Below are 144179 nucleotides of genomic sequence, written 5' to 3' on the forward strand. Positions count from 1 at the left end.
CGTAGGACTCGATTGACTCGCGTAAACTACCAACTTGGAGGTCTTACGTACTTAAGCTACTCGAGTGTGTGTTGACACTAAGTAGCAAGAAATACATAGGCTCTTAAAGTGCGACGAAATTACGAATCCACAGAAGAGAAATAAGGAAACGACGCACCTACTTAAAGCAAGTAGGTGACTCACCTACTTGACACATGGCAGCACGTGATAGGTACACATGGAATCACATGAAAGTGACACATGGCAGTAGGTGACACACCATGGGGTGGACCCCCACCTACCATGTGGCAGCCATGGATTGGTTGCATAATTGAGGTGGCTGCCTAAGGGTGTGAAACGTGTCACCCTTAGGGGATGACATGTTCCACTCTCCAAAAAGATATATATATATATGTATGGATGACTATTAAGTCATTTTTATCCAAAAACTTGAACAAAAATAGAGAGAAAAATGTGAGAGAAAGAGAGCTCACAACAGCAGCCACAAATTGGAGGAAATTAAGGTAAGTTCTTCACTTTTCTTCCCTGAATTAATTATCTACGATGTTCCTCAATTACGTGGAGGTGTATATATGTATATTACGATGCCTACGGAACCATATTTTCAGTTCTTCACTTGGAAAAGTAAGAGAAACTTAAAGAGAAAATGCTAGGGAATAGACCCATTTTTGGAGGGGACAGTCGTTAGTAATATTGGTATAAATTCTTGTGTATAGCTTAGTTTAGGGTGATTCAATATGTTTTGGAAAGTTATTTTATAGGTATATAACTGTTATTTAGACTTTCAAATCCAGTTTTGCTTTTAGCATCGCGAAAAAGGGTGATGAAGTGTAGAGGAGGTACTGCCCAGATTTTGTTTTGGAAATCTTACACGGACAGCTGTGGGTATTTTCAGCATATCTTTTCGGACAAAATTGTTGTAGGGGTAATTCAAAAAAATTTTCAACCTTGATACACATTTCTATAACTTTTATTGAGGCCACAAATCCTGTTTCTCTCAATTACCCCTCCGAAACTAAGCGACAATATAAGACAGTGGGCTGTCCAGAATTCACGTTTTCATAGGTTTGGCGAGTTTTGGCCAATTTTGGGAAAGGTAAGATTTTTCCTTTCAATTTGAAGTTTATGGTGTTTTTATATGGTGTATTACACCCCTTGTATTCTTCTGGAAGTTTAAGAATGTCATAGAAATGCTCAACGTTCGAAATAAACTAAATTGAAATTGCTATAGTTAAATTATCGTCGAAGGATAGTGTTGTTCGTGTGAGGTACTACTGCAGGGGTGTGATGTGTTGTTTCAGGGCCTAAATATGTTCTAATGTGGGTTAGGGTGCTGCTGGTTGAATCCACATGACCCCTCGTTGCGTATAATGAAAGGCGTTACAAAATAAAGGCTAGACGCCCTATTGTGCTACCGTATTTTTGAATAAGTCGTTTGGAGTTTATGTTGTATATTGTTGGTGTGAATTGCTATAGGTTGTTGTGGTTGGTTGGCTGTAGGTCTTAGGGACCTAATTGGAAATTTGGATAGGGCATATTATAGGGGAGGTGTTGCCCAATTTACGTCGATGCCTTAGCAAATAACAGAACTAGTCGGAGAAACGACTAAGGAAATAGATTCCATTAATACTAAGGTGCAACCTAAGATGCTGGAAAGTTAAGAGTGGTTGATATTCGTATTACTTTCATGTTGAATAGGTTCAAAGTACGACGAGGCGAATGGGATAAAGAGTAACTCATAAGAGGTATGTAAAGCTAACGTTTCCTTCTTTTGGCATGTTTTGGCATACGTATGTAAGGCGTATACTTTATATTAGTATTTATTTGGCATAAGTATATAAATCTTATTCCTTCTCTTAGCATGATTTGACATAAGTATATAAAGCTAATCTCCCTTTTTGGCATGGTTTTTACGAAACAAGTATATGATTTCCATATGATTCCCAAGAAGTCCTATTCTTAAAGCCACTAGGATGGCTAATTTTTCGACTTCCAAAAGATATTTTGTTATGCCTTGATACATATATATGATTCGCAGAAGTTCTATTTTGATATAGTCCATAGTGACTTTCAAAAGGTACTTGATATGACTTTTGTCTCGATTTTGAAGGAAAGTTTATTTTGATTATTCCGCCGAGTCTCAAATATGATTTAAATTGCATATAGTTTCTCACTACTCCACTCGTGGATGCCTCAATATTTCCTTCACCGAGCCCGGGCCAGGTTTTGTTATCATACGTACTTCTCTGCATTGTTCGCCGTACCTCGACGTGAGAGGGCAGGTATGACCTGTACATGGGTTTTGTGGAGTTATGATGTGCCATGTACACATATGGTATGATATGATCTGATATGACCATCTGATATGATATGATCTGTTACGGAGATATTCCCTACTCTGGTGTTATGATGTGCTGTGGCGTCAGTGAAGGGGAGGCGACTACGTTTTGTATTTGTTCACCAAGTCCCTTAATGGGGCTGGATGTGGCATATGTTTTTCTGCATACATTATCGGTGATTATGAAAATCATTTTGATATTCTGGATATTTTGCTCATTTTTGCACATTCTGCTCTGGTAACGACTTTACTTATTACAGTCCATACTTTATATACTCGGTACATTTTTCGTACTGACCCCCCTTTCTTCGGGGGGCTGCATTTCATGCTCGCAGTTACAGATGTTCATTTCGGAGATCCGCCAGCTTAGGATTTCAACTCAGCTATATTGGAAGTGCTTCACTGTTTCAGAGCCTAGCTTTTTAGTACTAGTCCTGTGATGTATATATTTGTTTATGCAGGGGTACAATGGGGGCCCTGTCCCGCCATATATTGTCGTTCCTATTCTTAGAGGTCTGTAGACATATGTGTATGTGGGTTGTTGTGAGTTTGTTCAGTTGTAAATGTTCTTATGACATGGCAGCCTTATCGGCTTGCATGCCCTTTCATGACATGATGCAAATGAAAGAGGCCACACGTTTATGAATATTTTATCACCCACTGGGTTCATGTGTTTGGTTCCTATATCTAGGAGGCTATATGAACATGAAAATGTTTTAACCCATTGAGGTTTTTGTGAGCAGTATCACGTTATACATAGTTCAATTTGACTGTAGTCGACAGTTATGTAAACGGGGGTCTAGGTCGGACCCCAGTCGCGGCCCATGGGGTTGGGTCGTGACATATTGCTGGTCCGGAGCCTGGATCCTCACTTGGGTCTATAATGTACTGGGTGTGCCCACGGTACTTCCAGTCTGTGACATAGTCTCGAGCATGCCCAAAACCCTTAATAAAGTGTCCTATATGAACGATGTTGTTGCATACTTAGGAGCAACCTGCTCTCCTCTGTCCTCTGTCACCGGCTCGAGGGAAATTCCCCTCTGATGATCCTTGGCTGGTGCCGCACCTCATTTTCTACCTCGACCCCTACCTCAACCTCTGGGTCTGCCTCTATATCTACTCCGAGCTGGGGTCGAAGTAGCAGTCTTGGGGGATAGCTTCCCTCGTCCAGTAGAAGCTGATGCTCGGGTCCAGCCATCTATCGAAAGAACATGTGATAACTCAACACTTATACAAGAACCCATGCACGATAGACTTTAAAGAAGTAAAAAGAGGAGTTCATAATAGTCTTCATAGCTTCTCGAAGACAAGTACAGATGTCTCCGTACTGATACTCGAGACTCTACTTAGACTTGGCTTGTACATATGAGACCTCTTAACTTGGGGCTTTAATACCAATTTGTCACGACCCAAAATTGGGTGTGATGACACTCGCCTAACCCACCAAAACGAGTCAGCCTAAGAGTCTGAATAGATCAAAATAAGCAAAAATAAAAGCAGAAATATAAAGCCCACTATGATATAGATAAGGATAAGTAGATAATAGATTCTAAACCACCCAAGACTTGGTGCCACATGTACAAGAAACTATTTCAATAGAAATGATAAAGATATAAGTCTATATGTCTCAGTCCTCAAGTAGAACAAAGCATAAAGTAAATGGATGACGAGAGTTTGCCGAAGGAGACAAGCTGCCATCTCTCACGTGTCCAGATGCTCGTCCCCAAATCATTAAAAGTACAAAGAGCAGGAGTTGTCGGGATCAGATCCTACATAGATGTAAAAACAAGGGGTGAGCACTAATAACACGGTACTCAACAAAATAGATACTAAACCCTAAGTAAAGCAATGCGGAACACAGGTACTACTGATATCCCAATCACAATCCTCCAAAACTACACCAGCATTCAAACTGTCCAATCTATACAATTTATATAAAAATTACCAAAATACTAGATATCACAATATCCAGTATCTCACTCCTATCATTTCTCAGCCATCACATAATATATGCACAAGAAATGAGTGAAACATGATAGATATTCAAATAAGTTGTCATATAGTCCATAATCGCACATTAGATTAATGTCTCATAAATCACAACACTTAGAAAATTACCCCTATCCAAATTCTACTATCACACTTCAACTAATAATAATTCAATTAAATCTAATGACCCAACACACCCTAGTCTCCTCACATAGGAAAATACAAGGTTGAACATACTTAAGAAATGTTAGAATTCCACTTGACTTAGCTTAAAGTCATGAACAATCCAAACTCAAAGCTTTTCCCCCTTGGCGATACTCCAAATCACCATAATCTAATCAATTATAGACTCAAAATCACATGTCAAAACTATTGACAACAAAATCAAGCAATTTGGGTGAAAAGAGTAAAATGGTCAAAAATCTCATATCAGAAATTGAACTTGGAATCGGATGGTGAAAAATAATTCAAAAATAGGGTTAGAATGAGTTCACAAATCCAACTTTTGTTTTAATTTCGGATTAGACAAAATCCCCAAAAATCTCCAATTTGTAATCCAATTTTTGAAGTTGAAATTACAAATTAACAAATGGAAATCAAAACTGTAGGTTGAAAATGACTTACCCAATAGATTTTCAAAAAAATCCCCCTGAAATTTCCCTATACCGATCTTAGAATGTCAACAATGGAGGAAATTGGACCGAATCCCATCTTTTGGGAAAAGACACTATTTAGGCCCACTTAACCCTTCGCGATCGCGATTCACTTATGTCGAGAATATAAAGGTCAGGTCCTTGCTTCATCATGATCACGTCCAATACTTCACGATCGCAGAGGTCAAAAGACAGGTTCCTCGCGATCGTGACAGGACTCCTCCACGAACGCAAAGAACAATTGGAGGCACTAGTTGACACCAACCATTCCACAAGGCTAAGTCTCCTAATGGACCCTCAGGATTCGATTGGAACCCCATAAATACAAACCAACTATGCAACCCTACTAAATTCGACGTTCCAGACTTAATGGAACCATCAGTATTTGAATTTGAGGTATCTTTGACCCAAAAGCTGGTAAGTCACAACTAAACTAGTTTTGACACTTGAGATGTCCAAAATACCCTCGGAACCTCTAAAAATTATAACGAAGTCGTTTATAGCATTTGAATCACCTCATGAAACAATTGGAACCATTATAAATCTAATCTAAGCACCTGAACCCCAAATGTTGACCAAAGTCAAACTTGGATCAAACTTTAGCTCAATTTCAAACTTCAGACCTAAATTCCATGTTTTAACTCCAAATCTGATTCTAATAACTCTCCTAGAACAATTTCCACATTCCAAAATTGATGAAATCAACAGAATTCTATTCAGAGACTCAAAACTCCAAATGACCCCGAAACTCAAAAATTGACAACCTAAGCCTTTAAAACCCATTTCTCAAGCAAAACTTTAACTTTTCACAAGATTTCCAAAAACTAACTTTCAGACCTAATCAAAAGTGACTCAGATAAAATAAAGGAAGGAGTAAAATAGTAATTTTATCAAAAGCATAAAAAATGACATGTAGGGTCATTACAGATCTAACGCTTAATTGAAAGAATAATGGATTTTGAAATGGGAATAGAAGTAAAAAGAGCATGAAAGAATGTGTTTTTGAGAACATAAATAGACCTGAGGCTAACACAAATCACATACATCTTAAAAAATTTAGCCAAAAAAGGAACTATTGGAATCAAACCCTGAGATCAACAAATATAAAGAGAAAATAAAAAATAATTACTCAATTGAAATTACATCTATCGAAACAGAGCCGATGTACATAGAAAAAGGGGTTATTAATTACCTAAAGTATTTTTTTATTTTTCATTCGATTTTCGTGACTTGTATAAGAGTGGCAATTAAATTCAGATTACGCACTGCAGGATCCATTCTAGGAGTGGCACTACTAATAAAGTTTTCCCATACCCAATGATCGAACTAAAAATATCTGGTTAAGGATGGAGCAGTCCCACCACTGTACCACAATCCATGTTGCTACTTAAATTTACTAAAACTGCTAAAAAATAGGAAGTATTTGTAACACCTCAAAAGTGTAAAAGTTAAGTTGAAAATGAAAATTCGCAGAAAGTTACTTATGTATTGATTTACAAGACCAATGTATAGTCCGTAATTAAATCCATGGCTCGTCGAAGCTTTTTGTGGATGATGCATAAAATTTCAGAATGTGGTTCAGCAATTACGAGTTAGTTTTTATGGTCTATGGTGTAGAGTACGGATCGTGGAATGGCTCATGGAGTGAAGTTTAGAAAACATCAAAATGAAAATTCTCAGGTCCCATTGCACGAACCAATAGTATGGCTCGTAAAAGGAACTGTGAGTCGTAGTTGCTCTAGTGGACTCAATTTTTAGAAAGTTGGATTTTTATTTCTTTGAATCTATGGTGGATTCTATGGGTTGTACCTTTAATTACGAGTCATAGTTCACATTCATGGTTTGTTCTTCAGAGATTTGGTGATTTAGTAATTTGGAATTTTACGAGTAGACAGTACGGTTCATAGAAGAGTTTATGGGTCATAAAATGTTGATCAAGGTTCAACAATCATAAATTTAGGATTTTAAGTCAGCTTCTAGGGATGACCTTGTATGGTCCATCAAATGGTTTATGGTCCGTAGATGGGTCCATAAAGTTTGTTCGACAGTTATTTCTCAGGGGTATTTTTGTATTTGCCCACACTTTTAACTCCTTTACTATATTGTTTTGGGATGTTTTAAGTGGGATTTTGGGTTTCAATCAACCTAATCCCTCATTCTCTCAACTTCCACCCCAAAATAGATGTCTTTTCTCTCAATCTTCTCTCCCAAGGAAAGAACAAGATCTCAAGTTTCAAGTCTCCTTCTCTAATTCTTTGATTAAGGCTTGGATCAATATATGTGGAAAACTTATCACTGGCTTCCTCTTCATCCATTGAGCCCTAAAGAAACCTCAAATTGTCTCTTATGATTCTCGCCCAATTCTAGGGTTTTCATGATTCTTTTCTGGGTTCATTTGATTTTAACTTTACATGTATTGATCTTATTAAGTATGATTTGATCATAATTCAATGTTTTCAATGATTTTTACATGAACCCATGCCACATGAGTATTTCAATTATGATATCAAGCTCTGAGGTTTTGCATGCATTATGATTAGAGAGATTATAATTTAAGGATGCTTTCGAATAAAGTGTCAATATGTTTTTTTATATGAAATTAGGTTTTTTTTCGATTGAAGTATTCTCACCATGAAAGATTATAATAATTTAGCCACTTTCGATTGAAGTGTGGTTTTACTATTAATAGACTATCATTGTTTAGATGTTTTTGATTACGTGTCTCTTATGAATTGATTATGTTATTGAATCATGTTATTTGTTCCTATTCTTATGATTATGAGTCTTCATATATAATTTGGTATTATTAGATTCTTACCATTTCAAAGAATAAGAATATGAATATGATATGATTATGCATTTTTTCGTTGGGAGTTTACTTAGTACCTAGTTGGACTAGTGGCGATTACCTAGGTCCCAGAAGTATGTGCCCTGATAATATTGTCTCGAATAAAGATTATCTAGTGGATACACATGAGCTTAAGATTATGGTCCTTAACTTGGCAAGTAGGGTACTCTCTTTTTCATATGGGATCAAAATACTAAACTTCATGTTATAGCTCTCATGATTTATGCTGGTTAATGATATTGCTTACTATAGTTTATGATTTTCAGAATATTGGATTGACCTTGTATTATGTTTATGAACTCTGCTTATCAGATTATGTCATATTTTACTTTGTCATTGCACTAGCATCTTTCCAGACCCATCATGTCATTATGTTATCTTTATGCATGTTATCTATACCCAACATATTCTATAGTATTGGCCGTATATTTTGTTCCTATATAGTCTCAAAATATAGGTTTTGATGCACATCCTTTGGTTCGCGGTTAGTATTGGATCTTGTTAGCTTTGACTACTGTTGGTGAGTCCTCATGTTCTGAGGATGATATTATCATTCCATTTCAATGCTTCTCTTTCAGTTTTGGATTTCAAATTTAGCTCGGGACATGTCCTAGAAACTCTCTTATGTTAGTAGAGGCTTCCACACAAAAGTGTTAGATTCCACATATGTTCTCTAGATATTGTGATTTTTCTATTTAAGACCCTGATTATACTATTTATGATTTTCTTTCGCTGTTCAATTTATTCCAGTTATGTGTTTTATCTCTATGCCATGTGGTTAGCTTAGAGTCTCTCAAGATTCTAGGTACATATCTCGGCTAAAGGGTAGTCTTCGGTAGTGAAAAACTCTGTATTCAGAGCATCAAGTTAAAGTGTCATAGGGTAGAGTCTTTTTCATGTATGTGAAGCACTCCACATTTATGAATAAGATGCTATAAGACATTTAAGAAATACTTTACTTCTTTCATACTCTTTATCGTGCAATAGAGTTGAACTCTATAAGGTGTCCTTCTTATTCATGTTCTATACATTACAGATTCATGCCTCCAAGAAGAGCTCCCTTGAGAAGTAATCAAGATGAGGAGCAACGTTGATCATTTGCCTGAGCAAGCCACTCATATCGAGTTTAGGAATGCTTCCCAAGTATTTTCCAAGCCATGACTTCTCAAGCCAACTGTGAGGTTGTAGCTCCGGTGAATCTATATGTGGGTGTAACAATGACTAGAGTTCGACTTTACTTGGAAGAACCCTCCGGAATTCATGGTTCAAAAGTATATAAAGATCCACATGAGTTTGTTGAGGGGATTCAATAGATTGTGGACATTACAGGTGTGTCTCCAATTGAAAAGGAAGACTTAGCCTCTTGCCATTTAAAAGAGGTTTCTCAAGTGTAGTTTATTCAATGGAAGAAAGAAAGGGTTATCAATGATGGTCCTTTAGATTGTGATAAGTTTAAAGGAGATTTTCTAGATCAATTCTTTCCCCTTGAGATGAGGGAGGCCAATGTTTAAGAGTTCATAAATTAAAAGCATGGTAATACGACAAGAAAGGGATACTCCTTAAAGTTCACACAACTTTCTAAGTATGCTACGACAATGGTGGCCAATTCTATAGCCCATACGAGCAAGTTCATTTTTAATGTCTCAGAATTGGTGTTGAAAGAATGTAGAACCTTTATGTTGATCAAGGAGATGGATATATCGAGGTTGATGACTCATGCTCAATAGATTGAAGAGGAAATTCTTTAGGAGAAAGCTACGGATACCAAGAGGGCATAGAAAGATAGTGAAGACTACTCTCATTTGAGTTTGATGGAGGTGGTCGTTCTCAGTTTAGAAAAAAATTTCTGTGGCCCGATTTTATCTAGTGCTCCAGTTTAGAAGTTCAACAAGAATAGGGTGCTTAACCCTAAGCCTTCTCGTAGTAATCATACTTTAGATATATTTCAGAAGTATGAGAAGAATCATTCGAGAGATTCCTTAACCAATTAGGATGCATGCTTTGATTGTGGTAAGATTGGACATAGACCGAGGGATTATCTTTCACAAACTAGCAAGGGTAGACATGTTGGTCGTCAGACTCAGCCTAGTGCTTCTTCAGGTCACCTGACTAGGTAGGGTGCTCCATCTAGTTTGTTTAGTCAACATCAAAGTAGGTTTTATATTTTTCAGACTTTATAGGATGAGGAGGATTCCCCTGTGTGATTACCGGTATTTTACGAGTCTTTCAGTTTGATGTTTATGCCTTGTTAGATCCAAGAGAAAATCTTTTCTTTGTGACTCCTTATGTTGCTATTAAATTCGATATCGGTATTGAAATCTTATTAAAGCCTTTTCTAGTCTTTACTTATGTTGGTGACTCGGTTTTAGCTAATTGGGTATATAGAAATTTATCGGTCTTAATTTTTCAAAAAATCTCCTTAGTTGATCTTGTAGAGCTAGACATGCTTGATTTTGATGTCATTCTTGGTATGAATTAGCTATATTCTTGTTATGCTTCTATTGATTGTAGAACGAGAGTAGTAAGATTTTAGTTTCCTAATGATCAAATAATTGAATGGAAGGGTAGTACCTCAATGCCTATAGGTTGGTTTATTTCTTACCGTAATGACAGAAAGATGATTTCCAAAGGTTGCATTTATCATCTAGTTTGGGTTAATGATACTAGTTTCAAAATACCAAGTCTTCAGTACCTTTCTGTTGTAAATATATTCCTAGAAGTGTTTCCCGAAGATTATTCTGGAGTCCCACCACAAAGAGAAATTAACTCAATATAGACTTTCTTCTAGATACCAAGCCTATCTCTATCCCTCCTTACCAAATGGGTCCAGTTGAGCTTAAAGAGTTGAAAAATCAATTAAAGGTCCTTCTAGATAAAGTTTTCACCGGGCCTAGTTTTTCTCCATTTGGGGCTCTAACTGTCTTTGTTTGTAATAAAGATGCTTCTCTCAAAATGTGCATTGATTACTTATAGTTGAACAACGTCACAATCAAGAATAAGTATCCCATATCAAGAATTGATGATTTGTTTGATCATCTTCAAGGTGCCAATTTCTTCTGAAAGATAGACCTCATATTAGGCTTTCACCAGCTCAGAGTTAGAGAGTGTGATATTCCAAAGACAACCCTTCAAACTCAGTGTGGTCACAATGAATTTTTTGTTATATCTTTTGGACTAAAAATTCTTCCTGCAGCTTTTATGGATTTATAAACAGGGTGTTCAAACAGTATTTGGATATATTTGTTATTGTCTTCATAGATGACATTTTGATCTATTTTCAAAGTGAGGATGAGCATGCAGACCATTTGAGAATTGTCTTGCAAATTTTGAAGGACTGTCAATTATTTTCTATGATTAGAAAGTGTGAGTCTTGGTTGAGGCTAGTAGCATTCCTTGGCAAAATTATTTTGAGAGAGGGAATATAGGTTGATTCTGAAAAGACTAAAGCAGTCAAGATATGGCCTAGACCACTTTCTCCTTATAATATCAGGAGATTCTTGGGTTTAGTCGAATACTATTGATGATTTGGAGAAGGGTTCCTCTATTACTTCCTCTTTGACTAAGTTGACTTAGAAGAAAGTCAAGTTTCAGTAGTCTTATGCTTGTAAGAAGAGTTTTCAAGAGTAGAAGATTCAACTTACTACAACTCTAGTTTTGACTCTACCAAATGGTTTAGATTATTTTTTTGTTTATTATGATACTTTCGTAATTGGTCTTGCTTGTGTATTGATGAAACATGGCAAGATCCTTGCCTATTCTTCTAGAAAACTTAAGGTTCATGAGAAGAATTACCCGAGTCATGCGTTGAGTTAGCGACAGTGGATTTTGCCTTGAAGCTTTTGAGGCATTATCGTTATGGTGTTTATGTGGATGTGTTAAACGATCATAAGAGTTTACAATATATCTTTAATCAGAAGGATTTGAATCTTTGCCAAAAGAGGTAGCTCTAATTGTTGAAGGATTTGATACTAGTATTTTGTAATATCCGAGTAATGTTTATGTGGTAGATACGCTTAGTAGATTGTCGATGGATAGTGTTGCTCATACTGCGGATAATAAAAATGAGTCAGTTCGCAAAGTTCATACACTTACCCATTTGGGAGTTTGTTTGGTTGATTCAAAAGATGGTAGAGTTATTGTTTAGAATGGTTCAGAATCGTCGTTTATGAGTGATGCTAAGGCGAGACAAAATGAGGATAATTTTGGTTGAACTAAAGGAAGTGGTTCTCAAAAAGGCCATTGAGTTTTCTCCTTATTGGGGAGAGGATGTTCTTCGGTACCAGGATTAGTTTTGTATTCCAGATGTTGATGGGTTGAGACAGTGGATTATAGTAGAAGCAAATAATTCTTGATATTCTATTCACTGAGAGCCATTATTATGTAGGGTGATGTACAAGATGTCTATTTGTGGAATGACATAAAGAATGATATTATGGCGTTTGTGGCTAAGTGTTCAAATTACCAACAACTAAAGGTTGAGAATCAAAGACCAGGTGGTATGGCTCAGAATATTGATATTCCTACTTTGAAATGGGAAAATTTAAATATGGACTTCATCACAGATTTGCCTCATACGCATCAATAGTTTAATTCTATATGGGTGAGTATAGATCGGATGACTAAGTCAGTACATTTCCTTCCAGTTAAGACTTTTTATTTAGCCAAGGACCAAGACTTTATATTTGAGAGATGATGAAATTACATGATGTTCCGTTATCCATGATTTTTATAGAGGTACTCATTTCACATATCATATTTGGAGTTCATTGTAGTAGGGCCTTGGTACTAAGGTTAAGCTTAGTACAAATTTTCATCCACATATCGAGGGACAGGTTGAGAGGACTATTCAGACTTTGGAAGATATGTTGAGAGCATGTGTGATCGACTTTAAGGGTAATTTGGATGATCATTTCCATTTCATTGAGTTTGCTTATAATAATAGTTACCATTCTAGCATTCATATGGCTCCATTTGGGGCTCTCTATGGTAGGAGGTGTAAGTCTTCTATTGGTTGATTTTAGGTGTGTGAAGTGGGTTCGATAAGGTTTGAGTCAATTCATAAGGCTGTGGAGAAAGCCCAATTCATTAGAGAGATGTTCAGAACTGCCCAGAGTAGGAAGTAATTATATGCTGATGTGAAAAGAAGAGAGCTTCAATTTGAAGTTGATGATTGGGTTTATTTGAAAATCTCAACTATGAAATGTGTGATGAGGTTTGAGAAGAAATGGAAGCTTAGTCCAAGATATGTTGGCCCTTATCATATTTTGAGTCGTTAAGGTAAGGTGGCTTATGAGTTTGATTTGCCCTCAGAGTTGCAATTAGTGCATCCAGTATTTCTTGAGGATATTTTAGTCCTTGCCTACTCTTTTAACTCTTTTACCATGTCATTTTGGATTGTTTTAAGTTGGATTTAGGGGTTTCTATCAACCTAGTCCCTCATTCTCTCAACTCCCACCCCAAAATAGATTTCATCTCTTTAAACTTCTCTCCCAAAGAAAAAACAAGATCTCAAGCTTCAAGTCTCCTTCTCTAATTTGATTTAGGGATTTGATCAAGGTATGTGGAAAGTTCATCAATGGGTTCCTCTTCACCCATTGAGTCTCAAAGAAACATCAAATTTTCTCTTATGATTCTCCCTCAATTTTAAAGCTTTCATGATTCTTTCATGGGTTTGATTGATTTCAACTTTACATGTCATTCTTGATCTTATTAGGCATGATTTGATCATAATTCAATATTTTCATTAATTTTACACGAATCCATGCCCTATGAGTATTTTGATTATGAAATAAAGCTTTGAGTTTTTTCATGCATTATGAATTGAGGTTATGATTTAAGGATTCTTTCAAATAAAGTGTCACTGTGAGTTTTACGAAATTATGTTGCTTTCAATTTAAGTATTCTCATCATAAAATATTATTATGATTTAGCCATTTCCAATTGAAGTGCGATTTTACTATGACCAGATTATCATAATTTAGATGCTTTTTATTAAATTTCTCCTATGAATTAATTAAATTATAGAATATTGGTAAATGAGCTATTCCTAAGTATTCATAATAATTTGGTATTACTAGATTCTTAACATTTCAAAAACTAAGAATATGAATATGATATGATTATGCATGTGTTCTGTTGGGAATTTACTTAGCACCGAATTAGACTAGTGATGATTACCCAGGTCTCAGAACTACGTGCTCCCATAGGATTGTCCTAAATGGTCATTACCTAGTGGATCCATCTAAGCCTAAGATTATGGTCCTAACCTTGGCAAGTAAGATACTCTCTTTTTGGTGTGGCCCAAATGTTGTTTGTCCAATTTCATATAAGGAAATCAATTTATCATCCCTACGGGACTTGTTAACTGTCTGAAAGCAGCTCTGTGAAGTTGTAAGGATATGAATAAGATTTATGCATCTATTATTACTAGTTCCCGTAACCTTTCTTATTTGCTAACCGACTCCTCCAATTTTTACGTCTCTTAACCATTGCCTCATCATTTGCATTCATTTTTTTGTTCCAAATGTCCTATGGAAATAAGTTTTCTCCAAGTTACTGGGGAGATTTGGAAAAATAGCCACTCTCTACACATAAAGTAACATGAAGACACAAATCTTTAAAAAATTAGGTATATAGACATCGTTTATGGCATCAACATTTTGACTTTCAAAAGTTGCAACACCAACACTCAAGTATAGAAAAATTAACTTTGGTCTCCCATCCCTCATTCATCCAAAAAAAATGAGAATATTAATTCATTAATAGAAATATTTCCAAAAATAAAAAAACTTTTCTAGAAGAAAACCCAAAAAAGGTCTCTCGTTTTGCAGCTGATTTCATCGACTCCGGCGACTTTTCCAGCCATATCTCCATTATCATAGGTGAAATCATCATCATCCTACTCATTTCTTCCATTTTTAGCCATTTTCTTTCAAGAATCTTGAAGAAATATTTTCTCGCTATTTTTAGAAGCTTGAGAAGACATCCAAATCACTCTCCAAAATCACTTTATTATTGGTTAGGAGATAAATTTCAGTAGTTTAGAAGCATTATAAGTCCTTTGTGCCATTGCGGAAGCTTGATTTAACTTGATCTTGTTTATTCGTAATTTAGTATGGATTGGTACCAGTCATCAAACATTTAAGACTATTATCGAACTCTAATATCAATCAGTGTAGTCTATAATTGTAGTAACTGAATTTGTTGTCGGTAATGGTGATTATATGGGAGTATGGGAGGAGACTCCCAAAAACTGGATTTGGAAATCTTTTAGTAAGATAACAGTGCCCATTGCTTTGCGTCACATTAGTTTATATGATAATATGATTGCAAGCGTAATTGAGGTTGATGAGTTAGCCTGCGAACCAAGCGACTTGGTGATTAGCTATCAAATGAATAGGAGTGGAAAAGTACATCCCACATTCATAAATAATAATAAGAATATGGGCTTGTACATGTTGGATGTTGTTTTCGATGGGTATAGGCCTATATTAAGGATAAATGTCATGTGAGGCCTCCGATTGAACCACCGAATTCATTTAACAACAACGATGATAATTTGGTACAATACAAGAGCTTGTGTAAGGTCCTGAGTGTTTTGAAGGTTGGAATATGTTATAATAAGGTAAAATAGAGGGGAAATGGTTTTAGAGGATTTTTTGGATGCGTATTTCAAAAGATAAATTTTTTGATGAAATTCACTTTCCAGTGAGGTATGCGACATGTCCACATCATGGACTTATTCCCCCAAATGCACAAATTTTTTCTTGGTCAAATTCTAGACAAAAATCTCATTCGCTCAAAAATGAACTACCAGGAAGCCATTCCGCTTCGCGGACTTGTTCCTAGATAGTTCAATTTTTTGCGAAAATTTCCAGTTTTAATGTACGACATCTTGGACAATTCCTGAAATGTATATAATCAGAATTAGATGTATTTTGGGGTTATTTTCCACTTTTTACCTACTCAAACCCCCAAATTTTATCCCCCTCTTTCTCAAATCATCTCCTTCAAAATTCCTTTCAAACTAAAGTGTTTCAACGCTCCCCATTGAAGATGAAGCATCAAGATTACTTTAATCTTTTCAAGACTTCTTCAATTCATCTACAACATTTAATCTAAGGTATGTGGGTCTTTATCTATTGGTTCTTCGACCCATGGAGTCTAAAACCCTTTTCTATTAAATCTCTTGATTTCAAGTAAGTTTTGCTTATGGGTCATTCTAATTTCTACTTACTAGCATGAATCATGATGAAGCTAATGATTATTGGTCTAATTTGATACAAAATAATTTCAAATGCATGTATTGATGATTTGCAAGTATTTTCTCTACTTCGCTCCTTAAAGGTTCTTGAAATTCATGGTGAGTTGTTTAAAGAATGATTTTAATTTATGCATTTGATAGTGTTTGTGCATAATTTCATTTACATACATGTTTGAAGGTTGAATTGACTTGAACCCACCTAGTTTTAATCTATTTTCACTAAAGCATGACTTGAAGGTTATGGACTCCAACTAAAAGTTTTAAAAAGTTAATGACTGATTATGGTAGTCTTATGAATAAAAAAAGAAATGTTGGTTAGAGGTTTTCTCACGCAAGCTATGGATTCTCTATGTGATAAGGACAATTCTAACATACTTGAATCACCAAAGGTTTTACGGAGCTATTGTACCGAATAATGATTTGATGTTTCAAAATATATGTATGTTTATGTTATTATGATATACTATTCTGTGAGATTTGAATTAATACCGAATGGAGATTGAGGTGGGGTTCGGTAAGGGAATCCTAGTAGCAATCTCTTTTTTCATTAACTATATGCCACCATAGGAGAACTTGTAAGCTAGGCTACTAGATCCACAATTGTCTATCAAATGTTAAAGAAATGAACATTGATGAAGTTCTACCTTGACTATTAGTCTCCCTTTTTCTAATGTGGGGGTTATGTTGGATTTTATGTTCTAGCTCACATGGTCTTATTGTCAGTTACAGTCATCTCCCCACATACATATGATTTAAATGCTATCTACTTGATTACTCATGCATGTATTCATTTATGTACTCTACTTTATAAATATCCTAAACATTTTATATTGTATTTGATGCCTACATACTTAGTATATTCGAAGTACTAATACATACTCTTTTTCCTACATGATATCACCATGTAGGGACCAGTGCTCCTTCTCGTTCTCCTCCACATTGCTATCTGGGATTGCTTAAAGACTACATTTGGTGAGTTCCCATATTTTGGGAACAATACACCTTTTTTCCTATCTAGCTTATGTTAATGTTTAGACCTTTAAACATCTATTATGGTACTTTATTGTTACTTTATTTGAGCGTGAGCTAGAGACATATCTTAGCCCTCGCCAAGTCTAATATTAGAGGTATTGTTGGATGTATGTATGATGATTCTTAACTAGTATGGTGCTTGTTTATGATGTTTTCCCCCCATAGTCCCTCTCTCCCCTTGTTCCCGCTTGTTATTGATTTTTATTACCTATAAAAGGCTAAATAAATGTTAAAAAGCTTGTTTAGGGTATCTTTGGGTTCCTCATTTTCTGTGTCATGACTAGGCCCTAGACTTGGGTCATGATAAACTTGGTATCAGAGACCGGGCTTTTGAATGGTCCTTAGAGTCCAACATAACATGGAATAGGGTCTTGTTTAAGGTTAGGAAGCACGCCAGAATTATGAATAGGAGACTATGAGGCATATAGGAATTTTTCCCTTCTTTCATGATTCATGTCGTGCCTTAGAGTTGTCCTAAGACTTCTTTTATCAAATGAATCATTTTGTGTTTCCTAGATAATTCCTTCAGGAAGGGTACCTACACCTAGAGCAATAGATGCTAATGAGGACCAAGATCCTCTTGTTCACGAGGTTCCACATGATGAGGGAGTTACACATGTGGAGTTCCAAAATGTCATCACCTTATCGGCCTAAGCCGTGGCCAACCAAGATAATAAAGGTGTTGCTCCTCCTCTTCCTCAAGTACCTACTCTGGCTACTAGGATTCGGGATTTCAAGAGAATGAATCCGCCTAAATTTGATGGTTCCAAGGTAGATGAGGACCCAATGGAGTTTATTGATGAAGCTTATTGGATTATGGCAATTATGGGAGTACCTCCAAACCTAAAGGCTGAGCTACTAGCCTATAAACTCAAGGGTATAGCAAGGGTTTTTTATGAGCAATGGGTTGTTGAGAAGGGTGAAGATGTGGGACCCATAGAGTGTGAAGAGTTCAAGGGTGCCTTCTCAGATTGTTTCTTCCCTTTGGAGCAAGTAGAGGCAAATATTGAAGTTCATTAATCTTCGCCAAGGAAGTATGAGTGTGAGGGAGTATGCCCTCAAGTTCACCAAATTATCTAAGTATACTCCTTTTATGGTTTCTGACCTAAGGGCAAGAATGAGCAAATTCGTCTTCGATGTTTCTAGTACAGTGTCCAAAGAATGCATGACAGATAAATTAGTCAAAGAGATGGACATCTCTCGACTCATGACATATGCGGAAAAAATTAAAGATGAGTAATTGAGAGAGGGATCAAGAGAGTTCAAAAAGGCTAGGATCGATGGATGAGGGCCCACTCACCAAAATTTTGGTAATGGTGGTGGTAGAAAGGGCCAAGGTGGACAAAGATTCATGGGTCAAGGTCCCATCAATGCTCCTCCTCCAAGGTTCAACAAAGAAGAAGGTGCCAATCTTATAGTTACAAGAGAGAATGCTGGTGCTCAAGCTTTTCCCACTTGCAAGAAGTGTGGGAGGACTCACAAAGAAGAATGCTTAGCCGGCTCCAATACTTGCTTCAAGTGTGATAAGCAAGGTCACCAAGCCAAAGATTGTAGAAGTGGTGGTGGTAGGCCTCAAGGCCAAGTTTCTCTTAGTTTACAAGCTTAAGGGAGTGGCCAACGCACCAACTGATTTTATGCTTTGCATGGGAGATAAAAAGTTGAGGAAGAACCCCATGTCGTCACCGGTATGTTAAAGGTATTTGACTTTGATGTGTATCCATTATTAGTCTCGGGTGCCAATTTGTCAATTGTTACTCCATTTCTTTCTAATAGGTTTGATTTATTTCCCAAAATGTTATTAGAACCATTTTTGGTGTCTACCCCATTGGTGACTAGGTTGTTTCTAGAAAAGTCTATAAGGGTTGTCCCGTGTCTGTCTTTCACAAAGTTATTCCTTATGATCTTACTAAGCTTGACATTGTAGATTTTGATATGATTCTAGGGATAGATTGGTTTTATTCATCATATGCTTCTATAGATTGTAGAACTCGTAGATTCAAGTTTCAATTCCTAAATAAGCCTATTCTCGAATGGAAGGGCCAAGATATGGTAGTTAAGGGTAGATCCATTTCTTGTCTTAAGTCCCAAAATTAATTTCTAAGGGCTGTATTTATCATATTGTGAGGGTTAGGGATGTAACTCCAAAAGTCCTTCTCTTGAGTCGATCCTCGTGGTTAATGATTTTTCCGATGTCTTTTCGAATTACCTCCCCAGTGACCTTTCCAAAAAGGAAGTCAATTTCGGTATCGATCATCTCCCTAATACCCAACCCATTTCTATTTCTCCCTATCGAATGGCCCTGGCATTATTAAAGGAGTTATAAGAGCAATTAAAGGACTTGTTGGAGAAGGGATTCATAAGGCCAAGTATTTCACCATGAGGTGCTCTCATTATTTTATTTTCTTTTGAGAAAGAAGGATGGGTTGATTTCGATGTGCATAGACTACCATCAATTGAACAAGGTGACCATTAAGAACAAGCATCCAGTTCTTAGGATAGATGATTTATTTGAGCAATTGCAAGGGGCAAGTCATTTATCAAAGATCAATCTCTGGTTCGGCTATCATCCATTAAGAATAAGGGAGTCTGATATTCCCAAGATAGCATTTCAAATAAGGTATGGTCATTTTGAGTTTTTGGTGATGTTGTTTGGGTTAACGAATCCACTGGCGGTATTTTTGGATCTTATGAATAGAATTTTCAAACCCTACCTTGATATTTTTGTAGTGCTCTTCCTAGACTATATTTTGATTTACTATCGAAGTGAGGAAGAACACATGGGCTATTTGAGAATTGTGCTTCAAACCTTGAGTGATAGGCAATTTTTTTCCAAGTTTAGAAAGTGTGATTTTTTGTTGAAAGAAGTGGTATTCCTTGGTCATGTTGTGTCCGATGATGGAATCAAGATTGATCCTAAGAAGACGGAGGCAGTAAGGAATTGGCCAAGACCATTGTCTCCTTTGGACATTAGGAGTTTTTTGGGTCTAGCTAGATATTATAGAAGGTTTGTCGTAGGGTTTGCTTTCATTTCATCCCCTTTGACAAAACTAACCCAAAAGAAGGCAAAGTTCCTATGGACGGATGACTATGAAAGGAGCTTCCAAACCTTGAAAAATTAACTTACCTCTGCTCCTATTTTGACTCTACCAGAAGGATTAGAAGGATTTGTTGTATATTGTGATGCTTCAAGGGTCAGTTTGGGTTATGTCTTGATGCAAACTAGCAAGGTTTTAGCCTATGCTTCTAGGCAATTGAAGGTGCACAAGCGTAACTACCCTACCCATGATCTTGAGTTAGCAGCTATTGTGTTTTCTCTAAATATTTGGCGACATTACCTCTATTGAGTCCATGCATATGTATTTATCAATCACAAAATTCTCCAATATATGTTCACCCAAAAGGACTCCAACCTAAGTCAAAGGAGGTGGCTTGAACTCCTCAAGAATTATGAAATGAGTGTGCATTACCTTTCGAGAAAGGCTAATGTTGTTGTTGATGAGCTTAGTAGGGTGTATATGGGGAGTTTTATTCACGTTAATGAAAGGAAGAGGGCGTTGATAAGGGATGTTCACCGGTTCTAGATTGGGGGTGAAGTTGAGTGGTTCCGATGATGATGGCGTGTTTGTAAAAAATGGGTCCAAATCGTCTTTAGTGGTGGAAGTTAAGTCAAAACAAAACCTTGATCCGTCATTGTTGGAGTTGAAGAAATTAGTGGGAGAGAAGAAAGAAGAAATCTTCTCCCAAGGAGGATATGGGGTACTTCGTTACCGAGGCCGATTATATGTTGTAGATGTGGATGTCTTAAGGGGTTTGATGTTGGAAGAGGCTCATATTTCTTCATATTTTATTCATCCCGATTTGACCAAAATGTATAGGGATTTGAATGAGGTGTACTGGTAGGGTGGCATAAAAAGGGACATAGCCAAGTTCTTGGCCGAATGCCCGAATTGTCAACAAGTCAAGGTCGAGCACTAACGGCGGGGTGGCCAAGCCCAAGACATTGAGATCCCCACTTGGAAGTGGGAGGATGTGAACATGGATTTTGTATTAGGTTTTCCTCATTCTCGAAAATATCATAACTCAATTTAGGTGTTTTTTGATAGGATGATGAAGTCGGCTCACCTTCTACCGGTCAAGACTTCTTATAGTGCTAAAAATTATTCTAAGTTGTATATTCGGGAGTTAGTAAGGTTGCATGGTGTTCCCTTGTCAATCATTTCAGATCATGGTACCTAATTCACTTCTCATTTTTGGAAATCATTTCAAATAGGCGTTGGTACTAAAGTGAAGCTAAGTACCGCATTCTATTCTCAAACCGATGGACAAGCCGAGCAGACAATTCAAAAACTAAATGATATGTTAAGGGCTTGTGTATTGGAATTCAAGGGAAGTTTGGATAATCATCTACCGCTTATTGAGTTTGCTTATAAAAATAGCTACCACTCAAGCATCGAGGTGGCACCATTTAAGGCCTTGTATGGGAGATGATGTAGGTCTCCGGTGGGTTAGTTAGTGGGTGAGATGGCCTTATTGGGTCCCGACATGGTACTTGACGCTTTGATAAGGTGAGGATCATTAGAGAAAGGTTAAAGATGGATCAATGTCGCCAAAAGTCCTATTTTGATACTGGAAGGGATCTTGAGTATAGTGTGGATTATTGGGTATATGTGAAGGTTTCACCCATGAAGGGTGTAGCTCAGTTTGGCAAAAAGGGAAAGTTGTGCCCTAGGTATGAAGGGTCTTATAGTATCTTGAGACGGGTTGGAAAGATTGCCTATGAGTTGTAATTGCCATTGGAAATGGCTATGGTTCATCCGGTATTCCATGTGTCTAAGTTGAGGAAGTGTGTGGGTGATCAAATTTCCATTGTACCTTTGACAGTGATGAATATTGAAGAACAATGACCTATAAAGAGTTCTCGGTTGAGATTTTGGACCGGCAAGTCAAGAGGTTGAGGAATAAAGAAGTTGCATCCGTCAAAGTCCTTTGGAGAAATCAACAAGTTGAAAGTTCTACATGGGAAGAGAAAACTAATATGATGAATTGCTACCCTCATCTCTTTTACTCTACTCAAGCCTAAGGTATTAAGTTGTCCTTGCTCAATTACTCAAGGCCCTTGTATTTCAATTTTTTTTTCATATGCATGCATAATCATGAAATGTGTTTTGAATGATGTTTTAAATTTCACTATTGCATTCATGAGGGGTTGTTGGTTTACACTCTACTCTGCTCTCATTTGAGGATAAATGTTCCCAAGAGGGAGATGTTGTAAGGTCCCGGGTGTTTTGAAGGTTGGAATATGTTATAACAAGGTAAAATAGAGGGAAATGTCTTTGGAGGATTTTTCGGATGCATATTTTAAAAGATAAATTTTTTGATGAAATTCACTTTCTAGTGAGGTACATAAAAGTCCACATCATGGACCTATTCCCCCAGTGCACAAATATTTCCTTGGCAAAAATATGGCAAAAAATCTCTTTCGCTCAACCAAAACCCTAAATTTCAACTCCCTCTTTTCCTAATCATCCCCAATAAAATTCCTCTCAAACTAAAGGGTTTCAAGGCTCCCCATTAAATACCAAGCATCAAGATTACTTCAAGCTTCTCAAGACTTCTTCAAATCCTCTTCAAGCTTTACTCTAAGGTATGTGGGTCTTTATCCATGGGTTCTTCCACCCATGGAGTCTAAAACTTTTTCAATTAAATATCTTGAATTCAAGTAAGATTTTCTCATGGGTCATTCAAATTTCTACTTAATAGAATGAATCATGATGAAGCTAATGATTATTGATCTACTTTGATACAAAATAATTTCAAATGTATGGATTGATGGTTTGCAAGTATTTACTCTACTTAGCTTCTTAAAGGTTCTTGAAATTATTGGTGGGTTGTTTAAAGCATGATTTTAATTGATGAATTTCATAGTGTTTATGCATAATTTCATTTACATACATGTTTGAAGGTTGAATTGACTTGAACCCACCTATTTTTACTCTATTTTTAGTAAAGCGTGACTTGAAGGTTATGGAATCCAATTAAATATTTATGAAAGCTAATGACTATGATTATAAGAGTCTTTTGAATGAAAAAAAGGAATGTTGTTGAGGGGTTTTCTCACCCAAGCTATGGATTCTCTATGTGATAACGACAATTCTCACATACTGAATCACCAACAGTTTTAAGGAGATCTTCTACGGAATGATGATTTGATGTCTCAAAATATATGTATATCTATGTTACTATGATATAGTATTCCGTAGGATTTGACTAAGCACCGAATGGGGTTTGAGGTAGGGTTCATTAAGGAAATCCTAGTAGAAACCTCTTATTTAATTAACTATGTGCCACTATATAGGAGCCCTTGTAGGCTAGGCTAGTGGATCCATAAATGGCCATCAAATTTTAAAGAAATGAATATTGATGGAGTTCTACCTTGGAAAGTAGTCTCCCCTTTTCCAATGTAGGGGTTACATTGGATTCCATATTATAGCTCATATGGTCTTATTTTTGGTTACATTTATCTTCCCGCATATGTATGATTTAAATGTTATATACTTGATTACTCATGCACACACTCATTTATGTACTTTAATTAATAAATTTCCTAAATGTTGTACATTGTATTGCATGCCTACATACTTAGTACATTCAAATTACTAATGCATACTCTTTTGCCTACAAGATATCACTATGTAGGGACCAGTGTTCCTCCTCATTCTCCTCCAAGTGGCTAGTTGGGATTTCTTGAAGACTACTATTGGTGAGTTCCCATGTTTTGGGAACAATACCCCTTCTTCCTATCTAGCCTTTGTTGATACCTTTAGGCATCTATTATGGTACTTTATTGTTACTTTATTTGAGAGTTAGATAGGTACAGTCTTAGCCCCCGCCAAGTCTAAGATTAGAGGTATTTTTGGACGCATGTAGTATGATTCTTGAATAGTATGGTGCTCGTTTATGATGGTTTCCCCATAGGCCCTCTCTTCCCTTATTTCCGCTTGTTATAGATTTTCATTAACCACGAAAGGCTAAATGAATGCTTTGTGGTTTGTTTGAGGTATCTTCGGGTTCCTCATTTGTTGTGTCACATCTAGGTCCTAGGCTTGAATCGTGACAACTTGGGTGACCATCCAAAGTAGAGCTTGGGTAATTATTCAAATAAGAGTTTGGGTGATGATTCAAAGAATATGTGTGATCATCCTATGGATTTGGGGCAGAGAAACTAGATATGAAATATCCCAAAAATTTCAAAGACTTGGAAAAAGAGCAGGCATTGGAATCACAACCCAATCCTTACTTTTCGGATTGAAATTATTTATGTATAAATCAAACATTCCGTAGCAAGAGTGTGAAATTATTATTATCGAAAACAGCGATGAGGAAGTCTTTTGATTTTTCTATGGTGAAAAGTTGTACAAAATATTTAAAGGTGAAATGTGTATCTCATATTTATGCGTGGATGTTGCGGGCGAAGAAGTATGAGTACTCAAATAGATTTCGTATCTACAAGTGCATTGACTATCAAAGTCGCCACATCGCTTTGTATGAATCTGTATCGTGATGGCAAGGGTCCAAATGTTTAAGAGATTTAGAGGGTTATTTTTAACTCTTTTCGCAACAGTCCAAGCTACTGGAAATGTTGGAAGGGAGATGTGATTGCAAAGGAAATGGTCTGAGGGACAGAGGATCATGTGTATTCATGCTTACTAGCTTTTTCCTGCATGTTTGACACTTTAAATGTTGGTTCTAGCTATTCTATCATGGTAAATGGGGATAGTCATAGATTCATGTATTACTTCTTAGCCTTTGGTACTTATATTAGGGGATTCGCCTCTATGATAAAGGTAATTGAGGTCAACGACACTCATTTACATAGTTAATACGAGGGCGTGTTGTTGAGAGTTTTTGCACAAGATATAGAGAATTTGTTATACCTCAAAATATTTTAAGCTATGACCTGAGCCATTCGTCTTATACGTATAGGCCTGAACCCAATGACTTCTAATTGTATATATATTTTAGAATCAATTTATAAGTAGTTTAAGTGTATTAGAGGTGAATTATGGTCATAAGGAACATCTAGTACTAAGTCTTTTGAAAGATTCTTTACCGATTAAGTTTTCGTATAAGATCTTATAATTGTCAACGATAAATGCCCATATATGTCATAATATTAAGAGTTAGTGGCCTATCACCTATTTTATTAAAGATCTATGCGTTCTCTTTCCAACACCACCAAGTTTTCCTTATTTGGAGTTTGGAGTAAAAAGTTATGACTGTTTTACTAGAGACGCTCTATCATGACAGAAGTCCGCAATGGCTCCGCGATGTGGACTCCACTGCCTAAGCCAAACGACAACCTTTTTATTTTTATAGGGTAATTTTTTTCTATAACCCTTTTGAGATTAATTTTAATATCCCTAAACATTTAGAAATTAATTTTTTCTCATTAGAAACCATCTCATTCACTACTAAACGTTAACGCTAAAGAATTTTCAAGAAAAACATCAAGTTAGGGTTCTCTTTCAAGGTTCTTCATCAAGTTAAGTTCTTATTTATAGATTTCAATCTTCCTAATCCAATTTTGTTAATATATACTTGAACCTCTAAGAGAAATCTTAAATCCTAAACATAGGGTATCAGAGAAAACAAATCCAAAAAGTTCAAGAAAGGGTCTCTATATTGTTTTTTTCAAGTTAAAATTTTTCATCAAGATTTATGGAGCTTGTAAGGTATGTAATGCTGAACTAAAATATGGATTTTGTTCCTCCATGTACCCATGATTTTGATAGGTTTATTATGAGTTGATTGAGTCCCCGTTAATGTATTCTTGAGAATTGGTTTCCTAAAATTTATAGGTATTAATGACAATTAATAAGTTCATATTTTTCTACAAATGAATTCCTTGAACATATGATTTGAACTACTTGTTTACTTAAACCCTAGTACCATGTTGATTGATATTGAATTGTATACATATTAAGATTGAGTCTAGAGTCTTGAATTGTGAATGTATGATTGTGATTGGAATATGAGCATGATGATAGTATTGATGGTGTTGATGATTTGATAGTTCTGAATGATGTCCTAAATGATTGTCTAAAAGATCTCTTGACTAAATGATTGAGAATGATTGGGACACTGATTGGATGGAAGGATTTATTTAATAGAACAGATGAGTTGAAAGATTCCAAAAGAGACTTGTTGATTTAGTTTGATTTGGATTGATTGTCTTATGAGCTTTGAGTCATGGGAGGAGTATCGAGCACTGAATTAGGTAAGAGTAAGTAATAACTCAAACCCAATAACTACTTCGCTAAATGAGGAGAGGATTGAACAGTTAAAGTTGGATGTTTCCTAAATTTTTGTCCTAATATGATAGGACTTGATTAGTTATGAATCCAGGATTGCTGATTCGTTCTTACCATGGCAAGGTAATAGACAAATGTGGAAACAACATTGGCTTATTGTACTACCACTGGCTCATAATTGATGGTTGTCGGATAAGAGAAACTCCTATATAGGTCTTGATAGTACTCTAATTTAGATTGGATTAGATTGGAATGGATTGGATGGGATTGTATATGATTAGTCTTTGTCTAAATCTTATTCTTGTTTTAGACTTAGAATATCTTGATTGAGTTGTTCACCTTCCCAATTGTATATCTCTGAGCTGATTTGATTCTACCTTGATACATATTTCATTCTGCTATTTTACATACTCGTACATTCTATATACTGAGGCCCATTTTGGCCTATATCATTTCATAATGCAGAGATAGGTACTAGAGATCATCAATAGATTCATCATTGAGGATCTATTTGCATTGAGTTATTTGGTGAGTTCTCCCTACTTTCGAAGGATACCATATTTATCTTTCAATCTTTGAGTTTAGTTTTCTTCATTTGATTTGAGGTATCCATGAACCTCCATTGTCTCCATTGAGACTATTGATAGAGGATTCATAGACTAGATTGATGATGATGTTGATTCGTTTCATTTTGACTAGTTTCACTATCACTAGTTGTTGATTATCGATAGTTGGCCTTTGGCCTTATTCATGAGTAGTATTCTTAATAGTTGAGTCTTTCGTTGATAGAATATGATTGAATGAATACGTGATTAGACTAAATAGTTCACTGGAGGACCAGTAATTCTTTGAGTGCCGGCCACATCTAGGGTACGCTCCCGGCGTATGACAAACTTAGTATCAGAGTACAGAGTTCAAGAGTCTTAGGTCTTGATAGTACTCTAATTTAGATTGGATTAGATTGGAATGGATTGGATGGGATTGTATATGATTGGTCTTTGTCTAAATTTTATTCTTGCTTTAGACTTAGAATATCTTGATTGAGTTGTTCACCTTCCCAATTGTATATCTCTGAGCTGATGGATGTGTTATGCACCACACTTATAATTAGAAGGCTATAGGACATTAGGAATTATTTCACTTCTTTCAGATTTTGAGTTCGTGCAATAGAGTTTAGCTCTATAAAAGTTCCCTTCTTATTCATGTGTTTGTCAGATCTGCTTGACTACCCCTCATACTTAAGGTGGTTGAAACAGTAAAGCTCAGATCCTTGTTGATGAGTTATTTTCATATATAGTATTCAGAGGTTAAGGACACTGCACCAGGTTTGAGAGGATCCAATTAGTGTGCACAAGTCTATTGATTTGAAAGAATGCACCCTCATTCATATGAATCGTGCATTGATCCAGAGCAAGATGTATTTCCATACTCTCTTATCTAAAACCTTACTTCAGATGTTATCCTCAAGAGGAAAGTTATGTATGTAAATGATTAGTGTCATCATCCGATGGAATATGGTTTGAGGTATGGTAAGCTATGATTCATAGAATGATCCTAGAGCTATAAAGATGGAGTTATAGGAGTACAAACAAAATAGTGAGAACGGTGGTTGATTGAGGCATATACCTAGAGTTAGATATCTATAAGGTAAACAATGGGGCTAGAAGTCAAGTCCTTTTGACCAAAGATATAGTAAGTATAGTCAAGTTTTCATTACAAGAGGTAGAGAAAGAGTTATTAGCTGTTCCCACATGCCTATTCATTCATAACCAAAGCTCTTCAAATAAATCTCCTTGGTAAGTCAATAGAAAAGGGAATTATCTTTTCTGACTTACTAAGATAATTTAGAATACACTCAAACCATGAGAGGAGTTTTATGTCGAGGTATCTTTATATTAGTAAAATACCTAATATAGGTGTTGAACCGAAGGGAGGAGTAGTCATGAGATGATAGATCTAAGCTAGGCTTATGATTTTGGAAAGAGAGTCCCATGTTATTTAGATGGATATGAATATAACTAAGCAATGAGGTATAATGAGTGGGTAAATAATACTTCGGTTCAGAAAGAAGACAAAGTGATAAATTATAATTAGACAGACAGTAAGACGAAGATCGATTACTTGTCACAAGGTCTTAGTAGGAGAGTGTTTCTTAATTTCACCTAGTAGTTGTAAGTTGTTATAGAATGCGAGCAATGTGTGATGTACATTTTAATATTAGACCATAAGGTTGAATTTGAGATAAGTAGTGTGAAGAAAGAGGGAATATCATTATGAGTTTGATAGTTTTAGTTTTAAGATTTGATTTAGTAGGCTTGACATGGCGTATGTGAGAGATTAAGATATTAACTTGCGAGGAGTGTATTATGAATGGGGGTTATGTGACCCTCAGAGGTAAATAATGAATTGAGGCTAAGTCATTTGGTAAGAAGAGGCTTAAGATGCATATCTAAGATAGTATAGAGTTATATGAGGATCTAATTTTATGAGTTACTTTGGGTGACTAGTTAGTCTCCTTTATCTACTAATGTGGAGAAGGCTGGATGTGAGTTTTTCTTTCTATTTAGTAACCATAAGAATTGTGTCAAAGGGAGTTGTATATAGATAATGGTGAGTCTCCTGTTATAGTTCAAGTTTCCTTCAACTAAGTTAGGAATATGTGAACCTAGAAGATGAGTATTAGAAGGCTAAAGAAAAGTGGTTAGATCATCAGAGCTAGAAATAGTCGATGTGTATGTCAATAAGAGCAGCAAGTATAGAAGAATACCTAAAAGATAGAAGGAACTTAAGGGAAATATCTTAGAATGAGGCCTTAGTAGCAATTTGGTATCTTCGGATATAGTATAACCGGAGAGTTTAAGTGTTCTTATAAATAGTGATACTCTGTCGTGTGAAGTAGTATGCTTATAACTAAGTGTAGAGAATTAGTTTGCAGACTTAAAGGATGTGACCTTTGAGCTAAGAAGGAGAAGATAAGGTAAGAACCAAAGTAACTCTTGAGCTTTTGATAGTGATGAATTAATCCGGATAAGACATTAATATTTTTCTATCTCTAATATTCCTAACACTTTAATTAAGGTGATACTCTATTCCTATCGTGTGTGTGAGCACTATGCTTATGGACTAGACACATGAACCCCCATGTTGATGCATATCCATGATGAGTTCAAGGATGAGAATTGATAATTTCATTCAACAATCCTAATTTTGTCTCATGAATCTAAGAGTTTTTAGCCCTATAATACACGAGATATGACTTGCATTTCATAATGTGTACAGTTCCATGAACTCATGATAGGACCTGGAAGGCTAGAGAGATCATATTACTTATAGATGTTTCCAAATAAAACTTTCTTGAATAAATCGTGCTTATGACTTTTTGCTCTAAACTTTTTCAGTGATTCTTCCTTTCTAGTTCTGATAGCGATGTTGATAATAGTAGACTGAGTTGTGTGAGAGTAGATGGGGGAGAGTGAGTATCTCTTGATTGTGATAGTTATGTTGTATTGTCTATTTAAGGATAGAGGTGTGGAAGAGGAGCGAGATGAGGCCATATTATGTGCAATAGATAGGTAAGAGTATGTTAGTGTGTCTTTGGGTAAGAGCTCATGCAATAATGAAGGTAGAAGTGTTAATGTAGGCTTGAAAATTCTTAGATGTGGTTGAGGTGGTTAGAGTGATAGGCTTGAGTATGTGATTGTCACTATGAGAATGATGGTAGTAGGCTATTGATGAATTTTGGGTGATGATTATGAGTGTTTGTATGAAGTGGTGAGGAGTAGTACTATTCTATAATTAAAAGGTCCTTATAGAGGTATAGAGTATGAATTCGAGGGTTATATTTGTATAAGTATGATAATCTTAGGACTACCACCTTGGAACTTAGAGCTAGGTTGAACTTGGTAAGAAGAATGTTGAGGGGAGCATTCGAGGTTGTAGCTCTTTTCTCATCCCTGGTGTGATGTCTTCTAGCTAGTGAGTTTCCTATCCTTGAGTAGGCTGGACCAAACTTAGTTCACCAAGTTATAGAGGAAATTGAAAATCATTCCGGAGAGTGTAAAAATTGAGGTGAGTGGAAAATACTTGTAGTTTGAGGTGAATGATTGGATGTACGTGAAGGGTGTTATGAGTCTTGGAAAGAAGGGGAAGCTTGGGCACCGATATATTGGCCTTACCAAAGGGTGAAAAGGATTGGAGATGTCACTCATAAATTGGAGTTACCTTCTGAGTTAGTCGTCATTCATTCGGTGCTTCATGTCTCGATGATTGAAGGAGCGCTTGGGAAATCTGTTATTGGTAGTACCCATTGATAGTGTTGAAATCAAAAATAGTCTGTCCTATGAGGATGATGTGAAGACCAAATACACACTTCTTTCATGCCAACAATGATGATGCTGAAAGTAACTTCCTATTCTTGATTTGATTTGATGTCTTTTTCTTTCTTGAGTTTGACTGTTGATGATCCAAATGTTTAATGATTGCATTTTGATGTTTAATTCATGCCTAATGATGAGAATGTTGAAGGTAATGTCCCTATTCTTGACTTGAACTGATTTGTCTATTCTTGAGTATAAGTAGTTGATTGTCTAGATGGTTTGATTGTTGATTTCTTGATTTAATTGTGTCTTGGTTATAATTGGTTCCTCGAGTTCACTCCTTGGTCAATTCATCATTCGAGGACGAATGATCCCTAGGGGGATATTGTTATACCCCTAAATATTTTAAGCTAAGAGTCGAGCCATTCTTCTTATACGTATATGCCTGAACCCAATGACTTCTAATTGTATATATGTTTTAGGATCAATTCATAATTATTTGAAGTGTATTAGAGGTGAATTAGGGTCATAAGGAACCTCTATTACTAATCGACTTGAAAGATCCTTTACCGATTAAGTTTTCATATAAGATCTTATAAGGGTCAACTTTAAGCGATCATATCTATCAAAATATTAAGAGTTAGATGGGTATCACCTATTAAATTAAATATCTACGTGTTCTCTTTCCAACACCACCAAGTTTGCCTCATTTGGAGTTTGGAGAAAAAAGTAATGACCATTTTACTGGAGACGCTCAATCCCGGCAGAACTCCGCGATGGCTCCGCGACGTGGAGAGGACACGTTCTTTGCTACCTAAGACAAACGATGCTCATTTTATTATTTTAAGGGTATTTTTGTCCTATAACCCTTTCGAGAGTTATTTTAATGTCCATAAACATGTAAAAATCAGTTTTTCCTTATTAGAAACACTCTCATTTACTCCTAAACTTTAACGCTCAAGAATTTTCAAGAAAATAATCAAGTTAGGGTTCTGTTTCAAGGTTCTTCATCAAGGTATGTTCTTCTTATAGATTTTAAGCTTTCCAACCTAAATTTCTTCATATATACATAAATCGCTAAGAGAAATCTTATATCCTAACCATAGGATTTCCAAGAAAATAAATCCAAGAATTTCAAGAAAGGGTCTCTTGATTGTTCTTCTTCAAGTTAAGCATTTTCATTAAGATTTGTAGAGATTTTAAAGTATGTAAGTCTAAACTAAAACATGGATTTTATTCCTCCATGTGCCCATGATTGTGAATGGATTGAGTCCCTATTAAAGTATTCTTGAGAATTGATTTCCTAAAATTTACACTTTTTAATGACAATTAATAAGTTCATAATTTTCTACGAATGAATTTCTTGAACATATGATTTGAACTACTTGTTTACTTAAACCCTAGTAGCATGTTGATTGATATTGAATTGTATACACATTAGGATTGAGTCTAGAGCCTTGAACTGTGAATGTATGATTGTGATAGGAATGCAAGAATGATTATAGTATTAATGGTGTTGACGAAGTGATAGTTTTGAATGTTGTCATAAATGATTGTCTAAAAGCTTTCTTAACTAAATGATTGAGAATGATTGGGAAACTGATTGGTTGTAAGGATTGATTTGATAGAACGGATAATTTAAAAGTGTCCAAAAGAAACTTGTTGATTTGATTTGATTTGGATTGATTATCTTTTGAGCTTTGAGTCATGGGAGAAGTATGGATCTTCGAATTGGGTAAGAGTAAGTAATAACTCGAACTCAATAACTACATCGCCAAATGTAGGAGATGATTGAACCATTAAAGTCGAATGTTTCCTAAATTATTATCTTGACATGATAGGATTTGATTGGTTATAGATCCATGATTGTTGATTCATACTTACCCTGACAAGTTAATGGATGAATGTGGCAACAACGTCGGCTTGTTGTGCTATTACTAGCTCATAAGTGATCATTTTTGGATAAGAGAAACTCTCATATAGGTCTTTCTAGTACTTTGATTTGGATTGGAGTGTATTGGATTGGATTGTATATGATTGGTCTTTATCTAAATCTTATTCTTGTTTTAGATTTAGAATATCTTGATTGAGTTGTTCACCTTCCCGATTGGTAATCTCTGAGTTGATTTGATTCTATCTTGATACATGTTTCATTCTGCCATTTAAATACTCATATATTCCATATAACGACGTCCATTTAGGCATGTATCATTTCATGATGCTGACACAGGTACTAGAGATTATCAACAGACGCATCATTGAGGATCTATTTGCATTCAGCTATTTGGTGAGTCCTCCATGCATCCAGAGGATACCATATTTATCTTTCAAGCTTTGATTTTAGTTTTCTTCATTTGACTTGAGGTATCTATGAACTTATTATTGGCACCATTAAGATTATTGATAGAGGCTTCATAGACTAGATTGATGTTGATTCATTTTGTTTTGACTAGTTTCACTCTCACTAGTTATTGATTGGATAGATGGTTGGCCTTTGGCCTTATTCATGACTAGTATTCTTAATGAGTTGAGTCTTTCACTGATAGAATTTGATTGAATGAACATGTAATTGAAATAAGTGGTTCGCTTGAGGACCAGCAATGGTTTTTGAGTGCCAGCCATGTCTAGGGTACACTCCCAGGGCGTGACAGAATCATGTTTATCCAATTATGTTTTGTGTCATGGACAAAGAGAATGATGCATCTTGGATGTTCTTCTTTGAGAAGTTGAAGGAGATTGTGGTTGAAGAACCAGATTTGTGCTTTAGCTCCTACAGACACAAGAGCATTGCCAACTACATTATGAAGGTTTACAATTATGCTCATCACAGATATTGCATGAGGCATCTCGGTGAAAATCTTCAGGTAAATCATTACTATAGAGATTCCCTCTATCTATACTACAATGCAACAAAGGCATATTCTATAATGGAATTTAATAATTATTTTTGTAGAATTCAAGAATAATTACTCCGAGGTAGCCATCGTTCTTGAGCTTGAAATTGGTTTCGACAATTAGAGTAAGGCCCATTTTCCAGGCAATAGGTATGACGTAATGACCACAAATATTGTTGAGTCACTCAATGCTATATTGATAGACGAAAGACAGTATCCTATGGCATACATATTCAATTCGATTGCCAAGAAGTTTTGATAATTGTTGAGGGAGATGCATGCATATTTTCTCAAATCTAAGGATAATAAAATGGTGCTGGTTGTCAAAAGATTGCAAGACAAAAATTATCGAGGGAAAATTCGTGTACGTGGAGAACTTAATCGAGCACAGCAATAAATTCATCGTATTCGTGGCAGGTTCTATACCTAAGTGAATCTAATAGAAAAAAACATAGTAGGGAGTATGACTTGGTTAAGATACCATGTGCTCACACGATGGACGCTTTGTGTTTGAAGCATGGCAATGAATATGGAATGAGAATCTATGTATACTCTCCGTCTTTGCATAAATTAAAGCATACATGATTGCATACTCTTAATCTATTAATGTTGTCCCTCTCGAGTCAGAATAGTGTGTGCCACAGGAATTGCTAAATGTGAAGATTATTCCATCTCTTGTTGATACCAAGCTTGGGAAGAAGAAAATAAAATGGGTCCAGGGCATCAGTGAGTATTTCAAGAGCAAGAGGAGGAACAAATGTTCAATTTGCAAGTGACCCGGCCACAAGAGAACCACATTATGAACAACAACAAGTCTTAGATAGGCTTGAGTCACTTTGTTTTTGTAATCAAGCTACTGGAGATGTCACTTTGTTTTTTGTAACAATGCTACTGTATTTTTGTACCTATGTATTTTGGTCAATTTAGTTTCAGTTGTTGTCGACGCAAATCATTATCTATTATCGATCAATGAAAAGATTGCATCTGTTTGTGTAACCAAGCTACTAGATTTTTTGACCCCAGTATTTTGCTTATATAATCCTATTGAACAAAAAAATTATGTACCATGCATGCTTATCTTATATATATATATATATACACCATGCATGCTTATCTAATATTTGAATATTTTCATTAGTGATCATAATATATAGACCATTTATACAGTCGATAATTTTCCATGTGAATGGTTTGTATTGGACTAACGATATGTACACTCCATCATTATTCGGTATATGCGGGTTGATATAATGATGGAGTGTATATATCGTTGGTCCAACACAAACCACTCACATGGATAAGTATTGACTGTATAAATGATCTATATATTATGATCACCAACAACAATATTCAAATATCAAGTTCTCCAACGGTAACAAAGTACAAATTACCACTCTTTCAATGGTAACATCTATTTTTTTGTATAAAAGGAAGACAATCTCTCATATACTTTTTTGACTCATTAACTCTTCCATCTTATTCTATTTTTAAAAATTCAAAGATTTCTTTTTTCACAATGTCTCAAGCATCTCAAATATCCAATGAAAAAAAGTCTAATATTTGTCGTTGTTTTCCAGCTATGTTGAGGACATCATGCACCGATACGAACCCAGGTCAATAATATTTTAACTGTATAGTTGGCGTATGTTCTTTTTCTAAGTGGCTCAAAAATAGTTCATCAACCAATAGTACATCATAGTTGAGTCCGGAATCGGAGACTTTAAATTTTCAAGGCATTGCCAAATTTCAACTATTACAAAGGCTTTGGAACTTCGAAGAAAATAGGGATCTAATAATGACTTTATTCAAAGAAGTCGAAGAGCAAAGAAATCAGTTGAAAGGGTTTCTAAAAGGCCCCACAATAAAAAAGGATCAACTAAAACAATGGTTGATTTTGGCTGAAGAAAAAGAGAATGGTCTAAAAAGGGATTTACTAACGATTTTATTCAAAGAAGCCAAAGAGCAAAGAAATCACTTGAAAGGGTTGCTAAAAGGCACCAAAATAGAAAGGGATCTACTAATGACTTTATTCAAAGAAGCCGAAGAGCAAAGAAATCACTTAAAAGGGTTAATAATAGGCACCAAAATAGAAAGGGATCAACTAAAACAAAGGTTGATTTTGGCTGAAGAAAAAGAGAATGGTCTAAAAATTATATTGTATGGTTTGCTGTTTGTGTTTGCTTTTTGGAAGGCTGTAACAGGAATGCAGTAGTACTGAATAAATAAAAGTATTTCACTTATATAAATTATTCTTGGTCGATAATATTATATATCAATAATGATAGCAGTATACTAATAAGAACGATTTCCATTCACATAGTCTATAATCTTAAACATACAATTTTAACATCGATAATTGACAATTATATAATACTATAAATAGTTAAAAGGACCTTCTACAATGGTAAAAAAATACAGCTAAGCACAAATCACATAACATAAAAATATATTTACATACCATAAAATATGATCACATATCATAAAATATATTAATGTTTTTGTCAATAACAACCAACCATATAAACAACCGTATTTACCCAACCATCCATCAAAACAATAAAAATATTATACACATCAGCCATCCCTCAAAATAAAAAATTATTAATTTTCTTAATCCCCAATCATCCAACCCATCCATCCATCAAAAGAACAAAAAAATAATTGTCACTGTTACCAAAGCAGCAACTACTTTGCAAAATAACAAAACATTTCAAAGTATAATAACCATCTACCACGTCAACTATTTTTTTCATCACCAACATCTGTACCATTGAGTTCCTTTAGAATACTCATCACGTCCACTGAATCTACATCATTGTTCTTCTCTTCATCAACAACTACTGCCTTCTCTTCTTCATTCTTCTCTTCTTCATCTTGTGCCTTCTCTTTCTGTTTTTCTTCTTCTTTATTCTATTCTCTGAATTCATCAACTGCCTTCTCCTTCTCTTTTTATTATTCTTTCTTCTCTTTTTTTATTTCATCAACTACATTCTCTTTCTCTGTTTCTTCTCTTTTTTTTCTCTTCTTCCATTCCATCAACCTACTTATACTTTGATTTTCTTTATCTTTTTTCTCTTCTACTGTATCACCAGCTGATGCTGCAAGGTATTCACCGACTGTAACTTCAAACTCTTGTTCAATTTTCAACATTATTTGCAAGGTCAGCGGGGCCATTCATACAAATAAATTATTTAATTGAATGAGTGTATAAACTAGCTTAACTCGCTTCTTCTTGTTCTTTTCAGCTCTCCTTAATTTCTCATCCCATATATAAGAAATAAGTTCCATCACCGATTTCTCAAGGGATGCAACACTTACACAGATTTTCATTAATAGAAATACCTGAAACATTTTTCTGTTCACTCGAAACAGAATTCTCACAAACTTGGATTGGAGTGTGATCACCCAAATATTCATTCTCATCCGCTACTATTGAAGTAAGGATAGTGACACCTTTTAAATCAGCCTTCAAAATACAAGGACCGTGTCCTTAACTTCGTATGTATATAGCTTAAACATTGTTATGTATTTATATTTCATCTCACGAAAAGTAGGGACAAGGAATGGGTGCACACTCTACAAAAAAAAGGAAAATATAAATATTAACACAACATTGACTAGCTTAAAAGTATAGAAAATAACAAATAAATTTAAACCTTTGTACTTTTTTCTTTGTAATTAAATTGATCACCTTCCATTATATTATCGATCTTTGATGTGTGTCATCTAAATAAATGAGGAATGGACAGAGGAGAATTCAAACACTTTCTGGCATACTTTTCAAGATGAGGATAGCCTTATATATCCAAATCTGGAATTAATAACAGAACAAACAAATAAATAGGGACTATAAAATACTACATAAATAAATAATATTCTATCAAAAATCAACTACATGATCGATAATAATTACCAGAAATGCTTAGGAAAAGTCGTATAGAGCATATGATGCATTCTTCTTTTTATTGTACATTTTTCTCCTACGTCTTCAAATTAATTTTATTATTCAGATACAACAATGATAAATAAAAGCACTCCTTCCTCCATTGATAATTCATGAAGAAATCTAAATTATTTGCCATCTTGATGTGGTTTGAATCCACAATTTTTGATGGATCATGGGCAAGTAGCATTGTGTGGACAAACCAAATCAAAGAGCGCCTTAACTTCTGCTCTATCTTCAGTCTATGACCCTTGATCAAACTCAACAACCTTGCACTACTGATGTTCTTATTCTAGGTAACCTTGTAATAAATATCCTATCCTTTATGAAAGACCTTGTCCATTTGTGATTCACGAGGGTATGCCAAGTAATTCAGCTCTGTAATCAATGCAAACTCCCTTAAGAAAAAACAAGCAGGCTTTTCATTTACACAGAACAAAATTTCATACAATTGTTTTTCATTCTTGACACGTCGCAACAACATATAAAGGACCAAGTGTCCATTGAACTTGAAATAATCTGGACTATGCCTCAAATGGCCAAAGCATGTATCCTTAAAGTCATGATAAAAATTTTCATCATCTAAAGTTGAACGCCCCGGAAGTTGAAAAGTCATGAAACAAGGATCAAAAGATCATTTACTAAAAAGCTAAGCTTTTTGGCACCAGGGGATGACCACGAAGGCCATCATGACCCATACTGCTCACCACTGCCCGTGATGAGCTGCTGCGGTGGAGATCTTGATAGTCAAATTGCAGGGAAGGGACCCTGATAGAGGACCATGGTCCATAGTGATCACCACGAGCCATGGTGCCATGTGTGCTGGACCCTCCTGCAGGACCGGATGATATCCTCACTATGCTCCACCCACCATAGAACATAGTGACCTTCATGGAACGTGGTGGGTCTTGCAGATGGGAACACCCCTTTGACAACCCTTTTTCCCCGAGTTCAAGTCCCTCACCATGATGATGAGCACGAACTATTTTTCCCATCACGGTCTGTGGTGAGTCCCGTATAGATACCCAGTTTTACATTTAATAAGGGTCATTTTGGTCATTTCCTATATTTCATTAATGAATATGGATATTTTTTGGGACTATATTTTCACCTATTAACTACCTAAGCTATTCTAACCCTCTCATTATATCCCAAACACCCCAAATCAAAAATCTTCTATCTAAAAGTTTGCTCTCCAAGTCTTCCTCTTCCTCAAGTAATTTTAAAAGGGATTCTTCAAGAACAAGCTTTAATTCTTTTCAATCTAGGGCTTCTAAGGACCAAGGTATGAGGGACTTTATCCATGAATATCTTTCACCCATGGAATCCCAAAGTTCTCTCAAATTTTCTTATGATTTCTTTAATGAAAAATCTCTAAATTCATGACTCATAATGGGTCTTCTTAATTATGATATATTTGAATGCTATTATCCTTCTTATGCATATCACGTCATATTTTATGATTTTAAGATGAATTTGAATGATTCATGATATTTTCTAGTTTTAATTATGATTTATGAGTAATGATCATAATTTTTAAGTTATATTCTATGAAAGCATTATTAAATGATCTTTAAGGTTTATGTATGATTTATAAAATGTTTTGAATAATGATTCTATGATATTTCAAGCAAGTTAATGATAGGGTGACCTCATACCCTAAAAGATGTTTTATGAACAAGGATTCTGTCATGATCCAATTTCTTTCCCCATGATGGCACCTGCTAACACCCCTCAACAGATAAGCCTAACTCTAAATCCTTAGCCCGAAATCAAAGGCGACAGGCTATCAAGCAGAAGATGAATAAATAAAGTTGAAAGCAAGTAGTAATGAGAAGAAAGAGGACAAATATAACAAATACAAGAAACTACCTAAGACCTGGCATTAGTTAGTAATCGAGCATCTAAACTAAAGCAGAAGTACAAGGCTTTTACAAATACAATATGAGTACAGATAGTCTTTGGAAGTAAGTAAACACTAGTCCTAATCTGGCATGGATGGAAATAGATAACTCTGAATGCTTAGGAGCTCACCAAATCTCTGAATCAAAAGCTATTCCACATCATTCCAAATCAACGACGATGACGTGCACAATGATCTACATAGGGCGAAAGTGTAGTATGAGTACCAAATGAATGGTACTCAATAGGCATAGGCCAAATAAGCTCCATAGATAAAGCAAGTATAATTAATATATAATCAGGTAAATACTGCACAAGTAACTAATCAGGAATTATCACAATAATGACAGGAAATAAGAAAAAAAGACTAGGAATATAGATAAAGGAAAATAATCAAAGAATACACCTGAAACGCAATCCAACAACCTATTAACAGGAAGAAGGCATCATAGGAGTTTACTAATGAAATTACAGTGCTAACTGGCAACTCTAACTACATAATCACCTAGGAACTATTCTGACTGAGCTTAGCAAGAAGGACTAACCACCATCCAACTCAAATACCACGTAGACCAACTGCAAATACAACCTAAAGGTACCAACTATAAGTACAACAACAGATAAGAATAAGTATAATCAGACAATAATCGACCAGACGCCCATACTCTAAAAGGTAAAAACAAGGACAAACATGCCTCCAGCCCCCATAAAATCAGAGGACCACACCATACTAGTATGTTGGTATTAGGTGATGCTAATGAATGCACCTCTATAGTAAAAATTAGTAACATCATTAGTAGCTCTAAGAGATCAATAACAATAAGTGTATAGACCCACCCTGGCCCCCAACCTGCTAGATGGGACCCATGCGACTCCCTAATCAAGTTTAATGGTGCACTGGAGAGAGGGGCTCATAGGGGACATGGGAAGTCCATATATACTGCCTGATCCTGAATCAGGTCTTACATAGACAAATAGTATCCCCGTAGTGTCATTGGAGAGTGAGCACCTAGGATGATGTGGAAAGGTCGATGCCGCATCAAATATATGTAAACTAGTAACCTCAATTGTGAGAACCCTGAAAATGGGCCGCCCACCTAGCTGGTAAACTCTTAGGGTCACGGCCTAGCTAGAAAGAGTAAACCCGGGGGCTTTAGTGGGCCTAGAAACGGCATCGACCTACCAAATAGCCAAGTGAAATTGAGTGCATCCCATATGCCTCTAATGCTTCAAGTAGAAAAAGGAGCACATCCTCGATGCCTCAAAAGTTTCCAAAACCGATGACCAAGTTACCAGGTGGTACAATTCCAGTTAAAACCAGTTTGAAATAGTAGAAATATGAGAAAAGACATCTCAAAAGTAGTAGTGAAAATTCCAATTTCAATATACCACAAAATGAGTGAATATGCTCAAACAATGCAAGCATGCCATCACTAGCATCCAAACAATATACACGCAGCCATAAGAAAATACCAAGTCCTAGCATACAAATAAGTCAAGGGACTAACCTAGGATCCAATCACTCCTCGAATACGACCTCGATCCCTACAATATATAATAGGTGAGATGACATCATAAGCCTACTATTAAACAAAAGCGAGACAATCGGGACATGGCTCAAAATTAGATAGGGGAGAAATATCTCTTGGATCGATGCCTTACCCCAAAATATGCCACCTCAACTCCCAACAAGCATAGCTAATCCAAACCTATGGCTATGACGATCCTAGAGGACAAAGGAACTAGTATAAAGAGTATCCTATCCATAATAAGCCCACCAAACGCTATACTTAGCTAAAAGGGCAATAAACACCTGATAAAAAACCTAAGGCTCAAACCTAGACTAAGACCAGCAATAGCAATCCTAAACAGGATAATAATGCTAACAAATACCACAACCAACGCCAACAACCTAATTTATGGATTTTACAAAACTATTCTAGCCTCAAACTCACCCGAGAACAAGAAGAATGGGATCGGATGAGAAAAATGCTAACCTCGGCAAATACTCACCTAAGTTACATGTAGAATATATACTATACGATATCTAATAGAGTTCAGTCATATGGGGTAGAATGTAGCCTAGCTCAAAGCCGATCACACACTCTAATAATCCACTACGATAAAGCTCTTGTCCTTCGAATCGGCTCCAATCATCGCCACGCTAACAAAATATTAGTCACCTTGCCAATACGATTGTTTTGATGCTAAAGTTATTGAACTCAGAGATAGGCCAATTTGGGAGTTAAAAATTGGATATTATGGGACCCGCTACGGAACTCATGGAATTGACATAAAAAATAGGTCCTAAATGATAAACCTAGCTTGTGTTACAAAAGTAAGCACATTCCGCACACTAAAATAGCTTCAATATCAATATGCATCTATATTCATAACTTGGCCAAAAATAAGAAGGGACCACAATGTGATGGAAGAATTACCTCCAATGAAGCTTCTACACCAACTTCTGAGCTCATAACTTAATTCCCCTCAAAAAACCACGTGAAATAGACTTTGGAATCACTCAAATTGCCTAAAAATTAAGAGAGAAGTCAATCTTCAAAGTTAAATACATAACTGAATTTTTTAACTTAAAATGACCCTCAGGTGTAGCTTAAGCGGACCCCCGTAGGTCGCTTAAGCGACACCCACCAAAAAGCGGGCATCGGTTTTGCGACACAAGGTCGCTTAAGCAACCTTTTGCTTTACCGACCCCTGCCCCTAGTGCTAGGGTCACTTTAGTAATATTTTATTTAGCGACCAGGGACCGCAAAAGCAATGGCACCAGACTTAGCTGGTGCAAGATGGACTTTGGCATGTCCAAGTTTTCGATGGGGTTCTCATGATTTATTTGGGACCCCTTGTGTGCAAAAGAGATATGCTACCCCACCAAATTCAATATTTTAGACTCAATGATTCAGTCAAAATTCCCATACGAGGTTGTTATGACTGAATGCGGGTCCAACTCCCAATGCTATTTTTAGCCAAATTCTACAATGGGCCTCGAGATTAAATTGGAAGCCTCAGAAAGTGAACGAAGGTTTATTATAACCAAACACGACATTTTGGAACTAACCACAATGTCAGAATTATGATCCGAGCATATTTTCCATGATCATCGACTAAAGTCAACTATAGGCCAAATTTCAAAGGCAAAAGAGCCAAATGGTCCTAAACTCGTACTGTTTATCTCAATACTCGTGCCGACCATGGTACTAGCCTAATTGTTCTATTCTTGAGCTGATGGAATCATCAAAATTCTATTTTGAGATATTTTATCTAAAGTTATGATCGAAGTCAACTTTTTAAATTATAAAAGCTCTAGAACAGGGCACGGGCATAAGACCTAAATGAACAACTAGACAATCAAATTGTTAGTGCCAATAAATTATAAATGACTTGGGTTGCTGCAAGAAATCTCTAAATGCTGAAAAGGTTAGAGATTGAAGAAAATAACCTGGAGGGTCATTACAGATTTGTAATGATGGAAGGTCTACACCCACATTACCTGAATCACATGATAGATGAGTTATTCTTATGATTTTACTATGACAATGATGGATGAGCTACTTTTATGTTATCTGTCTAAAGATGGATTCATAATATTATTATCTTTTCTTCTGATGTTATTGACTATGTTTTGATGAAAGTTTTGTTAGTCCCAAACTACATGGCCTACATAGGTTCAAAGATGCCAATATGGCGAACTTAGTGGATCCAAGTAGCAATGTTAAAAGAGTTACTTAATCGAGAATGCCCTGACAAGGTTGCCTCCCCTATCTCAATGTAGAAGTCATCAGATTCCATGTAATAGCTCGCATGGTCTTATATATCAGTTAAAGGTCTATCCCACACTACATAAAGCAGGTTATGAGTTCCTATAATGATTATATGATTTTGATGCATTGACTAAGGAGATAAATGTATTAACTATTTTCATGATTTTACTAATGTTTTAATGATGATGGTCTTGCATCCCGTGAATCATATTGATTATGTCCTATATTTACTGTGCATGCATCTTTTCACATACTTATTACCTTTCATATACTAACACATACTTTTTTCCTACACTGTATCATAATATAAGATCTGACGATCATGTTCATCCTCTTCCCATTCATGCCTAGAGATCATTACTGGTGTATTGTTAGAGAGTCCTCATGTTCTGAGAATGTGACATTTTTCTTTCATGTTTCCATTTGACTACATCACTACTCTTATGTTGTCATGGGTGAGCTAGAAGCTTGTCTTATGCCCTGATCTAGTAGTAGAGGCATATAGGATAGTAAGAGTCTATGTTGTCGCTTTCTCATTTTGAGACTTATACTTTTTTTTGATATGTTGCTTCTGAATATTTTTTCTTGCTTATTTACTTCATTTACCTTATGTATGCATATGCTAAGAGGCTTGGTTGGGGTCCTACGAGATTCTAGTCTTCATGTCACAATGAGTACCTACTTTGAGTCATGACAAACTTGGTATTAGAGCACAAGATTTAAAGTATCCTAGGGGTCTAACATGCCGCGTCGAGTAGAGTCTTGTTTATTGGTGTATAGTGTGCCGCATCTAGGAATAGGAGGCTATAAGATGTTTTAAGAAAAACATCACTTCCTTCGTGATCTTATCACGCTATAGAGTTGAACTCTAAGAATTTTCTCCTCTAATGTTTTCCCTTTGCAATTACAAAATCATGCCTCCATGAAGATACCCGATCCGAAGAAATATTGAGGGAGAAGAGCAACAAGCTCCGAATGACCATTTGAATGGACAAGTGACTAATGTAGATTTTAGAGCCGCTTTATAGATGCTATCCCAAGCCATGACTACTCAATTGAACCAAGAGGTGGTTTCTCCTCTAAATGCATCTACACCAGCCTTAAGGGTTAGAGAATTCACAAGGATAACCCCCCCTCCCGAGTTTTATGGATCAAAGATTGATGAGGATCCCCAAAACTTTATTGATGAGGTGTATAATATTGTGGATATTAAGGGAATGTCTTCAAAGTAAAAGGCTAAATTGGTGAACTACAAACTCAAAGGTGTCACTCAAGTGTGGTACAATCTATGGAAAACCAAAAGGGTTGAAGAGGGTCCCATAGGTTCAGAGAATTTTGAAGTTGCATTTCTTAACCATTTCTTCCTACTTGAGTTGAGGGAGGTGAAGATGTTGGAGTTTATCAACCTCAATTAAGGAAACATCTATGTGAGGGAATATGCTTTAAGGACCTTAAGTTCACAAAGTTGTCCAAATATGCTCCTTATTTGGTAGCCGACCCTCGTGCCCGAATGAGTAAGTTTATTTTAGGAGTATCGGAATTAGTGATGAAAGAATATATAACTACTATGCTCATCAATGAGATGGATATATCTAGGCTCATGACTTATGCCGAGCAAATTAAAGGGAAGAAGCTTAAGGATAGAAAAGTAAGGGAGTTCAAGAGGGGTCAATATGAAGGTGGGTTTTCTTACTCAAGCTCTAGGGGTGGAAATGGTCATTTTCGATAAGGCCAAGGTTCTTCAAACACTCCATCTCTAAAAATTGATAAGGACAAGGTGCCTAATCCTATGACACAAGGAGGGGTTCTGGGTGGACAAGTCATCCCCCAATGCATGAAGTATGGGAAAAAACATAGGAGAGAATGCTTAGCGGGATTGGATATTTTCTACAAGTGTGGGAAGTCAGGTAATTATGCAAAGGAGTATAGGAGTGGGGCTAAAGCCCAGGTTCAGACTCAGGCTATCATTCGTTCGGATCAGTGTTCTACTACCTCGAGTGGCCTCAACTCCAAAATAGATTTTATGCCCTTCAAACTCGTCAGGAGTTAGAGGATTCCCCTGATGTTGTAACTAGTATGTTGAAAGTCTTCAAATTTGATGTATATGCATTATTAGATTTGGGTGCTACTTTATTATTTGTTACTCCTTATCCTTCTATGCAATTTATTGTTAGTCCTAAGATCTTGTTAGAGCCTTTTCGGTATATACTCCTGTTGGTGATTCAGTTGTGGTAGAGAGAGTCTATAAAAATTGTCTAGTTTTAGTTTTTCATAAAATTACCTCAGTTGATCTTTACAGCTTGATATGATAGATTTTGATGTTATTCTCGGTATGGATTGGCTTTATATATGTTACGCCTTTATATGTTGTAGGACCCATGTGTTCAAGTTTTAGTTTCCTAATGAGCCAGTCCTGGGATGGGAGGGTAGAAATTCCATGTTTAAGGGTAAATTCATTTCATGCCTTAATGTCCAGAAAATGATTTTCAAAGATTGTATCTATCATCTAGTTCGGGTTAGAGATATTAATTTTTAAACTCCTACTCTTGAGTTAATTCCAGGTGTTAACTAGTTTCTGGAAGTTTTCCCTAATGACCTACCAGGCATTCCTGCTGAAAGGGAAATAGACTTTGGTATCAATCTCCTCCCCAATACTTAACCTATCTATATTCCTCCTTATTGAATGGCCCTGGCAGAATTGAAAGAATTAAAGGATCAATTGAATGATTTGCTAGATAAGGGTTTTATTAGACCAAGTATCTCTCCATAGGGTGCTTCAGTTCTCTTTCTCAAAAAGAAGGATGCTTCTCTTCGTATGTATATGATTATAGGTAATTGAATAAGGTCACAATCAAGAATAAGTATCCCATTGCAAGGATTGATGACTTGTTTGAACAACTTCAGGGAGTGAGTTACTTTTCGAAGATTGCTCTTCGATCTAGTTATCATCAACTTCGAGTAAGGGAATGTGATATTCCAAAGATTGTTTTGAGAACTCGGTACGGTTACTTTGAATTCTTGCTTTGTCTTTTGGACTAACGAATGCCCTTGCAGCTTTTATGAATTTGATGAATAGGGTGTTCAAGCAATACTTGCATATGTTTGTTATTATGTTCATTGATGATATTTTAATCTACTCTCAGAGTGAGGAAGAGCATGCCGATCATTTGAGGATTGTGTTACAAATTCTCAAGGACCATCAATTGTTTGCAAAGTTTTATAAGTTTGAATTTTGGTTAAGGTCAATTGCTTTCCTTGGCCATATTGTCTCTGGTGAAGAAATTATGGTCGATCATAAGAAAATTGAATCGGTTAAGAATTGGCCTAAACCTTTGCCTCCTTCTAATATTCGAAGATTCTTAGGGTTAGCCGGTTATTATAGACGGTTTTTGGAAGGTTTCTCTTCCATTGCATCATTTGACTACTTTGACTCAAAATAAGGTGAAATTCCAATGGTCGGACACATGTGAGAAAAGCTTTCGAGGATTGAAGGATAGGCTTACCTCCACTCTGGTGTTGACTTTAACGGAAGGTTCTGATGGGTTTGTTGTGTATTATAATGTTTCACGATTTAGTTTTGGTTTTGTTCTGATGTGAAATGATAAAGTGATAGCTTATGCTTCTAGGAAACTCAAGGTTCATGAGAAGAATTATTCAACCCATTACTTAGAGTTAACGGAGGTACTGTTTGCTTTAAAGTTGTGGAGACACTACTTATGTGGTGTCTATAGGGATGTTTTCACCAATCACAAGAGTTTATAATATGTGTTCACTCAAAAAGACTTCAATCTTCTATAAAGCATATGACTTGAGCTGTTGAAGGATTATGATATAAGGGTGCTATATCATTCAGGAAAGGCAAATATGGTTGCCGATGCTCTTAGCAAATTGTACATGAACAGTGTTGCCCAAATTGAGGATGAGAAGAAAGAGCTAGTTAGGCATATGCATAGATTAGGCCGATTGGGTGTTTGATTGGTTGACTCCGAGGATGGTGGTGTAATTATTCAAAATGGTTCTGAATCATCTTTTGTGGAGGATGTTAAGGATAAATAAGATAATGATAGTTCTTTGATTGAATTTAAGAAAGTCGTTGCAAAAAAGTCATTGAGGCTTTCTACTAAGGGGGAGATGGTGTTTTGAGATATCAAGGCCGATTATATATTCCCGATGTTTATTATTTGAGGGAAATGAATTGTCTAAGGCTTATAGTTCGCGGTATTCTATTCACTTGGGTGTCACAAAGATGTATTGAGATTTGAGGGAAATATATTGGTGGAATGGCATGAAAAGGGATATTACGGAATTCATGGATAAGTGTCCAAATTGTCAACATATGAAAGTTGAGCATAAAAAACCGGGAGGTTTGGCTCAATACATTGAGATTCCTAATTAGAAGTGGTAATCTTTGAATATGGACTTCATCACTGGTTGGCCTCGTAAACGTATGCAACATAATTCAATTTGGGTGGTTGTTGACCGAATGAATAAGTCGATGCATTTTCTTCCAGTTAATACTTCATATACAATCGAGGATTATGCTAGATTGTATATCCAAGAGTTGGTTAAGCTTCATGGTATTCCATTGTATATCATCTCGGATCGAGCACTTTGGAGATCTTTCCAAAAGGGTCTTGATACTCAAGTGAAGCTTAGTACAACTTTTCACCCACAGAAGGATAGTCAGGCAGAACATACTATTCAAACATTAGAGAATATATTGAGAGCGTGTGTTATCTATTTTAAAGGTAATTGGGATGATCATTTGCCATTGATAGAATTTGCCTATAATAACAATTACCATTCTAGCATTGAGGTGGCTCTATTTGAGGTCTTGTATGGTAGAAGGTGTAGATATCCTATCAGTTGGTTCGAGGTTGGTGAAGTTGCTTTGATAGGACCCGAGATGGTATTTGAGGCTATGGAGAAGGTTAGACTCATTAGAGAAAGATTGAAAACAACCCAAAGCCGACAAAATTCCTATTCGGATGTGAGAAGAGAAGAACTTGAATTTGAGGTTAATGATTAGGTTTACTTGAAAATTTCACCCATAAAGGGTGATATGCATTTTGGTAAGAAAGGGAAGCTCAGTTCCCACAACGTTGTCCCATATTAGACTTTGAGGCGGATTGGTAAGGTGGCTTATGAGTTGGATTTGCCTTCTAATTTTGCATCGGTGCATATGGTATTCCATGTGTCCTTATTGAGGAAGTTTGTTGGAGATCCTAGTTCCATTGTGCCATTGGACAACATTGAGGTAAGGGAGTCTCTTATATGAGGAGGTTTCGGTTAAGATTCTAGACCGGCAAGTTAGAAGGTTGAGGAATAAGGAGAGAGCTTTAGTTAAAGTGCTATAGAGGAACCAAGAGGGTGAAGGGGCTACATGGGAAGCCAAAACCGATATGATCCCATGATATCCTCATCTCTTTCCTTCCATGCCTAGCTAAGGTATTTAGTTCCCTCATGATTTGTTCAGCCCAACACTATATGTTTTAGTTATTTATATGTTTTCATATGCATTCATGATCATGAAATGAGTTTTAAAGTCATGTTTTAGCTTGAGATTTAAAGATTTTATGCTTTATGCATTTTCGAGTGGTTTTGTATTCATATTCGCCTTCTATGTTCCTTTCCTATTCCATTCATGCAGATTTGAGTCCCATTCGATTATGATTGTTCCCAAGGAGGAGATATTGTAAGGCCCCAGAAGTTAAAAAGTCATGAAACGAGAATCTAAAAGATTATTTCCTAGAAACTCAGCTTTTTGACACAAGGTGATGACCACGAAAGTCATCATGGGTCATACTGCCCACTACTGCCCATTGTGAGCTGCTGTGGTGGAGATCCTCAAAGTCAAGTTTGCAGGGAAGGGACCTCGATAGAGGACCATGATCCGTAGTGATCACCTCGAGACATGGTGCCCTCCCGATGGACCCTCTTGTAGGTCTTGATGAGGTCCTCACTATGCTCCACCCACCATGGAATGTAGTGCCCTTCACGGACAGTGGTGGGTCTCGTGGAGGGAAAACCCCCTTTTCCAACCCTTTTTCCCCAAGTTCAAGTTCCTCACAACAATGATTACAATGAACTGTTTTGCCCATCACGATCCGTGGTGAGGTCCCCTCCAGGTGCCCAGTTTCAAATTTAATGAGGGTCATTTTGATCATTCCTTATATTTTATTAATGAATTTGGGGGGGGTTGGGATTATATTTTCACCTATTAACTACCCTAAGCTCTTCTAACCCTCTCATTTTCTCCCAAACACCCCAAATCAAAAATCTTCTCTCTAAAAGTGTACTCTTCAGCTCTTCTTCTTTCTCAAGTAATTTCAGAAAGGTTTCTTACAGAACAAGCTTCAATTCTCTTCAATCTAGGGCTTCTAAGGACCAAGGTATCTGGGACTTCATCCATGGGTACCTTTCACCTATGGAATCCCAAAGTTTTCTCTCAAATTTCCTTATGATTTCTTTAATCAAAAAGCCCTAAATTTATGACTTGTATTGGGTCTTCTTAATCATGATATATTTCAATGATATTAGCCTTCTTATGCATAATTCACATCATATTGCATAATTTTAAGATTAATTTTAATGATTCATGATATGTGCTAGTTTCAATTATGATTTATGAGTTATGATCATGAATTTTAATTTATATTCAATGAAAGCTATATTGAATGATCTTCAAGTTTTATGACTGATTTATGAAAGGTTTTGAATAATAATTCTATGGTATTTTAAGCAAGTTAATGATAGGGTGATCTAAGACCCTAAAAGATGTTTTATGAACAAGGATTCGTAATGATGAAAGGTCTACATGAGCTATTCTTATGTTTTTACTATGATGATGATGGATGAGCTACTCTTATGTTATCTTTATTGATATGGATTAATACTATTATTATTATCTTTCCTTATGATGCTATTGACTATGTTTTTGTGAAAGTTTGGTAAGCACCGAGAGGACTTTAAGATGGGGTTTGGTCTAGTGTGCTATTGAAGCTACCCAAGGGAATTCTGGTAGCAACCTTTAGTCCCAAACTACATTGTCCATGTAGGTTCAACTATGCCAATATGGTGAAGCTAGTGGATCCAAATAGCAAAGTCAAAAGAGTTACTTAATGGAGTATGCTCTGGCAAGGTAGCCTTCCCCGTCTCGATGTAAGAGTCATCGCATTTCATGTAATAGCTCGCATGGTCTTATATGTTGGTTAAAGGTCCTATACCACACCAATTAAAATAGGGTATGAGTTCCTACAATGATTATACGATTTTGATGCGTTGACTAATGAGATAAATGTTTTAACTATTTTCATGGTTTTACTCATATTTTAATGATGTTGGTCTTGCATCTCATGAATCATATTGATTATGTCCTATGTGTATTGTGCATGAATCTTCTCACATACTTAGTACATTCCATATACTAACACATACTTTTTGCCTACATTGTATCATAATATAGAATCTGACGATCATGTTCATCATCATCCCGCTCATGGCTAGAGATCATTACTAGTGTACTGTTGGTGAGTCCTTATGTTTTGAGGACGTGGCACTTTACTTTCTTGTTGTCATTTGACTACATCATTACTCTTATGTTGTCATGGGTGAGTTAGGAGCTTGTCTTACGCCCTCATCTAGTAGTAGAGGAATGTTAGATAATAAGACTTTGTGTTGTCGCTTTCTCATTTCAAGACTTATGTTTTTATTGAGATGTTTCTTCTGAATATCTGATCTTGCTTATTTACTTCATTTACCTTATGTATGCTCATGATTTATATCCTAATAGGCTTGGTTATGGTCCTTTGGGATTCTAATCGTTGTGTCAAGGCGAGGCCCTAGTTTGGATCGTGACATAAAGCTGTTCGAAAATCATTATACAGAGCCATCCTTGCTCTTACATAATTTTGTGGGAAACGATCCTATACTATTCATCCAAGTCGATGGGCCATAAGAATGACCATAAATATCTTTTGCATAAATTAGCTAAGATAGGGGATCAACCTCTCCACTAAGGGTATCTCTACTACTTTCATCATCTACGCTATCGCTTTCCGGTTCCCAAGACTGAACATTATCACTGCCTTCGACACTGCTGTCGTGGTAGTTGTCAATATCATCCGATGTTCCAGATTATGACTTAGCCTCTTCGAGTATAATTTTTTTCTTTTTTGAAGTTTTCAAAACCTCTTCAGTAGCCTTTCGTTTCTTATTTCTAGGAGTAGTAGAGTAGATCGTTTGATGATGATGCCGCCTGTAGTTATAACTGTAATATACTATTTACATGCACGATAACCAACTAGAGTAAATCTATCGACCACTGGTCTATTAACAGAATCATAATATTGCTCAAATTAAAAATTCAAAATAAATAATACTTTCAACAAAAACCGACCATGCAATAACAGAAATCTCAAGAAACATCATTAAATTTGACATCCAAAAAGTTTCGATCTTCAAAAATTTAGGATATTTAAAACAGTAAAAATCTCAAAATATTCAAAATCATCTGACATAAACATGAATGTTCAAAAACCTTTTAGATATTTTCCAAATCGAAACACCATAATAATGCAAAATCAAGAACATGAAAAAAAAACTATTTAAGAACGATTAAATTTACCTGAGAGTTTGAACTTGAGGATGACAACTTTGAACTCCAGAAAACTTGAGGATGAGAGCTTTGAACTCCATAAGTGACTTTGTTCTTAGAGAAAGGTGTGAGATATGGAGGTTGATGGTTTCGAGTAGTCGAGGAGGAAGATGAAGAGGCTTCTCAAAGAAAAGAAGTTCAAAAAAAATGAAAAGTTCTAGAATATATTTGAATCCCAAGAATTTTTTTAAATATTATTGGGATTGTGACATGTAATTTTTTAATATTAAAATTTATATAATATTTTAAGTATTGGTAAAATATATTTTGATAAAACTTGTATTTTATCACCAACTTTTTATAATATTAAAAAAACTCATGACCCCACAACTCAATTTTTTAAAATGTTAAAGAGGTTCATGACTCCACAATTCATATTTTTAAAATATTAAAGAGGCCCTTGATCCCACAACCTAACCCCACTTTTTCATTTTTTCTTACCCTAACTCTAAAAGTAAATTTTAAAAAATGACTATTCGTTGAATTAAGTTTGGGGAGTGTCCCCCAATCCAATTATTCTCAAGTTACTACTCCTTTTCTTTTTAATTTCACTAATGACTTCAAACTCATATTTCACTTAGACTTTTTCAAAACGTATGATTATATATTTCTTTGTCTTCTCCAAATGCTCCTGTATGTACGTAATTTTCTTTCAACCACCTGAGTTGTCTAGTTGATATAAACCTATTTGGGACAAACTTTTGAGGAATTAGTATTTGGATCTGCTTCTTAATGATATACTATGCAGTCAATCGTATTACATATGGAATATATTACTTTTTTTATAATGCATTTTGTAACAAATTTTCTTAATTATGCTAGTAGATTACTGTGTACAATCAATATAACATTTAATATCAATTTTTTTTATTCAACTAGCGTACAACTTCCTGTTTTAAAGTGATAAACATTACCCAATATTTACAAAGGAAGATCTCATGCGCGGTCACTATGAAAGAGGATAAAGAGATTCTCCACCATGAGAGTGATAATATTCATAACAACCTACGTCAGATTTCCACCTAAACTAAATGAATTCGTGCAGTTTCTAAAATTTTATTATCTTTTTTACATGTTAAAAGCAATCTGATATTGCCAAAGACGAAGTACAAGTAGCTAGTATCTATTGATTAGCTTTTCATCACGTGATTAATTAGATAAATTTCCTTTTATTTCCTATTAAATACTTTTGTACGCACTAAATAACCAACAATATTTTAAAACATATAGTCAGAACTGTTCCAAAATGTTATACTTCATATAAAACTGATAGTATATATTTTTTTATTGTAATACAAATGAACTGAATAACTTAACAAGAATCATACTAGCTATTATAACATGTTAAACTACACAGAATATATCGAGCCAATATATAAGTAGGTAGTGCTACTTAGCGGACGGATTGAGAGGATAATAATGTTTAACTATTTGATTTAACGGTCAACCAATAAGATATCAGGTGAATTGGTATCAATTCAAACTATTAACGATTGTTGTTTTGGCTCAATCATTTCATGCTTTTTTTTTTCCACTGGTATCAATATAATTATTTTCCATTAAACAAAATAATTTTTATAGCTCTAGTTAAGCTTACAATTTTGTAGCTGTAAATCACAATGAAAAATACAAGAAAACCTGAATTTTGAGGGCACATAAATATAAACATTTATTTTACAAATATTCGTTCAACAACCTGATATTTCAAAAGTAAAATATACTTCAAATTTTACCAGGGAAAAAAGGTCCAAGTTTTAATATAGTTACTCATTTGTGCCGTTGCTTGAATATGGAACAACGAAAGTGACACATATAAAGTTTCCGTCTTGCTACACACGTGTTGTTATAGATTACCACTAGTTGTAAATGAGACGACATCACAAAAACGTCTTTTTATTGAGTGTAAATCATCTAAAGTTCTCCCTGTTTAAAAGAAAAAACATTGTTTCAAGAAGATTGATTTATTTTTTAAAAAAATATTTTAATTTCAATTTTTAATGTGATATATTTAAAATTACAAATTAAAGACATTTTAGTATATTTAATATAATTTTAATTTAAAATTATAAAATTTAAAATTTTTTTTTAATTTATTTAAACTTAATATTCAATCAAACTAAGTTATTCTTTTTTAAACGTGGGAGTTTAATATTTCTTCGAAAGAGAGAGACCAAATGCAAACGTATTCATAAATCATAATATCTCCTTAAAGAAACGTGATGGAGTTTACTTATAATTAAATATTTTAAAAGAACAATATTCATTGAATCAGTTTCTTGAAAATATGTACGTACTAGACTTCTGACTCTTTTGTCAACTATAAATAGTTTGTCGTAATACCAAACAAGACACTTTTATACACTTTCAATGTACGTTGTGTTTGCACTCGGACAACCAAATAAATGAACATGGGTCGATTTATCATATGTTTTATTGTCCTCAATTTATTTTGCATCAACAAAGTTAGCTTAGTCCTCGGAGATATTGGCACAGCTACTTCATACAGTCCCCCTTATACCCGTGAGTAATTACAACTCCTCCTCCTCCTCTCTTCCTTCTAATTTATGCATGGAGAAACGATAAAATGTTTTATCATAAAATTTTGAAATTCAGTTTTAAGTTGAATTCCTGAATTTTTAAGAATTTGAAATAGAATAAAAATATTTTTTTACTTTTTTCACTTTAAATTACTCACAAAAAGTCAAATACAACTTCAATAAATAGTTACCGCCAAACACAACTTTAAATTTTCAAACATCATTTTTCACTTTGAAAACAAAAAACATATTTCCTTAAAAAATTGCAATGAAACATGGCCAAATACAGTTAACTAAACCTAGCTTCAAAATGTATTCTCCTTGAATAATTAATGGTAAGATAGTAGGTCCATAATTGAACACCCCCCCCTGATTATTTTTTTCTTTTAGAGAAGCCATAGTATATACATGTTGAATGAGGTTGATATAAGTGTAACATGCGATTACATTAAGCATTTCTTCTCTGTTCCATATATATTTGAACGGCAGCCACCAAATGTAGCGGCAACAGGTCAGATCAGTTCCCGTCGGGCAATCTGTTTGTGGCAGTGAGCGAAGGGCTGTGGGATAACGGGGCCGCCTGCGGGCGCCGTTACAGGCTGAGATGTTTGAGTGGAAAGAACAGGCCATGCAAGGAAGGATCTATTGACGTGAGAGTTGTTGATTATTGCACCAAAAGGCCATGTCCTTCAACTATTGTCTTGTCAAGTGATGCCTTTGCTGAAATATCAAACTCTCATAATGCTAAAATCAACATCGAATATGTCCAGTAATTAATTTTCTTTCATATCCTTTTCCTTTCTTTTGTTCGTCTTCTTGGGTTTTAATATACATTAACTATAACGTTTCTATTTCGTCTTCTTTTTTTTCTATTCAGGATTTGACGAGAAATAAAGTGAAGCTTAGGAATATGGAACACGCCATGATAAAAAGAAAATTCATCGCAAATTTTCAACTTTGATGTAATTTAAACACCTTTTTGGGCAAACATATATGAAGAGTTACTAGTTTTGCTTCAGATGATAAGAAACTAAATCCTTTTTATAAGTCTTTCATCTAGTCACAAAATAAACATATTAGAATAAATTAGAGGCAACAACGAATTAATGAAAAGACATACGTACTATGCCTAATTAAGTTATGACTTTGATGTAACAAATGAGTTTCATTGAAATATTATCCAATATCCAAGAAATTTGAAATCTGCACAAAGGAAAATTAAAAGCAAGTTCATTATATATATGGCTTCCAGAGTTTGTGAGGCTTGTGGGGGAACAGATGGATAAGTCATGTATAGCTAGTTAGCAACAGAGCACAGGAAACGAAAGCAGAGTATGGGCTGAAATATATCATTTGCTATTGATATAGCTTAATTAGATAAATGACTTTGCGTTTAGCCTAAAACAGTACAGTTGAATTTATATAATGTTATGAGCATGCGTCCTAATCTAACTCTTTTACGTTTTTCTACAAGCGGTTTGGATATTGATTATTTGTTACAAAGAAAGAAATATAACAAAATTAAGTGCATTAAAGAGTATAGATCTGAATGTTTCAATATGTTTGCAAGCAAGTTCGGGAGCTTTAGCCTCAGCTCCGAGAGTATCCTAGTATGAAGATGCTAGACAGGAGCTTAGACAAAATAAATGTAGACTTGGTATTTAAGAAAAAGGGTGTGTTGCCATTGTATTACAAGAATTCGGAATGCCCATATAAATGAATGGTGCAAACTATTTATATGTTATAATGCATGGTGAAGGCTCAGCCAATAAGAAAGTTCCAATAGAGCATAAAAGTACTAAAGCCAATGACCGTTTGCCGTGTGGCAATGTCACTGATGATGCCACTAAATATTCATGCTATGCTCTGATTTGTACGAGCTCATCTTCGCGCCGGTATCTCGTGACATCTTTGTCCCCTTTATCTTTTCTTCGACGAAATTAGGGGAGCGATACGTTTACTATACCTATTGCAAGGATGCCTCTCTGAAGGGCCAGTCTTTCGAGACTTTACATACCCACTAGATCTCATCGACACCTATTCATCCTTTATTGTGCCATGTGGACAGACAAGTTTCTCCTAATACAGATGGTCCCTTCGCTTTACAAGGGCGACTTAATTCGCGTTTGGGAATAGAGAAAAAGAACATCATTTAACCTTTTTTGTGGAAACATTGATTAGACGCCTCACTTTATTGTCACGATTCAAATTACAGGACTGTTCACCTACTCTAATCTAACTAGATAGACAAATTCTTACCAAAATTCCCCATTCCATAAAAAAATTCTTTAAATAGTCATATCTGAATTTTCAAGTAAAATAATGTAAGAAAAATCTATTCAACTTTACAAATCTTTAACAACTCTCAAAGACCAAGTCTATACAAGTATAAAAGCTTCTAATAGAATATGAATAGGAGATAAAATACAATACACAAGAAACCGAAACAACTTCTATTTGAGGACGAAGTAGATAGAAAATGATAATTAATAACCATTATCCCATGCTTCAAATTAAAAAAACAGAAACAAACCTACCCCAACAAAAGGTGTAGCAAGAATAGTATTAGTACATCACACGTACTAAATAGGCATCGTAGGCCGACTTGGATTATATCCACGTAAAAATATCACAAAATCAAGAGGAACAGCAAGGATAAATATATCACATTTAATTGCTCATAAATTCACACATTACCCTCTTACCTTAGTCATTCGCAGAATAATAGAATTTCATTATTACTTCCTTAGCTCAATCACAAGCTTCAGCATTAACATCGTCTTTTACACACACACACACACTAAAATTATTATTCAACACCATCCATTTTTCAACTTACTAACAATTTAATTATCAGAAGTATTATACTCATAACCCTTGTCATTTCTCACTAGACATTTCTGATATCGCCCAAACTACACCCTTTTTATGGGATTAAGCGATCAATGAAAAATACATTAATCCACCTAAGTTGAGGTCAAATTTCATAAAGAGCATACTAGCTTTCGTTTATAATTTGATGTTGAGATTTAGAACAGTACTATTGATGGGAATTTTTTTTCCTAAGAGAATATCACTCTACGTCTTTTTAAGACACTTAGATAGTGGTTGCTAGTACCAAATTCTTGTTAATGAATTTTTTTTCTAATTTGTACCTCTATGGTCATGCAGGCCAGAATACAAACAAGTTTCTTTATAATGTTTTTCAATCATTCAAAGAAACCGTTAAGCATGAAAGGAACTTAATACACAATGACCACCCATTTATGAATATATATTTTATTGTAAAGTATTTCCTAATAGCTTGATTAATAATTTGTGTGTAGGGGGTGGGTGGGTGGGTATGGGTGGGTGGGTGGGTATGTATAGGTGTGGGTATGGGTGTGGGTGTGGGTGTGTGGGTGGGTGGGTGGGTGTGTGTGGGTGGGTGAGTGGGTGTGGATGTGGGGGTGGGTGCGTGCTTGCGTGCGTGCATGCATGTGTGCGTGTGTGTGTGCATGCGTGTACGTGCGTGTATGTGTGTATACGTGTGCGTGCGCGTGTGTGTGCACATTTATGTATGTGCACGTGCGTGTATGTGTACGTGTGTGGGTGTGTGCGTGCGTGTGTATGTGCGTGCGTATATGTGCGCATGTGTTTGTGTGCACGTATGCGTGTATGCGCGTGTGTGCGTGTATGCATGTGTGTGTGCGTGTGTGTGCGTGCGTGTGCGTGCACGCGTGTGTGCGTGCGTGTGTATGTGTGTATGTGTGTGTATGCGCGTGTACGTACGTGCGTGTGTGCACGCATGTGCGTATGTGCGTGTGTGTGCGGGCGCTAGCGGGCGTGGGTGTGTGGTTGGGTGTGGGTGCGTGCGTGCATGCATGTATATATGCGTGTGCGTGCATGCATGCGTGTGTGTGTGCGCGTGCGTGTGTGTGTTTGTGTGTGCGTGCATGCGTGTGTGCGTGTGCGTGTGCGTGCGTGCGCGTGTGTGCGTGTGTGTGTGTGCGTGTGTATGTGGGGAGGTATTGTAACACCCCTAAAAAAATTTCCCTAAGATTCGGACCCTTTTTGTATACGGGTAGGGTCGAACTCGAGTATTGTGAATTATATGCATGAGTTAAGATGAGTTCTTAAAAAAATTAAGCAGTGTTAGAGGTAATGTGGGGTGACAAAAGGATCCTTAGAACCAAGCTAAGCCCAAAGAACTCGTCTTGGCTAAGTTTTAGAATGAGTTCATTAAAGGGGTCGACTCCTAGAGACCATATCTTTTGAAATAAGACGATCTGGGTGGCCCATGACCTATTAAATTAAAGGTCTTCGAGTCTTATTTCCATCGCCGCCAAGATTGTAATTTTTGGAGTTCGGAGTCAAAAGTTATAACTCTCCTAAGACGGACTAGTACTGTAGGAATTTCAGGCCTGAGTGACAACTGCTGGAAACCTGGGATTGGCGTCGCAGTGGCGTGATGCGCTACTATCGCGCCAGGAACAAGCCTCAGTAGTTTGTTCCCTGGTGCGGCGCGCCACTACGAGGTGTGCAGGGTTTTCACGCCTATTTTCCAAAACCCAGAAAATATGGCCTTGGCGCTGTAAGGGCGCGATGCGCCACTATCGCGCCAAGAACATGCCTCAGTAGTTTGGTCCTTGGTGTGGCACGCCACTAACGGGTGTGCAGGTTTTAGGCCTAATCGACCTGGCACTGCAATGGCGCGATGCGCCATTATCGCGCCAGGAGCATTTTCAGCATATTTTTCAGAATTTTGGAGAAAGGGCAATTTGGGAATTCCCAAATTATATATGTATCAGCCTTAGCACGTTTTGGGACCATTTGCAATCCCTCACTCTCTCTCTAAAAAGCCCTAGTAATCCCTCTCTTCTTCTTCTTCTTCTTTTTCTTCTCCTTCTCCATTTCCAACAAGGAATTGTTCCAAGAGCTTCAAGACTCCAAGTTTCCATTAAAGACCCAACAGCAAGGTTTTTTCAAGAATCTATTCTAAGGTATGTAAGGCTACTCAAAGCATGGGTTGAGTCCACCCATGTGCCCTACTCTTCTTTAAGGTTAGATGTCCATGAGAATGGAGTTTCTTGATATGGTTTATGTTTGAATGAGTCTTGTCTCTATTAATTTGATTCTTATTGTGTTGAAGTTGTTGAGCTAAGAATTTCAGAAAAACCTTTATGTTAGCATAAGTGGATGGAGATGGTTTGTTAATAGGCTCGGTTGATTTCCTTAACCATGTGATTATGTTGAATGTGTCAATTTCCTTAAATGTGTTATTCCTCTTGAGTTGTTGGTTTGAAATTCTTAAAGTTGTGTTGAGTCCTAAGTAGGTGATAAATGAGGAGAGGAATGGTTTATTATGTTTGTGAGATGTTATAAATGCATATCTAATTTAGGCTTGAATGAGTCTATTTGAGGATAGAGTTGATGAGTTGGCGAGGTTCTAAATAAGACTTGCCATTGTGACTTGAATGAGTTAAATTGAGGATAGAGTTGATGAGTTGGCAAGGTCCTAAATGAAACTAGCCGTGAGGGCTTGTTTGAGACGATTGGAGGGAGTCTTATAAGCATGGAGTCATGGGAGGAGTATCGAGCACCGAAGCAGGTGAGAGTAGAGTCCATACTCGAACCCCAGAAACTACGCCGCCAATATAGGTAGGGATGGAACCGTTAAAGTCAGATACTTTCCGAGGGATCGAACCATTAAAGTTGGATGTTTTCCCATTTTATTGTCCTGAAATGATAGGACTTGACTAATCGATGGAATCCATGATTAGGGAGGCGTTCATGCCTTGGCAAGGTATGGACGGACGTGGCAACAACGTCTGATTATTGTACTATCACTGGCTCATAAGTGATGGTTGTCAGATAAGAGAAACTCTCATTTAGGTCTTGATAGTGCTCCGAGTCAGTTGAGTTGAGTGGCATGTGATTTGGTCCTGTCTAAACCATTTCTTGTTAGACTTAGGACCCTTGAGTGAGTTGTCACTTCTTTATGAGTTGAGGTTTCCGAGTTGGTTGATCCTTTTCTGATGTTGTTTTATTCAGCCTTTTTACATACTCGTACATTCCATGTACTAACGCCATTTGTCCTGCATCATTTCATGATGCAGAGACAGGTACCAGAGATCATCAACCGGCGCACCGTTGAAGATCCACACACTCCCAGTTAGTTGGTGAGTCCTCCTAATTTCCGGAGGATGTTGAGTTTCTTGTATAGTTTTGTGTTGTTCCCTTTTATTTTGAATGTTGGTAGCCATGGGTTTGTCATTGGAACCTCCTAGACTTTGATAGAGGCTTCATAGACTAGAGTGTGGGGAGGTTGGACTGTTATTTTGAGGAGTCTTATCATATTTATTTTGTTGAGTTGATAGTGTTTGGCCTTCAGCCCCCATAATGTGAATAGTGTGTTTATGATTAAATCCCTCATTAAGTGAATATGATTGAATGATAGTGTGACTGAACTCGGTGGTTCGCTTGAAGGCCAGAAATGGCTTCTGAGTGTCGGTCATGTCTAGGGTACCCTCCCGAGGCGTGACAAACATGGTATCAGAGTCCAGAGTTCAAAAGTCCTAGGTAGTCTATGAAGCCATGTCTAGTAGAGTCTTTCTTATGGGTGTGTTATGCACCACACTTATAATCAGGAGGCTATAAGACATTAGGAATTGATTCACTTCTTTTATACTCTAAATTCGTGCGATAGAGTTAAACTCTATAAAACTCCTTTCTAATCCATGCATTTATGCGTTACAGATAATGCCTCCTAAATGTGCTGCTAGCCAGAGGAATGCTGATAACGCAGAGATGCCACAGTAAGAGGTACGCCCATCGAGGGCTAGAGTCCGAACGACGAGGTATGTGGAGGCACCTCAAATGCCTACTACTCCACCTGCACCAACTTCGGAAGCAGACTTTAGAGGAGCGATTGCCATGCTCACTCAATTAGTGACTGCCCGAAATGGTAACCAGAGTTCGCCAACTCTTAGCTCTAGTTCCCAAGAGTCGTCTACTGCTGCCAGAATTAGAGACTTTCTGAGAATGAATCCGTCGGCATTGACGGGTTCTAAGGTTGATGAAGATCCCTAAAATTTTATTGATGAGATGTGGAAAATCCTAAAAGCTACGCATGCTACGGAAATTGAGGGGGTTGAGTTGGTGTCTTATCAACTCAAGGATGTGGCAAACATTTGGTATAACCAATGGGAACAAGGTAGAGGTGATGATGCTGAACCTGCTATGTGGGATGAATTCGAAGGAGCCTTTCTTGACCACTTCTTTCCCCGAGAATTGAGGGAAGTGAAGGTGGAGGAGTTTGTGAACCTGAAACAAAAAGGTATGACTGTTAAAGAGTACGGCCTGAAGTTCATCCAGCTGTCCAGGTATGCTCCAGAGATGATCCCAGATGTGAGGTTGAAGATGAGGAAATTTGTCTCCGCTTTGGGAAGACATGTGAAGAAGGAGTGCAAAGTGGCATTGTTGATCTCCGATATTAATATTTCAAGATTAATGGTGTACGCTCAACAGGTGGAGGATGAGAAGAGAAAAGACAGAGAGGAGCATCTGAGGAAGAAGGCAAGATCAGCTGGGCAGGAGAATGAACAGAGGCAAAACAAAGGCAACAGGTCTTTCTTCTAGAAGAGGCCTTCCAACTATGCCTCATCTACCGCCAGTGCAGCTATGCCGCAGAACAGGTATGATCGGCAGGGACAGAGTCACCAGAATTTTAGACCCCAGGGTTCTCAATCCCAAGATAATGTGAGTCAAGGTTTGAGAGGGAAGCCACCATGCGGCAAGTGCGGTAGGCTCCACTTGGGGGAGTGCAGAGCGGGAAGGGTTGGTTGTTATAAATGTGGCCAAATGGATCATTTTTAGAGGGAGTGTCCAACAGAGGGAAAGAAAGCCATGCATTCTACCACCGCACCACCGTCTAGGGGTGATCAGAGGGGCACTACTTCAGGTACGAGGGGAGGTACAAATTGTTTATATGCCATGGGTAGTCGCCAAGATTAAAAAAACTCTCCAAACGTCGTGACGGGTATGATTCGAATCTCTTCTCTTGACTGTTATGTTTTGATGGATCCGGGTGCCACACTATCTTTTGTGACTCCTTATATGGCAAGTAAATTTAATAAAATTCCCGAATATCTCCTTGAGCCTTTCAGTATAGCTACTTCTCTCGGTGATTCTGTCTTAGCTGATAGAGTCTATAGAGATTACACCGTGTCAATTCATTACAGGGATACCTTGGCTGACTTAGTCGAGTTAGACATGGTTGATTTTGATGTGATCCTTGGCATGGACTGGCTTTATGTCTGTTATGCTTCTATTGATTGTAGGAATCAGATTGTTAAGTTCAAATTCCCGAACGAGGCTGTCATAGAGTGGAAGGGGAGTCTTATCGTGCCTAAGGGTAAGTTTATTTCCTACCTTAGGGCCAAGAAGCTAATCTCAAAAGGGTGTATTTATCATATTGTCTGAGTGAAAGATGACAATATTGAGTCTCCATCCCTTGAGTCGGTTCCGATTGTCAACGAGTTTCCAGATGTCTTTCCTGAAGATCTGCCTGGAGTCCATCCTGATAGGGAGATTGAATTTGGGATTGATGTTCTTCCTGATATCCAGCCTATCTTAATCCCTCCCTATAGAATGGCTCCGGCTGAGTTGAAGGAGTTGAATGAGCAGTTGAAGGACTTGTTAGATAAAGGGTTCATTAGGCCGAGTGTCTCACCATAGGATGCTCCTGTCCTATTTGTGCGGAAGAAAGATGGGTCCCTTAGAATATGTATTGATTACAGGTAGCTGAACAAGGTCACTATAAAGAACAAATACCCTCTCCCCAGAATAGACAACTTATTTGATCAACTTCAGGGTGCCACTTGTTTCTCAAAAATAGACCTAAGATCTGGCTACCATCAGTTGAAGGTGAGGGAGCGTGATATTCCAAAGACAGCATTTTGGACCCATTATGGCCACTTTGATTTTTTGGTCATATTCTTTGGGTTGACTAATGCCCCCGCATCTTTTATGGATCTCATGAATCGAGTGTTTAAACCATATCTTGATATATTTGTGATCGTATTCATAGATGATATCTTGGTCTACTCCAAGAATGAGGAGGAACACGCCCATCATCTTAGAGTCATCTTGCAAACTCTGAAGGACCAGGTATTATATGCAAAGTTCTCCAAATGTGAATTTTGGCTTGCTTCAGTGACTTTCGTAGGCCACATTGTATCTGGAAATGGTATTCAGGTTGATGCTTAAAAGATTGAGGCAGTGAAGAATTGGCCCAAACCCACATCCCCGATAGAGATAAGAAGCTTCTTGGGTTTGGCCGTCTATTATCGAAGGTTTGTAGAGGGATTCTCGTCCATATCACCACCATTGACTAAGCTGACTCAAAAAAAGGCTAAGTTCCAATGGTCCGATGCTTGTAAGGAGAGTTTCCAAAAATTGAAGACCAAGCTAACCACTACTCCTGTCTTGACTTTAACCGATGGAACAGAGGGCTTTGTGATCTATTGTGATGCATCTAGAGTTGGTTTGGACTGTGTGTTGATGCAGAGGGGGAAGGTAATAGCCTATGCTTTAAGACAACTTAAGATTCATGAGAGGAATTACCCAACTCATGACCTTGAGCTGGCAGCGGTGGTATTTGCACTTAAAATTTGGTGCCACTACTTGTATGGAGTGCATGTTGATGTATTCACCGATCACAAGATCTTATAATACATATTCAACTAAAAGGAACTCAACCTGAGGCAAAGGAGGTGGCTCTAACTACTCAAAGACTACGATATGAGCATCCTCTACCACCCAGGTAAAGCTAATGTTGTTGCTGATGCTCTTAGCAGGTTGTCCATGGGTAGCACTACCCATGTAGAGTAAGGAAGGAGGGAATTGGCAAAGGAGGTATATAGATTAGCCCGATTGGGAGTTCGTCTGGAAGAGAACAATGAAGGCAGAGTTAATGTTCAGGATAGGTCTACATCCTCTCTTATTGCAGAGGTAAAGGAGAAACAAGACCAAGATCCCATCCTTCTCCAATTGAAGGGAGTTATTCACAAATAAGAGGTAATGGTTTTTACCAAAGGGGGAGATGGTGTGTTGAGGTACTAAAATAGATTGTGTGTACCTGATGTCGATAATATTCGAGAGAGGATTATGGCCGAAGCACATAGTTCTAGATACTCTATTCATCCGAGCTCTACAAAAATGTACCATGACTTGAGGGAGATCTATTGGTGGAGTGGGATGAAGAGAGATATTGTGGAGTTTGTCTCCAAGTGCCCGAATTGCCAATAGGTGAAAGTTGAGCATCAACGACCATGTGGCTTGGCTCAAAATATAGAAATTCTGGAATGGAAGTGGGAGATGATCAACATGGACTTTATTACGGGTTTGCAGAGGTCCCAAAAACAATATGATTCAATTTGGGTGATTGTGGATAGAATGACGAAATCAGCTCACTTCTTGGCAATTAGGACTACTGACACTGCAGAAGATTATGCAAAGTTATACATTCAGGAGATCGTCAGATTGCATGGGGTCCCCTTGTCTATCATCTCAGACCGAGGAGCTCAATTCACTTTCCAATTCTAGAGATCCTTTCAGAAGGGATTAGGTTTAAAGGTGAACCTTAGTACGACCTTTCATCCCTAGACAGATGACCAAGCAGAGCGCACCATCCCAACATTGAAAGATATGTTGAGGGCATGTGTGCTTGACTTCAAAAGAAATTGGGACAATCACTTACCTCTCATAGAGTTTGCATATAATAATAGCTATTATGCAAGCATTCAAATGGCTCCTTATGAAGCTTTGTATGGGAAGAGGTGTAGATCGCCAATTGGATGTTTTGAAGTTGGTGAAATTGAGTTGATTAGGCTCAATTTTGTTCACAAGCCATGAAGAAGGTGAGAGTCATTCAAGATAGGCTAAAGACAGCCCAAAGCCACCAAAAATCTTACACCGATGTGAGGAGGAGAGACTTAGAGTTTGAGATGGGTGATTGGGTATACTTGAAAGTATCACCCATGAAGGGCGTCATGAGGTTTGGAAGGAAGGAGAAGCTCAGTCCTCGATATATTGGTCCTTACCAGATTTCGAGGTGGATTGGGAGTGTTGCCTATGAGTTGGAGTTACCCTCAGAGCTAGCCTCTATTCATCTGGTATTCCACGTTTTGATGTTGAAAAAGTGCTTAGGTGATACCTCGTTGGTAGTACCCATTGATAGTATTGGAGTTAAGGATAACTTATCCTATGAAGAGGTCCCGGTCCAAATTTTTGATTGCCAAATCTGCAAATTGAGGAACAAAGAGATCACCTCAGTTAAAGTCCTGTGGAGAAATAAATTTGTTGAGGAAGCCACATGGGAAGCGGAGGAAGACATGAAATATAAATATCCACATCTATTTGTTCCTACCGAAGAGAATGTTGAAGGTAATGTCCATTTCCTTGACTTGAATTTGTTTGCGCATTATGAGTTTGATTGGTAATTTATTTGAGAATTTGATTGGTTGAATGACTAAATTCTGATTGTGATTTGCACCCCGAGTCCATTCTTGGTTACTCGTAATTTGAGGATGAATGATACCAAGGGGGAGATAATGTAACACCCTTCAAAAATTTTCCCTAAGATTTATACCCTTCTTGTATACGGGTAGGGTCGAACTCGAGTATTGTGAAGTATATGCATGAGTTAAGATGAGTCCCTGAGAAATTAAGCAGTGTTAGAGGTGATGTGGGTGACAAAAGGATCCCTAGAACCAAGCTAAGCCCAAAGAACTCATCTTGGCTAAATTTTAGAAATAGTTCATTTAAGGGGTCGACTCCTAGCGAACATATCTTTTGAAATAGGACGATCGGGGTGGCCTATGACCTATTAAATTAAAGGTCTTTGAGTCTTCTTGCCATCGCCGCCAAGATTGTAAATTTTGGAGTTCAGAGTCAAAAGTTATAACTCTCCTAAGACGGACTAATACTGTAGGAATTTCAGGCCTGGGTGACAACTGCTGGAAACCTGGGCTTGGTACCGCAGTGGCGCAACGCGCCACCATCGCACCAAGAACAAGCCTCAGTAGTTTGGTCCCTAGCGCGGTGCATCACTATGAGGTGTGCAGGGTTTTCAAGCCTATTTTCCAGAACCTAGAAAATATAGCCTTGGCGCTGTAAGGGCGCGACGTGCCACTATCGCGCCAAGAACATGCCTTAGTAGTTTGGTCCTTGGCATGGCACGCCACTAACGGGTGTGTAGGTGTTAGGACTAATCGACCTGGCACTGCAATGGCGTGACGCGCCACTATCGCGCCAGGAGCGTTTTCAGCCTATTTTTCAGAATTTTGCAGAAAGGGCAATTTGGGAATTATCCCAAATTATATATGTATCAGCCTTAGCATGTTTTGGGACCATTTTCAATCCCTCATTCTCTCTCTAAAATGCCCTAGCAATCCCTCTCTCCTTCTTCTTCTTCTTCTTCTTCTTCTTCTTCTCCATTTCCAACAAGGAATTGTTCCAAGAGCTTCAAGACTCCAAGTTTCCATTGAAGACCCAACAATAAGGTTTCTTCAAGAATCTATTCTAAGGTATGTAAGGCTACTCAAAGCATGGGTTGAGTCCACCCATGTGCCCTACTCTTTTTTGAGGTTAGATGTCCATGAGAATGGAGTTTCTTGATATGGTTTATGTTTGAATGAATCTTGTCTCTATTAATTTGATTCTTATTGTGTTGAAGTTGTTGAGCTAAGAATTTCAGAAAAACCTTTATGTTAGCATGACTGGATGGAGATGGTTTTTTAATACGCTAGGTTGATTTCCTTAACCATGTGATAATGTTGAATGTGTCAATTTCCTTAAATATGTTATTCCTCTTGAGTTGTTAGTTTGAAATTCTTAGAGTTGTGTTGAGTCCTAAGGAGGTGATAAATGAGGAGAGGAATGGTTTGTTATGTTTGTGAGATGTTATAAATGCATATCTAATTTAGGCTTGAATGAGTCGATTTGAGGATAGAGTTGACGAGTTGGCAAGGTTCTAAACGAGACGTGCCATTGTGACTTGAATAAGTTAAATTGAGGTTAGAGTTGATGAGTTGGCAAGGTCCTAAATGAAACTAGCCGTGAGGGCTTGTTTGAGATGATTGGAGGGATTCTTATGAGCATGGATTCATGGGAGGAGTATCGAGCACCGAAGAGGGTGAGAGTATAGTCCATACTTGAACCCAGAAACTACGCCGCCAATGTAGGTAGGGATGGAACCGTTAAAGTCGGATGCTTCCCAGGGGATCGAACCTTTAAAGTTGGATGTTTTCCCATTTTATTGTCCTGAAATGATAGGACTTGACTAATTGATGGAATCCATGATTAGGAAGGCGTTCATTCCTTGACAAGGTATGGACGGACGTGGCAACACCGTTTGATTATTGTACTATCACTGGCTCATAAGTGATGGTTGTACGATAAGAGAAACTCTCATTTAGGTCTTGATAGTGCTCCGAGTCAGTTGAGTTGAGTGGCATGTGATTTGGTCCTATCTAAACCATTTCTTGTTAGACTTAGGACCGTTGAGTGAGTTGTCACTTCTTTATGAGTTGAGGTTTCCGAGTTGGTTGATCCTTTTCTGATATTGTTTTATTCGGCCTTTTTACATACTCGTACATTCCATGTACTGACGCCATTTGGCCTGCATCGTTTTATGATGTAGAGACAGGTACCAGAGATCATCAACCGGCGCACCATTGAAGATCCACACACTCCCAGTTAGTTGGTGAGTCCTCCTAGTTTCTAGAGGATGTTGAGTTTCTTGTATAGTTTTGTATTGTTCCCTTTTATTTTGAATATTGGTATCCATGGGCTTGTCATTGGCACCTCCTAGACTTTGATAGAGGCTTCATAGACTAGAGTGTGGGGAGGTTGGACTGTTATTTTGAGAAGTCTTATCATATCTGTTTTGTTGAGTTGATAGTGTGACTGAATCAGGTGGTTCACTTGAAGGCCAGAAATGGCTTTCGAGTGCCGTTCACGTCTAGGGTACCCTCCCGGGGCATTACAGGTGTTAAGGTGGGTGTGGGTGGGTGTGGGTGGGTGGCTAGGTAGGTGGGGGGTATAGGTGTGGGTGGCTGGGTGGGTGGGGGCGTGCAATGCGAGGAGCCTATCCTTACAGTTTATCACTTTCGCACTTGTACTCCTTTTGTTGAGTCTCGAAAGTTTAGTTTCCTAATAGGTGCGGTGCGAGGCTCATCTCATGGTCCTTTCTAGAGCTAATTTTGCTTTGCATTTTAATCCATCATATGGGTCTTTTCTTTCCGTTTTTGGCTAGAAATCAACCTAATTATGTATATTAGATCATCAAATTATATCCTTAATAAACACAAGGATATTCAAAATATTATACTCAAAACTTAGCTACAATATGGGACAAATATGATTTTTGAATGCATAAATACACTCTAGATCACCACCCCACACTTAGAAATTTTGTTTGTCTTCTAACAACTCATCATATCCTCTATAGACCCAATATTACATCATCATCAGTTGGATAAGGTTACCCACAAACTCTGATTCACATGGATAGTTTAATCATGATCTGGAGTTTTCTCATTGACATACAACTTTCACAAAGATTGTTTAATCATGATCAAGACTTTATGGATTCAAACACAACTTCAAACTCAAGACTTATCATGCAAGCATCACAACTACTAGACTGTCTCTTTATCATATATATAGGACCAACATGCTAAGATGCAACCACTGGAATCATCAAGTTACAAGTTCTTACTGTCAAGGGCCCTCAAAGTCAAAAAAATTTCCATCTATCACTCATCAGAAGTATAGTATCAACATGGCCTGATCATATCAAGTCTCTCAATCTAGAAAGAAATTGAAGAAACATAAAAACATACTATAGATTTGCTAATAGTATATTACTAAATCAATTAAAGCATAAAACTGTAAGATCAAAATGACATTTTTGGGTTGTAATGTCGGCGAACGGATGGGTAGGAATTATTTAGTTACAAATAATGACTACTCTTTCCTATGCACTTTAAGACACTGCATGATTAATAAAATTCTTCTTTCTCAGTTTACCTTACTTTTAACTTTCTATGATACTTTTCCATTTTCAGTTCCCTGAAATTATTTTCCTTTTCTTTACTATTTAGTTCCTATAAGGACGCTTTTCACTCTTTTTTTTTCTTTTTTGTCATAATTATCAGTTTTTTTATAGTCAAGTCATATAAGAAATTTTTCTTTTTGTTCTCATCTTTGTTTCCACCAAATATAGATATTTACATAACTTAGGCACTACTTTCTATTCCTCTTTACCACATAATCATACTTCTCTAAGTTTATTCACATCTTTTTTTCTCATCTCTCTTTCTATCTCTAAGTATTTAAACTCAAAGTGTATTTAGGACTTTTGGATTAAAATCTGAGGTTAACCAATAAAAATGAATTAGGCTACATATTATTGCTATCAACGAAATAGGCTTATTGGCTTCAAAAGGGCTAAGTAGGAAACATGTATAGGTAGGTATCACAATATAGTCAAAAGTTTAGATTTGAAAAACAAATGCCTTGATTATAGAAAACATTAAGTTTAATTTTTTACACACAATGATAAGTTCTAGATGTCTTAACATGAATGAATGCACTAACTCTCAACACACATGACATATGACACATTAACAATTTTGAGCTTCATTAAGTAAGACTCCAGCCTTTACAACTTACACATTGAATACTATCCATTATTAAGCCCTATTTTTGTTTTTATAATCTTATTCTAGATAGTATATGAGTCTACACTTAAGAACTTTTATCATCTTATATTTTTCTAAAGAATAAACTCCCATGAAGCCTAGTAAAATTCTTTATTTAGAGTATGTTTCTACAATTGGACTACATTATTTTAAAATTTCTAAGACTTTAAAAAAAACTAAGCTAATCCTAAAAATCTAAACAATAAAATTCTTCTCAGTTGAAGCAGACTATCCTTAGAAAAAGTACAAAAAATTGAGTCCAAAATAAATAAATAAAAAATCTATGAATAATAGCAACATAACTTACGACTCATTAATATATGCAAATATCATGATTTAGCACAAAATATCTAATCATAGAAATCTGACAGTTATAAGTTTTGACAAAAAATAACAAAATGCAAACATCTCCACAATATCATAAAAGTGGTACAACTTTTTATAAAAACTATACAAGGGAATGAGAGAGGAATAAGCCATATAACATATAAGAAAATGAAATATAAAGGGAAATATGCAATGTTTCCTTTACCCCACACCAATATCATTGCATTGTCCTCAATGCTTAAATCAAGACAAAATAAAAAGTGAGGGTAAGAGAACAAATTACTCCCTATTATTCTCATACTCCGTCCTGGATCTTATGCATTGGACTCCTTATTAGAGTCCCCCTAAATTAGCTTATCCTCTGTGGAAACATCATCATCTAGTGGCGCCTTGAAATCTAGGCCAATACGGTATAATTTGTGAGCACTGGCACTAAGTGGATAATCATGATAGAGCTGCTAAGTCTTTGCATCAGTAGGAGGGCATCCTTTACAACTCATTTTTAGCGTAGCTATGCCATACATATGGCTACGATAGTTATCTATTCGAGCATTGTGCTCGACTGCAGTAAGTGCCCGCTTATGCCGAGTATAGCTCATTTGATATTGTCACACTTATGCGTCTTGTGTTCTTTGGTAGTCTAACATCCATATCCTCTTCCTCAATTCCATAGCCCCTCAAAAATGAGTCATCAAATTGTCAAAGCCGAGCTTAACACCTTTGTGTACATTAGATCTCTTTATCAAATTATTAAGCACTGCCTCCATATTAATTGGGATCCCATCTATCAAAGTATAATCTAGACACCTTATCTCAAGTGATGTGTATCCCAAAAATAAGAAAGTTACAAACTATGCATAGCCACACTTTATGTTTCAAGCTATGCATAGCCACACCTTGGCTTCTCTATTCAAGTTAGCAAAAAGGAAAGTATGATGTATCTTCTTCACCTTATGGTGAGTCCACCTTACCATGGATTGAGGGCCGAATAGTGTTTGACAAATCTCTCGATATGGCAATTTTTTATTCAATATGTTTAATGGGGTTGTGTCCTCTATAGGCGTATCCAAGAGCTAACATAAGGCACAAACTATGAACATGATGTTTCAATCTCGGATAGGAACTTTGTGGTTTTGAATCCTAGAGTTCTAATTGGCTTAGATTTCACTTAAATATTCAGATTGCATTTATAATTAAGTCCATCCCTAATTCATGAATTCTATTAAGGATACTAGTGAATTGGGCAGCCATGCTATCTCTGTACATCCTTTAATTGGGATAGTATCTTGCCTCGTTATGTCTTCTAAACAATTCCTTACTTTCATCTTCCTCAATATAACTAGTGGCAAATATTTTTGAGGGTGCATATGGAGTATATGGGTTAACTCAAAAAGGCTGTCAAGTCTTTGTTCTCTTGGGGCTCCTTCATGAAGACCCAACTTTGTCATTACCTTTACCTTGTTTTGATTTCATGTACCTAATAATTATCCAAAAGTCTTGTCAAATTTTAGGTTTAGTGTCAAGACCCAATTTCTTAGGTCACCATGACACCTACCCTAACCCACCAATAGGTAAGCCTAACCCCTAGCCAGAAGAAATGAAATATCAAGCACAAGATGAATAAATAAAAAAGTAGAAGGTAAATGATAATGAGAAGAAAGAGAAGAACTAAAATAAAATATAAGGAATCACCCCAAGACCTGACATCAATCAGTAATCGAGCCTATAATTAAATAGAAGTACGAGGCTTTTAAAATACAAATATAAGGACAGACAGTCTTCGAAAGAAAGTAAAGACTAGTCCTACCCAAAAATAGATGGAAATTGGAAAATTCAGATGCCAGGAGCTAACCCAATCTCCGAATCAAAAGTTGTTCCGTACTAGTTCAAATCAACAATGATAACCTGCACTATGATCTGTAAGATGCAAAAATATAGTATAAGTACCAAATGAATGGTACTCATTAGGCATAAGGCGATCGAGTTCCACGGATATGGAAAGAATAGATAACATGTAAGAAGGTAAATACAACACAAGTAACTAATCAAGAGCTAACAAATTATCACGACCCGACTTATGGCCTAGTCGTAACGCACCGATCAAAACCCTGAAGGGCTCCAATCAAGCCTCTTGACATATCATTAAGCATACATAAATAAGTAAATGCGGAATAACATAAGAAGAGTCTAAAACATGATCATAAAAGAAAGGTAAACTTGACTACACAGACTCCACAACATGGGTCTAAAAATGCCTTTACTACATAAGACGGGTGGGGACTAATACATGTCCCTAGCTCACCCTCAATAGAATGAATCAATTCTTTAGAAAAGAAACAATTCATAACTAGTCTTCAATAGATGAGGAATCACCAAACTCTGCCGATATAAAAGCTCAACTAGCAACGTGTGGGAATATGATCCTCATCCCTTATATTATGAGATAATGTAGGCAACAATATGCATTAGTATTCGAATGTAATAAGTATGTGGCATAAAATGAAAAATAAATCATAGGATGCAATGATTAAATAACGTATATAATAAAAGAAGATAAGTAAAGTCATCAGAAAACCATAATGATCAAAGCATTTAAAAGAAATATTGAGATCATAAAAGAACAGAATGAAATATACATATATATGGGATAGAACCATAATTGACAATAAGACCATGAGATCTATAACATGGAATACCGATGTCTACTCATACAATGAAAGAAAGGAGAATCTACTTGCCAAGGTAGACTTTACCCCGCTAGGTGGATCATGTATATACTCTATATGTGGAACCATTAGCTAGGTCATAAAGGAAATTATATGGTGGTACGTAGTTATGATACAAGAGATTTTATATAAGGACCCCGTAGGTCGATCCCCCACCTCAAGTCATCATTCAGTACTAAGTCAAATCCCATAAAATACATAACATTGTAATCATACTTAGCATATATCATAAATTTCATAATTTGTAGAATAGCTCATTATCATGTCATACTTGCAATGGAAGTATCAGCCTTTCAACATTACAATATCATACTTGCATAATTCATGTCATTAGGTTACTAGGTCACCAACATAGGGACCAAAGTCACCTTTCTTCATAACTTGCATGGAAATCATAGCTTGACTATAATTGCAATCCATGATCATAATTCATACTTGAATTTAGAGTAAAACTTATATACATAGTCAATTTGAATAAAAACCATGAGAATACTTTGAAATCATTGAACTTTATAATCATACGTCATGTAACTCATCATTGAAAATAGATTTATGCATGGACATTCATAATTCAACATAAGATCATGCAATTTATGTAGAAACATACTTATAATGATCTCTTATATTGATTAAAAATATAATTGAACAGCCCAATACAATTCATCAAACTATGATTACAAATCCAATTGAAATTAACAAGATTTTGAGTAGAAACCTTGGGACTCCATAGGTGAAAGGAACCCATGGATCAGTCCCTACATACCTTGAATGGATTTGACCTTGAAATGTCAGAAATGAGACTTGTTCTTGAAGAAAATCTAGCCAAAATTTGATGAAGATGATGAACTCTTGAAGGAACCTTGAGAAATAAGTCTTAAAGTTATTTTGGAGTTATTGAGGTAATGAAATAAATTAGGAGTATTTAGGACAATTACATAATAAATCTAGTCCCAAAAACGTCCACATACATTACTGAAAGAGTAGAGAGATGACCAAATTACCCTTCATTTAGTTAAAACTGGCACCCTTCACGAATCATCACCATGGATCGTCAAAGGCACCACGGTCTGTGGTACCATCCGTGGTAAGAGTCTTTACATATTTTAAAAGAGAATTTGGGAGGCTGCCCACTACGAAACACACCGCAGCCCTTGAAAGTCACCATGGTCTATGGTGGTTTCCTTGGACAAACATTCTCGGGACTTGTAGGGATAGTTTTAGGACCTCCTTAATAGAGACCATGACAGTTTGTGAATGTCATTACGGTCTGTGAATAATGGGCATGATGTAGGACCTTTTGCGACCCAACATAGAGCCTATTCATAACATGACGATTGAAACCCCAAAGGGCTCCAACTAAGCCTTTGGTCATATCAAAAAACATACATAAGGTAAAGTAAACTGCGGAAATATCATAAGAGAGTCTAGAATATGAAATATACTGAAGAATGTCACTTGACAACATAGAATCAAAACATTTGTCTAACTAGATGCCTCTACTCATGAACATGGGCAGGGGCTAAGACATGTCCCTATCTCACCCTCATAGTAAAAAAAATAATTGTCTTTTAAAAGTAAGAAAACAACAACTAAAAACTATTCCTCGATAGATAAGGACTCACCACAACTCCTTTGATAAGCAAGCTCAACTAGCCATATGGATGAATACGATCCTCAATCTCAACCCCTACATTATGAGATAATGTAGGCAACAATAAGCATTAGTACATTTGAATGTACTAAGTATGTGGGTATGGTATGCAATATAAATCATAAGATACAATGATTTAGAATATTTATGATAAATAGGATAAGTAAAACTATGAGGAATACCATAATGATCAAAACATTTAAAAGACATAACCGAAGATCATAAAAAAACATAATACTCATATACATATATGAGATAGAAACCATAACCGACAATAAGACCATGCGAGCTATAACATAAAATTCCGTTGTCTCCCCATACAACAAAGAAACGAGGAATCTACTTGCCAAGGTAGACTCTATCCCTTTACGCGGGTCATGTACATATCCTATTTGTAGATCCACTAGTTAAGCCATAAGAAAACCTATGGTGGCACGTAGTTTATGGGACATGAGGCTTCTACTAAGGCTTTTGGTAGGGCCCCCACCTTAGTTTCTCTTGGTGCTAATTCAAATTCCACGGAATATAGACATAACATAGTAATCATAGTTAACATATCATAGACATGATCATAGGTTTGAAATTCATAGAGTAGCTCATTTTATAACATAAGTGCAATATGAGTATTGTCCTTCCACATTACAATTCATACATACATAATTCATATCGTTAGTCCTTAAGTCACCATAAAGGGCCCTAAGTCACCTATCTTCATAAAGGGCAGCCCAGTGCACTAAAGCTTCGCTATGAGCAGGTTCCGGGGAAGGGCCCAACCACAAGGATCTATTGTACGCAACCTTACCTTGTATTTCTGTTAGAGGCTGTTTTCTAGGATTATAATTCATACTTGAATTTAGGTTAAAACTCATATACATAATCAATTTGATTAAAAACTATGAGAATACCTTGGAAACATTGAACTTCATGAACATAATGCATATAATTCATCATGGGAAATAGCTCCATGCATGGGCTTTCATAATTCATCTTGAAATCATGTAATTTACGTAGAAACATACTCATAATAATCATAAACAATAATTTAAAATGAAATTGAAGTAGCCCAACACAGCTCATCACAATTGAAGTTCAAAAGTAATGAGAATTTGAGATTAAACCTTGGACTGCATGAGTGCAAGGGACTCATAAATCAATCCACATATACCTTGATTGAATTTCGACGTCAATTTGAGAGAGGAGACTTGATCTTGAATAAACCCTAATCAATTATTGAAGAACTCTTGAAGAACCTTGGGAGAGAAGTCTAAAATTTGTTTGGGAATTAATAGAACAAAATAAGGAGTTTAAGAGTATTTAGGATTCAATTCGTAATGAATCTAGTCCTTAAAAATGTTCATATACATTATTAGAATATAGGGAAAATATCAAACTACCCCTCATTAAAATTCTAATTGGACAACCCTACTACTTGAGTGTACGGGTCGTAGATATAGTGACGAGTTGTCATTACAACTCGTCCTGCAGGTCCTGAGAAAGGCTTGAAAATTGAGCCTCGGTACTTTTGCTATGAGTCATGTTTTGACACGCCGTCTTCTCTACGGGTCAGCAAAATAGCTCATCTGGTAGGTCTGAAAACCTGTAAGTTAATAGTCTCTAAAGTTTCATCATGAATTATTTCTACGAGTCATAAACCTCTCTATTATTCTCCCTGTTGAGTCGTAGAAGAAACTCTGAGGGTCAGTGGTTTGCAGGGTTCAAGGCCTACTCTACGACTCATTTCTATGAGTTATAGACTTTTATATGAGTCGTCATAAGGTTCATAGACCCTAAATTAACTTAGCCAAATTTCCAATTCTCTTCTTCACCTCTACGAGTCAAGTTTAAGACCCTATAACAACTTATATGAATTGTGGACTGACCGTAGACTTGAGTCAGTTTCAATCTTTTTTGAAACATTTTCTTTCTTTTATCTTTTTATCTAACGAGGTCTTACAGAACTTGCAAGAGGGTCTATAAGGGTTCTCACTATGGGACCCACCATGGTCCTTGAAGGTCTATAAGACCCATGGTGGTAAAGTATGGTCCCTACTTTAGGAATATTTTTGAGGGACTTAGGGGAGGGGTCACCACGGTAGGCATTATGGTTCATGGTGCTCACCATGGCCCGTGGTCCCTTATCGTGCTTCCTTCCTTACAAGACTGAGTTTCAAAACCACCACCATGAGGTATGGTGTGGACCACGACCCGTTTATCACCTGGTGCCAATTTCTATATTTTTCTGAGATTTTATCTTTTGTTCCTCATTTTCTGACTTTTCAACTTTCAGGGTCTTACAATATCTTCTGCTTGGGAAAATTCGTCCTCTAATAGGACTTAAGCTATCATGAACGGAATAGAAAAGGAGCATAACAATCCAACATGAATGTAAAACATCTCGATAATGCATAAAACATGAAGTCTTAAATTACAAACTAAAACATGACTTTACAACTCATTTCATGAACATGAATGCATGAGAAACCATGGGAACAAGATAAATACATGATTTGGGCTGGTTGGATCATGAAGGAACTAAATACCTCAATTAGGAATGAAAGAAAAGAGATGAGGATATCGGGATATCATATCGGCTTTGGCCTCCCATGTGGCACCCTCAACCTCTTGATTCCTCCATAACACTTTAACTGAAGCAATTTTTTTGTTTCTCAATTTTATAACTTTCTGGTCCAAGATTTCAACTAGAACCTCTTCAAATGAAAGACTCTCTTTGACCTCAATGCTTTCCAATAATACAATGAACCTATTATCATCAACAAACTTCCTCAATAATGACACATGGAACACCGAATGCACCGATGCCAAATTTAAAGGCAAATCCAACTCATAAGCCACCTTATCAATTTAACTCAAAATCTAATATGGGCCAATATAACAGGGACTTAGCTTTCCTTTCTTGCCAAAACACATTACACCCATCATGGGTGAAATTTTCAAGTAAACCAAATAATTAACTTTAAATTTAAGTTTTCTTCTTCTCATATCCGAGCAAGACTTTTGTCGACTTTGGGCTGTTTTCAATCTTTCTCTAATAAGTCTAACTTTCTCCATAGCTTCAAATTACAACTCGGGTCCTATTAAATAAACTTCATCCAACTCGAACCAACTGATATGGGATCTATACCACCTACCATACAATACCTCAAATGGAGCCATTTCAATACTTGAGTGATAACTGTTATCATAAGTAAACTCTATTAACGACAAATGATCATCCCAATCCCTTTTAAAATCAATCATGCATCTCTCAACATATAATCTAAATGTCTGAATAGTATGATCAGCCTGACTATCCCTTTGTGGGTGAAAAGTTGTCTAAGTTTCACTTGAGTACCAACACCCTGTTGGAAAGATCTCCAAAACTGAGATGTAAATTGAGTACCTCGATCTGAAATGATAGACAATGGAACACCATAAAACTTAACCAACTCTCGAATATACAATCTAGCATAGTCCTCGGCTGAATATGAAGTCTTTATTTGGAGAAAATGAGTTGACTTAGTCATTCGGTCAAAAATCACCCAAATGCAATCATGTTGCCTATGAATACGAGGCAAGCCTGTAACAAAGTCCATATTCAAGGTTTCCCACTTCCAAGTAGGAATCTCAATATCTTGAGCCAAACATCCTGGTTTTTATGCTCAACTTTCACTTGTTGACAAATTAGACACTTAGCCACAAATTCTGTAATATCCATTTTCATGCCATTCCACCAATATTTTTCTCTCAAATCTCTATACACCTTTGTGGAATCGAGATGAATATAATACGACCTATGAGTCTCGGACAGTATCATATCTTTAAAGCCCTCTACATTTGGAATATACAATCTGCCTTGGTATCTTAAGACACTATCTCCCCCTTAGGAGAAAGCCTCAATGACGTTTTTGGCAACCATTTTTTTTAATTCAACCAAAGTGGGATCACTATCTTGCTCTGCCGTTACATCCGCCATAAGAGATGATTTAGAAAAATTCTGCATAATAATACCACCATCTTTGGAATCAACCAATCGCACACCCATATAGGCTAATCGATGCATATCCCGAACTAGCTCATTCTTCTCATCCTTAATATGAGCAACACTGTTCATGGACAATACACTAAAAGCATTGGCAACCACATTTTCCTTACCTGGATGTTATAGCACACTCATGTCATAATCCTTCAGTAGCTCAAACCATCTTCTTTGTCGAAGGTTCACATCCTTTTGAGTGAACATATGTTGCAAACTCTTTAAATCGGTGAAAACATCCACATGAACACCATATAAGTAGTGTTTCCAAAACCTCAAAGCAAATACCACCGTCTCTAACTCCAAGTCATGGGTTGGGTAATTCTTCTCATGTGCCTTGAGTTGCCTCGAAGCATAAGATATCACTTTACCATTTTGCATTAGGAAACAACCAAGACCAACTCCTAGAAGCTTTTCTCACAAGCCTCGGACCATTGGAATTTTACCTTCTTTTGAGTCAAAGTAGTCAAGAGAGATGCAATGGAAGAAAAACCTTGTATAAATATCTATAATAACCGGCTAGGCCCAAGAAACTTCGGATGTCAAAAGGGATCAATGGTCTAGGACAATTCTTAACTACCTCGGTCTTCTTTGGATCAACCATAATTCCTTCTTCAGAAATAATGTGACCAAGGAACACAACTGACCTTAACAAAAAATCACATTTGCTAAACTTTGCATATAATTGACGGTGCTTGGGAATCTGCAACACAATACTCAAATAATCGGCATGCTCTTTCTTACTTTGAGAATAGATCAAAATATCATCATTGAAGACGATCACAGATATTTCCAAGTATTTCTTAAAAATATGATTCATCTAGTCCGTAAAGATAGAGAGAGCATTAGTTAACCAAAATGATATGACTAATAATTCAAAGTGACCATACCGAGTTCTAAAGGCTATCTTTGAAATGTCACACTCCCTTACCCTTAGCTGATGATAATCGAAACGGAGATCAATTTTTGAAAAGTAACTTGCCCCTTGCAATTGGTCAAACAAATTATATATCCTCAGAATTCGATAGTGACCTTATTCAACTGCTGGTAATATATAAAAATTCGGAGTGACCCATCCTACTTTTTAACAAACAACACAAGAGCACCCCAAGGTGAAATACTTGGCCTTATAAAACCCTTATCCAACAAATCCTTTAATTGCCTTTTCAACTCCTTAAGTTCCACCGGAGCTATAGGGTAAGGAGGAATACAAATAGGCTGAGTATTGAGAAGGAGATCTATGCTAAAGTCAATTTACCTTTCAGGAGGAACACCGAGCAAATCATCAGAAAACACATTGGGAAACTCATTAACTATTGGAATCGACTCAAGAGTAAAAGTTTTGAAATCAACATTCCTAACTTGCACTAGGTGATAGATTCGCCCTTTTGAAATCATTTTCCTGGCCTTAAGACATGAGATGAATCAACCCTTAACCACCGAATCATTACCCTTCTATTCAAAAGTAGGCTCATTAGGAAACTGAAACTTGACTCTACGAATTCTATAATCAATGGAAGTATAAAAGGCATGTAACCAATCCATACCAAGAATAATATCAAAATCAGTCATGTGTAGCTCAACAAGATCACAAGGAATAACTTTGTGTAAAACCGAAATGAGATAATTCCTATAAACTCTCATGGCTAACACTGAATCACCAACAAGAGTATAAATCAACAAGGGTTCTAACAACACTTTAAGGTACACATCAAACCTCATAGCAAGGTAAGGAGTAACAAAGGATAAGTTGGCACCTGGATCAATAAGTAAATAGACATCAAAGTGAAAAATTTATAACATACTCGTTACCATATAGGGAGTCTCATCCACCTCTTGCATAGCATGAAGAGCATAAAACAATTTGTTCTGTTGACCACTCTTTAGTTAAGCTTGGGCACCTTATTGAACTTGGCCTTCTGGAGAACCTTGGCCTTGATGATCACTTTCTCTACCTTTGTTAGTAATATTAGGGCACTCAAATTGCCTATGGCCCATCTTTCCACATCCATATCAAGCACTTATTCCCATCAAACATCTACCTCCATGATTCTTCCCACACTTTTCACACTTGGGAAATGAAGGGCTACTAGCATTTATACCTCTTTGTCACGATCCAAACCTAGGGCCTAGACATGACACGGTGAATGAAGTACCCAGAGTCAACTCACCCAAGCCTCTTAGCATTCGTTAAACATTCCATCGGTAGTGATAAACTAAAGCAGAAATAATTAGGGTAATGGGACTAAGAAAGATAACATAGAATAAGTCATTCACAATATCATACATCATCAACTTGTCCAACTATACCTCTACATCCTAAGACTTGGTGGGGGATAAGACATGACCCTAGTTCACCCTCAAGATTTAGTCAAAAGATACCGAAGATAACTCAAATGTATAAACATCGTTATAAGCTAGAAAGAAATAATAGTGTTATTCCCAGACCATAGGAAATCACCACTATTAGTAGCCTTCAACGAACAATCTATCCATAGAAAAGAGAGTGTGGAGCAACGCCGGTTCCTACATGGTGATATCATATAGGCAAAAGTATGTATTAGCACTTTGAATGTACTAAGTATGAGAGCATGCTAAAATGAAGGACATCATTTCATATATATAAAAAATATGCATAAGTTAATATGTGCATGAGAAACATCAAAATAAAACCTTTAAACCATCAATTTATGAGAAAGTGACCATAACCGACATTTAAGACCATGTGAGTTATTGCATGGAATCCGATGACTCTTGCATCGGGGAAGGAAGATGACTCCTGCATTGAGACAGGGAGATTACCTTGTTAGGTTAGTACTCCATCAACTTTAAACATTTTTCAACTTTAACTTTAACAGGTAATCGTGGATCCACTAGCCAAAATATTACCGATAAGGGCCCCTATGGTGGCACATAGTTAATATAGCATGAGACTTTACTTAAGAACGCCTTTGGTCGAGTCCCCATCTATATGCTACATTCGATGCAAGGCAAAATCCCACAGAATACGTTTAAACATCATCATAGCATAATATATAACTTTGACATAAAAACAAAATATCATTCGATGGAATATTTCATTAAAACCTTTCATTTGATTCAATGCAAGAATTTTCCTTTCACATTGAACCCTTAGTTCGGCTAAAATGCCCTTTCATCAATCAATTATTTCATAAAGACTCCCTTTTACATAAGCATTTACTTCATATTATTCATTTGGCGTCAAACTTCACTTCAACTTTACTTAAATCATGAGGAAAACTAGGTGGGTTTTCTTCATAAAACCTTTTAACGCATTTTGAAATATTATTGCATGCATGAGAGTGATGAAATGCATCAATTTTGAATATGTCAAACAATCCACCATTCATACTCAAAACCTCCTACAAGTCTTCATAGAGGCACATTATTAAATAATTCAACTCATAAAATTAAGAGTCAAAATACATCAATATAGGTATATAAACTCCAAATATATCATAGTCCCTGCATTTAAACTCATTATATGAAAACCCATAAGAATTCATCATAAAGAAGTTGGAATACCAAATTGGAAATTCATTTGGACTCCATGGGTGGAAGGACCCATGAATGAAAAGCTCACAAACCTTGTAGGAGACAAAACCCAAAAGAAAACTTGAGGAAGAATGGTGACTTGAATTAAAAACCCTAGTGTTGCTTCGAGGTTCTTAAGAGAGTTTGGGGAGAGAGAATTTGAAATTCTTAAGTCTTAAGTGTAAAGAATGAGGTCTTGGAAGAGTTTAGGGACTTTAGATAGAGGGTTTCAGCCTCTAAAATGACATCATTTTGAATTAAAACATTGGAAAAGATTGAAATGCCCCTTTAAAAATCTAGCCGGAAGAGACTTGATGGGAACCCTTCATGGTACATTGTGCTCACCATATTCTGTAGTGGGTTCCCTTGATAAGAGACTTTGAGAAATTTTGAAAGAGGACTTGCAGGGTAGTCTCTGAAGTTTCTTCATGGACATATTGACGGTCTGTGAAAAATATCATGGCCCGCGAAGTGTGCCCGTGGTGCAAGTCTTGTAGGAGTGCAAAAGTGGACACTACGGACCACACAATGGTCCATGAAAATGTTCACAGTCTGTGGTGGTCGTCCATGGACCTTGCCTTGGGAAAATTCCTAAGGGTCTTGGGGAGGGCTCACCTCGGAGGGCTTCACGGCCCATGGTGCTCACCACAGTCCATGGTCTTCCATCGTGGTTTATCTCCTGCATTCTGAGTCTCTTAATCTCTGCCACAGTGACTCACCATGGCCCATGGTCCTTACTACGATCCGTGATGGTTTCTATGGTCGGCATCAGGTGCCATTTTCTGCAACTTCTCTGAAAATTCATCCTTTGTTCCTTGGTTTAGGACCTTTCACATTTCCCGGGGCTTACAATATCTCTCCTTTGGTAACATTCATCCTCAAATGAGAACCATTGACATAGAAGAGGACATGGCACGAGGACTAGCAACCAACATATATACAATGACACTCCAAATGAATCAAACACAAAACCTTTAAGCTTTTGCATAAAACATAACTTTAAAATTCAAATTCATGAATATACATGCATATAAAGACTTGGAAAACTGAAACATAAGAGCTTTAAATACTTGATCATAGAGGACTTATTACCTTAGGCTTGAGTAGAATGATATAGATGAGGGTAACATTTCATCATGTAAGCTTCCGCTTCCCATGTGGCACCCTCAACTTATTGATTCCTCCAAAGGATTTTAATGGATGCAATTATTTTTTCCTCAATCTCTTGTCCTATCGATAAAAAATCTCAACACGAACCTCTTCATAGGTCAAGTTCTCCTCAACATTCACTACCTCCAAAAGCACAATAAAATTAGGATCTCGCACACATTTCCTCAACATTAACACATGGAACACCAGATGAATCATGGTCCTTTTTAAGGTAATTCCAATTCATAGGCAACCTTGCCCACCCATTTTAAGATTCTATAAGGCCATACATACCTAGGGATCAATTTTCCTTTCTTACCAAAATAAATCACACCCTTCATGGGTGAAACCTTCAAATACACCCAATCATCTATATTAAACTTAAGATCCCTTCTTCTAATGTTGGAATATGACTTTTGACAACTTTGAGCTATCTTCAACCTTTCTCTAATGATCTTCACCTTCTCTAAAACATCAAGTACCAAATCGGGACCTAATAATGCTATATCACCCACTCGAACCAACCAACTGGGATCTACATCATCTTCTATACAAAGCCTCAAACAACATCATCTCTATACTTGAATGGTAACTATTATTATAGGCAAACTCGATGAGCGGTAGGTAATCATCCCAACTCCCTTTGAACCCTACCACACAATCCCTTAACATATCCTGTAGGGTTTGTATTGTTATTTTAGCTTGCCCATTAGTTTGAGGATGGAATGTGGTGCTTAACTTAGTACCGAGGCCCTTTTGAAATGATTTCCAAAAGTGAAAAGTGAATTGAGTACCATGATCCGAAATGATTGACAACAGTTCACCATGAAACCTCACCAAATCATGAATATACAACTTTGCATAATCTTCGGCCCTATAGGAAGTCTTAACTAGTAGGAAGTGAGCTGACTTAGTCATTCTATCAACAATCACCAAATCAAATCAAGTCTCTTTTGAGTGTGAGGCAAACTCACTATAAAATCTATATTCACATCTTTCCACTTCCAAGTAGGTATTTCAATATCCTGTGCTTGGCCACCCAACTTTTGATGTTAGGTCTTCACTTGTTGGCAATTCGGACACAAACTTTGCTATGTCCTTCTTCATGTCATCCCACCAATAGAACTATTTTAAGTCTCAGTACATTTTCGTCAAACCAGGATGAATGGAGTATGAATAATTATGAGCCTCCACAAAGATCAGACTCCTTAGGCCATCCACATTTGGAACACACAACCGACCCTGGTAATATAACACCCTATCTCCCCCTTGTTAAAAGACCTCTGTTGAAATCCAATTTTGACCCTCCACAACGCAAATTAGCTATCGAGTTTCTTTGAATTTCGAACATTTTTGAAATAATTAGCTTTTATTTTCATGTTATTCTTAACTATTTTTATCTTTTTATAAATTTTAGTATAATATTCATATTTCTATATAATTATATCTTTGATTACTATTTATGTAGTTATTTGAAAATCATATCAAAAAGATTTTATTTTTAACTAAATACAATGTTAGTTACGTTAGTTTAATTATACTTTTTTGTTTTGAAATTTTTAGTTTTATCTAAAAAAAATCTCTTAATCTCCTACATCGAAAATCCTTGAGGGATTTAGAGTTTTTGGAGCCTAAATAAAGGCTCATATTCTCATTAAGAAGAGGAAAGAGGTGGGAGGTTTTTTAGCCACCCTAAATTTAGAAATTTTCCTTATTTGGCTAGGATTTTGAACTTTTGTCCCAGCCTAAAAGTTGTAAAAATTTCTAGCTTTCAATCTATATTTTTCTTCAAGGAAAATAGAAGATTGAAGTCAAAATTTTGGCTAAGAAAAAAGAGTTCTTATAACGTCGAACCCATGAAGGTTCGAGTCTAAATTTTTAAATTTTCTTTTTGTGGATTGGAGTTCTGTCAAGCTCTTGTGTGGTGGTGAAGTCGTCTTCCGCTCGTCGTCTTTTGTCTCGCTTCCCGAAAAGAGGTAAAAAAAATTCTCAGCTTTATTTTGTTTAATTATTTCATGTTTTATAATTATTTGATATGTAGTCTTGTTTTTTTAGCTAGCATGTATTAAGTAGAATTAGATTAATAGAAATTTCTTATAGTTAGCATGTGTTAGGATTAATTAGCTAGTATGTGTTAGGATTATTTCATGAAAGCTCTTGGTTTTGTTCATTATTTTTCCGAATAGTTTTCTTTGAAAATATGGATTTTCATGTTTTCAATTTCTTCTTTTAACATGATTTAGATAACAAAAAAGTATGCTTAAGTTATTATTTAGTTAGAACTGTCATGTCCTAATTGATTTAATTCTTTCTTCAAAATTTGAGTTAGTAGAGCGTATATATTAATTATGTGTCCTTTAGTTACTTGAATATATTTCTTCTTTCCTTTGTCTACATATATATATGTTGTTAGTTACCTCTAGGATGCCCATCAATTTGATGCCTTAAAATATCATGATATATTACTTGGTTTAGCTTAAAATAAGTAGATGCTTATATAATTTTGTTTGGTGTATGTGATATCAATTCGAGCCCATCTTTGGAATCAACCTTTGCATATCATTGAGTTTTGAGTCTCCCATGATCTTGCTTGAATTGCTAGAAAGTTGATACATGAAAAGGAAGCTAATATACATGGTTTGAATATTAATATTGGGCTATATACACAGAACAAAAAGGTGGTATATAGTGTATATACAGTCTGATATATAGTGATATACAACAGATACAAGGAGAGAACAAGTGGTATACAGTGTATATACAACCCGAAATATAGTGTATATACAGCTGCGATATACAATGGAATTAGGCTTAAGGCCCAAAATACAAATGGCCCAACAACTTAGTCCAGGTGTATAAAACCTAAGTGTCGGACGATATTTTAATGTGTTATTTATTGTTTATTTATATTGATTCGGGTTATAATAATTTATTTACTTATGTTATTTATGCTTGCTTAGATATTAATTTTAATTTGTTTTAACTTAATAAAATTCTCCTACAGATACACCAATTCATGTTAATTTACTCTTTAAATGATTTTCTACCTTTACTTAGTCATTTGATAAAATTTTACTGCTTCTTTTTATGTACATGTATATTATTTTCAATGTTTAAGTTTGATCATTTTTTAAAAGTAATTTTAAAGTCTTTATTTACTTTTAAATTAATATTTTCAAAAGTTAGTCAAATAATTTTTCAAACCGTCAGATAATCGCGCGTTAGTGGCCACTTTGAATGCTAGCACCTTATCAAAGTAGAAATAAGAACCTTTTATCCATTTTCTCTAATTTTAAGATTTAAATATGTTATGTTCTTTAAAATTAAGATTTCTTGATTTTCCTTAAAAAATAAGTGGCAACTCTTTTTTCTAAAATTGATTTTTTTCTCTAAAAGTCTAAATTAATTTTAAACTATCTTTTTTCGACACATCAGAAATGGCGACTCTGCTGGGGACTTTAATAGGTTCTAACCATTAGATTTGATTATTTGACTATGTTTGTAATAATGTTTATTTGTTTGAATTTCACAAATTATAACTGTTGCACTTCATGACATTAAATTTCGTTAAATGGCAAATAGTTTTCATTAGGATTAAGGACGGTTACATAGTCACCTGCGGCTGTCCTTCAGAAAATAACCATTACTTCTTGAATTAATAAACGGGTAGTTGGTTCGTGATAGTCCAACGCCGCTTAATATATTCAACCCGCAGTTTGTTCGACTCGGATAACCAATCTCTTTTCAAATCCCACTCTATCAACCTAGCGTAGAGCGAAACCAAAATTCTAATTTAGTGCATTGGCCTAAGATGACTCAATACCCAATGTATTGGGCCTATTAGAAAGACCACATTGAGTTCAAAAATAGCCTTCAGCCTAAATGGACAATCATACTTATGTGTTTAAATTTGAAGGTTGTATACATCATTTGACAAACCATTGTTCTCAGGATTGGGATTTTAATAGCTTAGTCTAGAAAAAAAAGGATCTTCACAAGTTGCTAATCTATCCAAAAGGCGTTGGCGTTCGGAGATGTCAAGAAGTCAAGAATGAATGATATTTCACAACGTCTTAGTTTAGAATTGTACCCCTGTGTGGAACTGATTATTTATATTCTATTTTTCCTATTATTTATCCCCATTCAGTGTATTTATAAAGTTTGTATAAGTATTATTTTTGGGGGCAATTGAACGTTTCAAATGGATTTATACATACTTCAAATCGTTAGGCTTACCCTTGGCACAAAAGGGTCACATACCTGTTTAGGATGCGTAATATTTGTTTATGTGTTATATACCATTACTGTTTGTGTGAATATGTTATTTGGAGACATTCTATACCACCCCTTTTCAATTTTTTTTAGAATCCTCTAAACATACAAATATAAAGTCACTATCAAAATTCGTCCAAAAAATCTTTGAGTCTTCAGTTTTCTAAGAAAAATTGAATTCCATTCTCAAAATTATAAAATCTCATTCTCTCATCTGAGAAGAGGTTGATATTTCTTTTGGAAAGTGATTCAAGCTGGTCGAAATACGTAGGACCTGAATTATCCTTTGTGAGATATGTAGGCAGCCTTTCAAGGCTCGGCCCTATCTTTGAAGCTTTTAGTTTTTCCTCATTCTTTCAAAGAAATTGAGAACGTCTTGTGCATCTAAGAAGAATGAGGGTATAAAAGTTGAAGAGCAAAAAATTTATGGTTCAACACAATTCAACCTTTGTCACACATCAATCCTATAATTAAAATGGGCCAATTTCTATCCGTTTAGTCTTTCTTCATCCATAGATTAGTTTGTCTTCAAACAAAATAATAATTATATGTTTAGTTCTTTGTGTGATATTTTTCATTAATTATTACACACACGAATTCATACTTTGACTTTTGAGTTATTCTTCTTTTCAGGGAGAGACTACTTTGTGTCGGAAATCAAACTTGCTTACTTCTCAAAGAACAAGATTTTAACAAAGTTGATTTTTTTCCCTTTGCAGAAGCTGTTATCAAAGAACATCGAGCAATAAATAATTGAATCTCAATTTTGGGAGGTCAACACCTTCTATCTAACTAAGAAGTTTTCTTTATATGCAGGAGAGACGACATTATTTCAAGAGAGGGAATCACGGTAATCCCAAATCAAAGGCAATATTCAACCACAAACTCTAACCCTAATCTCTTTCAATTCTTTAATCTAAGAAAAATCATAACCCTTTGTTTTATGAATCTTGTAGGGACAAAGAGTTCATGAGAAATAATGATAACCTTAAATTTCACAAGACACCAATACACAGCCTGAAAGATAAATCGAGGGAGTCTTTGACTATGAAGTCTTACTCCTATAATTTGTTACTTATTTTTTTTATAATGGCCACGCTTTAATAATTTTCTCATATCTTTATAGGAAAACTGTCCCCGACAATAGTCAGGGATATTTATAACAATGTGTGATTCTCTTGAATAGTTGGAAGAATTTAAGTCGTGAGAGACAATTCCCAAAAACAACACAACAACAAGTGATTCCTGCAGGAAATTGGAAGAACACACCAATGTATAATCTTTGAAGAATATCTAAAAAATAATACAATGATAGGTGTCCTCACCGATGGTTGAGAGGACACAAAATGTATTGGTGCAAATAGGCAAAAGAAACTCCCCAACTGAAGATGTCAACGAGCACTAGACTTACGAGACGTCACTCTGAGTTTTTCTAAATCCTTAAATTAGTTTATATATCATATATGCAAGAACTACATACACCTTATTCTCATCTCGGTGAGATATGTAGGCAACCCTTCTTGGGTTTGATATTTCTTTTTCAACAAAAAAAATTATAAAATAATAAATTGTGTTCATATTTTAAGAGTCATATCTTTTTGATTGAGAAGAATACAGTTAGGGCCATGCAAAATATTCAGTATGATGAAAATGATTGGCTTTGTGGTAGACTATAGCTTTTGTTGGTATCTTTCATTTGTTCTTTTGTGATGCTTGAAAATTTTCTTGTAGACATTCAAGGTAAGAATAAAATCAACATCATGGCTTCATGTGCGTTGTGTGGTGAGCTTTAGATTAGATTTCAATTGTATCACACTGTTGATCTAGAGTTTGGCCTGAATGTTTGTTGAGGCGAAATCCTGAGTAATGTTTGATTTGTAAAGGATTGTAGGCCTTTTTTGACCCGATTGTGCCTTTCAAAACCTACCAAATAACATTAATCCCTAGTTTTCTCCACTTTGAGCGTAAAGAGTTTTCTTTGGACAACCGCATCTTAGCCCTTTCATTTTTGAGTGCTTACAGGCATTATTCCTCTTTTGGGCAATTCTTCTTGAACGCACCAAAGACGTGCAAATTATGGAAGAAAATTCAACTTTGAGATTGCAAAAGACAACTGATGTAAGTCTCCAAAGTCAAGAAAATAAAGAAAACATCCAAAAGACAAGTGGTTGAAAGAGATAAAAAAAAATACACCTACAAGGTCGATGTAAGACAAAAAGCAAAATACTTCAACAAAAGAGGAGAAACCTCAAAAGGAGGGGTGAAAAGACAAAAATCTCAAAAAATAAAGACTCAAAAAAGACAAAATCAAAGAAGGAAATAAAAAAGAGGATCAGGCGGCAAAAGGCGTATCAATCATCAAAAGAACAAATTCAGTATGATGCTCAAGAAGGGATTAAGTCACTTTTATCCCAAATAAATATCTTACCCATCCCTAAGCCTACATTAAAAGACAACAACAAGCCCTACATGATCTCAATCCAAATATTCTCACATTAGTGGAGACTTACATATTGGCCAAGCATATGGTATCACAGATGCATGTGTTGAACATTCTTGAGAGTGTGAGTGCACTTTGGAAAAATTCCTCAAATCAAATAATTCAGATATGTGTGAAATATGACTTTCTTTATTGTGAGGGTACTTGAAATATGAGGAATTGTATAATTCTAATCCTTTGTTTGAAGCAAGACGAACAAATCTTGTCGATACTCAAGTATGTTTGAGGGATTAATTGAAACTATAGGAATTACCTCAAAGTCAATCTCAGTTATAGAAAAGAAAATGAGAAATATTGCTATGTAATCCTAACTGTCGGTACCAATTGTAGTAAAAAAATTACTATCTCTTTACATTGTTAAAAAAAATAATTGCATTTTCACTATGAAATTGGATGGTTTTCTCTAAATAATGTGATATTAGGCTAATTCCATCGGTGTGAGATACCTATTTGACTTCATTAGATCGTCCCTGTCAAATGGGAGGAATATCTCTTGTTTATAAGTTGTAAATATTGCAAGGAATACAGTTTTGCATATCATTATGCTCATATTACACATGTGTTTACTGATGATCTTGTCTCAGATTTTGTAGTATTCCTCGTCCACAGGATTGGAACTACATTTGACCTGATTCCTACACCAACAGGATATGTAGGTGCCACAATGGCTCGGTCATGTTCCCTATAAGATTTTCATTTTCTCCCTTACTATGAAAACTGGGCCAATTTTTTTGAGAAGATCTCAAAAATTCACAAGAAGATACTATCTCCAAACAGTCAAGATATAAGATCATGTTATATATGCATTATATGCAACTGGGATAAATTTTTTGAGAATATCTCAAAAATTCCACAAGAATTTCAAAATTCTTTTTTCAGTAGCTCGAGATTTGTCAAGAGATCTATCTGGGACAAAATTTTTGAGGAAGATCTCAAAAATTCCGTCAAGAATTGTCAGAAGTTCGAAGTCAACTTCAAGTGATCTCCAACATTGCTAGAATGGAGCGAATACAAATTCAAGATTCGAGCCACCGATGCCTCGTATAAACTTCCATCAAATACATGAGTCCTAACGAATACAAATTGTTCAAGAGAAAAATAAAGGAACATGTGAAAGCATCGAGAGGACACCACTTTCACAATCATCGAGCCATCCACCTCGTTTCAGTAGACAAACATCGAGCCATCTACCTTATTACAATGGACAATCATTCAACTTATCCAAGAGGATGACATTTGTATTTTCATTTACCAAGAGGACCATTTCATTTTTATTGCATTACCAAGAGGGTCATGCATCATTCAAATCACCCAAGAGGATGACATTGCATATTCATTGCCAAGAGGGTCATTTCATTTTATTGCATTGCCAAGAGGGGCGTGCATTATTCAAATCATCCAAGAGGATGACATTTACATATTTATTTTTTGAGTGGTCCATTTCATTACATTTTATAGCTGAGAGGGCTATTTAATTTTCATTGCATTACCAATAGGGTTATGTAACATTTAAATCATCCAAGAGGATGATATTGCATATTCATCGAGAGGGCCATTTCATTATATTGCATTGCCAAAAGAGTCGTGCATCATTCAAATCATCCAAGAGGATGATATTTGCATATTTATTTGTCAATAGGGTCATTCATATTATATTACAGGAAGTGGTAATATCATTGCCAAGAGGGCCATCATCATCATCATTCATTTCCAAAAGGGTCATCATCATAATCTTATCATTACCGAGAGGGCCATCATAATATCATTTCCAAGAGGGCTATCATCATCATCATCTCATTGCGGAGAAGGCCATCATCATTATCATATCATAGTCGAGAGGACCATCATCATATCATTACCGAGAGGGCCATAATCATATCATTGAAGAGAGGATCATCATCATTATTATATCATTGCCGAGAGGGCCATCATCATATCATTGCCAAGAGAGTTATTTCATTACATTGCATTGCTGAGAGGGACATTTCATTACATTGTATTTCCAAAAGGATCGTGCAGCATTCAAATCATACAAGAATATGACATTTGCATATTTATTTACCGAGAGGGCCATTTTATTATATTGTATTGCCAAGAGGGTCATGCATAATTCAAATCATCTAAGAGGATGACATTAGCATAATTATTTGCTGAGAGGGAAATTGTATATCGATCTCATCAAAGAGAAACATCAGCATTTTCAAGTGTTATATACATCTGAAGGGCATATGTAAGACGCATCAAATATCAAAGAAGATTTAAAGTGAAACTTGCCAATAGATCATTATCATATCGATGGATCACCTTTATTCGTCCTATTGATGGACATACAATATCATCCTACTAAGGGATCATTATTCATCCTATTGATGGTTCAACATATCCTACCAATGGATCTTTATTTGTCCTATCGATAGGCATGCATTTATATCCAACTAATGGATCTTCATTCATCTTACCGATAGACATACAATTATTTTGCCGAAATATCCTACCGGTGAATCACCTTCATTCGTCCTACCAATGGAAATGCATCATATCCTGCCGATGGATCACCTTCATTCGTCCTACCAATAGAAATGCATATATCCTATCAATGGATTATCATCTTATCGATAAAGAAGCATTATCCTAAAGATAGGGCATCTTTATTTGTCTTACCGATAGACATGCATTTATTTTGCCAAGTATCCTATCAATGAATCACCATCCTACCGATAGAGCAGCATTATCCTACCAATGGATCAATGGAGATTTTCAATATGCAAACAGGATGAAATAAAGTGCGAACAACATCAAAGAGGATGCAGCACAACGTGGAGCCTTTTTTTAGCAGTGAACTAGGACACAATCCGAAAAGGAATATCAAACTCATAGGACACAAGCTGAAAAACGACTTTCACCATAGTAAACCACATTCCTATCGGAAAGCTTATGAATATTTCGAGGACCACAATTCAAAAATCCATACCAAGCATTTTCAGGAAGATGGAGATGGAGTCGTTCAAAATTGGTTTTGTCAATTTCTTTGTCCAGGATCTCTTTTATTAATCCTATCCAAAGAAAATGGATAGATATTGACACTCAATTTTGACCCTCCATATTGCAAATTAGCTATCGAGTTTCTTTTAATTTCGAACATTTTTGAAATAATTAGCTTTTATAAAAATAATGATATTTTTATGTTATTCTTAACTATTTTTATCTTTTTATAATTTTTAGTATAACATATATATATATTTCTATATAACTATATTTTTTATTACTATTTATGTAGTTATTTGAAAATCATCTCAAAAAGATTTTTATTTTTAACTAAATACAATGTTAGTTAGATTGGTTTAATTATAATTTGTATTTGTTAATTTTTTTGTTTTTTCAAAAAAACTAAAAATCTCCCAATCTCCCATAAAAGAAATGAAATAATTCCTAAAAGTTCTACAGCTCCCCATTATAGATGTGGCATGATTTACACCGACAAGAAGGACTTTACTAGACTCTACTTCATAGACACCTAGGATTCTTGAATGTTGTGCTCTGATACTATATTTGTCATGCCTCGAGTCTACACCCTAGGCGTGGTCATCCCTCAAAAACCATTATTGGTTTGGAAGAAAACCCTTGGCGTGGGTGACTCACTAAGAGAAAGATTTAATTTATGAAAAGTAATTCAGAGGGGCATAATAAATGCATAATTTTAACTTCTCAAATAAATCTCAATACTTAATCATATAGAAAATAAAATACAACTCATTGCTTAAAAAAATGCAAGTAATAAACTTAATATTGTCTGACTGGTCTATGAAGCCTCTAAAATACTTACTCTGAAACTGGTTTTGGGACAGGGCCACTTCTACCTCAACTAATAAATAAAGGACTGAAAGTAAAGACTGAACTTAGACTCAAGAGCTCCTCTAAATGCAAAGAGGTCTCACCAAAGCTGAGTAGAAAGCTAATATTAAATGGTGTGCCTATTGACAATCTCTATTACCTATGTCTACATAATAAAATGATGTCGGTCGAATGACATCAGTACATAAAATGTACGGTATGTAAAATAGCTTAAAGAAAACTTACTCAAGATGACCAACTCAAGAAAGTCAACTCTTAAAATAACTCACCTCAATAAAGAATGTAATATACTAAAACAATGCTTTAAAAGAGATGCAATGGTATATGCAAATTGGTGTATAAAAATATAATACTTTAATTTTTAGGTAGTTTTTCTAACCGACAACCTTCACTATAAGCTTCGTGATGATACCATGTTTTTTCAACATTTCTTGAGCCATTCTATACCTTTTCAGGGTATAGGAGAATAACAAAATTATAGATCCATCTAGAACATCCTCTTTTGGGAGTCTGAGGAGTCGCTTGAATGAATGGTATGGTCTTCTACACTAGCAGTATAGGTTATGGGGTTAGAGTTCTCTAGACTCATACCCAAATTGGTGCTCGATACTACTCCCAGAATAACTTTACTCTGCTCATATCTAAAGTGAGTATACTTACTCAATTTAACTTTTTTAGTCTCTTTTGGACTTAGCTCAATCTTAGTTTACTTAATTAACCTCTTCTCATTAATATAGGTCAGAATCCCATACTTTAACTTCTCAAGTCAATATCCAAAATGGATGTTAAATGTAATAAAACTCAACTCATTTATACACAAAATACTAATGCTCAAAATAGATATTAAGAGACTTCTTAAGCTTATTTGAACTCATGCTCAAACTCTTTCTTGATTAAAAGATGTATATAATCATTCTTTATTTAAACAATGCAAAAATTATTAAATCAAAACTCAACTAGGGTTTATGTGAACATAAAAATGAATCCAGAATCGCGTAGACTTAACACATCAAAGTATAATCGAATATACATACTAAAATTCAATAGGGTATTATTATAAATACTTCAAGAATTCACTTTATTGGAAATGAAACTCAAATCTCAAATCTTATCTTGACTCTATGAAGATGTAGGGAATGAAGATAAACTTAGTCCAACGTTATGATAGCTAGTCCAATGTTATGATAGCTAGTCCAACGTTATGATAGCCTCACATACCTGGAATGAAGATTATTTAAGCAAAACTTGAAACTTTGGCTTGAAACTCTTGAACCCTAGCTCCTCTTCTTCTTCTCAACCCTTCGATTAATGATATAGGGCTAATTTTAGTCAGAAAAATTGCTTGGGGTTAGTTTGGTAAATCTGGGTAAAAGACTAGAATGCCCCTCATAAAATGGGCTAGGCCATCTACGGGTCCATTCTTATGGTCTGTAGGAGTTCCTATGGATCTTAGGGTCCTTCCCACAGGATTTGTGGTCCAAATCATGGACTTACAAGAAATTACCCAAGGGGTCTACAACCACCCTTCTATGGGTCATAGGCCCATAGACGGGTTGTAAGGACAAGGCTTGTAGGAAAATAGGGCACTTGGCTGAGTTTTTGATCTTGGAACTATGCACCCCTTCCTACGAGTCATAGGACCATCTATGGACCATCCTGCTAACTCGTAAGTAGGGTCCTACAAACAAGAGATGTTGAGTCTCTAATCCTCACCCACAGGGCTCTTCTATGGTTTGTAGGAAATCCTACAGGCTGTAGCAGCCACTTATAGGGGGGGATTGATAAAACGAAAACAAATATAAGTGTTGGGGTGACCTATGAATGGCCACCTACGACCCGTAGACCCTCTTACAAACTGTAGGGTCCATTAGTGGGTACTAAACATTTGACTGTTATAACCTTTTTCCCAGGTTTCCTCTTAGTTCTCGGACTTGTTCTAGGCTAAAATAGTATGGGGTGTACATTTTTTGGCCATTTCGAGTTATCTAGATTTGTATTTTAGTCGACGAGCCTTTGTTTAGGGTGATTTCTTGACTTGATTGTTGCTTAGATCATTAGATTGCTCCTAGGTAGTGTGAAACTTAGTTTATATGCTCGTTAATTTCTTGGTGAATTATATTCTTACTTTGGTGTTATCCTTAAGTGTATTTCCCTCTTTTATTGACTATTGGGCCTAAGGTCGTGAGCTTGGACTGGTGGAGTTCCAGGTTAGTTCTTCTGAAGTATGTCAAGTATTTTACCCAGTTGTGTGTCTAATTTGGACTGTTTTGTGATAATTACTAGTTTATGTTGGTGAAAAACCATGTTCATGGCATATTTGCATCTGAATTCTGGAAATAAAAAGGGTTTTGAACTATTGTTGGTTACACTACGCTTTCCACTGGATTTTGAGCTCCAAGGGAGTGGGATTACTGATTTTTGACTAATTTACTGATAGAAACATGGTTTTCAAGAGAAATTATCATTTTTATCTTATACGACATATGTTGATAAGCTCCGGTGGCCAGCAGATTAAATTATGAGTTTTACTTTCTACATTCATCTGATAAGCTGAGGAGGGGTACTACAGTTGCCTTAGGGATCCACGGAACAACTGACATGACAACTCTGGAACTTTTTGTATTTATTTTGCATTTGAACCATATGTATTGCGCCTTATTGTGTGATTTACCGACTGTGATGTTGCTTGTTGTGGTAGATTAGTTATTGTTTACTTTTTGGTGTTTATGGGTTACTTTTAGCCCATTTATCAGTCTCCTATTAGAACTATCTTGATGTTATTTATATATATGATCTTTCTGAGCTCATTTGGCCAATGATGCCTATTGATTTCCTCGTGTTTTGGCACTCATACTACATTCTATATCTTTTCGAATACAACAACTAGTATGAGCCATCCTCTATGAGCGTTGGATCTCCTTTGGCCATCACAAACTTTGATCAAGGTGAGTTCCTAGCGTCAAGAGACTTGCTACTTTCTCTTTTTTAACTAACTTGTATTTTTATTATTTTGATTAGTCATTCTGTTGTATATATAGGTTTTTTGTACTTAGTAGCTCCGATATAAATGACACCAGGTCCGGAGATTTGGTCTTGTGTTAGTTTGTCTTCTTGGTCACTTTTCATATTTTTTGTTTATTTTGTATCAAACTACAAATTTATGATATGGCCAGTTTCTTATATGTTATTTTTATCTTTCGCTTATTAGCATTATTATACTTGAATGGTTTTCTTTTGAAAGTTCTGCCTTTTTGTTTAGGCTTGCCTACTCGGCAGATTGTATTAGGCACCATCATAGCCCGATTTTGGGTCATGACTAAGTGGTATCATAGATTTAGGTTCACCAATCTCTCCAGTACAAGAGCAAGTGCCTAGTAGAGTCTCCCTGATCAGTATGATGACATCCATATCACAACTTCGAGAGGCTATATGGTGTTCTTAGGAATATTCTACTTGTCTTGTCTCATATCGTGCATTTTTTATTGTTGCAACTTCTGAGTCTCTTTTGTTTCCTTCTTTCTTAGATGGATAGGATGAGGTCATTTGTGGAGATTGGAAGTAATTTATTTCACAATAAACTCGCCAACATTTAGTTCAATACCCTCCATAATAGCGTAAATGATCATCACCCTGTCAAGAGACACATAGATCAGGTTTGTTGAAGGTATGATACAACTGCAAATAATGGATAGTCATGTTTTGGCCTTAGGGTGAATTCAGAGGAAACAATCCTAAGATTTGAAGGAATCCATTATGTACTATGGCCATCTTGTAAGTGTCTCAAAAACCATTCTTACCCTTCTGCCCGCGTTCTTGCCTTATGCACATCATTGTCCACAACAGGAAGGCCACAATAAGAATTAATAGTGGTGAAGTCAAATTAAACTTACTTCCCTCCAACCATGATGACCAAATCACCATTAAAGTCTATTTTAGCGGCGTTGGCATACAATTCGGGAACCATAGAGTAATTTGGTTTGATATAATCCGGTGCAAAGCACATCAAGCCACTAGCCTCCGATCACCCATAAAAATTGGGAAGTTTAGCTTGAAGCTTGTCCAAATTAATGCCCCTCTCCTTGGTAATATTCTTGGAAGTGAGGCGGTTATTCAATTGGTGACAATTGAGTGACACGAACAACTCTCAGTTGTTGTACCCCTCATCCCCTAATTATTTCTCAACTAGTGGCTCATTTGGAATATCATTTGAGGCCATTTCGCACAATTAAACTACCTATAAATGATGCAAATTAGTTATACAAGTGTATAGGCACGTAAGGCAATATATTAGTATGCAATTAAGCCAAAGAAATGGATGAAAAAGGACTAGGGGACACTGGGTCAGAGTTACTGTTCTTGGCAGCTTTACTACCAGTGATTTAACTCATCATGATCGTGGAATTGAATCTCGTGATTGTGATGAGAAACTATGGTCAACTCAAAATTTAACTCTTCGGGAGCAGGGAATTAAGCATCGTGATCGCGAAGGTCTGATAGCTTCAGAGAAAACATTTCTTGCAGGCATTTTGTCGAACAGTTCAAGGGCATTGATTGTTTTAAGCCATTCCTTTACCCCAAATTTCCAGTTACCAACCCAAACAACAATGTTATGAACAAACAATTCTAAAATTTTCACAGCAACAAATGAGTTCCTTTTCAAAGCAAAAGAAGAAAATTAAGAACACTTACATTGAAAATGGATACTTGAAAAAGATCTTAACAAAAGTGAAGCAAGTTACTCTTGAAGTTTATGGAGAAGAAATGAGGTTTTTGGGGGAATGCAGACTGGTAGGTGCGAATTAAAGAACCTTACTTTTGGACTGATCCCGTTCCTCTCAATCGCGACTCTTTACTTTATCAATGCTTTACGATCATGGCAAGTGGCTCACGCGATCGTGACCTATCACCTATTTACTCTTTGCGATTGAGGTCCATGGAAAAATCGTGATTCATTGAAGGGTGATGGACGGGCAAAACTCTCTGAACTTTTCAGCGATGTAATGACCCATTTGGAGATTCACCTATCAACTTTTGGCGATCTTCAATTTTCAGAAATTATTCCAAACCCCATTATGAATGTTTTTCATCCCCAAACTTAAATTTCATTCAAGTTTTAACTTCCAAACCTATTCAAATTAGCTCCAAACAGTTGAAATTATGAGGATTAGTCAAAAATAAAATCATAATCTATTCTAAAAATAAAAAACTCAAAATTAAATTAAAAATTAACTGATGGATTGCCTCTCATCAAGCGCAAAATTAAATGGCGTGGTGCAACGCTGGTTTCATCACCCTTTGTTCTTTCACTTCAAAGCAATGAACCTTCTCCCCAATTTCAAATTAATTTCTTTTCAAAAAGCATGGGGACAACATGAGATCATCAAGAAATTCACCTGATCTTTCCACTTCGAAGACTTGAATTTCTTTTCCAATTTCAAATCGTTCTTTCTCTGAGGATCATTGGGCATAAGTAAGAGAATCAATAGGTCCTTGGAACATTGAATTTCTTAAATTTTGGCCTTTAAGTGACTGACACTCTCACTTTCAAATGAACTAAAGTTTCCATAAATAATGTGTTTGACTCTTTCTTGCAACTTTAGTATTATTTCTTTGATTTTGGCATCTAGTGTTTTGTTGGCTTGGCTCGGTTGCAAACAACCAACATTTCATCCATATTAATCACAACCCTTCTTCTTGAAACTCCAGCTCCAATTTTTTACTTTTGTCCACTTGATGAGAGGCATGACATGCTCCTATTCTTGTTCTTACAATGGTCTTCAAAGTTGCAATTTCAAACTCAAGTTGGATCATTTCATGACATCGAGTTAGGTGAAAATTCCTAAAATCATCCCTTGTTTTGAGTATTAGAAGTTGTAGCATCTCACCATGTCCAAGATTTTGGTCCAAGCTTATGAGCCAAGATTGACTCACCACACCCCATTTTTTTGCACATTTGTTCATCAAGAGAAACCTTCACATAACTATTCCAACATGAAATCCTCCACAACAAGACCATGGTTCATCAACGTAGGGATTACAAACATTTCCTTCACAAGAAGTCATAGAAACAAAACAAAAACCAATAAAAATAAATATTTACAATTTGGATAGATACTAGTAAACTATAAATTCTAAATCACTTTAATACGGAAAATTGTTCCCCGAAAATGATGTCTTTTTTTGTAATACTCATCTGCACCCTTACAAATTAAAGTATAGTAGTCGTTCTCAATATAAACCCAATGTAGAGTCGGGGTCAAATCCCACAAGAAATAATGTGTAGGCAATTAAAGAAATAAAAAATTACAAGCTACTTTTGAATTCGAAAATAAATGATACAATTATAATATGAATAATTCGGTAATAAATTAGGATTGGCGGATAGGAAAGAACAAGGATCAAAACCTTTTCAAAAAAGGATACCAATGGAATTCAGGAATGGGATATCAATTATCACCTATATGATCCATTGAACATTAGTTTCATATAATCTCAATCAATCATGGGTAATTTCATATATTTATAGAATCTAAATCATTCACCTATTTGTCTAGAATATAGGAAAATATTTCGCAATTAGTTCTTTCAAACCTAATTGAGTGACAACACAATTAAATCAACTATAGGCAGTGCATTGATTCACTATTCCTAACTAAAATCTGAGATATAAGTTGATAAACCTCAAATTAAGCACTAATCAACTTTATCCAACCTCAATTGACTTTTTCAATCTCAATCAAAGTAAATGGGCAAGTCCAATGAGTGATCAAGTCCATAGGAAATAAATTAAAGCAAGAAATTAATTAGATAATCAAAAAATTAATTCATAAATAAGAAATTATTCAACTAATTGTAAAAGCACAAGATGAAAATCAATAACTCATAAATTATTTATCTCTAATAGAAAATCTAAATCACCATAACAACTACACCTAGAAACTAAGCAATAAAAATCAAAGAGTTGAAGAAAAGACTAAAAATAATTACAAAGTAAGCTCTCAATCTTCACTCTAATGGTGTTTGTTGTGGAAACCTTACTCTCAAAGATAAGGTCCAAGCTAAAAAAAATATCCAAGTCTATTCAGTGTGTTCCTCCAAAATAGTTGTAAATGAATGTATATTTAAATTTTTGATCAAAAACATGAATTTCCAACACTACCCTGATGCCTGGAAGTTTACTCATCGCGTTAGCAATTAGTTTGACCACAATCGCGAGGTCAACATTTACTAACCCATCATGATAGTGATAATTACTCATGTGATCATGAAGCTTTAGATTTCTTTTGACCGCGATCGCAACTATTGACTTTTTGGTCGCGAAGCACAAATTGCTGTCAGTCTCTATTTTCCAGTTTTAGCTCTCTTATTTCCTCATTTTCACGTAGTTTCTTCCATTATTCCCCAAATCAATTAATAATTCCTTTTTTAATAAAATATGAAGAAAACCTCATCAAATGCACCTATTTTCACATAAGAAAGGCAAATTTATGAGTTTAAAGGCAAGAAAAGTGGGTTAAAATACCGAACATTACCAAGGATAGGGGCATTCTTTTGGACAAGCTTCAAGCTAAAATGCCCAATTTTATGGGAGATTTAAGGCCAGCGACTGGATGATATTTGCACTAGATTCTTATCAAATCCAATCACTCTATGGTTAGTGAATTCTATGCCAACACCGCCGAAATAGACTTTAACGATGATTTGGTGTTCATAGTTCGAGGGAAGCAAGTTCGATTTGACTCCACCACTATTGATGCTTATTAGTGCCTTCTTGATGTTCCCAATGATGTGCATAAGAAAAGAGCACAGACAGAAGGGGAAGAATGATTTGTGAGGAACTTACACAAATGATTTGTGAGGCACTTACACGACTGCCATAATGGCCACAATGGATTGCTTCAAATCTTAGGATTGATTCCTCCAAATTCATTCACCGAGGCCAAAACATGGCTATCCTTCATTTGCAGTCATATCATACCTTCAAGAATTGAGACTGATATGTCTCTTGATAGAGTGATGATCATTAATATTATGGAGGGTATTTAACTCAATGTTGTTGAGTTCATTTTGCAAAAAAATCATGAGGTAGTCATTGGAGGTAAAAAAAATGTCTCTACTTCCCTTGTTTGATTACTATTTATACCAAACAACTATGGTGGAACAAAAATAAACGGATAGCCTGAAAGGTCCAAAAAAGCAAATTCATCTTTTGAAGAAGAAGGGATTAGGGAATGTAATGAAGAGGAGAAAGATTGGCATACTTGATATGGAATATGGTACATTCGTCAAGGGTAGTTGATGTGGAGTTTATGAAGGTTGGTCCTATACTTCCCACTTCAGTTGTTGAGACATCAGGTATACCGACTCCCTCCACTTCTCGTGTGCTTGCATATAACCACCCCCCCATCCTCGACGATTTATAAAATGGGCAATCTTGCTTATTCTGCTGATGTGAAAGCCTCTCGTGTTGAGGTCGTTGTCTCCTTTATAATTGAGCGTGCCATTGCAGCAACTCTTGCCCATATTTTAGAAGAGATGAAGGGATAGAGTACATTGTTGACTGCATATGTAAAAAGTTTGGAGACCTCACCATTCAATTTGAGGAGTGTGAAAAGAAGGAAGGCAGTTCTGTCGACTTAACATCCTTGAAGGCTGATATTGTTGATTTGCACTATTATGTGGATGAGATGAATTCCACCAAGATATCAATGTTTTAGGTTAGTGTAGATGTCCTCGAGGGTGCTAGTTGTGAGTTGCATCTAATCTAAGTGACCGAACATGTGCAGCCCGCTATCTGGGAAGGTTCTGAGGACCCTCTAGCTATTATGGTCAGAGTTTATAGTGCTAGGAATGTTGATGAGGATGTGGATTCTTCTGAGATAGATGAGAGGATACATATGAGGGCCTTATTAATCTTGTGGAATTTGTTGTTGGCCTGAATGTGGGTCAACCATTATCCTCTATCCTGCCAAGAGAGACACCGGGCATTGATGCCTCAGTTTGGGATGCTCCAGCGTTGCAAAGTTCTCCTCAAGATTAGACTGACGAGGATCCTTACTCTCTCTCCATTACTTTCATTTGTTATCTTAAGTTTTCTTAGCATTGAGGGCACTGCTAGTTTATTTTTTGTAGGGTGATTTACCTAACCCCTTTTGGTTGTTTTTTTTGCCATTTTTGATTGTTTTTTAGTTTCATTCGGGTTATAAGTATAACTTCTTTATTTTGTTTTAGTAGTATAATGATGATTTTGGTTTTGACCGATTGTCCTCCCTCTTAATTACTTAAAAGTGAAAGTTAGTTAGTGTTCTCTTATACTTTTGAGTGTCGGTTGTTATCAATATAGATGACTTGAATAGTGTTATTGATGAATGATACATTTGTGTTAGTCCAACAAGGTAAAATGGGTTGCATAAGTCTTGTGTGAACTCTTAGCATCTTGTTGTGACTAGTTAAATGTAAATTTTACTCTTACAATGATCGTTGCATGCGAGCTTAATTTGTAGAATTATGCTTGATGTCTGTGTTGAAATGCCTTGTGTGTTGAGTTTTACTTGAAAGATGTGCATGAGGACACCTAGAACTTGCTCCATTGATCCAATTGATTAGCATAAGTGATTTAAATCTATGATCGTAGGCACAAATTTTTTAGAGTGAACCATTGCTATACCTTCTCGTGACTTCCTTGTGAGTGTGTAAACTTAGTTTGTAGCCTTTTGAGCCTAGCCTTTTCTTTTGATGAAACATGAACTCGAATGTTTAAACTGATTTTTGAAATTCCATTGTCCTACCCACTTATAACCTTCTTGAAGAATTAGTTGTTTGAATAGACAACTTAGGCCAAAACCCTAACTTAGGGTGTGGTAAAGATGAGAAAATAACCCAGGTAAAAAGTTCGTGAAAGTTACTCTTGGAGACATGAGTTTGAAAAAGATGGAACCCCTCCATATAATTAAAAAGAGGAAAATAAAAGAAAGAAAAGAAATGAATACAGGAACTTGTTGTGTTTTGTTTCAAAAATAAAAGGGGTATCTGATGAGCTATATCTATTATTTTATGTGCTTCAAGAAGTAAGAGTCACTAAACCAAAATGATGATTTAGTGAATGAATGAAAAGGAAATAAATTAAATTTGATCTATGCTTCAAGAAGGAAGAGTCACTAAACCAAAATGATGATACCCATGCCCTAAGCCATATTACAAGCCTTAATAGACCTTTTTGATCTTGCATGATCCAATTGACGTGTTGGTTGGAAAATATGGGCAAGCCTGTGCATGAAATTATGCATTTTTCTGTTTGATAGTTTGAGAGTTTTTTCTGATCCCTTAATGATAGTCTTTGATTGGCTTTGATAGAGAATGAAATCATTCTTGATGTGAGGATTATTCTAATACTTTTGTTGAGCATAAATTTGCATTTGAAGTACGCATTTGTGAGCATGGTCTCTAATTGGTAATGGGTAGTCATCATTTGAAGCTTTTGGTGCATAATTGAACATTTTATGTCTTAGATTTAACCGTGTGTGTAGTTGCATGTTGATTCTCAAGAAGCACTTCTTGTAGACATCGTTGTTGATCTAATTAATCTCTTGATTTACTTAAGAACAAGAAAAAGTTTATGTTGGGGGTGTTGATGAGCCGGGAATTTTGACTCATTTAAGGCTCGTTATTTAACAAACTAGTATCCTCAATGCCTATTTTATGTCCATAACTAATGTTAAAATATTGATTTGTAGCCATGAAATTTCAAGGACAAGGAAAGGGAATTACGTTTCGAAAAGAAGCTAAAAAGTTGGAAAAGATGATAAAAAATAAGGTTGGAGCTCGCAAAACTCACTTGGCGTTCAACTTGACAAATGGGTCAACAAGTTTGGCTCATGAAGCCAACTCGGCACACTCAAAAGCAAAATGGTGCACCGCCGAATGAAACAACGAGCTTGATTTAGATTGCCTAAATGATCAACACAATAGGAGATGAAAATTAAGTCCAATCAGTAAGAAAGGATACAAATGAAAAATAGTTAAACCCGTTCAACGATGTCCATTGGGTTCGGCAACCAAGGAGTCAAAAATTCAAAAGCTGAAGTAGTATTAGGTGATAAGGCTTACTATTCGATGGATCACCAAATAGTTCGGTGTACCTGACTAATATCGCCGAGTTGATTTTAAGGAAAAATTATGGGAAATTTTTGGAAACATATTAATTGGTTTTTGAAGAGATAAAAAGGGATGTTTGGCTTAGAAAATTTTCTGATGGAAGAAACTTATATTCTCTGAGTAATTTTGAGCTACAATATTGAGGGTTTAAGGGTTTTGTTCTAGTTTTTGTTTTGTAGTAATTTAGAATTATCATTGTTGATGGAGAATTTTTTTGGTAATTCTTAGTTCCTTTATATTATGCTTGCCTAAAACCCTTATCTTAGGTGTGTGATTATGAAAGTGAATACACAAATTAGCTTTTGAGTATTAGTAATTGCTTGATTTAATGTTGTTTTGAAGTGGGTTCAGTTATTTATTCATGTTTTGATTTATGAATTGAAGTTTCATATTGAGTTCTAGACTTAGATCTCTATGTTTGGTTGTGAAAGAGGCCTAGGGTGGAATTAATAATTGATAGTTGTATTAATTCTTATCTTTACAACCCAGCTTGATAAAGTGGGTTAAACAAAGGATTTGGGTTGCTTTGAATCATTAGGCTTGTCGAGGTTCGAAAGAACTTTCTTATAACATAATAGCTAATTGAAAAATGGTTGTTATAATTATAATCCATAATACCCATTTTGATTCAGTGACTTAAAGTAATTAGTCAATACCCACTAAGCGATAAAGTATTCAATTATACCCACTTCTAAGGTTTCCTCTCTACTTATTCTAATCCCGCATCCATTTCCTTAATTAACATTAGACTATCAAAACTCCTTTTATTGACATTTGAAACTTATGAATTTATATTATGTCACATCTTTATTATTCCAACTCTACAACAATTTAGAGCACTTATGTACTTCATACTTGAATTCTATTCTTAAACCGTTCCTTGTGAAATTCGAACCCAACTCTTAGTTGGTATTTTTATTGATAAAAATCTCCTACAGTTTGAACTATAAAAAGTGTATTTGAGAGTTATCTGTATCGCCATCACAGAGAGTCAATCAATCTAATCCTTGTGATCAAGGAGGATGTCACGCCCCGAGAGGGTACCCTAGACGTGACCGGCACTCGGAAGCCATTTCTGACCTTCAAGCGAACCACCTAATTCAGTCACACTATCATTCAATCACATTCACTCAAAGGAGGGTTCAATCATAACCTACTATTCATAATATAAGGGCCGAAGGCCAAACATTATCAACTCAACAAAACAAGTATAATAGGACTCTTCAAGGTAACAGTCCAACCTCCCCACACTCTAGTCTATGAAGCCTCTATCAAAGTCTAGGAGGTGTCAATGACAAGCCCAGGGCTTATTTGGGAATTGAAACTTGAATCTACGAGTTCTACAATCTATAGAAGCATATGATGAATAAAACCAATCCATCCCTAGAATCACATCAAAATCTACAATGTCAAGCTTAGTAAGATCATAAGGAATAACTTTGTGAAAGACAGACACGGGACAACCCTTATAGACTTTTCTAGAAACAACCTAGTCACCAATGGGGTAGACACCAAAAATGGTTCTAATAACATTTTGGGAAATAAATCAAACCTATTAGCAAGAAATGGAGTAACAATTGACAAATTGGCACCCGAGACTAATAATGGATACACATCAAAGTCAAATACCTTTAACATACCGGTGACGACATGGGGTTCTTCCTCAACTTTTTATCTCCCATGCAAAGCATAAAATCAGTTGGTGCGTTGGCCACTCCCTTAAGCTTGTAAACTAAGAGAAACTTGGCCTTGAGGCCTACCACCACCACTTCTACAATCTTTGGCTTGGTGACCTTGCTTACCACACTTGAAGCATGTATTAGAGCCGGCTAAGCATTCTTCTTTGTGAGTCCTTCCACACTTCTTGCAAGTGGGAAAAGCTTGAGCACCAGCATTCTCTCTTGTAACTATAAGATTGGCACCTTCTTCTTTGTTGAACCTTGGAGAAGGAGCATTGATGGGACCTTGACCCATGAATCTTTGTCCACCTTGGCCCTTTCTACCACCACCATTACCAAAATTTTGGTGAGTGGGCCCTCATCCATCGATCCTAGCCCTTTTGAACTCTCTTGATCCCTCTCTCAATTACTCATCTTTAATTTTTTCTGCATATGTCATGAGTCAAGAGATGTCCATCTTTTTGACTAACATATCTGTCATGCATTCTTTGGACACTGTACTAGAAACATCGAAGATGAATTTGCTCATTCTTGCCCTTAGGTCAGAAACCATAAAAGGAGTATACTTAGATAATTTGGTGAACTTGAAGGCATACTCCCTCACACTCATACTTCCTTGGCGAAGATTAATGAACTTCAATATTTGCCTATATTTTCTCCAAAGGGAAGAAACAATCTGAGAAGGCACCCTTGAACTCTTCACACTCTATGGGTCTCACATCTTCACCCTTCTCAACAACCCATTGCTCATAAAAAATCCTTGCTATACCCTTGAGTTTATAGGCTAGTAGCTCATCCTTTAGGTTTGGAGGTACTCCCATAATTGCCATAATCCAATAAGCTTCATCAATAAAATCCATTGGGTCCTCATCTACCTTGGAACCATCAAATTTAGGCGGATTCATTCTCTTAAAATCCCGAATCCTAGTAGCCGGAGTAGGCACTTGAGGAAGAGGAGGAGCAACACCTTTATTAGCTTGGTTGGCCACGGCTTAGGCCGACAAGGTGATAACATTTTGGAACTCCACATGTGTAACTCCCTCATCATGTGGAACCTCGTGAACAAGAGGATCTTCTTCCTCATTAGCATCTATTGCTCTAGGTGTAGGTACCCTTCCTGGAGGAATTATCTAGGAAACACAAAATGATTCATTTGATAAAAGAAGTCTTAGGACAACTCTAAGGCACGACATGAATCATGAAAGAAGGGAAAAATTCCTATATGCCTCATAGTCTCCTATTCATAATTGTGGCGTGCTTCCTAACCTTAAACAAGACCCTATTCCATGTGGTATGTTGGACTCTAAGGACCATTCAAAACCTTGGTCTCTGATACCAAGTTTGTCATGACCCAAGTCTAGGGCCTAGTCATGACACAAAAAATGAGGAACCCAAAGATACCCTAAACAAGCTTTTTAACATTTATTTAGCCTTTTATAGGTAATAAAAATCAATAACAAGCAGGAACAAGGGGAGAGAGGGAATATGGGGGAAAACATCATAAACAAGCACCATACTAGTTAAGAATCATCATACATACATCCAACAATACCTCTAATATTAGACTTGGCGAGGGCTAAGATATGTATCTAGCTCACGCTTAAATAAAGTAACAATAAAGTACCATAATTGATGTTTAAATGTCTAAACATTAACATAAGCTAGATAGGAAAAAAGGTGTATTGTTCCCAAAACATGGGAACTCACCAAATGTAGTCTTTAAGCAATCCCAGATAGCAATATGGAGGAGAACGAGAAGGAGCATTGGTCCCTACATGGTGATATCATGTAGGCAAAAGAGTATGTATTAGTACTTCGAATATACTAAGTATGTAGGCATGAAATATAATATAAAACGTTTAGGATATTTATAAAGTAGAGTACATAAATGAATACGTGCATGAGTAATCAAGTAGATAGCATTTAAATCATATGTATGTGGGGAGATGACTGTAACTGACAATAAGACCATGTGAGCTAGAACATGAAATCCAACATAATCCCCACATTAGAAAAAGGGAGACTAATAGTCAAGGTAGAACTTCGTCAATGTTCATTTCTTTAACATTTGATAGACAATTGTGGATCTAGTAGCCTAGCTTACAAGTTTTCCTATGGTGGCATATAGTTAATGAAAAAAGAGATTGCTACTAGGATTCCCTTACCGAACCCCACCTCAAGCTCCATTCGGTATTAATTCAAAGCTCACAGAATAGTATATCATAATAACATAAACATACATATATTTTGAGACATCAAATCAGTATTCGGTACAATAGCTCCGTAAAACCTTTGGTGATTCAAGTATGTTAGAATTGTCCTTATCACATAGAGAATCCATAGCTTGCGTGAGAAAACCTCTAACCAACATTTCTTTTTTTATTCATAAGACTACCATAATCAGTCATTAACTTTTTAAAACTTTTAATTGGAGTCCATAACCTTCAAGTCATGCTTTAGTGAAAATAGATTAAAACTAGGTGGGTTCAAGTCAATTCAACCTTCAAACATGTATGTAAATGAAATTATGCACAAACACTATCAAATGCATAAATTAAAATCATTCTTTAAACAACTCACCATGAATTTCAAGAACCTTTAAGGAGCTAAGTAGAGAAAATACTTGCAAATCATCAATACATGCATTTGAAATTATTTTGTATCAAAGTAGACCAATAATCATTAGCTTCATCATGATTCATGCTAGTAAGTAGAAATTAGAATGACCCATAAGCAAAACTTACTTGAAATCAAGAGATTTAATAGAAAAGGGTTTTAGACTCCATGGGTCGAAGAACCAATGGATAAAGACCCACATACCTTAGATTAAATATTGTAGATGAATTGAAGAAGTCTTGAAAAGATTAAAGTAATCTTGATGCTTCATCTTCAATGGGGAGCCTTGAAACACTTTAGTTTGAAAGGAATTTTGAAGGAGATGATTTGGGAAAGAGGGGGATAAAATTTGGGGGTTTGAGTAGGTAAAAAGTGGAAAATAACCCCAAAATACATCTAATTCTGATTATATACGTTTCAGGAATTGTCCAAGATGTCGTACATTAAAACTGGAAATTTTCGCAAAAAATTGAACTATCTAGGAACAAGTCCGCGAAGCGGAATGGCTTCCTGGTAGTTCATTTTTGAGCGAATAAGATTTTTGTCTAGATTTTGACCAAGAAAAAATTTGTGCATTTGGGGGAATAAGTCCATGATGTGGACATGTTGCGTACCTCACTAGAAAGTGAATTTCATCAAAAAATTTATCTTTTGAAATACGCATCCAAAAAATCCTCTAAAACCATTTTCCCTCTATTTTACCTTATTATAACATATTCCAACCTTCAAAACACTCAGGACCTTACACAAGCTCTTGTATTGTACCAAATTATCAACGTTGTTGTTAAATGAATTCGATGGTTCAATCGGAGGCCTCACATGACATTTATCCTTAATATAGGCCTATACCCATCGAAAACAACATCCAACATGTACAAGCCCATATTCTTATTATTATTTATGAATGTGGGATGTACTTTTCCACTCCTATTCATTTGATAGCTAATCACCAAGTCGCTTGGTTCGCAGGCTAACTCATCAACCTCAATTACGCTTGCAATCATATAATCATATAAACCAATGTGACGCAAAGCAATGGGCACTGTTATCTTACTAAAAGATTTCCAAATCCAGTTTTTGGGAGTCTCCTCCCATACTCCCATATAATCACCATTACCGACAACAAATTCAGTTACTACAATTATAGACTACACTGATTGATATTAGAGTTCGATAATAGTCTTAAATGTTTGATGACTGGTACCAATCCATACAAAATTACGAATAAACAAGATCAACTTAAATCAAGCTTCCGCAATGGCACAAAGGACTTATAATGCTTCTAAACTACTGAAATTTATCTCCTAACCAATAATAAAGTGATTTTGGAGAGTGATTTGGATGTCTTCTCAAGCTTCTAAAAATAGCGAGAAAATATTTCTTCAAGATTCTTGAAAGAAAATGGCTAAAAATGGAAGAAATGAGTAGGATGATGATGATTTCACCTATGATAATGGAGATATGGCTAGAAAAGTCGTCGGAGTCGATGAAATCAGCTGCAAAATGAGAGACCTTTTTTGGGTTTTCTTCTAGAAAAGTTTTTTTATTTTTGGAAATATTTCTATTAATGAATTAATATTCTCATTTTTTTGGATGAATGAGGGATGGGAGACCAAAGTTAATTTTTCTATACTTGAGTGTTGGTGTTGCAACTTTTGAAAGTCAAAATGTTGATGCCATAAACGATGTCTATAAACCTAATTTTTTTTAAGATTTGTGTCTTCATGTTACTTTATGTGTAGAGAGTGGCTATTTTGCCAAATCTCCCCAGTAACTTGGAGAAAACATATTTCCATAGGACATTTGGAACAAAAACATTAATGCAAATGATGAGACAATGGTTAAGAGACGTAAAAATTGGAGGAGTCGGTTAGCAAATAAGAAAGGTTACGGGAACTAGTAATAATAGATGCATAAATCTTATTCATATCCTTACAACTTCACAGAGCTGCTTTCAGGCAGTTAACAAGTCCCATAGGGATGATAAATTGATTTCCTTATATGAAATTGGACAAACAACATTTGGGCCACACCAAAAAGAGAGTATCTTACTTGCCAAGGTTAGGACCATAATCTTAGGCTTAGATGAATCCACTAGGTAATGACCATTTAGGACAATCCTATGGGAGCACGTAGTTCTGAGACCTGGGTAATCATCACTAGTCTAATTCGGTGCTAAGTAAATTCCCAACAGAACACATGCATAATCATATCATATTCATATTCTTAGTTTTTGAAATGTTAAGAATCTAGTAATACCAATTTATTATGAATACTTAGGAATAGCTCATTTACCAATATTCTATAATTTAATTAATTCATAGGAGAAATTTAATAAAAAGCATCTAAATTATGATAATCTGGTCATAGTAAAATCGCACTTCAATTGGAAATGGCTAAATCATAATAATATTTTATGATGAGAATACTTAAATTGAAAGCAACATAATTTTGTAAAACTCACAGTGACACTTTATTCGAAAGCATCCTTAAATCATAACCTCCTTAATTCATAATGCATGAAAAAACTCAAAGCTTTATTTCATAATCAAAATACTCATAGGGCATGGATTCGTGTAAAATTAATGAAAATATTGAATTATGATCAAATCATGCCTAATAAGATCAATAATGACATGTAAAGTTGAAATCAATCAAACCCATGAAAGAATCATGAAAGCTTTAAAATTGAGGGAGAATCATAAGAGAAAATTTGATGTTTCTTTGAGACTCAATGGGTGAAGAGGAACCCATTGATGAATTTTCCACATACCTTGATCAAATCCCTAATTCAAATTAGAGAAGGAGACTTGAAGCTTGAGATCTTGTTTTTTCTTTGGGAGAGAAGTTTAAAGAGATAAAATCTATTTTGGGGTGGGAGTTGAGAGAATGAGGGACTAGGTTGATAGAAACCCCTAAATCCAACTTAAAACAATCCAAAATGACATGGTAAAAGAGTTAAAAGAGTAGGCAAGGACTAAAATACCCTCAAGAAATACTGGATGCACTAATTGCAACTCTGAGGGCAAATCAAACTCATAAGCCACCTTACCTTAACGACTCAAAATATGATAAGGGCCAACATATCTTGGACTAAGCTTCCATTTCTTCTCAAACCTCATCACACCCTTCATAGGTGAGATTTTCAAATAAACCCAATCATCAACTTCAAATTGAAGCTCTCTTCTTTTCACATCAGCATATAATTTCTTCCTACTCTGGGCAGTTCTGAACATCTCTCTAATGAATTGGGCTTTCTCCACAGCCTTATGAATTGACTCAAACCTTATCGAACCCACTTCACACACCTAAAATCAACCAATAGAAGACTTACACCTCCTACCATAGAGAGCCCCAAATGGAGCCATATGAATGCTAGAATGGTAACTATTATTATAAGCAAACTCAATGAAATGGAAATGATCATCCAAATTAACCTTAAAGTCGATCACACATGCTCTCAACATATCTTCCAAAGTATGAATAGTCCTCTCAGCCTGGCCCTCGATATGTGGATGAAAATTTGTACTAAGCTTAACCTTAGTACCAAGGCCCTACTACAATGAACTCCAAAAATGATATGTGAAATGAGTACCTCTATAAAAATCATGGATAACGGAACACCATGTAATTTCATCATCTCTCAAATATAAAGTCTTGGTCCTTGGCTAAATAAAAAGTCTTAACTGGAAGGAAATGTACTGACTTAGTCATCCGATCTATACTCACCCATATAGAATTAAACTGTTGATGAGTATGAGGAAAATCTGTGATGAAGTCCATATTTAAATTTTCCTATTTCTAAGTAGGAATATCAATGTTCTGAGCCATATCACCTGGTCTTTGATTCTCAACCTTTACTTGTTGGTAATTTGAACACTTAGCCACAAACTCCATAATATCATTCTTTATGTCATTCCACAAATAAACATCTTGTACATCACCCTACATCATAATGGCTCTCAGTGAATAGAATATCGAGAATTATTTGCTTCTACTATAATCCACTATCTCAACCCATCAACATCTGGAATACACAACTAATCTTGGTACCAAAGAACACCCTCTCCCCAATAAGGAGAAAACTCAATGGCCTTTTTGAGAACCACTTCCTTTAGTTCAACCAAAATTATCCTCATTTTGTCTCACCTTAGCATCACTCATAAACAACGATTCTGAACCATTCTGAACAATAACTCCACCATCTTTTGAATCAACCAAACAAACTCCCAAATGGGTAAGTGTATGAACTTTGCGAACTGACTCATTTTTATCATCCGCAGTATGAGCAACACTACCCATCGACAATCTACTAAGCATATCTACCACATAAACATTACTCGGATGTTACAAAATACTAGTATCAAATCCTTCAACAATTAGAGCTACCTCTTTAGGCAAAGATTCAAATCCTTCTGATTAAAGATATATTGCAAACTCTTATGATCGTTTAACACATCCACATAAACACCATAACGATAATGCCTCAAAAGCTTCAAGGCAAAATCCACTGTCGCTAACTCAACACATGACTCGGGTAATTCTTCTCATGAACCTTAAGTTTTCTAGAAGAATAGGCAAGGATCTTGCCATGTTTCATCAATACACAAGCAAGACCAATTATGAAAGTATCATAATAAACAAAAAAATCATCTAAACCATTTGGTAGAGTCAAAACTAGAGTTGTACTAAGTTAAATCTTCTACTCTTGAAAACTCTTCTTACAAGCATAAGACTACTGAAACTTGACTTTCTTCTAAGTAAACTTAGTCAAAGAGGAAGTAATAGAGGAACCCTTCTCCAAATCATCTATAGTATTCGACTAAACCCAAGAATCTCCTGATATTATAAGGAGAAAGTGGTCTAGGCCATATCCTGACTGCTTTAGTCTTTTCAGAATCAACCTATATTCCCTCTCTCAAAATAATTTTGCCAAGGAATGCTACTGGCCTCAACCAAGACTCACACTTTCTAATCTTAGAAAATAATTGACAGTCCTTCAAAATTTGCAAGACAATCCTCAAATGGTCTACATGCTCATCCTCACTTTGAAAATAGATCAAAATGTCATCTATGAAGACAATAACAAATATATCCAAATACTGTTTGAACACCCTATTTATAAATCCATAAAAGCTGCAGGAGCATTTTTAGTCCAAATGATATAACAAAAAATTCATTGTGACCACACTGAGTTTGGACCCATTTGGTAAGGAGGGATAGAGATAGGCTTGGTATCTAGAAGAAAGTCTATATTGAGTTAATTTCTCTTTGTGGTGGGACTCCAGAATAATCTTCGGGAAATACTTCTAGGAATACATTTACAACAGAAAGGTACTGAAGACTTGGTATTTTGAAACTAGTATCATTAACCCAAACTAGATGATAAATGCAACCTTTGGAAATCATCTTTCTGTCATTACGGTAAGAAATAAACCAACCTATAGGCATTGAGGTACTACCCTTCCATTCAATTATTTGATCATTAGGAAACTAAAATCTTACTACTCTCATTCTACAATCAATAGAAGCATAACAAGAATATAGCTAATTCATACCAAGAATGACATCAAAATCAAGCATGTCTAGCTCTACATGATCAACTAAGGAGATTTTTTGAAAAATTAAGACCGATAAATTTCTATATACCCAATTAGCTAAAACTGAGTCACCAACATAAGTAAAGACTAGAAAAGGCTTTAATAAGATTTCAATACCGATATCGAATTTAATAGCAACATAAGGAGTCACAAAGAAAAGATTTGCTCTTGGATCTAACATGGCATAAACACCAAACTGAAAGACTCGTAAAATACCGGTAATCACACAGGGGAATCCTCCTCATCCTATAAAGTCTGAAAAATATAAAACCTACTTTGATGTTGACTAAACAAACTAGATGGAGCACCCTACCTAGTCAGGTGACCTGAAGAAGCACTAGGATGAGTCTGACGACCAACATGTCTACCCTTGCTAGTTTGTGAAAGATAATCCCTCGGTCTATGTCCAATCTTACCACAATCAAAGCATGCATTCTAATTGGTTAAGGAATCTCTCGAATGATTCTTCTCATACTTCTAAAATATATCTAAAGTATGATTACTAAGAGAAGGCTTAGGGTTAAGCACCCTATTCTTGTTGAACTTCTAAACTGGAGCACTAGGTAAAATCGGGCCGCAGAAATTGTTTTCTAAACTGAGAACGACCACCTCCATCAGACTCAAATGAGAGTAGTCTTCACTATCTTTCTATGCCCTCTTGGTCTCCATAGCTTTCTCCTAAAGAGTTTCCTCTTCAATATATTGAGCATGAGTCATCAACCTCGATATATCCATCTCCTTGATCAACATAGAGGTTCTACATTCTTTCAACACCAATTCTGAGACATTAAAAATGAACTTGCTCGTATGGGCTATAGAATTGGCCACCATCGTCGTAGCATACTTAGAGGGTTGTGTGAACTTTAAGGAGTATACCTTTCTTGTCGTATTACCATGCTTTAAATTTATGAACTCTTAAACATTGGCCTCCCTCATCTCAAGGGGAAAGAATTGATCTAGAAAATCTCCTTTAAACTTATCACAATCTAAAGGACTATCATTGATAACCCTTTCTTTCTTCCATTGAATAAACTACACTTGAGAAACCCCTTTTAAATGGCAAGAGGCTAAGTCTTCCTTTTCAATTGGAGACACACCTATAATTTCCATAATTTGTTGAATCCCCTCAACAAACTCGTGTGGATCTTTATCTACTTTTGAACCATGAATTCCAGAGGGTTCTTCCAAGTAAAGTCGAACTCTAGTCATTGTTTCACCCACATATAGATTCACCGGAGATACAACCTCACAGTTGGCTTGAGCAGTCATGGCTTGGAAAATACTTGGGAAGCATTCCTAAACTCGATATGAGTGGCTTGCTCAGGCAAAGGATCAACGTTGCTCCTCATCTTGATTACTTCTCAAGGGAGCTCTTCTTGGAGGCATGAATCTGTAATGTATAGAACATAAATAAGAAGGAAACCTTATAGAGTTCAACTATATTGCATGATAAAGAGTATGAAAGAAGTAAAGTATTTCTTAAATGTCTTGCAGCGTCTTATTCATAAATGTGGAGTGCTTCACATACATGAACAAGACTCTACCCCATGACACTTCAACTTGATGCTCTGAATACAGAGTTTTTCACTACCGAAGACTACCCTTTAGCCGGGATATGTACCTAGAATCCTAAGAGACTCCAAGATAACCACATGGCATAGAGATAAAACACATAACTGGAATAAATTGAACAACGAAAGAAAATCATAAATAGTATAATCAGGGTCTTAAATAGAAAAATCACAATATCTAGAGAACATATGTGGAATCTAACACTTTTGTGTGGAAGCCTCTACTAACATAAGAGAGTTTCTAGGACATGTCCCGAGCTAAATTTGAAATCCAAAACTGAAAGAGAAGCATTGAAATGGAATGATAATATAGTCCTTGGAACATGAGGACTCACCAACAGTAGTCAAAGCTAACAAGATCCAATACTAACTGCGAACCAAAGGATGTGCATCAAAACCTATATTATGAGACTATATAAGAACAAAATATACGGCCAATACTATAGAATGTGTTGGGTATAGATAACATGCATAAAGATAACATAATGACATGATGGGTCTGGAAAGATGCTAGTGCAATGACAAAGTAAAATATGACATAATCTGATAAGCAGAGTTCATAAACATAATACAAGGTCAATCCAATATTCTGAAAATCATAAACTATAGTAAGCAATATCATTAACCAGCATAAATCATATGAGCTATAACTTGAAGTTTAGTATTTTGATCCCATATGAAAAAGAGAGTACCCTACTTGCTAAGTTAAGGACCATAATATTAAGCTCATGTGTATCCACTAGATAATCTTCCTTCGAGACAATATTATCAGGGCACATACTTCTGGGACCTAGGTAATCGCCACTTGTGCAACTAGGTACTAAGTAAACTCCCAACGAAAAAATGCATAATCATATCATATTCATATTCTTATTCTTTGAAATGGTAAGAATCTAATAAAACTAAATTATATATGAAGACTCATAATCATAAGAATAGGAACAAATAACATGATTCCATAACATAATCAATTCATAAGAGACACTTAATCAAAAACATCTAAACAATGATAGTCTATTAATAGTAAAACCACACTTCAATCGAAAGTGGATAAATTATTATAATCTTTCATGGTGAGAATACTTCAATCGAAAAAAAACCTAATTTTATATAAAAACATATTGACACTTTATTCGAAAGCATCCTTAAATTATAATCTCTCTAATCATAATGCATGCAAAACCTCAGAGCTTGATATCATAATTGAAATACTCATGTGGCATGGGTTCATGTAAAAATCATTGAAAACATTGAATTATGATCAAATCATACTTAATAAGATCAATACATGTAAAGTTAAAATCAAATGAACCCAGAAAAGAATCATGAAAACCCTAGAATTGGGCGAGAATCATAAGAGACAATTTGAGGTTTCTTTAGGGCTCAATGGATGAAGAGGAAGCCAGTCATAAGTTTTCCACATATATTTATCCAAGCCCTAATCAAAGAATTAGAGAAGGAGACTTGAAACTTGAGATCTTGTTCTTTCCTTGGGAGAGAAGATTGAGAGAAAAGACATCTATTTTGGGGTGGAAGTTGAGAGAATGAGGGATTAGGTTGATTGAAACCCAAAATCCCACTTAAAACATCCCAAAACAATATAGTAAAGGAGTTAAAAGTGTGGGCAAATACAAAAATACCCCTGAGAAATAACTGTCGAACAGACTTTATGGACCCATCTACGGACCATAAACCATTTGATGGACCATACAAGGTCATCCCTAGAAGCTGACTTAAAATCCTAAATTTATGATTGTTGAACCCTGATCAACATTTTATGACCCATAAACTCTTCTATGAACCGTACTGTCTACTTGTAAAATTCCAAATTACTAAATCACCAAATCTCTGAAGAACAAACCATGAATGTGAACTATGACTCGTAATTAAAGGTACAACCCATAGAATCCACCATAGATTCAAAGAAATAAAAATCCAACTTTCTGAAAATTGAGTCCACTAGAGCAACTACGACTCACAGTTCCTTTTACGAGCCATACTATTGGTTTGTGCAATGGGGCCTGAGAATTTTCATTTTGATTTTTTCTAAACTTCACTCCATGAGACATTCCACGATCCGTACTCTACACCACAGACCATAAAAACTAACTCGTAATTGCTGAACCACATTATGAAATTTTATGCATCATCCACAAAAAGCTTCGACGAGCGATGGATTTAATTACGGACTATACATTGGTCTTGTAAATCAATACCTAAGTAACTTTCTGCGAATTTTCATTTTCAACTTAACTTTTACACTTTTGAGGTGTTACAAATACTTCCTATTTTTTAGCAGTTTTAGTAAATTTAAGTAGCAACATGGATTGTGGTATAGTGGTGGGACTGCTCCATCCTTAACCAGATATTTTTAGTTCAATCATTGGGTATGGGAAAAATTTATTGGTAGTGCCACTCCTAGAATGAATCCTACAGTGCGCAATCTGAATTTAATTGCCACTCTTATACAAGTCACGAAAATCGAATGAAAAATAAGAAAATACTTTAGGTAATTAATAACCCCTTTTTCTATGTACATCGGCTCTGTTTCGATAGATGTAATTTTAATTGAGTAATTATTTTTTATTTTCTCTTTATATTTGTTGATCTCAGGGTTTGATTCCAATAGTTCCTTTTTGGCTAAATTTTTTAAGATGTATATGATTTGTGTTAGCCTCAGATCTATTTATGTGCTCAAAAACACATTCTTTCATGCTCTTTTTACTTCTATTCCCATTTCAAAATCCATTATTCTTTCAATTAAGCGTTAGATCTGTAATGACCCTACATGTCATTTTTTATGCTTTTGATAAAATTACCATTTTACTCCTTCCTTTATTTTCTCTGAGTCACTTTTAATTAGGTCTGAAAGTTAGTTTTTGGAAATCTTGTGAAAAGTTAAAGTTTTGCTTGAGAAATGGGTTTTAAAGGCTTAGGTTGTCAATTTTTGAGTTTCGGGGTCATTTGGAGTTTTGAGTCTCTGAATAGAATTTTGTTGATTTCATCAATTTTGGAATGTGGAAATTGGTCTAGGAGAGTTATTAGAATCAGATTTGGAGTTAAAACGTGGAATTTAGGTCTGAAGTTTGAAATTGAGCTAAAGTTTGATCCAAGTTTGACTTTGGTCAACATTTGGGGTTCAGGTGCTTAGATTAGATTTATAATGGTTCCAATTGTTTCATGAGGTGATTCAAATGCTATAAACGACTTCGTTATAATTTTTAGAGGTTCCGAGGGTATTTTGGACATCTCAAGTGTCAAAACTAGTTTAGTTGTGACTTAACAGCTTTTGGGTCAAGGATACCTCAAATTCAAATACGGATGGTTCCATTAAGTTTGGAACGTTGAATTTAGTAGGGTTGCATAGTTGGTTTGTATTTATGGGGTTCCGATCGAATCCTGAGGGTCCATTAGGAGACTTAGCCTTGTGGAATGGTTGGTGTCAACTAGTGCCTCCAATTGTTCTTTGCATTCGCGGAGGAGTCTTGTCACGATCGCGAGGAACCTGTCTTTTGACCTCTGCGATCATGAAGGATTGGACGTGATCACGATGAAGTAAGGACCTGACCTTCGCATTCTTGACATAAGTGAATCGCGATCGCGAAGGGTTAAGTGGGCCTAAATAGTGTCTTTTCACAAAAGATGGGATTCTGGCCAATTTCCTCCATTGTTGACATTCTAAGATCGGTATAGGGAAATTTCAAAGGGATTTTTTTGAAAATCTATTGGGTAAGTCATTTTCAACCTACAACTTTGATTTCTATTTGTTAATTTGTAATTTCAACTTCAAAAATTAGATTACAAATTGGAGATTTTGGGGGATTTTGTCTAATCCGAAATTAAAACAAAAGTTGGATTTGTGAACTCATTCTAACCCTATTTTTGAATTATTTTTCACCATCAGATTCCAAGTTCAATTTCTGATATGAGATTTTTGACCATTTTACTCTTTCACCCAAATTGCTTGATTTTGTTGTCAATAGTTTTGACATGTGATTTTGAGTCTATAATTGATTAGATTGTGGTGATTTGGAGTATCGCCAAGGGGGAAAAGCTTTGAGTTTGGATTGTTCGTGACTTTAAGCTAAGTCAAGTGGAATTCTAACCTTTCTTAAGTATGTTTAACCTTGTATTTTCCTATGTGAGGAGACTAGGGTGTGTTGGGTCATTAGATTGAATTGAATTATTATTAGTTGAAGTGTGATAGTAGAATTCGGATAGGGGTAATTTTCTAAGTGTTGTGATTTACGAGACATTAATCTAATGTGCGATTATGGACTATATGACAACTTATTTGAATATCTATCATGTTTCACTCATTTCTTGTGCATATATACTGTGATGGCTGAGAAATGATATGAGTGAGATACTAGATATTGTGATATCTAGTATTTTGGTAATTTTTATATAAATTGTATAGATTGGACAGTTTGAGTGCTGGTGTAGTTTTGGAGGATTGTGATTGGGATATCAGTAGTACCTATGTTCCGCATTGCTTTACTTAGGGTTTAGTATCTATTTTGTTGAGTACCGTGTTATTAGTGCTCACCCCTTGTTTTTACATCTATGTAGGATCTGATCCCGACACCTCCTGCTCTTTGTACTTTTAATGATTTGGGGACGAGCATCTGGACACGTGAGAGATGGCAGCTTGTCTCCTTCGGCAAACTCTCGTCATCCATTTACTTTATGCTTTGTTCTACTTGAGGACTGAGACATATAGACTTGTATCTTTATCATTTCTATTGAAATAGTTTCTTGTACATGTGGCACCAAGTCTTGGGTGATTTAGAATCTATTATCTACTTATCCTTATCTATATCATAGTGGGCTTTATATTTTCGCTTTCATTTTTGCTTATTTTGATCTATTCAGACTCTTAGGCTGACTCATTTTGGTGGGTTAGGCGAGTGTCATCACACCCAATTTTGGGTCGTGACAAATTGGTACTAGAGCCCCAGGTTAAGAGGTCTCATATGTACAAGCCAAGTCTAAGTAGAGTCTCGAGTATCAGTACGGAGACATCTGTACTTGTCTTCGAGAAGCTATAAAGACTATTATGAACTCCTCTTTTTACTTCTTTAAAGTCTATCGTGCATAGGTTCTTGTATAAGTGTTGAGTTATCACATGTTCTTTCGATAGATGGCTGGACCCGAGCATCAGCTTCTACTAGACGAGGGAAGCTATCCCCCAAGACTGCTACTTCGACCCCAGCTCGGGGTAGATGTAGAGGCAGACCTAGAGGTTGAGGTAGGGGTCGAGGTAGAAAATGAGGTGTGACACCAGCCAAGGATCATCAGAGGGGAATTTCCCTCGAGCTGGTGACAGAGGACAGAGGAGAGCAGGTTGCTCCTAAGTATGCAACAACATCGTTCATATAGGACACTTTATTGAGGGTTTTGGGCATGCTCGAGACTATGGCACAAACTGGAAGTACCATGGGCACACCCAGTACATTATAGACCTAAGTGAGGATCCAGGCTCCGGACTAGCAATATGTCATGACCCAACCCCATGGGCTGCGACTGGGGTCTGACCTAGACCCCCGTTTACATAACTGTCGACTACAGTCAAATTGAACTATGTATAACGTGATACTGCTCACAAAAACCTCAATGGGTTAAAACTTTTTCATGTTCATATAGCCTCCTAGATATAGTAACCAAACACATGAACCCAGTGGGTGATAAAATATTCATACACGTGTGGCCTTTTTCATTTGCATCATGTCATGAAAGGGCATGCAAGCCGATAAGGCTGCCATGTAATAAGAACATTTACAACTGAACAAACTCACAACAACCCACATACACATATGTCTACAGACCTTTAAGAATAGGAATGACAATATATGGCGGGACAGGGCCCCCCGTCGTACCCCTGTATAAACAAATATATACATCGCAGGACCAGTACTAAAAAGCTAGGCTCCGAAATAGTGAAGCACTTCCAACATAGCTGAGTAGAAATCCTAAGCTGGCGGATCTCCGCCATGAACATCTGTAACTGCGGGCATGAAACGCAGCCCCCTGAAGAAAGGGGGGTTAGTACGAAAAATGTACCGAGTATATAAAGTATGGACTGTAATAAGTAAAGTCGTTACCAGAGCAGAATGTGCAAAAATGAGAAAAATATCCAGAATATCAAAATGCTTTTCATAATCACCAATAATGTACGCAGAAAAACATATGCCACATCCAGCCCCATTAAGGGACTCGGTGAACAAATACAAAACATAGTCGTTGCCCCTTCACTAGCGCCACAGCACATCATAACACCAGAGTAGGGAATATCTCCGTAACAGATCATATCATATCAGATGGTCATATCAGATCATATCATACCATATGTGTACATGGCACATCATAACTCCACAAAACCCATGTACAGGTCGTACCTGCCCTCTCACGTCGGGGTACGGCGAACAATGCAGAGAAGTACGCATGATAACAAAACCTGGCCCGGGCTCGGTGAAGGAAATATTGAGGCATCCACGAGTGGAGTAGTGAGAAACTATATGCAATTTAAATCATATTTGAAACTCGGCAGAATAATCAAAATGAGCATTCCTTCAAAATCGAGACAAAAGTCATATCAAGTACCTTTTGAAAGTCACTATGGACTATATCAAAATAGAACTTCTGGGAATCATATATATGTATCAAGGCATAACAAAATATCTTTTGGAAGTCGAAAAATTGGCCATCCTAGTGGCTTTAAGAATAGGACTTCTTGGGAATCATATGGAAATCATATACTTGTTTTGTAAAAACCATGCCAAAAAGGGAGATTAGCTTTATATACTTATGTCAAATCATGCTAAGAGAAGGAATAAGATTTACATACTTATGCCAAATAAATACTAATATAAAGTATACGCCTTACATATGTATGCCAAAACATGCCAAAAGAAGGAAACGTTAGCTTTACATACCTCTTATGAGTTACTCTTTATCCCATTCGCCTCGTCGTCCTTTGAACCTATTCAACATGAAAGTAATACGAATATCAACCACTCTTAACTTTCCAGCATCTTAGGTTGTACCTTAGTATTAATGGAATCTATTTCCTTAGTCGTTTCTCCGACTAGTTCTGTTATTTGCTAAGGCATCGACGAAAATTGGACAACACCTCCCCTATAATGTGCCCTATCCAAATTTCCAATTAGGTCCCTAAGACCTACATCCAACCAACCACAACAACCTACAGCAATTCACACCAACAATATACAACATAAACTCCAAACGACTTATTCAAAAATACGGTAGCACAATAGGGCGTCTAGCCTTTATTTTGTAACGCCTTTCATTATACGCAACGAGGGGTCGTGTGGATTCAACCAGCAGCACCCTAACCCACATTAGAACATATTTAGGCCCTGAAACAACACATCACACCCCTGCAGCAGTACCTCACACGAACAACACTATCCTTCGACGACAATTTAACTATAGCAATTTCAATTTAGTTTATTTCGAACGTCGAGCATTTCTATGACATTCTTAAACTTCCAGAAGAATACAAGGGGTGTAATACACCATATAAAAACACCATAAACTTCAAATTGAAAGGAAAAATCTTACCTTTCCCAAAATTGGCCAAAACTCGCCAAACCTATGAAAACGTGAATTCTGGACAGCCCACTGTCTTATATTGTCGCTTAGTTTCGGAGGGGTAATTGAGAGAAACGGGATTTGTGGCCTCAATAAAAGTTATAGAAATGTGTATCGAGGTCGAATTTTTTTTTGAATTACCCCTACAGCAATTTTGTACGAAAAGATATGCTGAAAATTGTCACGCCCTGGGAGGGTACCCTAGATGTAACCGGCACCCGAAGGCCATTTCTGACCTCCGAGCGAACCACCTGATACAGTCACTTATTCATTCAAGCATATTCTATTAGCGGAAACTCAATTAAAGAAATCCTTCTCATAACATAAGGGCCGAAGGCCAAATATTTACAAATCAAAGAAGGTAATCAAAATAGGACTCCTCAAGATGACCGCTCGACCTCTCCACACTCCAGTCTATGAAGCCTCTATTCAAGTCTAAAAGGTGCCAATGACAAGCCCATGGCTACCGACAATCTAAATAAAGAAAAGACAATCAAAACTATACAAGAAGGCCCAATATCCTCCGGAAACTAGGAGGACTCACCGACTGGCTGGAAGTGTATGTGGATCTTCAATGGAGCGCCGGTTGATGATCTCTAGTACCTGTCTCTGCATCATGAAATGATGCAGGTCAAATGGCGTCAGTACATGGAATGTACGAGTATGTAAAATGGCCGAATACAATGAACATCAAGGAAGAATAAATCAACTCGGGAGCTCAACTCAAAAGGAAAGACAACTCAATCAAATGTTCTAAGTCCAAACAAGGATATGATTTAGACTGGACCAATCATATACAATTCAACTCAATCTGACTCAGATTACTATCAAAACCTATTTGGGAGTTTCTCTTAACCGACAACCAACACTTATGAGCCAGTGAAGGTACAACAAAGCGACGTCATTGCCACGCCCATTCATACCTTTCCAGGGCATGAACGACGAACACTCATGGATCCAATCCAACCAGGTCCTATAATGTTAGGACAAAAGCTCTCGGGGAAGCATCCGACTTTAAAGGTTCAATCCCCCCTACGTTTGGCAACACAGGTATTGGGTTCGAGTATGGACTATACTCTTGCCTAATTCGGTGCTCGATACTCCTCCCAAGACTCAATGCTCATAAAACTCCATCAAATCAACTCAATTAGCTCATATCAACAAGTCTCATTACAACCTTGTCAACACATCAACTCTATCACAATCAAATCTCAATCTCAATGCTCAATCTCAATCATATCTTCAAGGAAGTTTTAAATGCACATATATAACATCATCTAGATATAATCAATCATTACCTCCATCCATTTGAGAAAATCCTTATGACTCATCACATCCTCAAGGCTTCAAATCGACATTTTAATAATAAGCAACATGTTTAAGAAAATAGTATACTTTATCAAGTCTACATAATTAAGAAGACCAATAAAACATATTTAGCAACTCATTTCTTTATCATCTCATACTCACATAAGGGCTCATTTTAGGAACGTCTTAGCTCAACAACATCAATGCATATAGAATCAAATAAATAGGGGACAAAACTCATTAAACTTAGACCATATCAAGAAACTCCATTTTCATGGACATCTAACCTCAAAACAAGAATAGGGCATGTGGGTGGACTTAGCCCATGTTTTGGATAGCCTTACATACCTTAGTGAAGACTTGAAGAAAACCTTGTGGTTGGGTCTTCAATGGAAGCTTGAGGTCTTGAAGCTCTTGGACTCCTTTTTGGTTGAAAATAGAGAAGAAGAGAAGAGAGAGGAGCTAGGGCTTTTAGAGAGAGAGTGGGGGCTCAAGAAATGACCCCAAAATACACAAGGCTTGTGTATATATAATTTAGGAAATTTCTCAAATTGCCCTTCCTCCAAATTCTGAAAATTAGGCCAAAATGCCCTTGGCGCGATAGTGGCGCATCGCGCCCTTACAGCGCCAAGGCCAATTACTCCTAAAACCTGCACAACTTTTAGTGGCGTGTCGCGCCAGGGACCAAACTACTGAGGCATGTTTCTGGCGCGATAGTGGCGCGTCGCGCCCTTACAGCGCCAAGGCCATTTCCCCAGTAGTTGCAACCCAGGCCAAAAATGGACTTCATGTCGTGCTAGTTCATCTTCGGATCGTCATATCTTTTGACTCCAAACTCCAAAATTTACGTTCTTGGTGGCGTTGGAAAGAAGACTCGACGACCTTTAATTTGATAGGTCGTGGGCCACCTATATTGACATCTTTCAAAAGATAGGGTCATTGAAAGTCGACCCTTACATGAACTCGTCCTAAACTTAGCCACGACGGATCTTTTGGACTTAGCTCGGTCCTAGGGGTCCTCAATGACCTCACATCACTTCCAACGCTCTTAAATTTATTAGGGACTCATCTCAACTCAATCACATACTTCGAAATAAATACGATAGGCCCCACACGTATACAAAGAAGGTCCAAATCTCAGGGAAAATTTTAAGGGGTGTTACATTATCTCCCCCTTGGGATCATTCGTCCTCGAATGACAGGCAACCAAGAATGGACTCGGGGTACAAATCATAATCAAAACTCAGTCATTAAATCAATCAAATTCTCAATCAATTATTAATCAAGACTCGAAATGCACAATAAATTCAATGTCTAGAAAAGGGACATTACCTTCGACAACCTCCTCGGTAGGCACGAATAGATGTGGATACTTAGATTTCATGGCTTCCTCCGCTTCCCACGTGGCTTCCTCAACAAATTAATTCCTCCATAGGACCTTGACTGAGGCGACTTCTTTGTTCCTCAATTTACGGATTTGGCGATCAAGAATTTGGATTGGGACCTCCTCATAGGATAAGCTATCCTTAACTCCAACGCTGTCAATGGGGACTACCAATGAGGGATCGCCCAAGCACTTTTTCAGCATTGAAACGTGGAACACTGGATGAATAGAAGCTAGCTCTGAGGGTAAGTCCAACTCATACGTAACACTCCCGATCCGCCTCGAAATTTAGTACGGACCAATGTATCGGGGACTAAGTTTCCCCTTCTTTCCAAACCTCATGACCCCTTTCATGGGCGACACCTTCAAATACACCCAATCATCCACCTCAAACTCTAAGTCTCTCCTCCTTACATCGGTGAAAGAATTTTGGTGACTTTGGGCTGTCTTTAGCCTCTCTCAGATAACTCGTACCTTCTCCATGGCTTGATGAATAAGGTCAAGCCCAATCAACTCGGCTTCACCAACTTCAAACCACCCAATGAGCGATCTACACCTCCTCCCATACAAGGATTCATAAGGAGCCATTTGAATGCTTGCCTGATAGCTATTGTTATATGCAAACTCTATGAGAGGCAAGTGATTATCCCAATTTCCCTTGAAGTCAAGCACACACGCCCTCAACATATCTTCCAATGTATGAATTGTGCGCTCTGCTTGGTTATCTATCTGGGGATGGAAGACTGTACTCAAGTTCACCCTCGAACCTAATCCCTTCTAAAAGGATTTCCAAAATTGGAAAGTGAATTGAGCTCCTCTGTCTGAGATGATAGACAAAGGGACCCCATGCAATTTGACGATCTCCTGTGTATACAACTTCGCATAATCTTCTGCGGTGTCAGTAGTCTTAACCGCCAAGAAGTGAGCTGATTTCGTTATTCTATCCACAATCACCCAAATGGAATCATGTTGCTTTCGGGACTTCGGCAAGCCTGTAATAAAGTCCATGTTGATCATCTCCCACTTCCATTCTGGAATTTCTATGCTTTGGGCTAGACCACATGGTCTTTGATGCTCAACCTTTACTTGTTGACAATTCGGGCATTTGGAAATGAATTCTGCAATATCTCTCTTCATCCCACTCCACCAATAGATTTCCCTCAAATCATGGTACATTGTTGTGGAACCCATATGAATAGAATATCTAGAACTATGCGCTTTGGCCATAATCCTCTCTCGAACATCATCGACATCCGGCACACACCATCTATTTTGGTACCGCAATATACCATCTCCCCCTTGGGTGAAAACCATAACCTCTTGTTTGTGTACAACTCCCTTCAATTGGAGAAGGACGGGATCTTGGTCTTGCTTCTCCTTCACCTCTGCCACAAGTGAGGACGTAGACCCATCCTGAACTGTAACTCCACCTTCATTATTCTTCTCCAGATGAACTCCCAATCAGGCTAATCTGTGTACCTCCCTCGCCAATTCCCTCCTTCCTTCCTCCGCATGGGCAGTGCTACCCATAGACAACCTGCTAAGAGCATCAGCAACAACATTAGCTTTACCTGGATGGTAGAGGATGCTCATATCATAGTCCTTGAGTAGCTCAAGCCATCTCCTTTGCCTCAGGTTGAGTTCCTTCTGGCTAAAGACGTATTGCAAGCTCTTGTGATCGGTGAATACATTGATATGCACTCCATACAGGTAGTGGCGCCAGATTTTAAGCGCAAACACTACAGCTGCCAGCTCAAGGTCATGAGTTGGGTAATTCCTCTCATGAAGCTTAAGATGTCTTAAAGCATAGGCTATCACCTTCCCCCTTTGCATCAACACACAACCCAAACCAATTCTGGAGGCATCACAATAAATCACAAAACCCTCTGTTCCATCGGGCAAGGTTAGAACAGGAGCAGTGGTTAGCTTGGTTTTCAATTTTTGGAAACTCTCCTCACAAGCATCTGACCATTGGAACTCAGCCTTTTTTTGGGTCAGCTTAGTCAATGGTGATGATATAGACGAGAATCCCTCTACAAACCTTCGATAGTACCCGGCCAAACCCAGAAAGCTCCTTATCTCTGTCGGGGATGTGGGACTAGGCCAATTCTTCACAGCCTCAATTTTCTGAGCGTCAACCTGAATACCATCTCCAGATATAATGTGGCCTAAGAAGGCCACTGATGCAAGCCAAAATTCGCATTTAGAGAACTTTGCATATAATACCCGGTCCCTCAAAGTTTGTAGAACAACTCTAAGATGATAGGCGTGTTCCTCTTCATTCTTGGAGTAAACCAGAATATCATCTATGAATACAATCACAAACATATCAAGATACGGTTTGAATACTCGGTTCATGAGATCCATAAAAGCAGCGGGGGCATTAGTCAACCCAAAGGACATGACCAAAAATTCAAAGTGGCCATAACGAGTCCGGAAAGTAGTCTTCGGAATATCACACTCTCTCACCTTCAATTGATGGTAGCCGGATCTCAAGTCTATCTTTGAGAAACAAGCGACACCTTGAAGTTGATCGAATAAATCATCTATTCTGGGGAGAGGGTATTTGTTCTTTACAGTGACTTTATTCAGCTGCCTGCAGTCGATGCATATTCTAAGGGACCCATCCTTCTTCCGCACAAATAGGACCGGAGCACCCTATGGTGAGACACTCGGCCTAATGAATCCCTTATCTAACAAGTCTTTCAGCTGCTCCTTCAACTCCTTCAACTCAGCCGGAGCCATTCTATATGGAGGAATTGAGATAGGTTAGGTATCAGGAAGGACTTTAATCTCGAAGTCGATCTCCCTGTCAGGAGGGACTCCAGGCAGATCTTCAGGAAAGACATCCGGAAACTCGTTGACAATCGGCACCGACTCAAGGGATGGAGACTCAATGCTTTCATCTTTCACTCGGACAATGTGATAAACACACCCTTTTGAGATTAGCTTCTTGGCCCTAAGGTATGAAATAAACTTACCCTTAGGCGCAGTAGGGCTACCCTTCCACTATATGACAGCCTCATTCGGGAATTTGAATGTGATAATTTGAGTTAGCCAAGGTATCCCTTTGATAAATGGACACAGTGCAATCTTTATAAACTCTCTCAGCTAAGACAGAATCACCGACCGGAGTGGCCACACTAAAAGGCTCAAGAAGACGTTCAGGAATTTTATTGAATTTACTAGCCACATAAGGAGTCACAAAAGATAGGGTGGCACCTGGGTCCATTAATACATAACAATCAAAAGAAGAAACTCGAATCATACCCGTCACGACGTTTGGAGAGTTCTCCTGATCTTGGTAACTACCCATGGCATATGGCGGTTTGTACCTCCACTCGTACCTGGAGTAGCACTCCTCTGATTACCTCTAGCTGGTGGTGCGGTGGCAGAGGACTGGGCCCTGTTCCCCCATGTTGGGCATTCCCTCAGAAGATGGCCCATTTGGCCGCATTTATAGCAACCAACCCTTCCTGCTCTGCATTCTCCCAGGTGGAGTCTACCACACTTGCCGCATGGTGGATTTCCCTTCGAATCTTGACTTACACTGGCCGGGGATTAAGAAACCTGGGGTCTGAAATTCTGGCGACTTTGTCCCTGCCGATCATACCTATCCTGCGGCATCGGTGCGCTGGCGGTAGATGAGGCATAGGTGGAAGGCCTCTTCTGGAAGAAGGACCTGTCACCCTTGCTTTGCCTCTGCTCATTCCCATGCCCAGCTGATCTTGCCTTTTTGCTCAGGTGCTCTTCTCTTTCCTTTCTTTTCTCCTCCTCTACCTGTTGAGCATACACCATTAATCTGGAAAGATCCATATCCGAGATCAACAATGCTGCCTTGCACTCTTTCTTCACATGCCTCCCTAATCCGGAGACGAATTTCCTCATCCTTGACCTCACATCAGGAATCATTTCTGGAGCATACCTGGACAGCTAGATGAACTTCAGGCCATACTCCTTAACCGACATACCTTCCTGTTTCAGATTAACAAATTCCTCCACCTTCGCTTCCCTCAATTCTCGGGGAAAGTAGTGGTCAAGAAAAGCTCCCTCAAATTCATCCCACCTAGCAGGTTTAACATCTTCACCCCTACCTTGTTCCCATTGGTTATAACAAATGTTTGCCATATCTTTGAGTTGATAAGACACCAATTCGACCCCCTCAATTTCCGTAGCATGCATAGCTTTCAGAATCTTCCATATTTCATCAATAAAGTTTTGGGGGTCTTCATCAACCTTAGAACCCGTAAATGCCGGTGGATTCATCCTCAGAAAGTCTCTAATTCTAATAGCAGCAGATGGCTCCTGGGAACTAGAGCTGAGAGTTGGCGAACTCTGGTTACCATTTTGGGCAGCCATTAGTTGAGTGAGCATTGCAATTGCCCCTCAAAATTCAGCCTCTGATGTGGGTACAGGTGGGGTAGACGGCACTTGAGGTGCCTCCGCATACCTCGCGGGTTGGCCTCTAGCCCTTGCTGGGTGTGCCTCTAACTGTGGCATCCCCGCATTATCAACATTCCTCTGGCTAGCGGTACGTTTAGGAGGCATTATCTATAACGTATAAATGCACGAATTAGAAAGGAAGTTTTCATGGAGTTTAACTCCATCGCACGAATTCAGAGTATGAAAGAAGTGAAACAATTCCTAATGTCCTATAGCCACCTACTCATAAGTGTGGTGCACAACACACCCATAAGCAAGACTCTACTAGACACGACTTCATAGACTTCCTAGGATACTTGAACTCTGTGCTCTAATACCATGTTTGTCACGCCCCGAGAGGGTACCCTAGATGTAACTGGCACCCGAAGGCCATTTTTTACCTCCGAGCGAACCACCTGATACAGTCACTCATTCATTCAAGCATATTCTCTTAGCGGAAACTCAATTAAAGAAATCCTTCTCATAACATAAGGGTCGAAGGCCAAACATTTACAAATCAAAGAAGGTAATCAAAATAGGACTCCTCAAGCTGACCGCTCGACCTCCCCACACTCCAGTCTATGAAGCCTCTATTCAAGTCTAAAAGGTGCCAATGACAAGCCCATGGCTACCGACAATCTAAATAAAGAAAAGACAATCAAAACTGTAAAAGAAGGCCCAATATCCTCCGGAAACTAGGAGGACTCACCGACTGGCTGGAAGTGTATGTGGATCTTCAATGGAGCACTGGTTGATGATCTCTAGTACCTGTCTTTGCATCATGAAATGATGCAGGTCAAATGGCGTCAGTACATAGAATGTACGAGTACGTAAAATGGCTGAATACAACAAACATCAAGGAAGAATAAATCAACTCGGGAGCTCAACTCAAAAGGAATGAAAACTCAATCAAATGTTCTAAGTCCAAACAAGGATATGATTTAGACTGGACCAATCATATACAATTCAACTCAATCTGACTCAGATTACTATCAAAACCTATTTGGGAGTTTCTCTTAACCGACAACCAACACTTATGAGCCAGTGAAGGTACAACGAAACGACGTCGTTGCCACGCCCGTTCATACCTTGCCAGGGCATGAACGATGAACACTCATGGATCCAATCCAACCAGGTCCTATAATGTCAGGACAAAAGCTCTCGGGGAAGCATCCGACTTTAAAGGTTCAATCCCCCCTACGTTTGGCAACACAGGTATTGGGTTCGAGTATGGACTATACTCTTGCCTAATTCGGTGCTCGATACTCCTCCCAAGACTCAATGCTCATAAAACTCCATCAAATCAACTCAATTAGCTCATATCAACAAGTCTCATTACAACCTTGTCAACTCATCAACTCTATCACAATCAAATCTCAATCTTAATGCTCAATCTCAATCATATCTTCAAGGAAGTTTTAAATGCACATATATAACATCATCTAGATATAATCAATCATTACCTCCATCCATTTGAGAAAATCCTTGTGACTCATCACATTCTTAAGGCTTCAAATCGACATTTTTATAATAAGCAACATGTTTAAGAAAATAGTATACTTTATCAAGTCTACATAATTAAGAAGACCAATAAAACATATTTAGCAACTCATTTCTTCATCATCTCATATTCACATAAGGGCTCATTTTAGGAACCTCTTAGCTCAACAACATCAATGCATATAGAATCAAATAAATAGGGGACAAAACTCATTAAACTTAGACCATATCAAGAAACTCCATTTTCATGGACATCTAACCTCAAAACAAGAATAGGGCAGCCCATGTTTTGGATAGCCTTACATACCTTAGTGAAGACTTGAAGAAAACCTTGTGGTTGGGTCTTCAATGGAAGCTTGAGGTCTTAAAGCTCTTGAACTCCTTTTTAGTTGAAAATGGAGAAGAAGAGAAGAGAGAGGAGCTAGGGCTTTTAGAGAGAGAGTGGGGGCTGAAGAAATGACCCCAAAATACACAAGGCTTGTGTATATATAATTTGGGAAATTTCCCAAATTGCCCTTCCTCCAAATTCTGAAAATTAGGCCAAAACGCCCTTGGCGCGATAGTAGCGCATCACGCCCTTATAGCGCCAAGGCCAATTACTCCTAAAACCTGCACAACTTTTAGTGGCGTGTCGCGCCAGGGACCAAACTACTGAGGCATGTTTCTGGCGCGATAGTGGCGCATCGCGCCCTTACAGCGCCAAACCCATTGTTCTGAATTCTGGGAATTTGTCTTGAAAAACCCTGCACAACTTTTAGTGGCGCGTCGCGCCAGGGACCAAACTACTGAGGCATGTTTCTGGCGCGATAGTGGTGCGTCGCGCCCTTACAGAGCCAAGGCCATTTCCCCAGTAGTTGCAACCCAGGCCAAAAATAGACTTCCTGTCGTGCTAGTTCATCTTTGTATCATCATATCTTTTGACTCCAAACTCTAAAATTTACGTTCTTGGTGGCGTTGGAAAGAAAACTCGACGACCTTTAATTTGATAGATCGTGGGCTACCCATATTGACGTCTTTCAAAAGATAGGGTCATTGAAAGTCGACCCTTACATGAACTCGTCCTAAACTTAGCCACGACGGATCTTTTGGACTTAGCTCGGTCCTAGGGGTCCTCAATGACCTCACATCACCTCCAACGCTTTTAAATTTATCAGGGACTCATCTCAACTTAAGCACATACTTCGAAATAAATACGATGGGCCCCACATGTATACAAAGAAGGTCCAAATCTCAGGGAAAATTTTAAGGGGTGTTACAAAAATACCCACAGCTGTCCGTGTAGAATTTCCAAAACAAAATCTGGGCAGTACCTCCTCTACACTTCATCACCCTTTTTCGTGATGCTAAAAGCAAACCTGGATTTGAAAGTCTAAATAACAGTTATAGACCTATAAAATACCTTTCCAAAACATATTTAATCACCCGAAACTAAGCTATACATAAGAATTTATACCAATATTACTAACGACTGTCCCCTCCAAAAATGGGTCTATTCCCTAGCGTTTTCTCTTTAAGTTTCTCATAGTTTTCCAAGTGAAGAACGGAAAATATGGTTCCGTAGGCATCGTAATATACATATATACACCTCCAAGTAATTGAGGAACATCGTAGATAATTAATTCAGGGAAGAAAAGTGAAGAACTTACCTTAATTTCCTCCAATTTGTGGCTGCTGTTGTGAGCTCTCTTTCTCTCACATTCTTCTCTCTATTTTTGTTCAAGTTTTTGGCTAAAAATGACTTAATAGTCATCCATACATAGATATATATATTTTTGGAGAGTGACACATGTCATCCCCTAAGGGTGACACGTGTCATACCCTTAGGCAGCCACCTCAATTATGCAACCAATCCATGGCTGCCACATGGCAGGTGGGGGTCCACCCCATGGTGTGTCACCTGCTGCCATGTGTCACTTTCATGTGATGCCATGTGTACCTATCACGTGCTGCCATATGTCAAGTAGGTGAGTCACCTACTTGCTTTAAGTAGGTGCGTCGTTTCCTTATTTCTCTTCCGTGGGTTCGTAATTTCGTCGCACTTTAAGAGCCTATGTATTCCTTGCTACTTAGTCTCAACACGCACTCAAGTAGCTTAAGTACGTAAGACCTCCAAGTTGGTAGCTTACGCGAGTCAATCGAGTCCTACGACTCATTTCTCGGCCTCCAACTCCTTTCGAATTTTTATAACCCTATTTCCAATCTTCCTTATTATAAAGCATTTCATTCTCCTTTCCTTGGAGTTATTTGATAGCATTATAAACTATCCGACTAACATAATGACTTTTAAGAAATTTAAGAGACTTCCTAGAAACTTGAGAAGTTTAAAAAGCATTCTAAGGTACCAAAGTACGGGGTGTAACAAAATAGGATCCTGAGGCTCAGGGACAGGTGGGACAACCGCTAGTAGTCCCTAGAGGTAAGGTTCCTCTAGCATCAATAGTTGAGGTTTAGGATACACCAGTAGCTGCATTGACTGAGGATGAGCAGCGTCGTTACTAGAAGTTTAGGAAGTTGGACCCACCTTAGTTCCAGGGTGGGAAGATCGAGGATGCATATAAATTCTTGACCACTTGTAGGGAGTTTCTTTAGACAGTTGGGTTACCTGAGTCCCATGGTGTTCGATATGTTACTCTTCGGGTTCATGGACCAGGTAGAGAGTGGTGGAGGACATATTCTGGATCTTTACTAGTTGGATCTCCTAGAGTGAATGGGGAGGCATTCATCAGTGCTTGTTATGATTGTTTTGTCCCTTGGAGTGTGAGGAAGGAGAGATGCCTCAGGTGTGAGAGACTGAGATAGGATGGGATGTTCGTTTATGAGTATGAGGTTTGCTTTTTCCAGTTAGCCCGACATGCCACTGCTATCATCCCCGATGAAATTGAGAGAGCTTTCCTCTTTGTGAAGGGTTTGACTTATTTTTTCAGGCAGTCAGTATTCTGGATATCTAGAGATAGAGCCTTCTTCCAATCGGTGGTGCATGCTGCAGGTGGAGTTGAAGGATAAGGGGGAGTTCGAGGACCCCCCAAGAGGGACCGTGCTTCTGGTCAGTTTTTGGGTACCTCCTCTAGAGGTAGAGGTTCTAACATAGGAGGTGGTTCCTTTCACCACAGAGGGATAATTCATGCCTTTATGTCAGCATATAAGGGAGGGAAGAGTCACCATGGACCATACAGTTCAGGTAAGAGTTCATCTGGTTCATAGCATAGGCCTGTGGACTGGGGTGGTTACAGTATCCCTCCTATTTCTTCACATCAGCCGTCTGTTTTGAGATCGTGTTTTGGATGTGGATCCCCGGACCATATAATTAGATAATTTCCCATGCAGACTCATTCTGGTCCACACCGTACTTACACAATAGCACAAGTCAGGGGTCTGGTGCGACCAGCCAGAAGTTCATCCCCTACCGACCTGGGGTTGTGGTAGGGGCCAGTTTGATAGTGGTGGTCATATCTGATAACATCTAAATATACTTCTCAAAAAGAAATATAAAAAGTCATTTGCAATATATTTACCCAACTATGAGTCGGGGTCGATTCTTCAGAAAATATGGAAAAATATTGTCAATAGAAAAATTTAACTTGATATTCCTTTTTTAAAAAATGGGGGGATTTAAATTGAAACAAAAATAAAAAGAACAATAATAGTTTGGACTAAATATTTATTTGTATTTAGATTAAAAGAAGTACCTAGGAATGTGTTCCCCATGATTTCATAACTCAGCTAGAATATTGTATTAGTAATTGATTTTAGTTCTTAACATGCAAGATCGATAAGTTAAGTTCAACTAAGTCCTTGTTCTGGCAAATAAGTGAATTTCACTACAGAACTTGATCTATCTACGAGTGTATGCTTTACTAACCCTTACCAATGATCCCAGGTTTAGGTATTCCTTGATCCGTTCAAGCTAATTAGATGAGGATGATTAGCCCCAAATCTCATTGTTTAATCCTTTTTTCCATTCGTTACCTCCTTGATCCGGCAAGTAAGAATAAGGCGAGTTCTAACAGTTTCAACCGTTAAAAAGCAATCGAAGCAAAAAAAACAGTACATGGACAAAAACTATTCAAGAACTACTTTTTACATTAACTTACTTCGATAATTCATCATAGTTTCCACAAACTCAATTATGCAATTTAGCTACTCATAATTTGAAAATCACAATTTAGAAATAATAGACAAAATCTTAATTATGAACTTGCAAAATTGAATAGAATAAATTAACAATCTTGAATTCTTGAAGATATAATAAAAAAAATAGAGAAGAAAGAATAAATTAATTTTCTCCGGTCTTCACGGTGGCTCTTCCAAAATTCTCAAGCTATAAAAATTTAAGTCCTAGGTTAAAAATTAATTATGAGTTGCGTGTTAGTTGTGGAAGAATTATTTTTATGGACTATTCGATGTAGAAACCCTAAATAATATAACTGAGTCCAAAATTAATTGGAAACCCAAAACCCAAATAAATTTGATTGTCCGTGTGAAGCTGCACCGCGTCAATTGCTAGTTCGCTCAATATCTGCCACATGGCAGCCTTGTTGCGCACTAATGCCTCTATTTGAATTTCAATTAGTATGCACTTTTAAATATAATAAAATATTACATTTAATTCATTAAGGTGTCTTCTTGATTTTCTTCTTTAATCATTCTTTTTTAATTTGTTTTGGCTCCAAAATTTTTTTATTTTTTGCGTCAATTTAATCCTATAAATAAAATACAGTATTTAGCACAATCTATAAAATTTATGCTCAAAAGAATAAATAAAAAGACTAAATGTGAGATAATTAATGATGTAAACTATGTATTTTCAGTCTCACATCAACACTCCACACTTGAATTTTTACTCGTCCTCGAGCAAGCATTAAAGCTCATCTTAAAAAAATATCAAACATGAAATTCCATCACTTTTGTTTGATACAAACAACTAGGCCATACACAAATTTTAAAACATCAAGTACAATTTCCGATCATTATGCAAGATATAGAATAAATCAACAAATCTCTAACCTCCTAATCTCAAGGAAGGACTCTAACTCATCAAATTTAAGTTTGCTCACCTACTCCATTAAAGAGAGCTAATAAAATCACCTATCTATCATCAAACAAGGGCCCTCACAAGAAGAAATAGTCCACACACTCAATTTAAGAATTGAATATAAATTAAGGACTTAGTATCAAAGAAGAACTCTCACACTCATAAATGAATTCACATGTATGCACAAAGAATCATAGGCTTGCCCATTATGTATATCTCAACTAATTAAGCATACTCTAATAGAATCAAATAGGACTTTTAACGGGTTGTAATATAGCTTAAGGGACCGGTAGGAAAAGTATATAATAGTGACTTACACTACCCTGAGCACTTTCAATTTTAATACTTCATCGCCCATTATTTTCTCCTCTTTATTTTCGGCCCTTTCTTCAATAATTATTTCACTAGTAATTTTATCTCATCAAGAATGCTTCAATCATTATTATTTTTTTCAAGTAATTTTTTTTCTCTCCCTTTTTTTCATGTCATATTCTTTCCAAGAGGTTGTTTTCATCACTTTGCTGCTATCTCGATTACCTTTTTGCACTCAATCATCTCTTTTTTCAAATTTAACAATTATAGTAAGTTTATGCTACAGTGCTCAAGAAAGCAAGGTGCAAAAATTAGGGATTCAACAAATGAGTCAAGGCATAAATATGGCTATCAATAAAAGGTTATAGGTTCAAAAGTGCTAACTAGTGATATAATATCTGAAAAAGGCTAAAATATACAAGACAAATCAAAGAAAGTCTATTATCATCTTCTAAACAGATCAATACCTTTTTATTTCGCTTCAATAACATGCAGGAAAAGTTCCAGATTAAGATGCAAAATATGGAATATATGCAAACAACCTCACCACACATGACATAAATCTCAATCAAGATGAATTACTTCTAAGATAGATAGGGTCATTACAAACACTAAAATAAATTATATACGGAGTCACAAGATTGAGTTTAAGTGTTAAATAGTCTGTAATTTAATGAATACTCACGCATTCACAAGAAGGTACACTCAAAATTAGGCCTAAATAGCAAGTATCAAATCAAAAAGGTCTTTTCTTTTCTCTTCCAAAAATAAATAAATACGTAAAAATGAAAAGAAAAATCTAATCTAAGAAAATAAAAATAAAAGATACTCGGTTCAAAGAGAGCTCCTTCGGAAAAGAACCGAAAATAAAAATCAAGGGGTGAATGAAGTATACTCTAGAAAAATCTAAGAATCATAAAAAAGACTATTTTAATCGAAAAGAAAAATCTTTTTGTATATTGGCCTTTTAAAAAAATCAACTAAAAATAAAAAAAATACTATAGCATACTTCACCCTTAAAATATTGAGAGATATTCCACCCCACACTTAAAATCATACTTTGTCCCCAAAGCAATTTATAGAAAAGAGATGAAGCAGAAGGGTAAGCAATACTCCTTGAGACCCTTTAGAGTCTAACTAACAACATGTTTCTTCAATTTTAATCAAGGGTCTCGCACACCCCACACTTAAGTTCAACACATGTTCCTTAGCTCCAAATTTGGGTACTCAAACTTTCCCTAAATCTGCAAAAACAAAACAACACAAAACAAATGACTCTATAAAAATAAAAATAAGAAGCTACACTACAAATTGAATTGCCTCCCAATAAGCGCTTGATTTAATGTCACGGCACGACATTGTCACTTGACTACTCAAACTTCATCAAGTTTCCACATGGGTTGCCTCACATGAAGCCCCTGATTTAACATCGCGGCATGACACCATCAATATTACTATTTTTCCTTCCACTTTGAGGATATGAATTGCACCCCTAATTTTGCATCAATGTTTCTATCTCTTTCAAGAGGTGGTGGTACAAAAATAAAGGACCCAAGCAATAGAAATTGTTTGTTGCAATTCTTGGCCCTTAAACGAGGAATATAATATTTTGATTTTGAAATAATAAATTCAAGAATATAGGTACATTGTTCCTCCTCCACAAACTCTTCCACATGCTCAGATGGCTCGATTAATATATCATCATCTAAAAATAATGTGGAAAATGATTAGAATGAAGTTCAATGCTCCTTAACTCATGAATTGTATTGATATTGACATCCTCGTATTTACACATATCAGAGTTTTTAAAAATAATATCATCTACTTCATTACATAACTCTAGTGTACTATTCTCAATGTGACAACATCAATAAAAGTACGATCAAGTAATTGGCCCTCCAATTTTAACTCTTCAAGTTGGCCTATAAGCATCTTTTCTTCCTCACTAATTTGTTGAGTGTCAAACGCGTCAATCTTTATATTCAACTCAACATTTAATGTGTAAATATCCCAAACAAACATATTATCCTCATTCATGAGATTAATTATTGTTTTATACAGGAGTATCAACAAATATTTCATGTCCCAATTTAACTTATCTTGTTGGAAAATAACTAACTTGTAAGAATTCATAATATCAAAAGTACAAGAATTACAGAAACACTTATCATTGCATACTTTTTAAGATGACATCTCAAGAAGAGTAAAAATTAATAACAATAACAACAACAACAACAACAACAACAACAACAAAAATAATAATAATAATAATAAAGAAAAATAATATTAAAAAAATAAACTAGAAAATAAGGACTACAAATCAAAATAATTACTAAAGACAATTTCTAAGCCATATTTTTTGGCAACGGCGCCATTTTTTATAACGTCCAAATATACTTCTCGAAAATAAATATAAACGGTTGTTTGCAATATATTTATCCAACTATGAGTTGGGATCGATCCCACAGATAATATGAAAAAATATTGTCAATAGCAAAAGTTAACTTTATAGTCCTTATTTTTTTTAAAAATGAGGAATTTAAATTGAAAGAAAAATAAAAAGAACAATAATAGCTTGGACTAAATATTTAATTGTATTTAGATTATTAGAAGTAACTAGGAATTTGTTCCCCATGATTTCATAACTCAGCTAGAATATTATATTAGTAATTGATTTTAGTTCTTACCATGCAAGATCAGTAAGTTAAGTTCACCTAAGTCCTTGATCCGGCAAATAAGTGAATTTCACTACGCAACTTGATTCATCTATGAGTGTATGCTTTACTAACCCTTACCAATGATCCCAGATTTAGCTATCCCTTGATCCGTTCAAGCTAATTAGATGAGGATGATTAGCCCCAAATCTCATTGTTTAATCCATTTTCCCATTCGTTACCTCCTTGATCCAGAAAGTAATAATAAGGCGAGTTTTAACGTTTGCAACCGTTAAAAAGCAATCAAAGCGAAAGAAAAAATAATACATGCACAAAATCTATTCAAGAATTACTTTTAACATTAATTTACTTCGATAATTCATCATGGTTCCCACAAACCCAATTTAGCTATTCATAATTTGAAAATCACAATTTAAAAATAATAGACAAAATCTTAATTATGAACTTGTAAAATTGAATAAAATAAATTCACAATCTTAAATTCTTGAAGATATAATAAAAAAAATAGAAAAGAAAGAATAAAGCAATTTTCTCCAATCTTTACGGTGGCTCTTCCAAAATTCTTAAGCTGTGAATTGTGTGTTAGTTATGGAAGAATTATTTTTATGAATCATTTATAGATATAGAAAATCCTAAATAATATAACTGAGTCCAAAATTAATTGGAAAACCTAAACCCAAATAAATGTGGTTGTCCGTGTGAAGCTGTGTCGCGTCAATTGCATGTTTGCTCAATATCTACCACGTGGCAGCCTTGTTGTGCACTTATGCCCATATTTGAATTCAATTAATATGAACTTTTAAATATAATAAAATATTATATAATAAAATATTATATTTAATCCATTAAGTTGCTTGCTTGATTTACTTCTTTAATCCTTTTTAAATTTGTTTTGGCTTCAAATTTCTTTATTTTTGGGTCAAATTAATCCTACAAATAAAATACACTATTTAGCATAATCCATAAAATTTATGCTCAAAAGGACAAATAAAAAGACTAAATGTGAGATAATTAATGAATAAAAATGTGTAAGATTATTAGAAGTAATTAGGAATGTGTTCCCCATGATTTTATATCCCAGCTGGAATATTGTATTAGTAATTGATTTTAATTCTTAACATGCAATATCGATAAGTTAAGCTCAATTAAGTCCTTGTTCTGGCAAATAAGTTAATTTCACTATGCAACTTGATCATTCTACAAGTGTATGCTTTACTAACCCTTACAAATGATCCCAGACTTAGGTATCGCTTGATCAAGTCAAGCTAATTAGATGAGGATGATTAGCCCAAATTCTCGTTGTTTAATCCATTTTCTCATTTGTTGCCTCCTTGATCCGACAATTAAGAATAAGGAGAATTCTAACGTTTGCAATCGTTAAAAAAATCAAAGCGAAAGGAAAAACAATACATGCACAAAAACTATTCTAGAATCACTTTTTACATTAACTTATTTTGATAATTCATCATGATTTCCACAAATCCAATTATGCAATTTAGCTACTCATAATTTGAAAATCACAATTTATAAATAATATACAAAATTGTTATTATGAACTTGCAAAATTGAATAGAATAAATTCACAATCTTGAATTCATGAAGATAAAAATAGAGAACAAAGAATAAACTAATTTTCTCCAGTCTTTACAGTGGCTCTTCCAAAATTTTCAAGCTATAAAAATCTAAGTCCCAGGTTAAAAGTTAATTATGAGTTATGTGTTAGTTATGGAAGAATTATTTTTATGAACTATTTACAGATGTAGAAAATCCTAAATAATATAACTTGAGTCCAAAACTAATTGAAAAAATCAAAACCCAAATAAATTTCGTTGTCTGTGTGAAGCTGCGCCGCGTCAATTGTTTGTGCGCTCAATATCTGCCATGTGGCATCCTTGTTGTGCACTTATGCCCATATTTGAATTCAATTAGTATGCACTTTTAAATATAATAAAATATTATATTTAATCCATTAAACTGCCTGCTTAATTTTCTTCTTTAATCCTTCTTCTTTAATTCGTTTTGACTCTAATTTTTTTAATTTTTGCGTCAAATTAATCCTACAAATAAAATACACCATTTAGTACAACTCATAAAATTTATGATCAAAAGGACAAATAAAAAAACTAAATGTGATACAATTAATGATTAAAAATATATATTTTCAGCCTCACATCTCTACAGGAGGTTGGGGAGCGGGTGACTAGCAAGGCAGGGTGGTAGAAGAGTTACCCAGACAGGTTGTGGGCGGGGAGCTCATTGTTATACCCGAGGATGAGGCCTCCGATGCAGTCATCACATGTATTATTCTGGTTTGTTATCACCCTGCATCTGTGTTATTTGATCCTGGCTCCTCTTATCCATATGTGTCAGCATATTTCTCTTTTGGTTTTGACTTGCTATGTGATCTCCCATGTCCGTGCATGTTTCTACCCAGTAGGAGAGCCCTTAGTAGTGGATCGGGTGTACTGATCTTATTTTATGTCTTTGGTGGGTTATGAGATGTGGGTGGACATGATTATCCTCGATATGGTAGACTTTAGTGTCATTTTAGGTATGGATTGGTTATCTCCGTATTATTCCATTCTTGATTGTTATGCCAAGATGGTGACATTAGCTATGCTTGGTAGGCCGTAGATAGAGTGGAAAGGTTCGAGTGGTTCCTATCATAGTAGGGTTATTTCTTGTATTCAGGCCCAGCGATTGATCATTAGGGGTTGTTTGGCATATTTCGCATTTATTCGTGATATTGATGTTGAGCCGCCTTCCATAGTGTCTATTCCTGTGGTTCGAGAGTTTATGGATGTATTTCCTACTGATCTTCTAGGTGTTCCATCTGATAGGGATATTGACTTTTCTATTGACCTCGAGTCGGACACCAAGCCCATTTCTATTTCTACTTATCGTATGGCTCCAGCTGAGTTGAAGGAGCTAAAGGAGTAGATTCAAGATCTGTTGTGTAAGGGGTTTATTCTCCCTAGTGTTTCACCGTGTGGGGTGCCCCTATGTTATTTGTGAAGAAGGACGGGTCTATGAGGAT

General features: G+C 36.4%; 1 protein-coding gene across 1 annotated transcript; it reads left to right on the top strand.

Moving 5' to 3' along the window:
* The first annotated feature begins 54296 nt into the window (after positions 1-54296).
* On the top strand, positions 54297-55474 carry LOC129888281 (EG45-like domain containing protein). Its single transcript, XM_055963294.1, has 3 exons — positions 54297-54444; positions 54951-55230; positions 55339-55474. The coding sequence occupies exons 1-3, from the start codon at positions 54327-54329 to the stop codon at positions 55343-55345; spliced, it is 405 nt and encodes a 134-aa protein (XP_055819269.1). The 5' UTR covers positions 54297-54326; the 3' UTR covers positions 55346-55474.
* The last annotated feature ends 88705 nt before the right edge of the window (positions 55475-144179 follow it).

Source organism: Solanum dulcamara, chromosome 5 (genome assembly GCF_947179165.1).
Source record: "Solanum dulcamara chromosome 5, daSolDulc1.2, whole genome shotgun sequence".
NCBI lineage: Eukaryota > Viridiplantae > Streptophyta > Magnoliopsida > Solanales > Solanaceae > Solanum > Solanum dulcamara.

What these genes read in the sequence shown, in the direction of transcription:
- LOC129888281 (XM_055963294.1), top strand. Translation starts at nt 54,327, where the DNA reads ATGAACATGGGTCGATTTATCATATGTTTTATTGTCCTCAATTTATTT. An exon ending in ATACAGTCCCCCTTATACCC is followed by an intron (nt 54,445 to 54,950) that starts GTGAGTAATTAC and finishes TTTGAACGGCAG; the next exon opens with CCACCAAATGTAGCGGCAAC.